This window comes from Notolepis coatsorum (genome assembly GCF_963971535.1).
Source record: "Notolepis coatsorum genome assembly, chromosome: 15".
NCBI lineage: Eukaryota > Metazoa > Chordata > Actinopteri > Aulopiformes > Paralepididae > Notolepis > Notolepis coatsorum.
The window spans coordinates 92,645,219-92,789,397 of record NC_140179.1 but is presented as its reverse complement, the minus strand read 5'-3'; the positions used below and the strand labels follow the sequence as shown (position 1 = coordinate 92,789,397).

At 44.0% G+C, this 144,179-nt stretch overlaps 1 protein-coding gene across 3 annotated transcripts; it reads left to right on the top strand.

The window, feature by feature from the left end:
• The first annotated feature begins 42,619 nt into the window (after positions 1-42,619).
• Positions 42,620-100,298, top strand: LOC311241351 (uncharacterized protein). Of its 3 annotated transcripts, none has more exons than XM_084330135.1 (6): positions 42,620-42,664; positions 46,468-46,580; positions 48,678-48,758; positions 52,760-52,825; positions 85,972-86,104; positions 97,962-100,298. In XM_084330135.1, exons 2-6 carry the CDS (start codon positions 46,485-46,487, stop codon positions 99,281-99,283), a joined length of 1,698 nt encoding a protein of 565 aa, XP_084186261.1. In that variant the 5' UTR covers positions 42,620-42,664; positions 46,468-46,484; the 3' UTR covers positions 99,284-100,298. The 3 variants fall into 3 exon arrangements, with proteins under 3 accessions (XP_084186261.1, XP_084186263.1, XP_084186262.1); XM_084330137.1 differs by lacking the exon at positions 97,962-100,298 and adding an exon at positions 93,606-93,692; XM_084330136.1 differs by lacking the exon at positions 48,678-48,758.
• Positions 100,299-144,179: the final 43,881 nt, after the last annotated feature.

Below are 144,179 nucleotides of genomic sequence, written 5' to 3'. Positions count from 1 at the left end.
TACATGACGTCATTGCTATTTTAGAGCTGCTCTACCGGTTACAAGGTATAGTCAAAATCCATACCGTAGAGCAAATTCATACCGTTTATACCGTATACCGTTTATACCGTCCACCCCTACTGCACACTAGTGATTATTTTATTTAATGTCACATATTGTCAACATTCCTAGTACTAGACAAGAAGAAGTGTTTATTTCAGAGTAATGTTCCATGTATTGTCTTCATTGGTATTCTATTAAAGGAATGGATGTTCCTTTATATGAATTTATCATCTTTAGTGTTATTTCTACTGTAACTACTTGTGGGTTTATGGGAATTGCAGAGCAACCTGTTGCACAAGTAACTAACTATTTTGTCATTGTGTGTATATTGAGTAATGGCTGTACTATTGATGAAATGATCAAAACGTTATAGGGTTGGAATCAATTCACTTTAAATTCAATCAATTAAAAATCAAAACAAATTGTTGTTTACTTTATGATGATGGAACATCCATTCACATTTACTTGTCATTAGGTTGGATATAGTAAAACCTTTTCATGATGGAACTTGTACAATACATTTAATAAAATCTACAACTTGAATTAAAAAGTGAATTGATCCTAACTTTGAAACATTCTCATTAGAATGTATGATATGATAATAATATGGATGAATTGTAAGCGTCACGATAAGTGGGAAGGTGTGAATTGATCTCTTAGAAGTAACTAATTCAGAAGTATGAAAATTAAATATTACATGAAAGGCTTAATCTAAGTGCAACAACTAGAAACACTTTCAAACAATATCTTTGTTTATAATTATAAAATGATATAGTATAATATAGAATAATACATTATATAAATGTATAGATAGTAGATACGTGTGTGTGTATAATTGAATGAACCTAAATATGTAGTTTGACTGATAGATACACAAAATGGGTTTATTTATGTTGATTTAATTTAGTTGTGTTGATGTTTCCATTTTGGGTATATTCTGTTTGGTTTTACGCAATAAGTATCGGTGTGCTGTATGTGTGTAGGGGCAGGTATATATAAGAATTTCTCTTCCTGTTCCTTTCGGTTGTATTTATGTTTGAACACTAGGGGGCACACCACCTCCATTATAGCTCCTCTATAAGTAACCTAGCTGATTACTGTAATTCATGCACCTGTTATGGAGATTCGTTTTTCCTACCCGTTTCACTGTTTGGAACTGATAGACAGAGCAACTGACAACTGCTCTAATTGAACCATTTCATTCACTATCATTCACCTTTGGACAATAAAACCCTGTAAACCGTACCAGCCGCAACTTGGATTTTCTTCTATATTTACATCACAAACTTTGTTACTGAGTAGAGAACTAATTATGGGTGCATCGTGAAGCCTGTCAGCACATTCGGGGAGTGACAGTCGGCCACTACAACTACTATGCACTCCGAGTGTAACACTCAAGCTTGATATTTGACGAACAATGCCACTGACCCTTAGCTGCCACCCCCTGGTGACATGCTGTTCACAATCTAAGTCGCTTTGGATAAAAGCCTCAGCTAAATGACTAAATGGTCAAATGTGAGAATTCAAAACTTCATAGTCATTGTTTACTTAGCCTGATGAGTCACTGAGAAATTAATCAAATTTCTGCTTTTTTATTTTCATAAACAAGCCATTACAAGGTCAAACAAGGTGCATTCAGTTGAAAAGATTGTTCCAGGTAAAAAGTCGAGACCAGGTTTCCGGTTCCGATCAACAACGCATGGCTGGCTGATTTTGCGGAGCTCAGCAACCAAGCCACATTAAGTTTGATTACGTTTAAATTTTTATACCATTTGATTTGATTTGACGTTAGAATCATGTCTAAACAGACACAGACCAGGATGGGAATGCTGAACGCCGTGGATAAGGAGCTCATTAGGTCGATATTCCGTGAGGAAATAGACGCTATCGTGGCTAAGCTAACCGGCAGAGTGGATGCGCTCCAGGAGACGGTAGCCAGCATAGACACACGGTTAGCCGTGGTGGAGGAGAGCCTATCCGCAGTCGTGGAGGTGGCTGATACCAACACCACGGAGATATCGTTCTTGGAGGACAAGCTGCGGGCTTGTGAGATGAAGTCGGCAGATCTGGAGGACCGTGGCAGGAGATGCAATGTTAGAATATACGGGCTACCCGATGAAGTGGAGGAGGACGCGCCGATTAAGTTCCTCGAGAAAATGATACCGAAGTGGTTCCCGAAGCTAGCCTGCCCCGAGATAGAGAGAGCTCACAGGATCTTCAGAGCCGCTACCCTGATGAAGAGCGAGCGTACAAACCCTCGCACATTCATCTTCTGCTGCCTGAGGTTCCAGACAAGACAGCATATTTTAAAAGAGGCCAGGTTGAATCCTCCTGTGGTGAACGGCCGTACCCTGAGATTCGCTGCAGATTTCAGTGACTACACAGCGAGGCGCCGCAGAGCTTTCGCCAGGGCCATGGATCTAGCACGGGAAAGGGCGGTGGAGGTATACCTACTGTTCCCGGCAACGCTGAAAGTAAAGACGGGACGAGGAGAGCAACCGTCTATTCCACACGTGGGCTGCTAGCATACCAGCTAACCAAGCTAATGGCTCTGGAGCACGAGAGCTGTTAGCACACCAGCTAGCTATCCAAGCTAGCACTGTTGTAAACACAGCCGACCGCAGTTTTTTCAGTCCTCAGAACGGTAACACTCGACTTCTCTATACGGTATTGTCTCAGTCACGAGCATGAATATTGACTATTTGAAATGTAATTCAGACGTCCTTTACTCTTATCGGTTTTATCTTTGTCCAGCTCTGCCCGGGCGAAATTAATATCACAAGTTTCACTCAAACAGACTGTATGGGCTTATGAACCGTTCAACCAAGGGGGGTGACCCCCTTGCAACGAGCTGTCTGCGGGTGGCAGGTCAAGACTCTCCTAACACTGCTGATACTGCATGCTTTTAACTTTCTTTCTTGTCACAGCAGTGCACATGGCCGCCACCGACGCTGCATTACCTCAACGATGGCAGCACGGTAATGCTCGAGGTTTATTACCACAGTGGTAATATTTCAACATGTGTTATGAGTACTTCACTTTACTCAAGTTTAACTCGGACAAACTGTGTTTCAGGTGCTTTTATCGTCTGCATAATGTTCTATGCACTGAGCTCTATATAGATTTATTCTCTCTGTTGAGCGAAGGGGGGTTCCCCTATTTCTAAATCGTTACAATATACAATTTTGGTTAGTATGGTTAAGTTACGTAATGTGGTTGTGGTTGCTGTGACCCAAATGATGTGCCAAATGATGTTTGATCGACATCAGACAAGATATTTGATGGGGGGGGGGGGGGATATGGGGATTTTTGTTTTTCATTTCTTGTGGCTCGCTCTATTATGTGTTTGCTCTCGCCCAACAGGACCTTAGCGTGGGGATGTGTATATGTTGTGGTGCTCTACTTCAAGGGAATCACGTTCAGTCATACTCAGTGATGCCGGTAACGCGTTACTAAGTAACGCGTTATTGTAATCTGATTACTTTCCCCCGAAAATAGTAATCTAACGCGTTAATCTTTAAAAGCCAGTAATCTGATTGCAGTTACTTGTCCAAGTGGCTGTGCGTTACTATTTCGTTATTATCTCATCATAAATTCATAATGCAGGCGGAATGCAGTATTTTATTTCGTTTTCGACAGTCAAAAATACATGTTGAGCTGTTTTTCTTATTTGGGAGTGACGTAGTGTGGCAGTGAAAGGGTTACACAAGAATGTGTCCCGCGGCGTGACTGGACACTCTGTCTGTGAGTGACTCTGCTTTGGTACAATCACATTCCCCATCCACAGTCTGCGAATCAGAGGCAGAGTAGGGCGGGTCTTCACAGCACGTCATGTGACATATGCGCCAATCGTGTGACTGCAGGGCTCCGTTGCATTCGTCTGAGAATTCCACCCCAAAACGCTTGTCTAAACGCAAACGCAAAATTGCGGTTTCTGTTCAGACTTCCACCCCAAAACGCTCGTCTATGCATATGCGGAGGAAACAAAATACTGTCTACCGCTAAAAACAGCACATCCAATTGCATTGAAAGCATCACAACACTAGCCGACGCTTCGACTATGTACAGGAGGACTCGGAGGCCAGCCAAACAGCAAAAGAGAGAGATTGTTTCTTTCCCTTTTGATTAATGTATATTTGATGGTGGCAGAGCAAAAGCTCTTATTTGCCAGATTTACAGTTAATTTACATGTTAAAGAGAGACTGATTGTATGTTTATAGAGAGACATTTATAAAAACAATTTAATAGTTACAGTTGATATAATTGAATAGTTCAGCCTGCATTTGTTAGATGTGAATGGATACACTGGTTTTGTAAAACCGCTGGCTGCTCTAATGCTGTGAGCATCATAGACTGTTGCTTTACCATACTTGATGGTACAGAAGCTGAAGCACTAGTTTAACAATTTACGTTATGTGCAGAGAAACAAGTTAAAAAAATGTATGCACTTTCAATAAAGCGTTTAAAAAAAAAACTGTTGGGGGAACGACGACGACTTCGTAACCTAGTTACTTTCAAAGTAACTAAGTTACTCTGATAATCAAGTAATCAGTAAAGTAACTTGGATTACTTTTTAAAGGAGTAATCAGTAATCGGATTACTTTTACAAGTAATCTGTGACATCACTGGTCATACTGCAACCTGGTTGGACTATGGCTAATTTAAACATCTTGATCTGGAATACAGGGGGTCTTAACACTATGCTCGCCAAAACCGCTGTACGCCGTCTTTCCTCGCCATGCTCATTCTGCCAAAGACTCCGTACCACGTCTTTGATATCAATATTTCAAAAATCTGTGATCGAAATCATATTTCTCCCCCGGAGACCTGAGATCTACTGTTGAGCCCCTCTCAACTCTCCAACGGTTCAAGAGCGCCATCTGGTGGCCGATCGGCGGATCGCCCAAACAGGAAGTGACGCGCCTGAAGTGGTGCTCGCCCATTTCGTCCGGGCACTCGCTATCGTTAGCGGGACTCCATCTTGATACACTGGACATCGATCGGTTGCAAATAACTCGATAAACAACATGATTTGGACGTATATACTATTATACAACCTGGAAATGGATCGCATATTTCTACATCCCATAATAGGAAAATGTCTGTTCCACGCTGTCATGTACAAAGGTCTGATGACCACACAGAATAATAACTGGAGCCGGCTGCACATGAACAAAAAACAGCCTCTCTCAGTAACTGCTTTTAAAACAATGTCCCAGGTAGGTAAGAAAGACACAACACAAGACGTTTTCCAAAATAGTAAATTATATATTTAATGGAGGTAGGGCTTTAAACCTCCTCCATGGTGCACAGGGAAAAAGGTAGGGGAGAACAAACAAGGTATACATACAGACAAACAAACACTTAGCAAAATATTAACGTGACCGTCATAGGACACCACAACTAGTAGGATCAATCCACACCAAGTGGTAAATGGCACCAAGCCACACAGTATCGCTCCACAGCTAACAGCTAGGCGAGAAGGGCAACCTCCTCACTCCACTCTGGAACGTGGCAGTGATTCAAATGAGGCGCCCCGTGTGTGTGTCATCTTCCAGACTATATCCACTCATTCCACTGACTGCCCACAGGTGCATCAAGCAGGTGCAATCAGCTCAATCAGGGGGATGAGTGGTATCTGGGGAAGGGAGAAAGAAAAACAGGATTTAGAAGATGACACATCACACAAACAAAAATAACATAACGCATACTAATTATACTAACCTGATGTTCACATGGTCTTCCAAATACAGTAATAATGATAATGACCAACCCACGTACGTCACACATGCTCATCGCCCAACGCTATGAGGAAGATACGGTAAGATTCAACATTATTTTTCAACGTGTTCGATACTAACTGCTCTAATGATCATATCACCCACACTAGATGAATCATATAACGTTGGCCACGGAATTATAAACGACCCCCCCCCCATCCGGTCATCATCAGATCATACTTAGTAACTTCTAGAAGCACGTCCATTCGAAATGTTTTATCTCTCGCAGATTCCTATCAAACTGTATTTCATCATCAATATAGTGCATTTGGGGCTATAAATCACGTTCTGGAGAAAGCTGCAGAAAACGATAAAAACATACTTATACTTTAGACCGTATTTTAGTATGAATATGTGAATGAAAAAGTATAACGTTGCTACACCCTGAACAATAGATATAGGACGTTGAATGGGCCATAGTAATGTCAATTTAGCAATACAATTTAAAAAGTTATAGCCCTGCAAAGAAGGGGAACTTCTCCATGTTAAATAGGGCTGGCGAAGGATGGTAAATTATGAATTTAACCCTGGCGATCAAAGTGTTAATATTCCACATAAACGCACAAGTGTACTAACATGGTTGAAAAGGCAGGAGGTGGATGTGGCTTTGCTGAGTGAGACGCATCTTTTAATGGCTGACAGTGCAAAACTTGCAAACAAATTTTATCATAACATAAGCTCCTCTTTTAGCACTAAGTCCTGTGGAGTACCCATAGTAGCTAAGCGAAAGTTGAATATTAAACTATTAGACGTGTGGTCTGATGCAGAAGGTCGAATTACTATTGCTAAGATGGAATACTCGAACAGGAAAATTGCTCTGATAGCCGCCTATGCCCCTAATGTGTATGACGCTAACTTTTATACTGTACTCACTACAGAGATGTTGAAACTACCTGAGTACTCACTTATAGTGGGTGCTGATTTCAATGCCATTTTGGATCCATTGATTGATAAGTCCAGTAATGCTGAAACCCACAATCAGATGCAAGCGACCGCGGCCCTACGTGCCTGGTCTAGGGACACGGTTATTGATATGTGGCGGTTACTCAACCCAACCGCCCGAGACTACTCTTTTTTTCTCCGCGAGACATAAAACTTTTTTCCAGAATTTACTATGTTTTTTCTTCCTCTAGGCCAGTGGTTCTCAACTGGTCTAGCCTCGGGACCCAACATTTTCCTTAGTCATTAAGTCGGGACCCACATTTTTTAACCTATGATTTATTTCAATTTTTTTTGTTGCAGTAATACACAATCTTTCATGCACTGTTAAAAACATGAAATAAACACAAAAAGTGCAACAAAAGTGCAACTAGGGCTAAAAACCCAATGAAATAAAATTCTTAGCAGATTTCTTAGCTTAACATAACAGACCTAAGTTTGGGGGAACTAATGGGATAACTGGGGTTGCAACTACTGTAGGGCTAAAAACCCAATGACATACAATAATAATAAATAATATGCTTTTTAGCAGACTTCTTAGCTTAACATAACAGACCTAAGTTTGGGGGAACTAATGGGATAACTGGGGTTGCAACAAAAGTGCAACTAGGGCTAAAAACCCAATGAAATAAAATAATAATAAATAATGTGCTTCTTAGCAGACTTCTTAGCTTAACATAACAGACCTACAGTAAGTTTGGGGGAACTAAAGAGATAACTGGGGTTGCAACAAATGGCCCCGCGACCCACTTTTGGGTCGCCCCCCACCAGTTGAGAAACACTGCTCTAGGCTATTCGATAGCTTTGACGTTGACTTGAGGCCCATTGCACTGTCAGACCACAAATACATCCTCCTTAAGGGTTCACTCAGTAAAATAACGTCCCGTGCCCCTAGATGGCGCTTTAACTCAACGCTGCTGAAGAACGATGAATTCAACCTACAATTTAAGGAGAAGCTCATTGAATTCTTGCAGTTTAATGCTGGATCGGTACAGGACCCCAGAATTTTATGGAATTCGGTTAAGGGGTTTATTAGAAGTAACACCACTCTATTTGCTTCCAATCTCTGCAAGGGTCGTCTCTCCAAGTTGGTAGAATTGGAAGAGCTTCATAAAACAATGATGTCTTCTATGCAGCACAGCTACTCTAGCCGACTGGAGCTCCAAATTAAAGTGGTGAAAAAGGAGATTAACTCCATTTTAAGACAACAGTCTGAATTTCAAATGCACAGAACAAGACAACACTACTACTTTCATGGCTCTCTAGACCTAGTCACCTACTAGCTATGAAGATATGGGCCAGTGAACAATTTGCGGATATCCCTGCCAATAAGAACCAACAGGGGGCGATAACCACCAACCCCAACAAAATCAACGATACATTTCGCTCGTTTTATTCCAACCTGTACGAGTCAGAAGTGGTATATGATCATACCAAGCTGGAGGACTATTTTAGTCAAATTAACTTACCACAAATCTCAGAGGATGATGCTAAACGGTTAGCTGAACCTATCACACTAGATGAGCTCAGGGAGGCGATTGCTGACATGCAGCGGGGCAAGGCTCCTGGTTGGGACGGCATTCCACCAGAACTCTATATTGCGTTCTGGGATGTACTCGGTCCCTTATTACTCTCAATGATTTTACACTCAGTCAAAGAGGGCAATTTTTCCAGGGATGTCAATGGCACTTATATCTGTCCTACTCAAGAAAGATAAGGATCCCACCGAATGTGGCAGCTATAGACCCTTAAGTAGTCTCCTCGGAGCCGATTTCAAGCTATATGCTAAGGTGCTAGCCATCCGACTTCAAAAGCATATGACATATCTGGTTGACCCTGATCAGACTGGCTTTATTAGAGGCCGACTGGTCACGGATAATATCAGACGGTTACTGCACGTGATTGATGCCAGCAAGGATGTCGCAACCCCCACGGCTGTCATGTCCTTAGACGCGATGAAGGCCATTGACAGATTGGAGTGGTCATATTTGTGGGCAGTCCTTAGAAGGATGGGGTTAGGTGAGGGGTTCATTCACATGATCAAAGTTCTCTACACAGGGCCCTCGGCCATGATCTTAACAGGGAAACTCTGCTCACCACTCTTCTCTGTCTCGCACTCTTCTAGACAGGGTTGTCCTCTTAGCCCCGGACTCTTTGCTTTATCACTCGAACCTCTAGCTCAGTACACAAGACAATCCCAGATTATATCCCCTGTGTCAATTAAGGGCACACATCACCATATCAGTTTATACGCAGATGATGTACTCCTATTTATGCAGAACCCCGACGTCTCTACCTCATCTTCTCCAAGTAATAGATGATTTTGGCAGTCTATCTGGATTTAAGATCAACTGGCCAAAGTCAGCCTTCCTTCCACTCAATGAGACTGCGAAGGCAACCATCCTCCCAGCAAACATACTCATGGTAGAGCACTTTAAATGTCTTGGGATTGAAATATTCCCCACTATTAACCAGACAGTAAAGTATAACTACTCCAGCTTGGGTGACAGGATTACGAATGATTTTAACAGGTGGTCCAAATTAAAAAACTCATTACAGGCCTGTGCCTCAATAATTAAGATGAATGTTTTATCCAGAATTAACTTTATCAGCTCTATGCTACCGTTATCTCCTCCTGTTGGTTACTGGTAAAAACTGCACTCTGCTGCATATAAATTCGTCTGGAACAACAAACGCCCACGCTTAAAGAGATCCACTGCACAGAGGAGTAAACTCGACGGGGGTTTAGCATTTCCAGACTTCAAATATTATTTTCAAGCTTACTCTTTGAGACCTCATCACTTGGTTTGACGCTCAAGCAGCCGTGTCCTGGCGACCATTGGAGGAGAAGATGGTGTCCGCACATAGACTTCAAGATATTGTGTATACCAACATTTCAATTAAGCAAATGCAATTACGATTTGGCCCTCTTATCACACATGTGATCCAGATTTGGCGTGACACCCAGAAAGCACGCACTAACCGCCATAAATGGCACACGCATTCCCCCTATTCAATAACAATTTACTCCTTATTGGACAACAACCCATTAGATACCCTAGATGGGAAGGGAAAGGCATCCATACATTGGGGGATATCTTTGATGACTCTGGTCTCCGATCTTTCCAGGATCTATCCAATGGATGTGATCTCCCCGGAAACTCCTTTTTCTTTTATTTACAAATGAGAGCAGCTCTGAAGGCTCATGGCGTTCCATGGGACGTTCCACTAGAGCGACACCGGTTTCACAAATTCTTTTATGACAGGGAGACATCGAGAGGCTTCGTCTCTGACTTTTATCGGCACTTACTTATGTCCTCATATATAGGGTTGGGCATTGTTTGGATTTGAACGATTCCGATTCCGATTCTCCATATCAATTCCTGTTCTGAACGATTCTCGATTCCGATTCTTTGAGGTGCAGGTCACAGCTTATTTCGCAGGAGAATTTTTTTTTTTTTGAAAATTTTAAATTTTTTTCATACTATTCACATTTTCAGTTGACTTGATACAGTTTAATTTGGTTGCTGTACTGTAACTAGGGTATTAATTAACAAAGTAAATTTTTTTTTTTTTTTTAAGAATTGAAATGCAGGTATGTTACTTCCGGTTCCAGAACCGGAAGTTAGGAACCGGTTCCTAATTAGAACCGGTTTTCGGTGCCCAACCCTACTCATATAAGGACCTACCCCTAGATATGATTTGGAGAAAGGATATCCCTGAGTTGGATATAGATTTTGATTGGGATGCAGTCTGGGAAAATATTAGGCTATCATCACGCAACCCAGATCACCAACAGATTCATAAACATTTTGTTCATAGGACTTATTTGACCCCCAGGCGATTGAACCTAATGGGTCTCAGACCTGACTCTCGATGTACCTTGTGTCCAAACGGTGCCATTGGAACATATATGCATATGTACTGGGAGTGCCCTCCTGTTGAGATCTTCTGGGAAAATGTTACCTCTCAGCTATCAGAAATTTTCTCTCTGACCATACCGACCTTGCCTTCTGTGTTATTGTTAAATGATGTTTCTCAATTGCCGACCTCTGTACATGTAAAGAGACTCATTTTGGCCGGCCTTACGGCTGCCAAAAAGTTGATTGCTTCACGCTGGATACAACCAGATAAGTTATGTCCGAAGGTATGGATTCTCACCTATCTTGATGTTATTTATCTGGAGATTTCCACTGCACGTGTCATATTTTTCTGCTAAATACTCTCTTGGTTTTATTGTGATTCTTTTCAGCCTGGTGATGGAGAACTCTATTCTGCTTCATGTGATAGTTTTTCGATTCGACCCCTGTTAAGGGATCGCCCTGAGTGGGAGTTGAACCCCGGTCTCCCTTGGGTGGGTGGGAGAAAAAATATACATACGGTGGGGAGGAGACTGTCTATTAGGAGGGGGTGGGTTGGACCTTTACGGTGGCCAGTTTCGAATTGCAGCCTCCCGTAGGTGCTCTTTAAGAGCGGTTTTGAACAACAAACAACCACAGGATCAAGGATATGGAGGGAGTTTGGGTGGAAAAATATAATTAGATACTTTATAACACCAGAAATACAGGGCAATTACACACCAGCAAAGAAAACATGTTGGAGTGTGGACAGGAAGGGGCGAACCATATACACATATTCTGGGGATGTCAAAAGATAAGGCACTACTGGGAAGAGATAGGAGGGATAATAAATGAAATAATAGGATACGAAATACCCCAGGGAGGCCAAGTGTTATTTGGGGAATCTGTCACAGGAAGAAATCCAAGGGGAAGACAAATATTTGATTAAGATATTGATAGTGGCAGCCAAGAAAGCTTTAACTAAACTGTGGTACAAGGTAGAAGTGCCGACAAAGGATCAATGGATGGAGTTGGTAAAGGGGATACAGGAAATGGAGAGAATCACACATCTGCTGAGGCTGCAAGAAGAAAAGTTTGAATGGAAATGGGAAGAATACAGGAGGGGAAGTAACGACATCACAGAGGTTTGAAAAGGATACAAGGAAATGAATACAAATGTAAATAAATAATGCAAATGTAGAATGGACCGAAGGACCCATGTCACACTTTTTCTTTACTAATTTTTGTCTATTTGTTTTAATTTATGTACTGTGTATTGTCTATGAATGTTGTCTATGTATGTTGTTGAAAAAATGAAAATAAAAATGTAAGTTTAAAAAAAAAAAAGCGGTTTTGAATGTGGGTAGGATTCACATCTTTTTACGGCTGTGGGTAGGGCGTTCCACATTGTTGTGGCATAATTGCGAAATGTGTTTAGTCCCTTGTTTGTGCCAAATCTGGGTTGCACATGATTTGTGGAACTCCCTCTGGTGTTGTGGGCGTGGTATTCACTGACCTTTGGGAAGTATTTCGACATGTACATGGGTACCTGTGTAGTGTGGTGTAGTGAATCTTGTAGACCAGGCCCATTGCAAGTTGCTGTACTCTGTTGTCTACTCTAAGCCATCCTAGGTAGTCAAAGTGGGCAGGGGTGAGGTGGGTTCTAGGAGTCAGGTCAAGTAGTAGTCTGACCAGTTTGTTTTGTGATGTTTGTAATCTTTTTAGCGCCTTTCGAGGTGCTTTTGTACCATGAGGTGCAAGCATAGGGTAAGACTACCATCTGCTGGAGACAAGCCTCTTCTACACAACCACCACGGACCTGCTGCCCCTTGTGCATGTAAAGAGAATGTAGCATAATGATGCATAGTGTGTGGCTGCCAGGTTTCCTTGACGACCAAGATGAGCCATCCATAAAGACAGCGTGGTGGTATGACACAGGGCTGTTTACATGTAACAACAACACATGGACAGACACAGACTGACATGTCTCTAGGTGGAAAACTGCTCACTTAATTGTTAACAGAATTCGACTATAGGGCGACAATAATGTGGTCAAGAGGCATGGTTTCTATCTTGAGCCTTAACTGACGTTCCTTTTTATTCACATGGAAAGCAGCAGTAACATACAGGTCTCCTCTCTCTGAGAGGCATGGGGGGGGGGGAGGAAGTGGGAGGATACATTCACTTTTATACTCGCCACAAGGTGGTGTACCTGGGTGGTTCCGCCTAGAGCGCCCTCTAGTGGGAACAGATATATATGCAACTAGACGGTCACTGGTGGAGACAGTTATATATGCAGGTAAACAGTTACTAGTGTAAACAGCCATAATTATGTACAGTTAGACAGTTACTAACAATCCTACACAGAACGTTAGGTTATGGCTATAACCAAGTTCTGTTAGTTAGGGGTGACGCTTGGCATCACACTGCACTCCCTCGCGTACGTGCACGCGCACTGAATAAATTCCACAAAAAATTTACCTTTAGTACCAGTATTAGTCTGACCACACCCCTCATCAGCTTACCTTCATAAGCAGGTGTGTGGTTACCTGCTCTCCTCCTTCCCAAGCTTTCACCACAAGGTGAGGTCAAGGGCTGCAGCGGCCGTCTGATGCCAAGCGTCACCCCTAACTAACAGAACTTGGTTATAGCCATAACCTAACGTTCTGTTCCGTTAGGGGCTCTGCTTGGCATCACACTGCACAATGGGAGGCCAAGCGGAGCCGCTGGCTGACAAATACACCCCGCTGACAGCCCCCCACAACCATCAGAACAGGGAGGGCCGAGCCCCCCCGACCCCCCCTAATGGAGGGCATCCCCCCTATTAGGGGCTTCACGGGAGGGCGACGGACCCGACCGTGCGAAGAGGCACTCAAGCAACTCAACGCACAGGGTGAGCAGACCGTGGCTTGACCCCACGACTACACACACGCACAACCCGCATGCCACCCGGGAACGAACGGAGGAACAACCTCGTTACTGCCCCCAGAATCACGGGGTCAAGGGCAAACCCAACCCCGTGGCAAGGCCGTAGCAGCGGAGCGCGAAGGAAGACCCAGACCCACCAAAAGGACTGGACTCCCTGGAATGGGGGCCCGGAGAAGTCCATGATGCCAGCATCAAGACCCCACCAGGTGGGCACGTAGTGCCCCGCCCCCCACATCGCCAGCGTATTCGGACAAAGGCCCCTCAGTTACTGCACCTGGTATTCCCAGGCGGTATCCCATCCAAGTACTAACCAGGCCAGAACCTGCTTAGCTTCCGAGATCGGACGAGATCGGGCGTGTTCAGGTTGGTATGGCCGTAAGCCGAGCGGGCCCTGTCCCCCCAATAGTACACCGCCTGGCACACTGACCCTGCAGAACAGGCAGTCAGCATGGCCGTAAGCACACAAAAAAGGTTAACCAACGGAAGCAGGCAGCGCACCGGGGAAAAAACCAGGCAACAGGCTGTTAACCCTAGCCTGGAGACTGCGGACGAGACAGGCGCCAGAGGGGACAGCTGAACACAGCCGCCCCAGCGGAAGGGGCGTATGCTGGCGTTGTTGAATGACCAAGCCTCCATTTAAAAACCCCCACCCAGAGGGGTTGAGGCAGAGAAGGCTGACACGATTGGCAGACGTCATGAACGTGCAGGGGCACCCTCAACCGGTGAACCCGAGAGTTGACACTGCTCCAACACACCAGGGAATCAACCACCTTGGCGTTACCCAATGCGGTGGTTGTTCCTATAACCCCTCAAGAAAAAACTCCAAAACACACCTGCGGGTATACACCGGCTATACCGCAGTACAAGTGTCTCAGTTTTCAAAAAAGGGTTAACCCAGGCCTACAGGTCGACGAACATTACCTCGGACCGGGCCTGGCGATACGGGAAGCACAGGGTCACCAGAGGAGGTCAAAGACCACCCCAACAGGCCCCTCTTCGCCATGCGCGAGAGAGGAGCGAAAAAGAATGGAGAACCAGCCCCTAAGCACACCGCACCTGGCCTTCCCAGGCGGTCTCCCAACCAAGTACCAACCAGGACCAACCTGTGTAGCGGCCGAGATCCGACGAGATCGAGCGTGTACAGGTTGACATGGCCGCAAGCCATTACGACAGTGCTGAGTAAAAACGTACCCAACCAGGGTCCCCATAGCGCTTAACCCCGTGACACCCGGACCGACCTGGCATTTTTCCCCCTGAAAAAAGCCCAAGTCCCTCAGGGTACCAGAACAGCAGATCTGCATCCCCGGCGGACAACGGGTTCAACTGATCCGGACCAGCGTGACCAGAACCAGTCCCGTGCCCTAACCACGCCGACATGCCTACTCCAGGAGAAAGGGCAGATATGCGTGTCGATCTTAACATGAAAAGAAGGCGCCACCCAGACGTTCGGGCGAACCGCGCCTGGTGGCCCACCCCAAGGGCGTGAGACCCCTCTACATATGTTCAGATCCATTCCGTCATCATCCCCCAGACATGAACGAGAATCCGTCGAAAAACCAACCCAGGTCGTGGGATTTGGTCGTCGGAAGAGGAAAAACCCCCATCTCAGTTGCTTTATAAAAACGCTGTTTCAACCACAAGCAACCAAGGCGTGCCAGTCAGTCGCCTGTTTACAGCGAGCTAGCACTATACGTGCGTCGGGACACACCCCCATCAATGAACAGGCTATTTAGACCTGTCATTGAATCCCCAAGGCGCCCAGGGGAACGACCAGAGGGGTGTGACACTTCCTAACTCCAACACTTTTTGAATAGAAAAGAAGGAAGCATCAACAGTATGTATCCCAGTCTACACAGCCAGGGGTAAAATTTTTTCACATTTTTACATCCCACCACCCTCCCATAGGAAGGAGACGGGGATCCGCAGAGAGACTTCCCACGCGAGCTGTACAGATTGAAAAGAATATATTGCACCTTGAGCCATGTAAAAAATTGGTTTTAGGCCTCTCCGGGGAAGAGGCACTGAACCCATACACACTCAACAATCGAATTGAATCGAATACATATACAATAGAATAGGACACCTTCTAGAGGGTCCACTCACTTTGACAATCTGAGGAGGAAGGCTCTGTACTCTGATGGAGGCTCCCTCCCATGGAAGAAGGAGTCCGAACTCACAGAAGGCCCGAATAGGCGCTTGGTGAGGAGGAGCCCTGACCACCCCCCTGAAACAGATCCATCACATGGACCTGAACAGCACACGGAAGTCCTACCAACAGAGACACGCACGGTGACGTACTCTATGGCGGGGGAATTCCTGCGGTGCACACGCCCAATATACCAGGCCGTGGGACCAGGAAACCCCCCCCCCCCCCCCCCCCGTAATGTGCCGAACCGCCACGTGACAGGAACCTTGAAGGACAGGGGGTGTACCCCTGACCGACAGAAACAAGGGGGAGAGGAAAGGTTACCAGTTCACCCCTTTACGACCCCACACCCATGATACGATGTAATGACAAAAAGAGAATATGACGCAGTCATAGTCAGCTCTATGAAGCGTTTGACAGCTTCACACAGCGCATGAGCTAACCTGCTATCTGATTTTTACTAAGGAAAAAACACAGAATAGAGAGGGCTCTAAGAGCCCCGGTCCAACATACACATGTGCTTCTGTGGCCAGTCCAACCCAGTTGCAGGTCACATGACACACACAACCCATCATCACCTACAAAAAATGGCAAAAACACTCTACAGAGGAACGCCGTTTTTCACAATGAGAGAATACATAATTCTCGATTAGTATCGGCCACAGGCCTTGCTAAGCACACACGACAGCGACCAAACCATCTTTTCTTTTAAGAAAATAAAGTTTCTCCAGCAGTTTTAGCACAACCTCAGCAATCAAGCTAAGGGTTACATCGCATCCCTACCACACAAAAGCCACAACTCTAGTGCACAACATGTCTGATAGGAGGATGAAAAAGTCCCCAGGGAACCGGGGGGAAACACAATCCTCTTATTTGACCCTCAATACGGCCAGTTAAAACAGGAAAACCTGTTAATATGTGAACACACTGTTCATTGTCATCATTCTTTTACTCACTTGTCACCAAGCATAGCTTCATAGGTTAGTTACCTTAGTTGTGAGTACACGGTACATATAAACACCATGATGTTTCTCACACAACAACCAGATCATTTTCACATCTGTAACAACAACCCGATTTGCACGGAGAAGCTAACTGCCAGTGACAAAAACAGTACACACATAACTCGCGTCGTATCCTAAATGCATTGCAGCAACACACGTTTGGGAAAACATCGTTATCCACAAAACATTTAGAAAAGTAAAACCAGAAGACGTGTTATAAGGTCTGGTCAAACCTTGTCCTACCCGGAACGTAGATCAGCGAAGTGCAGTCACAGACACCGTAGGAACACAGCCGCTCCTGTGTTGTTCGAACTGGGCAGCGTCGCCGCTCCAACCCGCACTACAGTCCTCTTTGTTGACGCAACCTTGCCGTCCTGGCTCAGGGCAGGGTCGACGAAACATCCCCTGTCAAGGATGACGTCGTAGTCGAGAGTGTAAAACATGTTAAAATCAAAGCACGTTCAACAGAGTAGCATTAAGCTAACGGCCGCTCCAACCGTTCGGGCGCTACTGCCCCTGCTCGCGAGACGCCGAGCTAACGGCGCACGCGACCAGAAGCGCTCGCGGCGGCGCGCGAGGAGCTAAAGCTACCCCGCGCCAGGCCTTGGCCTACAGCAGCAAGCTAACGTTACCTAGTGATCACGACATGCTAGCGCCGCAGCTAACAGCTGACTGGCTAACAGTAGGCCCACCTAAGTAGGCCATGCAGCGATCCCAGCAGGCTAACGCAGCAGCTAACAGCTGACTGGCTAACCGTAAGCTAAGCAGCTATCACCTGAACATGTATACAATGACATAACACTCACCCAGACAGGCCGCCGTTCTGAACCTCTCCTCACTTTTTAAGAGAAAAGAGAAACAGGATGTCAACACTGCTTTACAACGGTGATTTTACCAACACCCGACGGAATCAGCACAATACCAAACTGGCCTGTGTAGCTGACTTGAACATGGATCTGCCGCTATCGCACATCCATGCACATATCTCCTCGTGAAGGAACACTCTCATTTGGATATGAAAGAAGGGGCTTAACACGGGACAGAGAGAATCCACTCGTCCAGAACACACAGGGATCACCAGTGTTAATGGTCGCGGCCCACTAGTTAAAACTACAATGGTCTTCAGACCAAGGCCTTCTGTCGCCTAGGTGGCTGAACAAAGGACCCTAGCCTGGGGCCGGTTTCCATAAACATTGTCAAGTAGCCCCCATAGCACTAACAGACAAGTGAAGCCCGCCAGCAACAGTACTCACCCAACCTGAAACCCACCGCTTCTCACAACAGCGGCGTGTCCGACAGTTCAGCTGTGGCCTGACAGGTTTCACCCCAACAAACACAGCAAGGAACTGCAGTTGAGAAGCATGCAGCGGCGTGCTCCCAATACGAAAATCGGTGGAGGGTTTTTAGAATGATCATCATCTTCCAGACACTCCAGTACGAAGACAATATCGCCGTATTTTCTCGAAAATAGTGAGAGAGAAAATAAAGATATGATGTCAACGTATCTCCTTCCTTGTAAACAATATTTTTCTCCACATCAACTAACAACACATCAAGTGGGGTACTACCGAGGCACTTCCTTGTGGTGAAAGCGAGAAGGAGGAGAGCAGGTGACCACACACCTGCTTATGAAGGTAAGCTGATGAGGGGTGTGGTCAGACTAATACTGGTACTAAAGGTACATTTTTTGTGGAATTTATTCAGTGCGCGTGCACGTACGCGAGGGAGTGCAGTGTGATGCCAAGCAGAGCCCCTAACGGAACAGAACCTCTGATCTCAACACTCCCACTTAGGTTTGTATTAGCACACTGGCTGACATCTTGGAAAAACATTTTACAAAGGAAATAATATAATCCCAAAAACATCAATAGGGTATGACAGTCAATATCTTCACATTAAACATGACCCTTGCAAGTATCTACTACTCTGTTGTCCATTGGACAGTAAACCGGTGTCATTCTTTCTTATCTGATGACATACCTGATGAGGTGATATTATTTATAATGACATGTTTACATATATATTGACACATTGGGTTCCTAGCAATCACAACGGTCCCCTGGTTGTCCTCATAAACAACAGTCTCCATATATACACAATGTCCATCATTTTAAACGGTTTTGACAGAACGCCCATTCTTCAAAAACACCATAAGTATAGAGAATACATTTCAATTACCTACTGCATTTTGAGCAATATATTCATAAGCTTATCTTCATCACTTCGAACAGTTGCTCTAGATAAACACATTTTGCATTGTCATAGCTAGAAACATATACTCAGCTTCACAGGCTGAAAGTATCACTGTAGGCTTTAATCCTTAAACCTTTGTTATCTTTCCCTAAACACAGCTGTTCGTCTGCTGCACCTCTGGGATAACGAAAAACATATTTTTGACGTAGTTCAATGCTTCTCTGTGGGGTCAACAAAAATACTATGACACTCTTACTCACTACAGAACATAGGTCAGGGCGAGTACAGGTTGTCTAACACAGTGGTTCCCAAAGTCGGGGTCGCGACCCAAAGGTGTTTCTAGTTGTATTCTAAAATTCTATTCTATTGTATTCTAAAATGTGACTATATGGTTTTATATTAACTTAATAAATAAACAAAAACTAAAAATCTACTTATTTCAACCAACATTTCAAACTAAATAACAGATTATGCACATAAAACGCTGAAAACAACCGAAGCAACAATAGTATTTTAATGAGGCTATTATTATTATTATTATTATTATTATCATTATTATTTTGCAACAAGTTAGCCCTCTCATAAATAGCACATATAAATGAATAACTAACTTGAACTAACTTAATAGGATTGAAGTGATATTTGGCTTAAAAAATCGGTCGCCTGGAAAAAAAAAGACAAAAAAAACCTGACGATGTGCATTGGGCCGCGGCTCTCTGACGCCTTATTTTCTGGGTCCCGGCCTGAAAAGTTTGGGAACCCCTGGTCTAACAGAATAAAGCTACCCACAGTTTATCTATACATTTCTTACTTCAGTCAAAACATCTCAGGACCTTTCCCACATATCTCTTCTGGGATATTTTTACACAATTTGACAGACTGTTCGAAGTCCATACCTATAAATGGTTTAACCTGCCTAGGTCTTTCTATTGTTGTCTGGTGCGATGATCAAATCCTCCACTTCTGTATTTTAAACATAGATCCTCTTTTGTATTTAAACATTGAATCACCTCTGTATTTAAACATTGTAAATCACCCACCTCTGTACTTAAACATGGGGTTAAACATAAGATTAATTTCAGTATTTTAAACATGGTAACTCATCCACCTCTGTATTTAAACATGGGACCCATTTCTGTATCTAAACGTGGAACCAAACATAGGACTCATTTCAGTATTCAAACATGGTCTCTAGTCAGACATTCATTCAATGCAACCATTTCCCTCCCACTGACTGTCTGCCCTCTGGTAACTTGGTTGAATACATCCATTTCCCTCCCACTGTATGTCTGCCCTCTTCGGGGGACAATGTGGCCTCTTTAAAGGTCGGGTTTACCCCACTGACTACCCTGTAGTAGTACTCAACGGGGGTAGGTGTATTGTCCTCCTCGTCACTCCTTTTCCTGGCATAGTCTGTCAGATATTCTGGGGGTTTGTGTTCCCTTGGGGGATACCTCCCACTGCTTGGGGCACTTGACGTCACCCTCAGGTGCTCCTCGTCATCGTCCTCTGGGGGTTGCTGACTGTCTGCACTACTGTACTAAGTACACTGGGGTGATGTGTTTCTGTTTCTACACACCTTGCTCTGGAGTCCAGCTCTGGCTCCTCTGTCTGTCTCTCGCTCTCACAGGTTGTCTTCGTGACAAACTTGACTAGCATGTGTTTTTGCACTCTCCCGTTACCGGGATGATAAACTAGGAAAGCAGGGCTTCCTTTGTCGTGTCCTATGAAAAATCCTTTTACACCCTTGGACTTGGGTTTTCCCCTGTCCTGCAGGTATGCATAACACACTGATCCAAATCGGTGCATTCTGGCTAGATTACACTTCTTTCCTGTCAGCGCTGTATACGGGGGTGGTGCCCGAGTGCTTATTAAAGCACCTGTTTCTGGTGTAAGCGGCTTCTTGCACCGCATAATGCCACAGGCTCTTAGGTAAGTTACTGTCTGCTAGCTTACACCTAGCCATTTCGAAAAGGGTGTGCCATTCCCTCTCTGCCACCCCGCTCTGGTGTGGGGGATATGGACGTGACGTCTCGTATCTTATCTTATACCTTCTCAACAGTGATTGGAACTCTCTGTTTGCGAACTCTGTTTCTTGGTCGGATCTCAGACATCTTACTGTGCCATAAGGGGCTACGTCTGCCAGGAATTTCTCTGTGGCCTGGAGTGTGTCACTCTTTTCTTTTAGGAAGTAAACAAACACTGCCCCTGTACACATGTCTGTAAAAGACTGTACATACCTAAAACCTCCTATGGACTCGTTGCTTACTGGGCCTGCTAGGTCCATGTCAACTAGTGCAAGTGGTACCCTTACTCTGTCTGTGGGATTTCTGTATCTCGGTTGGGTAAACGTCCCCGTTTTGCACATTGCACAATTTGTCAGGTCTACGCTTTTCCCCTTCAATGTGCATGCCCTCTGACACTATTTGCAATTTCAGTAAATCCTCGTAATTACAATGACCCATAATCTCGTGCCATGTCTGAATATCGTGACTGGCCGTCTCGCTACACACATCATTATTATCATCACACTGGTCGTTGTCATTACACTCAGTTTTCAGATAATATATTCTCTGGTACATCTTTATGTCAAACCGGGTACCGTCAGGTTCTACAAGAACATTTTTAACTTTATCGAAGAATACCTTGGCGCCGCTTGCAGTAGCAGCTATTACAGAGAATAGTCCTTGTGGGAACGATGGTACGTATAGAGCGTTCTTTAGCGTTACCGTACGCCGGCGCCCCTTACTGTCCGTGAGGCATACCTGTGCGTCTCCTCTCTCTTGCGCCAATCCGTAGGTGCGTCTCCCGTCCGCTAGCTCCATGCAGTGCCTCTCTGGGTGGAAAGTGTCGTCAAAGTTCTTGAACCGACTCCTGTCATTGATGACATGGGACGACGCACCTGTGTCCACGATCAGTCCCCTTCTCTGGGCCCGCTGCAGCTGGGCCGGTCCGGTGATGCCCGCCGTCCGCGCCCTAAAGGCGCAGTCTCCTTGTTCCGTTATTCTCCGGGCGCCGTCTTGATCCGTCTCACGTCGATCGTCGTCGCCATCGATTCTCCGGGCGTCGTCTCGATTCATCTCACGTCGATCGTTGTCGCCATCGTGTCCGCTGTCGTCACCCCGTCAACAGCCGTTATCTTGTCCGTAGCCGCCATTTTGTCCATGCGCGTATCGCGTGCTCTGGTTGTATTTCTTCATGCACGCTTTGTCTGTGTACCCCATGGATTTGCAGAAGCTACACCAGACAGTCTTTGTGCATTCGCTTCTCCGATAGCCTTTATCTCCGCATCGCCAACACGCCAGTTCCGTCGTGGTCCTTGTTCTCTCTCTTGGCATCGCTCGGGCCTTTAGCACCCTCTCCCCCTCCTCCGTGGTGGCTCGGTGGGTGTCTTCTGAGGCCTCGAAGTTCCTTAACTTAGCCTTGAAATGTCCCAACGTAATGTCTGTTGAACCGTGTGTTACCAGGAGTGTGAACGGTTTGTACAGCTCCGATAGTCCTCTCATTATCATCGCCATCATTAGCCCATCGCTTGGTGCTTCTCCGGCACTCCTCAGTGGCGTCGTGATTTGCTCCGCTCTGTTGACGTATTCGGTCACGGTTTCGGTGGTCCCCTTCCTCAGGCCCGTTAGTGCTATTTAGAGGGCCACGACTCTGGGTCTTCCTCGCCCGATGAAATGCTCTCTCAGTACCGCCAGGCTTTCTCTGCCTCTGTCTTTAGTGTCGCGGAATATCAGCCCCAGGCTGGTGTCGCCGAGCATCGGTGCTAACTCGCAGTACGCGCTTGCGTTCCGCTGGTCGTCCAGGGCTTGCTCTTCCGCCGTCAGTTCTCCGGTGGGGGCCGCCAGGATCGTCTCCTTCAGCCCCGCCCAGTGCATGCAGCACAGCATGCGCTCTTCCCAGAGCTCATAGTTCTCTGCTTTTCCATTGAATGTTGGCCATTTGTCTCTTCTCTTGTTTTCCATCCTCTTCGTTAGTGGTATGCTTAGCTTTTGCTCTTGTTGGCCTAGCGTCTAGCCACACGGTTCTCCCGGCGCTATCCTAGCCTATACTTCAGCTAAGCTTGCTACAGTACCTCCACTATTTCGCCCCGGCGTTATCTGGGCCCATAACCTGTTAACAGAATTCGACTATAGGGCGACAATAATGTGGTCAAGAGGCATGGTTTCTATCTTGAGCCTTAACTGGCATTGTTCCTTTTTATTCACATGGAAAGCAGCAGATCTACAGTTCTTCTCTCTCTGAGAGGCATGGGGGGAGAGGAGGAAGTGGGAGGATACATTCACTTTTATACTCGCCACAAGGTGGTGTACCTGGGTGGTTCCGCCTAGAGCGCCCTCTAGTGGGAACAGATATATATGCAACTAGACAGTCACTGGTGGAGACAGTTATATATGCAGGTAAACAGTTACTAGTGTAAACAGCCATATGTACAGTTAGACAGTTACTAACAATCCTACACAGAACCTCTGATCTCAACACCAATGTTGCCAAGGCACTCTCATACACGTTGGGAAAGTCCATGTTGGGAAAACACTTTCGTACAGGAGTCCAGGGTGAGGGGGGCGGGGGCATTTCAGGAATTATTAGTATTATGCAGGTCCATTAGACTATTCCACTTTGCAAACATTCTCAAACCTCTTCCTGTATTTTGTCCTATATCCTTTATTGGTGTCGAAGCAAAAGCAAAAAAGAAAAGAAGCAAAAAAGAAAAGAGGGAACTATGGGAAGGATTCAGTGTACCCAAGTATGTCCACAAGATGGTGTAATTTCACATAGATTGTTATGGCCACATTGCTGCTCTCCAACTGTATAGTCTGTCTGTCTCCAACTCTATAGTCTCTGTCTGCCATCTACTGGTTGCACAGGGGTACTGTTACACTTCAACCATAACAACAGACGTTATGAACAAAGAAACACCTACGCTTTAGTACATTTTTTATTTGTTTGTGTGGGGATGCCTATAAAACATATAGAAAAGCTTCACTGGACATATGAGTGGTGCCGGGCAAAGCTCAGACGACTGAGAGTACTTCAGATTGAATCAATATTGATTAAGATGAAATCAGAGGAAGTGACAAGTGCAAATTATTATTTTAGATATTTTGAAGGCTTGAAGCCCTAAAAATAAACGAAACATGTTTCAAATGAATAATAATTACTATTAAAATGCACAATAACGTTAATATAGCAATCAATATAGTATAAATCATTGTTTTTTGCATGCTATTCTAATCTCCTCCCCCTCGTTTGTGATTGACGTCGGGGCATCCAGGGCGCTAGACAAAACGCACTGAGTAGGCGTCACTGCGCGCAAGCGGCCAATGTAATGAATCTAGTAAATACATTTTAGCCTATCAATGGTCATAAATATGATCTGGGGGGCGGGCTTGGGGGGGTCGCGGTTTCTCTCTCTCTCTCTCTCTCTCTCTCTCTCTCTCTCTCTCTCTCTCTCTCTCTCTCTCTCTCTCTCTCTCTCTCTGTGTGCTTGGAGACGGAGCGAGTTTGCGGGTGTGAGACTGCAGTACGAGTGAGTTTCTAACTTTTCTATTTATATATTGTGTTTCAAGTTGTGAATTAGACTGTACTTTATTTGACTGGTTGTGTGTTGTTGTTGTGGTTTGGTAGTGTTGTGCGGAGTCAGTGTTCGCTTGGTCAGCTGTCCGCTGCCAGTGACATGGCCCCCCCCCTTCACCCCCCCCTCCCCCTACCCCCTGCACCCACCCAAAAGTAGGTCAGACCGGCCGCCACTGTGCATCAATATACTACTAACTAGCACATAAATGCACTAACTACTACCGCCGTGCATCGCTATATTGCTACCGCCGTGCATCAATATACTAACTATCACATCAATGCACTAACTACTACCGCCGTGCATCGCTATACTGCTACTGCGTGCATCAATATACTAACTATTGATGTGATGTCGATTGATATGAATAGCTAGTTACGTTAATATAGAGAGATGAAAACTACGTTATTTATATTGATGTCGATTGATATGAATAGCGCGTTACGTTAATATAGAGAGATGAAAACAATACGTTATTTATATTGATGTGATGTCGATTGATATATGGTTTGTTTTAGTATATGATTGATTGATTGATTGAAAAGTTTATTAACAGATTGCAGAATGGGTACAGTACAGTACAGCTCAATACATACAATTGTTAAGGGGATGCAGACCAGAGAAAGACTTTCGTCTTGTTTATATCAGGGTCCCCCATTTTCAATTCATCATAACATATATGACATACATGACATACAGATAGACAGTACTGCTACATCTATACATTTATGACATATCAGATTTGCAAATACAGTACTGTTTGTGATACAAAAGTGTCCAGAAAAAGAGTGTATATACATTTGGCGTAGAAACTGTACATTGGAGGTGGGGGGGGGGGGTTGGGTAGGGGACACACACACATTTTACACTGTACATTGGAATACTGACAAAGCCTTACTTGGTCATTTACTGTACAACTAGGTTAGGACATTTGTAGGGGCCAGTTTCGAATTGCAGTCTCACGTAGGTGTTTTTTGAGAGTGTTTTTGAAAGTGGGTAGTGAACTAGTGATTCACATTCCTTACAGCTTTGGGTAGGGCGTTCCACATTGATGTGGCATAATTGCGAAACGTGTTTAGTCCCTTGTTTGAGCCGAATCTGGGTTTTACATGATTTGTGGAGCTCCCTCTGGTGTTGTGATCGTGGTATTCACTGACCTTTGGGAAGTATTTTGACATGTACATGGGTACCTTGGTCGCGTAGTGTATCTTGTAGACCAGGCCCATTGCAAGTTGCTGTACTCTGTTGTCTACTCTAAGCCATCCTAGGTTGTCAAAGTGGGCAGGGGTGAGGTGGGTTCTAGGAGTCAGGTCAAGCAGTAGTCTGACTAGCTTGTTTTGAGATGTTTGTAATTTGTTTTTTAGTGCCTTTGAGGTGCTTTGGTACCATGAGGTGCAAGCATAGTCGTAGTACCCTTGAATGAGTGCTCCTGCTAGAGTCTTCAGGGTATTCTTGTTTACCAGAGAGGAGATCCGGTACAAGAATCGCGTTCGTTGCTTGACTTTTTTTTTTATTACATTGGATGCCATTTTGTCACAGGAAAGATTAGCCTCTAGGATGGAACCCAGGTAGGTAATTTCATCTTTCCTTGTGATAATATTGTCACCCACGGCGGTAGCGAGTTGAGTGATAGTAGTATTGAGCGAGTAGTTAGGCGATAGTAGGGCTAACGCGATTGGGCGCTGAGAGGCCAATCAGGGCCCGCAAACCGAACGCGGAAGGACAACTGCCTTGGGTAAAGTATTCACGCCCCCCCTACACCCCCAGACTGAGGCTGCGGTTACACCTTTCGTATCATCTTCGTATTGTTTTCATATGCGTATCGCCGCGTATCGCCGCGACGTCGTGCGCCTCGAGTCACACTTTCGTTTTTTTTTTGTTTTTGTCACCCGAGCACACTGATGTAGTACACTGCCAAAGCAGTAGGTGGCAGTAGGTGGCAAACATGAAGGCAATTTCAACCAATCAGAACGAATGTGCCAATACACTTCCTGGAAGCTCCAGCAAAGAAAAAATGTCAATAAGGCAGGCGCCTATGCCGCGCCACCATCTTGCCTATTTACTCAATGCAGCAATTATTTTTCAGCAAAGCCTAATAAAAGTGCAATAAACAAAACGGATACATTCACTGTGTTCTGCCTGTCATTTGTTGATGAAACAAAACTAACATCAACACAAGTGACCACCAAGAGCGGATAGTTTAGTCTAAAAAACGATCGGTAGCATTGTTAGCTGCATGCTAACGTCAATGGAGTATGCCATTATAACAATATAGCATTGTGGCTAGAAGCTAACGTTAGCTCACGCTACTTAGCCAGCACCAAAACTGATGATATCGCGAGCTATCAGTAGTTAGATAACATTAGAGACAACGCTGTGTGTATTAAACAAAGGTGAATAGATGACTGGGCCATTTTGTTTAATACTTGTTAAGTTGAAAGAGGAGCTCTGAGCTAACAGGGTCTGAATCCTGATAGCTCACGTTAGCCAGCTGCTCATGCAATCGGTAATGCTAGCAGAATGAATGGATGTAAACTTTATTTAACATATTGCATATGGGTACAATACAATACGGCTCAATACAAACAATTGTTAAGGGAATGCAGACTGTTGTAGCTTGGACTGGGGTCCTTATAACAATAACTTGACAACACATGGTAGCTGAAGCTATTTGGGACACGGAGCTCCTATGTCCCAAACACACACACTGTTGTCACCGGAAGGGCACGCGATGGTATCTACTGCGCATGGGCGTTTTCGCAACAACGGCTAGCGTGCTGACTACACGCTGTTGTCGATTCGTTTTTTTTTGCGTATCTCCAAACGCAAACACAATTTTGCGTTTCAGCCGTATCCACAAAAAAACGCCAAAAAACGCATTTCTGTGTAGATAGGACATCAAACGTCGTCAAAAACGTATAAAAAAACGCCAGGAATACACTAGTCTAACCATAGCCTGAGTGAGTGCGTAGGCTCGAGGGAGGTCCACCGCAACACTTCCTGTATTTTGAGCTCATGGGAGAGAGCGCGGGGGCATAAGGCTTTAATCAATATTAATTAATTTCATTGTATACCCTCGCGCCCACAAACTACTGTATATTTGTAGATCTGGTATGTCATGAATGTCTAGATGCAACAGTACTGTCTACCTGTATGTCATGTATGTCTATATGTTATGATGAATTGAAAATGGGGGACCCTGATGTAAACAAGACGAAAGTCTTTCTCTGGCCTGCATCCCCATAACTGTATTGTACCCATTCTGCAATCTGTTAATAACATTTTCAATCAATCAATCAATCGCCCCCCCCCCCCCCCCCCCCCCCCACAAGCTCCATGTAACGCAGAAGTGCAGTGGTCTATCTCATGAAACTGAAAATGGCTATCCATTCATTGGAATGCAACTTGTCGCCCGTAACGCTCAAACTTCCCGGTGGCGTTTTCCCGTTTGTACAACCCATGCATTAACGTTTTCGTCACACTTCCAGGCCGCAACGATATAAAAAAATTCAATAATAATAATACAGACGTTAATTAAAATAAACAACTATGTCTGAGTGATTGATTATTAGTGAATACATTTTCAAATAATCATAGAGTACTTTCTGGACATATGCAATGTTGAAGGTATCTTAATAGAGCAGTGTGTTTTCTATGGGCCATGTACAGGAAAAACTACTTTTTTGGCAGCATGGGGAATACAAATTGCAATACCAATGTCTGCCAGGTGGGAGGAGAAGCAGAGCAGCTGAATAAAATGCCTGGGGGCTGAGTGATGCTTCTTGCCTAAATTGGGAATAGAGCTGCTGTCCGTTGGCACTGTTCCGCTATTGAAGCCAACTTCTGGGTCTATATGTTGGAAGCAAACCAACCTCTGGGTCTATATGCTGGAAGCAAATCAACCTCTCCGTCTTCTGTCCGACCCACAACGTCTAAACCATGCGTGTTCTAGTTCATTGCTGGGTTAAGTACTTTTATTCTATTCACATATATGCTTACTACATGCATCTATTCTATTCACTTATATGCTTACTACATGTATCTATTGCTATGTCCACCCACCACAAACACGCAAACTGTCTAACGCCTGTCCCCGTCTCCCTGTATCTCTGTGAGTGGATGTCTCATGGTGATGACCAAGGTGGTGGATGCCCCGTGGTGATGACCAAGATGATGTGATCCTCTCTACGTCGCCCCCATACTCCAAATGGATCCGAACGGAATACATACTCATGTGCAAACGGAATATGACTGATCTTTTGAGCTCCAAGCCTTGACATTTTAGCCTTTATCCTATTTTCCACTAGCGCTCGATATGCTTTCTCTTTCATTGTTGTTGTTGTTGTTGTTGTTGTTGTTGTTGTTGTTGTTGTTGTTGTTGTTGTTCTTATCTCTATTCTATTTCAATCTTTCTAAAATGTTCTTATGTACCCCAGTTGCTATTGCATGTACATATTTGGGTGGTTGACGTTTTGGAGTCCTTAGTGTCAAAGATAAGTAAATAATAAAAGAATATATATATGAGAAAATGTTGTTATATTGCACAGAATATTTTGTTTGATATGAATGCAGAGAGAATTTATGCTAATATTGTTCCAGTTATTATCAAATTCCAGCCAAATTAGTAAAAGCTCATAATGGTGTGACATTTCACGAAGTTTGATTTAGAATAAAGAAAAGAAAAGTAATGCATTTGTTATTTATTTAACTACATATTGACAACTCTGATGTCTACTTCTTCTTTCGTGTAACGTCAGAGGTCCAACTCCGTATCTTGTAGCCATGCCCTTAACTCTGGTCCCACGTCAAAGAGGCTGGCTTCCGAGGATGGTTTGTATAGGGGGCAGATGGTCAGGATGTGGTCAACAGTCTGCTCAGGGTCTCCACACTCACATGCAGCTCTGTCTACCAGGCCCCACTTCTTTAATGCTGCTTTAAAGCGACCGACCCCAGTTCTTAAACGGTTCAGCAGAGTCCATTGCCGGCGTGGAAGATCGTCTCCTGTGGAGCCATCTCCTGGATCCCAGATGTAGTGGTGGATGCGGGTTGGCCCAGCGCTCTCCCACTCTCTCTTCCAGGCTGCCGCCAGCCATCCATTTCTGGACAGGTCCTCAGTGGTGGAACGGAGCATCTCTTGTGCCGCCTTGTTGTAGGGGTGGCAGGACTTGAGTCTGCTAATAGGTGCTGCTGTTGTTGTGGTGTTGTGTAGGATGTGCCAGTCATGCATCACTGCTTTCCTTGCTAGGGCGAGGGTGGCAGCCTCTCGTTGTAGGCCAGCTGGTGCGATTCCTGCAAGGACTGGCAGCAGGAAGACGGGTGTAGACTTAAGGCATCCAGTGATGATCCGGAGGGCGTTGTTAGTAGCCGCATCAACTTTTTTCACGTGTGGGCTTCTGCTCCAGACTGGGGCACGCTGCCGAGAAGACCAGGGCTTGGGTGGATATCTGAAGGGTCTTGGCAGTGGCTCCCCAGGTTGTACCAGCGACGGCGTCGGATCAGAGCAACCCTTGATGTTGTCTTTGCGCTGACATCTTCGAGGTGTTGTTTGAAAGACAGTGTCTGATCCAGACACACGCCAAGGTATTTAGGGGCTTGCTGGGACTCCAGACGCTTGTGGTCAGTTCCCTCTTGGCATCTTGCAGAGATGGTATGCTGCTGTAACGGTCTTGCCAGTGCTGAGCTGTAGGCGCCACTTTTGTAGATAGGCTACTAGGATGTCCATGTCTTGGTTAAGATCATCTTCCAGTGCCTTCCATGTGGGTCCTCTCAATTGGATATCATATGGTGTGATGCCATATTCATTCGTTGGGGTATGTCTGGGAGTGTTGTTGGATTTCATGATGGGTTTTTTTTTTTATTATTATTATTGTGATGTTTCTTCTTGACCTGTTTAAAGAAGACTTGTCCAGCCCATGGGGACATTAACATGTGTTTGCAGCTTTTACAAATACATTTTATTTTATTTTATTTGATATGCTTGAAGCAAATGAACGTCCGAGTCTATATGCTGGAAGCAAATTAACTTCTGGGTCTATATGAGTAGAAGCAAATCAAATTCTGGGTCTATATGCTGGAAGCAAATCGACTCAATTAGTGTGAGCACATTCTCACTTCAGACCCATAAGATTTAGTCAATGCACTAAGCAGCTCTCTCTCTCTCTCTCTCTCTCTCTCTCTCTCTCTCTCTCTCTCTCTCTCTCTCTCTCTCTCTCTCTCTCTCTCTCTCTCTCTCTCTCTCTCTCTCTCGCTAACACACTGACCATCCTGCTCTCTAGTCTTTAACCCTCTCTCTCTCTCTCTCTCTCTCTCTCTCTCTCTCTCTCTCTCTCTCTCTCTGTTGGATGTCGTAAACACACTGACCATTCTGCTCTCTAGTCTTTAACTCTCTCTCAATTCAAATGGGCTTTATTGACATGGGAGACATAGAAATTTGATCTATTATTATTGTAACTGAGGGGTACAATTCCCTGACTGTATTACTAGATATGATACTTACTACCACTACCTTTGTACTTAATATTCGGCCACCCAGTACACGGCATAAATATATTATGATGAACACTGTCACGTAGATGAAACGGATCCAACACAAATGTACGAATTAGAAATAGGTCTTTATTTCTACACAGCGATGGTGTGTAGAGCAAGCACTTAATCAAATCAATCACATTTATGAATGGAAATTAGTATGCACTTTTATGGCAAGAGTATTCGTCGGTATATCAATAGAGAATGTCCAATCTCTGAAGGCGCAGGTGGTACATATACGACCTGGAATAGTTTAAGGAATAACAGCAATGATACTTTAATGATTATATACTGGACACACTAGGGGGGGTTAATCCGGTCGCTTGTAAGCCGACAGGAGTAGGAGGGGGGGCGGGTAGAATCCGGCTGCCTCATCCGGCCAAGGGTATCCCAGGTGAACCCACTGTAGTGCCGTTCAATGCGCCGGCGATCCTTGGACCACAGATGAAAGCAGGTGGACTCTTTGTGGGCCGGCGTCATCCGGTCCACGGAGGAGAGACGTGAAGCGACCTCGTCTTGCAGAGCGTCTCCTCACCTTGCGTCCTCTCCAGGGGGGGGGGGTTCCAACACACGGCAGTGTCGGGGGTCTTTATCCATGGAATAATCAAAGTATACAAAGCATAATCCGTGCCTGGGAAGGCGGGCTGTCGTCGGTAGAATAATCCGGTATACAGGTCCACTCGCTCGTCGGCTCTGGGGCTCCTCGGGTGCAGCTTCACGTGGGGTCAACCACCCTGGATAAGCAGCCAGTTCTCTGCCCGAAACGATGGGGTACTGACTACGGTAGTATTCTCACCGTACGAAGCACTATATTAACAGACTATTATTAGCTTAATAGACTACGTCCAACTCGACGATATAGTGCCAAATATGACTATTCAAATATTAATATACACGATGTCTCAATACCGATGGTAGGCGAACTTGGCCTTACTCCCACACGTGGCGTCGCGGGGAGGCTTTACGTCTGTGACTCTATTGGAGGGTAAGAAACTGGACTGAAAAGCAAGTCCTACTTTAGTAGCGCAGTATATATACGCACTATGAACAAATAGTCCCATTAGTGGTGCGGTAGCCAGATTCCTACGCGGAACTAGGACTTGTTCGTACATGTGGAGCGGTACGTTTGAACTGGGTCTGAGGGGTATGGCAGCCTGGCACCAAGGTCTCGACCAATAGTAGAATGGAGACTATTATGGGATGTTCAGTAGGCTAGAATGGATATTCAATGCATATTGTACAAGGAATATACAAGGGATATCAGGGAATATTAGAGAATATACAAATACAATTAAATATATATATATAAATAAATATATATATTCGGTTTAATCTGGCCCTTCACAACAGCCACCCCCTGATTGGTCCCAGACCTAATCAGTTAAACAGAGACAGATTAATCGCGTTGTCTATTTACACATAAGGGTTTGCTGTAGGGGTCAGTCAACTTCACAAAGTCATAGGGTTATAGGGTCATGGTCATCATCGATTGTGTCTGGGAGTCGGGGCAGTTCTATGAGCCTCGCCACGGGACGGGTGTAAGTGCGACCCTGGACGAGCACTTCAGCTGCTCGGACCTTGCCGTCGGCACCGGTGATCACTTTGCTTACGCGGCCGGCCGGCCACATAGCTCTGGGCAGTGATTGATCAATAATCATGACAACTGTTCCTTCTGTCAAATTGTCTCTCTGGGCTCGCTGCAGTAGAAGCAATTCTGCTTCCTCGTAGTTAGCTGCTGACATATCAGCGGGGGACTTGCACTCCGGGTGGTACCGCAGGAATGTTCTTTGTTGTGCACTCTCTATGGACGTGCAATCGTCTATGTTAGGGTCGGTGGAGGCTACGGTGCTCAATCCACAGAACACAGACTTCTTATTTTCCACCTCCTCTGGACTTGCTTCCCTCGGGATAGGCATGGGCCACTGTCCTTCCGGGAGTCTTAGGAATGCGGGGCCGTCACTGTAGACATTGCGACGGGTGAGGTCATCCAGGGGCATCCCCCGGGTGATGACGTCAGCTGGGTTCTGTTTTGTATCAACGTAGCGCCACTCTGTTTCTCCGGTTAACTCTTCGGTTAAGTCTTGAATCTCGGTGACTCTGACTCCCACGAAGACTTTGTACTTGCATGAGTCCGATTTGATCCAGGCGAGTACCGTCGTGGAATCTGACCACAGGATTGTTCTAGACACCGGTATGGTGAGCTCACGTTGGATGAGCGTGGCTAGGTGCGCTCCGGCTAGGGCTGCGCAGAGCTCTAGACGTGGGATAGATTGTTGCTTGCGTGGGGCTATTCTCGAGCGGGCGAGGACAAATGCTGTATAGATCTCTCCCCCCTTCTCTTGGGCCCGCAAGTAGGCTACTGATCCGTATGCGACCTCTGAGGCGTCACTGAAGACGTGTAAGTCCATTTTACATGTCTTTGGCCTCACCGTGGGTGGGAAGTAGCTTCGGCGCATATTAACGCCTGGGAGTGAGTGGAGCTCCATCTCCCACTCTCTCCAGGTGGATGCAAGGTGTGCGGGAATGGGGTCGTCCCAGCCCTGGTCCTTGTCCCACAATGCTCGTACAATCATTTTTGCCCTGGTGGTGTACGGTAGAATACATCCTAGCGGGTCATATTGTCGGGCGAGTGTTGTGTACACACTCCGTCTGGTGGTCGGCGCCGCCGCCGGCCTTCCCTGCTCCGTAGTCAGGGGCTTGTGTCTGTAGTGAAGCGAATCTGTTTTGAATCGCCACACCAATCCCAGGGTCATCTCCTGGGCTTCTCCCGGGATTGTAGCCATCCAGGTCTCGCTGCTGGCTGCCTTGTCCTCGGAGGAGAGGCTGCGCAGTACTTGCGGATCGCTGCTGGCCCACTGCCTGAGATCAAAGCCGCCTTTGATCAATGAGGCGCGGAGTTTAATCAGGAGAGCCTCGGCTTCTTCCTGGGTTGAAAGGCTTTGTAGACAGTTGTCTACGTAGAAGCTGTTCTTTACGCTGTGTCGGACCTCTTCGTCCGCTGCTGGGTCCTCTGCTACATGTTTCTGTAGTGCAAATGTAGCACAGCAGGGGCTGCACGTCGTTCCGAAGGGGAGGACTTCCCATTGGTAGATGGCTGGGTGCTCATCTCCTGGCTTCTCTCTCCATAGGAACCGTAACAGGGGCTTGTCCGCCTCTACTAGTCTCACCTGCAGGAACATTCCTTTAATGTCCCCGCTGATGGCCACCTTTTCTTGGCGGAAGCGGAGTAGAACGCCGAGTAGGGAGGGGCCGAGTGTGGGACCGGGCAGTAACTCTTTATTCAGATTTTGGGGTCCGATCTGGTAGCTGCAGTTAAATACTATGCGGTCTTTACCGTTGTGATGGACCTTGTGGTGAGGCACGTACCACGATTCAGTGGTCTGGTCAGCCTCTTTAATGTCCATCTTTGTGACGTGTCCCGCTGTGATGAGCTTCTCAATCTCAGCGCGGTATACACTCTCTTGGGCGGGGTTCTTGGCTAAGCGCCGCTCCGTGTTCAGCAGGTACCGTTCTGTGGCGTCTGTCTTGGCGTGGAAAGTAGGCATTCCTTCTCGCCGCAGGAGTGGCGTGGCGTATCTCAACACGCCGTTGACCGGGACTCTCTTGGTCCCTGTCTCGAGGAGGTGAATGGCGTAAATGTCATCTTTAGAGCGAATGTCTTTCTTTCCGTTCTTAAAGGGCATTTGTTCCAAGGTCCATAGCCGCTCTACGTGTTGCAGGAGTGCGGTTTCTCCCTCCGTGACTCGGGAGTGGAGACATCTAGTGGCTGTACTTCGGTTGAGAGATTTGGCGAGCGGGCCTTGGAGAGTCCATCCCAAACGGGTCTCGACTGCTGCAGGGCAGCCCCGGGGTCCGGTATGAACCCGGTCTATCGGGACAATGAGGTCTGCATGGTCGGAGCCTATCAACAGGGTCGGCATAGCATTGTCTATGAGCGGGATCGGTAACTTGCGCAGATGTGCATATTTCTCCATCAGCTTGGCGACGGGGTATGTGTACCGCGACAGTCCTATTTCTTGGCTGGTGAAAGCGTCTGTAATCTGGTACCGTCGCTCAGGCTGGCCGCTTGCTGCGATAGAGAATGAGACATTCTCGCCCTTTATCGTCTTCAAATCTCGTCTTATTGTCCGAATTGTCATTTGGGTTTCGCTTCCCCGCAGCCCTAGCTGGGCCGCAGCGGAGGCGAGCAGCAGGGTCTTCTCTGACCCGTCATCGAGGACGGCGTAAGTGTCCAGGACTTTATTCTGGTAGCTTAGTGTCACACGCACTACTTTTAGGAGTACTCGGGCTCCACTGCTGCTGGCGGGATCGATGTACATGACGCTCGCTTTGCTGCTGGATGGTGCGGGTGAAGGGCGCCGTCTGTTACTGTCGTGAAGTATGTCCAGATGGGCTCCATCGCACTTGGTGCACCTTTTCTTTAAGCGGCATTCGGCTGCCATGTGTGAGCGCGCACAGCGAAAACAGCGCTTGTTGGACTTTATCCATTGACTTGCTTCCTCCGCGTTCAGCTTGGGGAAGGAGTCACATTGCGCTAGCCAGTGTTCTTTCTCACAGTAGGGGCACACTATCTTCCACTTCTCCGTTCTGGAGGGGGTACTGTGGCTCCTGCTGCTCGGTACTGACTCCGATTGGTGCATCACAGTCACCGATCTTCTTCCATCATTTAGTCGTCTGGTTCCTTCTCTGGAGCCAGGGGTGCTCCGTCCGAATGTATCTAGCCGTAGGCTGCTGACTTCTCTCGCCAGGAAGTCTGCTAGATCGAGGAGGTTCGGTTCGGGGCCATTCGGGTCTCGGTGGTCCCTCTGTCGCCTAAAACGCTCCTGTCGAGCGGGCGGCAGCTTCTCCAAGATCCTTTCCACATTTGAGTTGGCGTAAAGTTCATGCCTCCCCTTCTCTCTCTGCGCTCCCAACATCCCTACCAGGGACTGCACTCTGATGGACAGGTCGTCCAGTGCTCGATTGTCTATTGCTGGGGGTAAGCGGTCGATGTGTCGGATCTCCTGGATCACGTAATCCCATATGCGCCCATACCTCTGGTCCAATGCTACCAGCGCTGCTGTGTATGGGGTGGTGGAAGTCGCGTAGGCGAGCGCTATATTATGTGCGCGGGGTACCTTTAAGTGCTTCAGTAGGATGGCGTCTTTGTGGCGTTCATCCAATACATCCACCAACATGGTCTCCAGACACATGCGGAGTTCTGTATACTGGGCCCGGTTCTCTTGGGTGAAGTCGGGTACCATAGGCGTGCCAATGTATGACGCTGACTGTGGATACATCGGCGAGCGTTGGGGGAGAGGCCTCCTAGGCGAGTCTCCTCCCGCTCCTTGGTATGGGCTGGTACCGGCAGTGTACCATGGCCCGCTTGTCCAGGTGCTGTTCCTCGGTGCGGGTCGTGCGTCGTGCTCACCCGTGTATAGAGTCGGGGGTCTGTAGCGCAGCTCCGCGGGAGTATAGCCTGGGCTGTACCGGACCTCCTGGTCCGGTAGAGTACTGTGCTGTCGTCGGGCGTGGTTCTCCTCCTCTTCCTCTTCGTCTTCAGTTAGGTCATCCAGTGCTTGTAGTCTCTGGTTTAGCCTCTCCACAGGATATGCTGCTCCTTCCCGGTTGCTAGGTCTCGCTTGGACCGGTGGGGGGAGGTGGTCTGTGGGGGGTATAGACCTCGTCTGTTGGTCAAGTTCAGGGTTGTTTACTCGGCTAGGGGATGCCGCCCTGGAGGTGTGTCTAGACGAGTTCCTGGAGCCTCTGGCGGAGGGAGAGGGTGTTGTCCGTCTGATCAGCTGTTCTATTAGTTGCGCTTGCTGTCTGTCGCGCTCTGCGTCCCGTAGGGCACCAGCAGCTGCTCGCTGGCTGTCTGCTCGGTCTCGGGCCACATTCTCTTCTCTCTGAATGCGTCTTATTTCTAGACGTATATGCTCTTCTTCGCTCCGCTGCTGGACCTGCAGTCGGTCGCGTTCAGCAGCGGCGTTCAGGCTGATGAGGAAGGCCTGCTGTAGGGTCCTCTCTGCCTCGCTGGGAGAAGGCGGTTGTATAGGGGAGCCTTCCCTCGGGGTACTCCTTGCGGAGCCTTGGAGCTCTATCTCCACGGTGCTCTCCCCGTCTTCTTCCGTGCCGAGTTCTCTCTCGGTAGCGTTGTATTCCTCCCGGGACTCATCGGGGACTACTTCTTCAGTACTGGCGGGGTGTGAAGTCATGTCTGGTTCCCACTGGTCCCCACCGTGAACTTGGTCAGTTACATTAGAGCCCGTAGGGGCCTCTATGGTCGGGGTAGTCTGGGCGTTGGGGTTAGACATACTTTTACTTTCTAGTTTTACCGCGTTTACTGTTAGTAGAAGACTAGGTTGTTGACTGACAGCGTAAGCCTCTAAGTACTGAGGGAGCCGTCGTTCGCGCTGCAGGCGTTGGTTAGGAGGATCGTTTCGTGGAGTGTTCATCATAGGCCATTTCAATATTAATAACACTATATTAATATTACACTAATTACCCTCCGGCTCGAAGGACCAATTGTAACTGAGGGGTACAATTCCCTGACTGTATTACTAGATATGATACTTACTACCACTACCTTTGTACTTAATATTCGGCCACCCAGTACACGGCATAAATATATTATGATGAACACTGTCACGTAGATGAAACGGATCCAACACAAATGTACGAATTAGAAATAGGTCTTTATTTCTACACAGCGATGGTGTGTAGAGCAAGCACTTAATCAAATCAATCACATTTATGAATGGAAATTAGTATGCACTTTTATGGCAAGAGTATTCGTCGGTATATCAATAGAGAATGTCCAATCTCTGAAGGCGCAGGTGGTACATATACGACCTGGAATAGTTTAAGGAATAACAGCAATGATACTTTAATGATTATATACTGGACACACTAGGGGGGGTTAATCCGGTCGCTTGTAAGCCGACAGGAGTAGGAGGGGGGGGGGGGGGTAGAATCCGGCTGCCTCATCCGGCCAAGGGTATCCCAGGTGAACCCACTGTAGTGCCGTTCAATGCGCCGGCAATCCTTGGACCACAGATGAAAGCAGGTGGACTCTTTGTGGGCCGGCGTCATCCGGTCCACGGAGGAGAGACGTGAAGCGACCTCGTCTTGCAGAGCGTCTCCTCACCTTGCGTCCTCTCCAGGGGGGGGGGTTCCAACACACGGCAGTGTCGGGGGTCTTTATCCATGGAATAATCAAAGTATACAAAGCATAATCCGTGCCTGGGAAGGCGGGCTGTCGTCGGTAGAATAATCCGGTATACAGGTCCACTCGCTCGTCGGCTCTGGGGCTCCTCGGGTGCAGCTTCACGTGGGGTCAACCACCCTGGATAAGCAGCCAGTTCTCTGCCCGAAACGATGGGGTACTGACTACGGTAGTATTCTCACCGTACGAAGCACTATATTAACAGACTATTATTAGCTTAATAGACTACGTCCAACTCGACGATATAGTGCCAAATATGACTATTCAAATATTAATATACACGATGTCTCAATACCGATGGTAGGCGAACTTGGCCTTACTCCCACACGTGGCGTCGCGGGGAGGCTTTACGTCTGTGACTCTATTGGAGGGTAAGAAACTGGACTGAAAAGCAAGTCCTACTTTAGTAGCGCAGTATATATACGCACTATGAACAAATAGTCCCATTAGTGGTGCGGTAGCCAGATTCCTACGCGGAACTAGGACTTGTTCGTACATGTGGAGCGGTACGTTTGAACTGGGTCTGAGGGGTATGGCAGCCTGGCACCAAGGTCTCGACCAATAGTAGAATGGAGACTATTATGGGATGTTCAGTAGGCTAGAATGGATATTCAATGCATATTGTACAAGGAATATACAAGGGATATCAGGGAATATTAGAGAATATACAAATACAATTAAATATATATATATAAATAAATATATATATTCGGTTTAATCTGGCCCTTCACAACAATTATTATTATACGTTTACATTGCCAAAACAATCAAACAGTATTCCGTAGGATGTCCTTTTCTTGTCACAGCAGCTCACAAATCTTGCTGCTGTGTTTGCACATTGTTGTATTTATCTGAGTAGTAGGGGTGTAACAGTACATAAAAACCACGGTTCGGTACGTACCTCGGTTTTGAAGTCACAGTTCGGTATGGGTTTTCAGTACAGTGGGGGAAAGTTGGGCTTTCCATGTTCCATTCAGGAATGATGTAAGTAAGTAAGTAAGTAAGTAAGTATTTATAAAGCACCTTTCATACATGTCATGTAGCTCAAAGTGCTGTACACAATTATAGGCATATATAACGATAAAAGCAATAATAATAATAATAATAATAATAGTAACGTAAAAATGAAAATAACGTAAAAACAGTCATTTGCTTACCAGTTTGGGAGAACAGGTCCGCACAAACATTTCCGCTCAGTGGCAACCGGAAATGCACTAAACCAATGCACTTGTATGGTAGGTAGCAATGTTTAGGTCTTATAATGCTAGTGTAGTTACGTTTTTGTCAGTGGTCATAGTTGGGTCCATAGTGCTTTACCAAGTCCCATGGATCCATCAGTGGCCGTGTATTTGTGTGCGTATGTACCCGTTCGCTCATGTGGTCAGTGGCCAGAGTTGGGTCCACAGGACTTATCCAAGTCCCATGGACCCATCAGTGGCCGCGTCTTGTGGTAGAAAGAAAGAAAAAGAAAAACGCATAAAGAAAACAGTCTAAAGTTTGAAAGTTTGGGAGGTCCGCAGAAACACGCCTTCAGCTCAGAAGCTGAGGCGTGTCAAAAACTTTTGAAAAACTGGAGGCGTGTCTCCTATTGTACCCATTCCTTCATCTAAAAAGTTTGAAAGTTTGGGAGGTCCGCAAAAACACGCCTTCAGCTCAGAAGCTGAGGTGTGTCAAAAACGTTTATGTAGTACGTTTATGATGTAGTGTATATATATATATTATATTAGATTGTGAAAGAAAACAGCCCCCGGTGGGCGGTCCTTAGTGGTTAACATACCGTTGTATTCGTTCGGTACACAGCCATACTGAACCTAAGGTCCAGTACTGAAACGGTTTTGTACGGATACGTGTACCTTTACACCCCTACTGAGTACGTATGGGAGTTTTGAGTTATTTGCCATGTTTTCAAAGTCTCTTTGGGTGTTTGCAATTTGTGGGAAGTATATGTCTCTGATGTCTTGGTATAGTGGGCAGGTTGTTAAAAAGTGTAGCTCGGTTTCCACTTCTTCTTGTGTGCAGTGGGTGCACAGTCTGTCTTTTCTGGGGAGCCAGGTCTGCCTATGGTGGGCTTTCTCGATGACTAGGCTGTGCTCGCCAAGTACCTAGTCAAGGATCTTCTTAGTTTTAGATCAGTCACAGTGCTCAGGTATTCTGCCACTGTATACTCTCTGTTTAGGGTGTCGTGGAATGTATTATCATGTCATTATAGACAGCTTGACTGACCAGCTATATAATGTGCTCAGATGTGGCAGACACTACTGTCCCTTTAAATCTCTTCTTCTGCTAGCAAGATTGTTTAACATTCCAGTTAGGAACATCACGAACATCACCGCCTAGCCAAGGCTGGTTAGGATGTTTTCTCCACATCTGCTAGTCGGTTACTTTGGCCGCAGAACTCTTGTGGTTATGCAGCGCCTAAAACATCCCAGTATAGAGGGGCTGGGCATGGCAGGGATGTGTGAGGGGGTGGGGGATGGGGCTGAAGTAGTTGGGGGAGATTGTGTGTGTGTGGGGGGGGGGGGCAGAGGAAGGAAGTGAATAGAGTGAGAAATGGGGGGAGCTGGCATGGCAGGCGCACATGCTGAGCAGAACATTGGATTCATTGAGAAAAGCACTCTCATATTACTATATATTATATATATGATGTGATCTCTCCGTTTAAACACGGTTACAGTGTTTACCGCGTCTTTGAGTAAGGATGTGTAAAGAGAGAAAAAGAGAGAGGCTGAACGGTGGGACGAGTGGGGAGGTGAAATGCATGTTTCCCACCATGCGGTGGTGACCTGTTCTTGGCCACTCCTCCTGAAGCCATTGTTGTTGGCGTTATTCTCCCTGTTTTCAAGTGCATAGTGGTGGCCCCCCGTCGACTCCAGTCCAGGCAGGTAATTTACATCCGACATGTCTCTGTGTGGGGCGAACCGATAGCTGTTGATATGTCCACACCTTGAGGCATTTCCATACCATCTAGTCTTTACAATTCAATTCACCACACAGTAACAACACGCCTGATTCTATTTGAATTGCATATAGTCTCTAGACTAGACCCATCAGCTCTGAATGAACAGGTCATTTAGATCAAGGACACGTCTACCTATATCAAATTAGATTAGATTAAAATGTGTGTCATTATACAGCCACAGCTACAGTAGTAAAAATAAATTTGTCATCCAACCAGAGTGCAAAGAGTCAAGTGCAATAGTAATATACAATGCAGTGATTATGCTGGGTATAAAAATATATAAATGAGTATAGTAGTGAAAGCAGTAGCCTAGATGAAGTCACAGCTAAAAGTTGTTGTTGTTGTTGTTGTTGTTGTTGTTACATTGGTCTAGGCTACTTTAACTAGATTTGGGATATCTAATCTTTAATTTGGGAATACTACACAAAGACAGAGTAAATGGTTGCAATTAGTAGCATAAAACAAATGAATCGTGATACACGTCATCATAAATGCACACAACACATATTTCATATCGCAACAATGTGCAGTACACAGTTTTCATGTTGTACCTCGTTGTTTGCATTTTTGTACTTTAGGTTGTACTTTTAGTTTGTATAATTTGTATATAGTGTTTGGACTTTATTATTTTTCACCGTATGAAGCACAATCTCAGGGGGGGGGGCGCCTAAATATTAAAGGCAACCAACTTGTGTCTAACCATGCCCAACTTGCATCTAGCCACGCCCCCGCGGCAGCAGCAGAGCAGAGCTCTGCCGCGGAGCTCCGTCGCGGCAGCATTATGTAGCAGTAATCCCCCCTTTTTTACTATCCAGAACTAGCTCAATTGGCAGCGCTGAATTGCTGTGGATCCTATGGCCCGTTGCTGGCAAGTTCGATTCCCTTCAATTTTTTTTTTTTTTTTTTAACGTGCATTCGCATTCTTTCGCCGTTAAGTTTAGGCATAACTTTAAGCATTGTTTCGGAGTTAGTTAAGGTTAAGGTTAGGCATTGTTTCGGAGTTGCTTAAGGTTAGAAGGGTTAAGTTTAGGCGCTGTTAAGGAGCTGTTTAAGGTTAGAGTTTGTCTTAGAGAATGGCAATATTTTTTTTCTTTCGCCGGTTAAGTTTAGGCATTGTTTCGGAGTTGGTTAAGGTTAGGCATTGTTTCGGAGTTGCTTAAGGTTAGAAGGGTTAAGTTTAGGCGCTGTTAAGGAGCTTAAGGTTAGAGTTTGTCTTAGAGAATGGCAATAGACAGCCTATTTCTGCGCTGCAGCGCGAGGCAATAGACAGCCTATTTCCGCGCTGCAGCTCTCTCGCGCTGCCGTGGTCACATGGGCGTATTGGCCAATCAGAGAAACGCTAAACACAAGTTGGTTGCCTAAAATATTCACGCTGCCGGGTTCTTGCTTTATCTGCTCCAGTTGCTGGGTGTACAGTAGGTGGCGGTATGCGCCTTTCTGTGGTTGCGACCCGCCATTAATTCTAAAGAAGAAGAAGAAGAAGTAGACGACAACACCGCGCGTCCTTTCTGCAGTCTCGTCGTTCAGGTAAACAAAGGTACATTAGATTGGACGAATTAATGAATGAAAACTTTATTTAACAGATTGCAGAATGGGTACAATACAGTACGGCTCAATACACACAATTGTTAGTAAATAAATCACGGAACGATAGCTAGTTAGCCCGCACCATCCAGGTACTACTATAACGTTAGCTCCCAGTCCCAGAACGGTAGCTAGTTAGCCCGCACCATCCAGGTACTACTATAACGTTAGCTCCCAGTCCCAGAACGATAGCCAGTTAGCCCGCACCATCCAGGTACTACTATAACGTTAGCTCCCAGTCCCAGAACGGTAGCTAGTTAGCCCGCACCATCCAGGTACTACTATAACGTTAGCTCCCAGTCCCAGAACGGTAGCTAGTTAGCCCGCACCATCCAGGTAATACTATAACGTTAGCTCCCAGTCCCAGAACGGTAGCTAGTTAGCCCGCACCATCCAGGTACTACTATAACGTTAGCTCCCTGTCCCAGAACGGTAGCTAGTTAGCCCGCACCATCCAGGTAATACTACTACGTTAGCTCCCAGTCCCAGAACGGTAGCCAGTTAGCCCGCACCATCCAGGTAATACTATAACGTTAGCTCCCAGTCCCAGAACGGTAGCTAGTTAGCCCGCACCATCCAGGTACTACTTAGCCCCTTTCGTGACTGCGTGTAGCCTGGGGCTTGGTAAAGTGGCGTTAAATCGGGCGTCAGGAGCTGCGAGACAAAGCAAAGCTATATCCGAGCCATTTGTCATAATACCGTTTGTATACTTTATGGTCGTTATCCTGAATTATACGTACAGATGCAGTCTTAAACGGTTCATCTTCACCTAGGCCCGATTATTGACCGCAAAATGGTTGGTGCGTAAAGAACGCCGGGATAGTGTGCAGCGCTGTGCGGCCTTCTGCAACCTATCCTGCAACCTACCCTGCAACCTATCCTGCTGCAACCTATCCTGCACCCTATCCTGCTGCAACCAATAAGCCAATTACTTAAACATCTTTTTCACAAACATAGCCACAACACTGGTAAACAAACTACCCTCCCACTCAGGGCATTATGGGGTAGAACACATAGTAGCATACTACAAAAACCTAGGGGTCCACAAAGACGACTTCAAACTTGAAATGGTAACAACCGATGAGGTACTCAAAAAATTTAGCGCCCGCCAACCTAACAAGGCCACTGGCCATGACAACATCCCCTCCAAATTCCTCAGAGACGCAGCAGCCGCCATCACCCCAGTCATCACACACATAATAAACCTCTCTATAAAACAGGGGCACGTCCCCAAGGACTTCAAAATTGCGAGAGTGACCCCTCTGCACAAAAAGGGCAGCAAATTAGACCCAGGCAACTACCGCCCTGTTTCTATTCTTACCTCCATCTCGAAAGTCATGGAGAAAATAGTCTACGAACAGGTCGAAAAGTACCTGGCGGAAAAAATCGAATCTACGAATTCCAATCTGGCTTCAGAACGTCCCACTCCACTGACACATGCCTCCTCTATTTGAACGACCACATCAAACAAGAGGTGGACGCGGGCAAATACTGCGGCATGGTCATGCTGGACCTACAAAAGGCCTTCGACACTGTCAATCACTCCATTCTAATGGACAAGCTAAAAGCAATTGGTTTTGATAGCTTATCAGTGAGCTGGATGCAATCCTACCTGGAGGGGAGAGAACAGATGGTAGAGGTAAACGGTACTCTACCCCCCCCCTCACAGTGAGCTTACTAGGACCGCTACTCTTCCTAATTTATGCAAATGACATGTCGTCAGCCTGTGACTGCAACTTGTTCCTGTTTGCGGACGACTCAGCCCTGCTGGTCTCTGACAAGAACAAGTTGCAGGTTGAGAAAACCCTCAGCACGGAACTAGGCAAAATCTGCATATGGCTCGCTGATAACAAACTATCATTACACATGGGCAAAACAGAGTCCATTCTCTTCGGTTCAAATAACAAACTTAGCAAGACCGACGGCTTCTCAGTTACAGTGGGTGACAATATTGTCACAAGGAAAGACGAAATTACCTACCTGGGTTCCATCCTAGAGGCAAATCTTTCCTGTGACAAAATGGCATCCAATGTAATAAAAAAAGTCAACCAACGAACTAGATTCTTGTACCGGATCTCCTCTCTGGTAAACAAGAATACCCTGAAGACTCTGGCAGGAGCACTCATTCAAGGGTACTATGACAATGCGTGCACCTCATGGTACCAAAGCACCTCAAAGGCGCTTAAAACAAAATTACAAACATCACAAAACAAACTGGTCAGACTACTACTTGACCTGAACCCCAGAACCCACCTCACCCCTGCCCACTTTGACAACCTAGGATGGCTTAGAGTAGACGACAGAGTACAGCAACTTGCAATGGGCCTGGTCTACAAGATACACTATACGACCGGGGTGCCCATGTACATGTCAAAATACTTCCCAAAGGTCAGTGAATACCACAACCACTACACCAGAGGAAGCTCAACAAATCATGTTAAACCCAGATTCGGCTCAAACAAGGGACTAAACACGTTTCGCAATTATGCCACAACAATGTGGAACACCCTACCCAAAGCTGTAAAGGAATGTGAATCCCTGCCCACATTCAAAACCGCTCTTAAAGAGCACCTACGGGAGGCTGCAATTCGAAACTGGACACCGTAAATGCCCAAAACCCCCACCACCTCCTAATAGACAGCCTCCTCCCCACCGCATGTATATATTCCCTCCCCGCCGTATGTATATTTCCCTCCCACCCACCCCCTCCTAATGTACAGTCCCCTCCCCATCATATGTATATACTCTGTCAGGATCTAGGGGTAACAGTACTGTATATTTGAATACCGCTTATGTCACAAATGTATCAGTACTAAATACCTATATGTCCCTATGCCATAAATGTCATGTATGTTGTGTATGTCATAAATGTCTATATGAATTGAAAATGGGGGACCCTGATGGAAACAAGACAAACGTCTTTTTCAGGTCTGCATCCCCTTAACAATTGTATGTATTGAGCCGTACTGTATTGTACCCATTCTGCAATCTGTTAAATAAAGTTTTCATTCATTCATTCATCCTACCCTACAACCTATCCTGCTGCACCCTATCCTGCACACTATCCTGCACCCTATCCTGCACCCTACCCTGCACACTATCCTGCACCCTACCCCTTACAACCTACCCTGCACCCTACCCTCTTTACAACCTACCCTGCACCCTACCCTCTTTACAACCTACCCTGCACCCTACCCTCTTTACAACCTACCCTGCACCCTACCCTCTTTACAACCTACCCTGCACCCTACCCTCTTTACAACCTACCCTGCACCCTACCCTCTTTACAACCTACCCTGCACCCTACCCTCTTTACAACCTACCCTGCACCCTACCCTCTTTACAACCTACCCTGCACCCTACCCTCTTTACAACCTACCCTGCACCCTACCCTCTTTACAACCTACCCTGCACCCTACCCTCTTTACAACCTACCCTGCACCCTGCCCTCTTTACAACCTACCCTGCACCCTCTCTGTGTGTGATGTCAATCCCCTCGGCTAGTCCTGCCCCACTGGCCATGTAACCAGGAGCAGCCGGCGGGACATAAATAGTACTTGATATACGCACGGATTAATTAAGTAAAAAAATGTGGTATCTATCTATCAACCATATCAGTGTCGTTGCTATTTAGGCTCTGGTTGGTTGGGTGATTTTATATTGCTCATTTAGTTTTCGAATTGAATGTGTTTTGCATGTGTTTTGTCACAATGGAGTTATTTAGCATGCATGTTTTTGTTTCTTAGGTTCAGTCTAAGTAAATATGAGTGACGAAGGGACCGTGTCGCCCAAAGAGGAGGTAGCGGAGAAGAGGGGGCGTGGAAGACCCCGCAAGACGCCGCAGGTGGAAAGTACTGACGTAAGTAACGCTAATTCTTATATATAATATATATCTGTATTATATATGGTTCATAGCTTAGCCCATGTGTTTCCCTACTTTGCACGTGCTCAGGTCAGTTCATTACAGGCTATTGAGTGGCAGGGGGGGGAAGACAAAAAGGTCTCATCAGATTGGTAGCCTGTCAAAATGGAAAATATCTGACCCTATACAAAGACCTGTGATTCCACTCATTGACACTAAGATTAAAGAGAAATCGGAGATGGTCACCTTTTTATTCTTTTTACCATTTCGAAGTGAGGACATCCATAACCACCTTCCTGTGGTCTAGCAGGTTCGTCGGTGGTGTGTGTAATCCGAACTCCTTAAACCTAGTCTTAAAGCCCCCATACCCCACCTCTGCTCCTCCTTGAATGGATGATATAGCGGGAGCCGACGCAGAGACTGGCTCATGTAGCTGTCACTCACCTGTTGCCTCCTCCGTATTGGATTGCCCGGTTGCTATGAGCTCCAATTGTAAACACAGCAGAAAATGCAACAAGAGACCACACTACCGTAGTGTCGGCCTGCAGCCACACATTTCTTGCGTTTTAAAGTGTTTCCTCTCATCTTTCCCCACACACATGGCCTTGATGCGTAGAGCAATTTAAAACACCCCTCTACTCAAACTAGGCCGTGTGTCTCCTTCATGTCTGACCGTGTGGGTGATTGACTTCCCTTTTTAATTTGAGAGATTCAGAAATGACAGCGTTCACACGGCGCGCTAAATCGGAGCTAGTATTGCACAGGGCGTTTTTAGCTCCTATTATCAACGACTCATCCAATCTAGGCAGCTAACGCTATATCCACAGAGCTTGTTATAGTTAATGGAACTTGGCAACCGGTCGGCTCCGGCCACCTTAAAGTAGCCGTGGGTGTCAGTTTGCTGGCTGTGACCTTGAGAGAGCGAGATCTAGAGCGGTTCAGGCTTTGTGTCATAACAAAGTCTTTGATGTCCAGAGCTGCTTGCCGCCGGTGCAGGCCGTAGCCTATCTGTGACCCGTAGGCGCCGGGACGGTGTTGGCGGCGGTGGCTCTCGATCTCGTAGCCTGCGACCCCTACTAATAGGGGTGTAACGGTACACAAAAACCTCGGTACGGGTTTTCGGTACAGTGGGGGAAAGTTTGGCTTTCCATGTTCCACTCAGGGGTGATGTAGTGTGCAGTAACTAATTGTACTTGTAGGGCTGTCAACGAATATTAATATATTATATATTGAATTAATAATTGACTTGTAAAAAAAAATATATATATATTTATTATATTAGATTGTGGGGAAAAAACAGCCCCCGGTGGGCGGTCGTCAGTGGTTAACATACCCTTGTATTCGTTCGGTACACAGTCGTACGGTACACACTGAAACGGTTCGGTACCGATATGTGTACCTATACACCCCTACCTATTGCCTAATAATGAAGCGATGCACATGGGTGTGAAAAGTGACACTGTGAGGAATGACTTGTTTGTCCTTTTCCCCCCAGTTACCTTATTATTGGAGAAACACGGTTCTTTCACAAGTGGAAAAACTTAAAGCAATAAATAGTTATCTTTTTGTTCTATACAGCATAATACAAATTATGTATTAAAAAAAGAAATACGAAACCATATGCTCTTCATCATCCGGGTCAATTGGTACCGGTAGTTATCTTTTCGTTCTATACGGCATATATATATATATATATATATATATATATAAAATGAAACCATATTCTCTTCATCATCCGGGTCAATTGGTTATCTGCCTAGTTGGTAGGGGTGGGGGAAAAAATCGATATGTAGTAATACCGCGATACGTTGTGTGGCGATACTGTATCGATACAGGGACGCCAAGTATCGATATTTAATTATTCATAAAACATTTTTACATTAGATAAAACATGTTGACAGTTTTACTTTGCAGTTGAAAAAGGTAATAAATTAAATTTGATAAAAAAAAGATATATATATTCGCAATACTCAGCGTATCGCGATTTATATAGTATCGTGAGGTCTCTGGCGATTCCCACCCCTACTACTTGGTGTCGCCTGCATGTATCTGCCTGCCTGCCTGCCTGCCTGACTGTTGACTTGCTCTTCTCAGGAGCCCAGCGGGTCCCCCTCTCCAAAGAGGCCCAGGGGACGACCGAAGGGGAGCAAAAACAAGCCGGCAGCCAGGGGCAAAGTAAGTCAATACCGCTCGCTTGTTATAACGCCGCAGAGTTATAAGTGTCCCCCGTACACCGTCCGCCCTTAAATCATATTAGCGGGGATTGATTCCGTGGGATGAGGCGGGAGCTGCTCGTGGTTTTCCACACCACACCTTCCAAGTTTGACTTCCTAGACTCTCTCTCTCTCTCTCTCTCTCTCTCTCTCTCTCTCTCTCTCGTGCGCCTATGTTCCTTTTGACAGTTAATGTAGCTAACCCCATCCTGTTAAAAGGATGTCCTGTTGTTACATTATGATATATTGGGTTAACTGCAATTTAGCCGCTTCCCCCTCACTGTCAGAAACAGACCGACCAGCGCTTCCCTTCGCAAGGCCTCGTTTTTTTATTTTTTTTTAAGAGATGCTCACTGTTGCACTTCCTGTCCTCCAGCTTCCTGTAGCTTGTCATGTACAGTGTGGTACAGGTGCAGAGGCCGCAAGACCGTTTCCAAGCTGACGCTAAGCACCCCCTCCGCCCCCGCCCCCGCCCGGCACACACACAGCCCCAGTTCTTTCCTCCCCTCCCTGGCGTCTCCATAGCAACAGCCGATTTCTCCCTCACCCCGGCCCTCCACTCTCCCGCCATGCTCCGCGTAAATACATACACAACGCATGGTGTGGGTTTATAATATGTTAGCGCGGAGCAGCAAGCAGGGTTCCCCCCCCCCCCCTCTCTCTTGCCCGGCACTCCACCAGCCGTCTCTGAGCCTCGGTCCAGGTGGCCGGCGAACTGGAGTGCCCCTGTCTGTGGCTTGTATCCTTTCGGCAACAAACCCTCCCTTCCGAGTTGCTCTGATTGGCCAGCGATCTACGCTCGTTTCGCCCCTACGCCCGCGCGCGCATGAGCCGCGATAAGCCCCTCAGGCAGGCAGGAATACTAAACTCGAGTTAACCTAATTTATACAAATGGAAGTATTGATTTCGCCGTAACGAATCATTAAAAAAATATACCGTTAACTGGAATATGTTGTTTCTTCACACATATGTTGGATTATGTAATTGGTTTGTCATGACGATTTGGAGACTCACTTTTATTTCCTGTAGCTGGAAAAAAATATGTTTTCCTGTAGCTTGGACCCCTGCCGGAAACTTGGCTCTTTTTCTAAACGAGCCGACCGACTGCGACTCACTAGACACACCCAGCAACATCCCCTACACCCCACTGTGCAGCACCCAGCTCTTTATGTGTACATGATGTTTACAAGAATCAAGAGGTTTATTTGTCACATACATACCAGGGTGCGTCTATGCCAAATACAATGCAGTTCGGTTTCCGGGTTCCTCTGATTGACCACTAAGCCCACGTGACCGCGCGCTAGCACCAGCGTTTCCGTTAGCCGGTAATTACCGGTATTTTACCGGCAAAATCTGTTTAAGTCCGACATATTTTATCTCTCCGGTCTTAATGTCCGGTGAAAATAATTCCCTGAGTCTAAGCACAATTTGATTATTTGAATTGTATTAAAATAGGCTAAAATTAAATAGCCTATGCGATGAACGAAACGATCATTACATTTGTTTCCTCGTTGCTTCTAATAATGACAACAACGTTGTCGGCGAGAGCTTAGTGCTGGGTGTGCGGACTTTTCTGAAGCTGTAGAGCCGCAGTACCAGCAGTACAATGCAATATTCCAGCAGTACTCCAATTCAGCCATTTTCAGCCAATGTTGGGTGGGGGGCGCTGTTGTGCGGTTCCCAGAAAAGAGCCAATAACAGCTGAACAGCTTCTCTGCAGCGCCATACTCTTTGCAAATAAGTCGTTGCGAGGTGGAGAGAGTCGTCACGCAAACCCACGATAATGTTGCCGTCTCTCTGCTTTCTCAGTTCTTCGCTTGATATAATTAATACAAATGTCCAATATAACGGAATTCGTTAGCTCATAAAAATGTGATTATAACAGACTGCTGTTTAGTGTCGGACCGACTGCGTATCGGTCTATTTTATTTCAAGTCAGCAGCAGCACGGAGTATCGAGGGACTTATTTTATTTGGAATATATTAATGACTGTATACGTGAAGTTGAACATTATGATATGTGTGACGTGTCTGATACAACGAGGTGAAGCGATGTCGACTCGAGATTCATTTGGGGGTGCGTGTGACAGAGCTGCTGCAGCGGGAGCTTGATGCTGGTAGCGTATCGCACTAACTTGAGAGGCGAGAGATAGTAATTTGATTCTGCAAATCAATTTCTCATTCTTCGCTTGATGTAATTAATACACATGTCCAATTATAACGGAATTCGTTAGCTCATAAAAATGTGATTATAATAGACTGCTGTTTAAAACTCTGACCGGAATATCTCGAATATGTCCGGTGATAGAAATCTTGCAGGACACTCAGACCGGCACGAATATGTTCTAACGGAAACGCTGGCTAGCACGCCCCCCTTATCGCCCGCTGCCGTGCTGTGAAGCGGAAGAGCCAGCGAGGCGACGCGAGGCGGTGGTTTCAGCAGCAGCGGCCGTCTTCTTCCGAGGCGGCTCGTTCTTATTAACCCTAATGTCATGCATGTTGTGTATGTCATAAATGTCGATATGAATTGAAAATGGGGGACCCTGATGTAAACAAGACAAACGTCTTTCTCTGGTCTGCATCCCCTTAACAATTGTGTGTATTGAGCCGTACTGTATTGTACCCATTCTGCAATCTGTTAAATAAAGTTTTCATTCATTCATTCATTAATTTCTCCCCCACTACTGTGTTCCCTTTGGATGTGTTCTCATAAACAATGTTTGTTTACACTGCACACGACACTCGAGGCTGCATGGGTGTAATCTCTCCTCTAGCTATATCAAAGCGGTTGCGTTCAGGAATCGATGTTGTGATGTCCTACGGATCTTCATCTCTAAAAGCCCCACGCAATACAGCATGTCTTGAATGTTCAGGCAGGAATTCACCGCAAGAAAGGACATCACAACGTCGATTCCTGAACGCAACCTCTTTGATATAGCTAGAGGAGAGATTACACCCATGCAGCCTCGAGTGTCGTGTGCAGTGTAAACAAACATTGTTTATGAGAACACATCCAAAGGGAACACAGTTTCTTGAGTCTGGCGTTGTTGTACTTTATCTATTTAGTGTTACTTTTGGGAGTAGTGGGGGAGAAATGAATGAATGAATGAATGAATGAGAACTTTATTTAACAGATTGCAGAATGGGTACAATACAGTACGGCGCAATACATACAATTGTTAAGGGGATGCAGACCAGAGAAAGTCGTTTTTCTTGTTTACATCAGGGTCCCCCATTTTCAATTAATATCGACATTTATGACATACACAACATACATGACATTAGGGATTAATAAGAACGAGCCGCCTCGGAAGAAGACGGCCGCTGCTGCTGAAACCACTGCCTTGCGTCGCCTCGCTGGCTCTTCCGCTTCACAGCGCGGCAGCGGGCGATAAGGGGGGCGTGCTAGCGCGCGGTCACGTGGGCTTAGTGGCCAATCAGAGGAACCCGGAAACCGAACTGCGTTGTATTTGGCATAGACGCTACCAGGGCATACAGTGAAATGCGGGTGATCATGCCCGCATCGATTGTGCAATAATAAAATGGACATAGAAAAAAAAACGGGTAAGACATAAGGTGTGCATGATAAAATAGACATGCTAAATTCCTGAGAAGGCACTGGTTCCTATGTACAATATACAATTTTAACTGTCATTATGTTATGCTTACTATATCTACACTATACAAGAACCACATCTGTTCTTTCCTTAAAGTGACTTTTATATTCCTCATTCCTTTCAAGTGACTTTTTCGTTGAGTTTTAAAGTGATTGTTTAAAGCGGTTGCAGCGTTTGTGTGTGTGTGCTCATGTGTACTTGTGAGTGGAGATTCAAGGTCTACATTTAGTCATTTAGCTGACTTACACACGTTCTGTACAACAAGTGGGCAGGATTCCACCGTCATGCCCTGCTCATGTTGAGTCTCTGCAAAGCCCTGATCTTTTGGTTTTGTTTGTTTTCCACAGAAGGCGGCGGCACCCGCAGCAGCAACCACTGCAGGAACAAAACGCAGAGGCAGACCTAAGACGGAGGTAAGAGTTCTTGCATATCGGTGCTTTAACCCTTTCACTACCACACTACAGAAGGGTTAACAGTCTGTCGTGTGGCAGTGAAAGGGTTAACCTTCTGTGTTGTCACAGTGAAAGTTAACCAGTTGGTAGTTTAAGGGACCAATTGTTTTTTGAAAGAAGCCCAACTGATTCTTTTCAGTTCATTCATAAAGCACTTGCATCGCTGGTTTTATATATACATTTTATATCGGAAATGTTCAGATTTTTATATTCTGCTTCCGATGTCTCAAAAACCATAAGCCTGGTCCAAGTGCTTTCTGGGTGGACTTGGGGACGTCTTTTAATTTGCTGAACCATCGCTTGCTCTTTCTCTTGTCACTTTCTGAAAAGTGTTTTCTGATAACTATATGGTCGGTCGCGTCCTTCATCTTGCCTGGCCATGAATAGGGTTGGGTACCGTTCACATCGGTATCGGTACCCAACGATTCCTTTTTCCGGTACTTGACTCTCTCTAACTACTTTTGTAAAAAAATAAGTCCAAACTTCTCAATTTCAACTTTTTGTTGTTTATCGTTGCAACACACCACATAAAATAAATCGCACCATGTATTGTGTTTTTAAATGCTTAAATAGCAATAATATCTGGCCATCCTCAGTAAATATTATCAAACTCCTCTGACCTCGTTTGTGCTTTCCAAAAGACCCAACAGGACGGGACAGTAATATATATATATTTGTGGAAATGGCTCCCTTTTGTCTAGTATATTACACTCTTATACTAAACATGTAAAGGTACCGAAATTTGGTACCGGTTGATGTAGTGTGAATCGGTACTAGTGTTGTCAAAAATATCGAAGTATCGATACTGAATATTTAAAACGGCTTCGATACTCATTTCCCGAAGTACCGATACTTTCTGCAGTATCGGTACCAGCTGGCGAGTGTTCTACCGCAAGTTGTTGACGCGCTGTTCAGAGCGCTCAGCGTGCTTGCCCCCCGGCTCCTCCGAGTCCAGCCCTCCCCCTCACAGAGTCACAGAGAGCCGTCTTCTTCAGTTAGTAAACAAACATTTTAGCTGAAGATGGTAAATGCAGAGCCTCCGCAACTTGTGCTTGTGGATAAAGAAAACGGCAGAAGTGCTGTTTGGAGGTACTTCGGGTTTCAAGTAAACAACGAAGGACAAGCTACAAATGCCCCAATGCTATTTGCAAGCGGTGTTAGAGCAGTGCCAGCGCCGATCTCCATAAAGAAATGAAAGAGGTTCGTGACAGCTGCTCTTTCAACGTCACTGTGACTGAAGCATTAAACCATTAACTAGTTTAATACATGATACGTTGTCTAATGATGGCGCATAATATCAACAGCTGATTCGTTGTAACGTTACAGCTACCAGCTAACGTTAGCTACTGCTAGCTCCGTTAGCTTAGCTGGCTACTTGTATAATTACTGCATGGTAACTGAGTAACGTTAACGTTTAAACGTTATGTCGAGGTCATACAATACTACAGTAGACATAAGGTTAACGTTACCCCGTTTCCATCAAGTGTTTAAATAGCAGCAATCTTGTTGAAAATGTAACGTTACTAAAATGCTCCGAGCATAGCCTCTCTCTCTCTCTCTCTCTATCGCTACCTCTCTCTCTCTCTCTCTCTCTCTCTCTCTCTATCTACCGCTACCTCTCTCTCTCTCTCTCTACCTCTCTCTCTCTCTCGTTATCTTTAAATAAAAACGAAACTGTTACTAACTGTAATATAAACAGTTCAGTTTGTCAGGTACATGCAACACAGATTACAGTGTTTACATCTGTCTGCTTGAGAAAATACCATGTTCTGCATTTGCAATACAAATGATTGAAGTGAGATGAACAGTTATTTTTAAATGTGTGATCTAAAGATAAACAAAGGGTTTTAAAATTGTTATATTTATCTTCTCTTATAGTACCAGAGAGAAGCAAAATTTGAAGCTAAATTTGTTTAAAAAAAATATATATATATATATTTATTTTTTTTGATATAGAAATAATATCGAAGTATCGATACTTTTCAAGGTATCGTATCGAAGTCGAAATTCCAGTATCGTGACAACACTAATCGGTACTCTGTAGTACCGAATTCGGTCGATACCCGTAAAAGTACCGAGCTCGGTACCCAACCCTAGCCATGAAATGATTGATTGGTAGGACCGTCTGCAGGGGGAAAATAGCATTTTCTAAATGGAACATCCCTCCCAGCTTCCTTCTTTTCATAAAGAAGTCTTACTCATCTCTGCTATTGGGCACTGCGCCATGTGCTCCGCTTAGACCGTGGCCACAAAATCCCATCCTCGTCGCCATCTGTAATGGGAAATATTAAAGGACAAAACGATGAGCCGTTTACATGAATCATTCTGAGTCATTATTAATAATAGAAAGGTTTATTTCACCGTGGCCACAATGAAAGGACAGTTTACAGACAGATACATCATGTTCACACATAATTGTCTGGCCGTAAAGTGACCAAGAGCTCTGTTCAGATACAGTTAAATACACAGTTGTCAGACGTAACATAATATATCAGATATGATGACGAAGGTAAACAAAAATGGTTCTCAGTCACTGGAAGCAACAACAATTTTGTTATGGCTGGGGAGATGTTAGTACATTGGAGTCTTCTTAAAGAGACACACACACATTAACCAGTCAAGCTGGTCACACTGAAACAGTCAAGCTGTATAAAATGATATCTCAACACAGATCTATAATGACATGATAATATTTTCCACGACAAAAGTCATTACGACGTTTTAGTGCACTTCAAGCGCTAAAGGGATTCATAACTTATAGCAGGGTCAATCTCAGTGTTAGTACTCGTCTGTTTCTTTTCTTTTCATACCTTTTTAAGTGAACGTGGTCTTGTCCTTGTTGTACCCATGTGTAATGTTGATGGTAGTGGGTGTACACAGATGAAAGAGATAGGGGTGCACGATAATTATCAGGCCGATAATTATCGGGCCGATATCAGCAATTATGACGTCATCCCGATAAACCCGATAACATTATTGATAGCTCCGATAATATATAATACTTTTTTTTGTTAAAAGAAATGCGGTGTGGGTGGATTGGGATGAAGAGCGTTTGTTTTTATTGTAGTCTCCTCCCGTTTTGCCAGTACTGTGGTACGACTGATAGCGTGTGGTTTAGGAAGAGGGAGTTTTTCACAAATCCAGCGCTCCCTTTCTCATGCGTGGCTCTGAGCAGCACAGATGGTAAACAAAGATGGTGGCGACGTCGGACTTTTTCAAAGTTTCAGAGGAAAACAGTTCGCTTGCTATTTGTAACAAATGCAGACGTTCCACGAGGAGGGAAAGGGGCAACAAGCTATAACACATAATAATAATAATAATAATAATAATAATAATAATAATAATAATAATAATAATAATAATAATGACTTGGATTTATATAGCGCTCTTCACTGACCCAGAGCGCTTCACAGAGTCCATTATTCGTTCATACACAGTCATACCGGTGGTGGTAAGCTACAATTGCAGCCAGAGCTGCCCTGAGGCAGACTCACGGAAGCGTGGCGAATAATCAACAATCAATGTTTTATCTGCTGACAAAGCACAATACCTGTTTGTTTTTAGAATGAATGAATGAAAAACTTTATTTAACAGATTGCAGAATGCGTACAATACAGTACGGCTCAATACACACTTGTTAAGGGGATGCAGACCAGAGAAAGACGTTTGTCTTGTTTACATCAGGGTCCCCCATTTTCAATTCATATTGTTCACTCATTGTTCAGGGAAACGCATTTTTTTTTTTTTTTATCCACTTTTTCTCCCATTTTCTATATTTTCTCCCATCCCAATTTCGTATCATCCAATTCAACCCTCCCCTGTCACGGACGCTGTTTCTTGCCTCCCACAAGCCGGCTGCAATGTGGACTAAGTCATACATAGCACAAGTCCCCTCCGGTACTTGAGGTAACAGCAGTCGCATCTTTTCACCTGCGCAGCTCGATCTCTCAGTGGCGAGGAGTAACGCGTGGGAGGCTCACGCTGCCCCCGACACTTCCTGATTCTACTGCGCAGGCGCACCAACCGACCTGTAGGAGTCGCTGTCCACAACGCCCGATCCCCACCCATCAGTTTCCCACCCCCTAATACGGCCAATGTGTATTAGTACGGACGACCAGCTAAACTGAAAGCAAATGTGGAGCGCTGGGCTCAAACAGGCGAGCCCAGCGTCTCCAGCATTTCGTGGCGAGCGCCTTGCCCACTACGCCACGTAGCCGCCCAGGGAAACACATTGTTAATTACATAAATATAGTCACTTTATTTGAAGAGTCAAAACTGTTCTCTTGGCTTTGTTTTGTTCATAGTAGTAACGCTCATGTCATGATAAATCTGGTTAGGTCAAAAACTACAGGAATATACATGAAAAAAAAATATATAATACAATAAATATATATATATATATATTATCGGTATCGACCTTGAGGAGCAGAAAGTTATCAGTATCGGGGTCAAAAAATCAATATCGTGCACCCCTAGAAAGAGAGCAAGTCTGGGATATAGGTCCCGACTCCCAGGCTATTAGCCTAGCCATCCTCTCATCCTCTGTCGTCTTAAATGCTATGTTCTTTTGGTAGAACTGTTCGGCTGCCGCAGGAGTGTTGAGAGAGTAGCAGATTCAGTTCATGGTTATTGGTATAAGCTGTAGTCACGAGAGACCTGGGACATGGTTTTTAGCCTCACATATGTTATGTAGCTTGGCTTTTAGCCATAAACGCTGCTGAGCTTAACCCGGAAATGGAAATGGGAAATGCTGAAATAATAACGTGACTTATTCTAAAAGTTATAATTATTTTGTCTCATCTTGTTTTAGTCAACTAAAATTAAGAGAGAATTCGTCATGGTTTTTGTAAACTACATTTTTGTGTCCTCAGTTGTGGTCAACGATATTTAATTAATAATTTAGTGATGTTAGCGTCACATGGTCTTCAATAACGTGACGTCACGTCTCGTTGTCGTCGCGGGAAAAAGCTTTGTTGATGAAGATCTTTCGTCATCAATTTCGTTGACAAAATTAACACTGCAGGTCGGTTGGGGACGCCTGCACAGCAGAGACAGGAAATGGCGGGGGTAGTGTGAGCCTCCCACACGTTACACCTCGTTAATGAGAGTCCGCGCTGGCAGGTGAAAATATGTGACAGGCTGCCTCCTCGTGTACCGGAGGGGACACATGACGCAAGGCTTCTATCCTCCCTACAACCGGCCAGTGGGGGGCATATGCGAGCAACGTTCAAGACAGGGGAGGGAAGAATTGGCACTGGAATTGGGATGGGAGAAAAAAATAAAAAAAATCTGAAAAAGTGGACAAAAAAAAAAAAAAAAAGGTTTACATTTACATTTAGTCATTTAGCTGACGCTTTTATCCAAAGAGACTTACAAGTTCTGTACGACAAGTCATCAACCCTTCTATCAGCTGAGTAACAATGTTCATCAAAGTGTTGCATGTTACAGTGTAGGTTAGTTTATTAGGACAAGTGCATCACAGTAAGGTTAGTTAGGGTTAGGTCTTTTTAAAAATGTATTTTTTATTTTATTAAATTTTTTCAGATAATGGTTGAAGAAGTGCGTCTTTAGTCGACGGCGAAAGATTGGACGGGTTTCGGCTGTCCTAACTGGGGTGGGTAGTTCATTCCACCATTGTGGGGCAAGGACTGAGAATAGGCGACTTCTCTTTGATGACCCTCCCGGAGCTCGTCTGAGGCGGCCAGAAGATGCAGAGCGTAGGGGTCTTGAGGGTGTGTAGTTAGAGACCATTGACCGGAGGTAGGCAGGAGCGGTTCCCTTTGCCGCACGGTATGCTAGGTCGAGGGCCTTGAAGCGGATTTGTGCAGCAATGGGGAGCCAGTGCAGGTCCCTAAGAAGTGGGGTGACATGGTCCGACTTCGGTAGGTTTGAGATCAGGCTGGCCGCTGCGTTCTGAATGAGTTGAAGAGGCTTGGTGGCAGTGGCTGGGAGGCCAGCGAGCAGTGCGTTGCAGTAGTCGAGGCGGGAGATGACTGTTGATTGGACGAGGAGTTGGGTGGCTTCTTTTGTCAGGAAGGGGCGGATCCTTCTGACGTTGCTCAGGAGGAATCTGCAGGTTCTGGTTGTCGCTGCAATGTGAGCAGAGAAGTTCAACTGGTCGTCGAGGACAACACCAAGGTTCTTGGCGGTCGGGGACGCGGTCACAGCTGCATTCTCGACTCTGATGGAAAGGTCGGTCAGGGGGGAGGATTTGGCCGGCAGGTGGAGCAGTTCTGTTTTGCTTAGGTTCAGCTTGAGGTGGTTGGTCGTCATCCAGGCGGAGATGTCGGACAGACAGGCCGAGATCCGCTCAGAGACGTGGATATCTGAGGGAGGGAAGGAGAGGAAGAGTTGAGTATCATTGGCAATGATACGAGAAGCCATGAGACGTGATAATGTTACCCAGTGATTTAGTGTAGAGCAGGGGTGTCAAACTCATTTTCACAGAGGGCCACATCAGCATTATGGTTGCCCTCAAAGGGCCAAAGACCGTATAAATGTTAATGTAATGTAAAATAAATGTAGCTACTCATTTACATATTGTTAAACATGTTGTTTCTGTATTTATTACTTATTCAAGTTATACATATTGCATATGCATTTGCATAGATGTAAAAATATATGTTAGCTTATGTTATTTTAACAAATAATTTTAGTTTATCAGAACCCCATATTACTCCACCAATCAATGATCAAACCATTCAAGTAAATAACAAAGAAGAATATCATCAAATACAAGCTATGACATTAAGTTTGTTCAAAAGCTTTTTGTCACAGTCAAGAGGGGCAGAACTAACAACTGTGAGCTGCAAAGAACACGTGGGACAGATGTAGCAGATGTTACAAAAACAAATGGCTGCACACAACCTTGCAGAGGCCATACATCCAACTAATGGAAGATAGTTTAATTAACTTTAATTAACAGATTGCAGAATGGGTACAGTACAGTACAGCTCAATACACACAATTGTTAAGGGGATGCAGACCAGAGAAAGACTTTCGACTTGTTTACATCAGGGTCCCCCATTTTCAATTCGTAATGAAATTGCTATTATGTGTCTGCATGAACACACAACTGTAACTGTACTCAAAAATAACAAAATAAGGGTTGTCTCAGTTCACAACTATATTGGTCAAGTTTTGGGTGGGACTTGTTTGCGTCCCTACAGCTTCTTATTCAATTGAGCGAGATGCTCGGTTATGTCACACAGCCAGTTTGCATCCGACAGTTCAGACAATAATTCTTCAACCCTTTGTTACCTATTCCGCCTGGATCTTTTTTGTATTTTGGGCTGTAAAATTGTCAAAGAATGTTTGAGGAGTAAGTGCTTTTGGCTTGTTTCCTTTGTTACTTCATCAATACCTCAGATGTTCAACACACATGTATGTGTAAGAATGTGTAATAACTAAGGCTGTCAAAGCTTTATTAACGCATTAACCCACAATTATTTTAACGCCGCTATTTTTTAACCCAAGATTAATGTTAAAAAAAATAAATAATTTTTTTTTTTTTTTTTTTTTTTTTTTTTTTTTTACCAGAGCTCTTGGGGGGCCACATCAAATGACGTGGCGGGCCGCATTTGGCCCGCGGGCCGTGAGTTTGACACCTATGGTGTAGAGGGAGAAGAGAAGGGGTCCTATGACCATAGTTAAAGACAGTAGAGGTTGAGTACTTTATTATCTAAAGATGGTGAGTTAGAGTGTTGTGTTCATTCATAGTTAAAGACAGTAGAGGTTGAGTACTTTATTAGCTAAAGATGTTAAGTTAGAGTGTTGTGTTCATTCATAATTAGACATTAGAGGTTGAGTAAATATCTAAAGATAAGTTAGATGTCAATGTTTTGGTTTGATTGTTTGTACTAGTAATGTTAATGCTAGTAGAATAGACACAACGTGAGGTAATCACCATCCATTTTAAACCGGTTATTACCTAATGCTAACGTTAGCAGATAGACGCGAGACTGGTAACGTTACAGCTTGGCGTTAGCCTAATGCTAACGTTAATGTTAGCAGATAGAATAGACACAACGAGAGTCTCGTTAATGTTGTTATTGATTGATTGATGAGTCGGCGTTAGCAGAATAGACACAACGAGAGTCTCGTTAATGTTGTGATTGATTGATGAGTCAGCATTTAATACAGAGGTGCTTCACAGCGCGGCGTTTCCAATATTATAAATACGGAAACGGCTGTTCTGCGAGGGAGGAAGTCACGGAAAGAGCTGTAGAGCGTCAGATAACTGGCGGCGATAAGGGGGGCGTAATAGCGTAGGGTCACGTGGGGTCAGTGGCCAATCAGAGAGCAAAACTCGAACGTGGAAGCAAACTTCTGTTGTCGAAAGTATTCACGCGGTGGGGACCACCCCAGAGTTGAGTGAGGAGTTGATGGTTGCAGTTAGGTATGGGAGGATGTCCGGTGCTATGGTCTGGAGGAGTGGGGAGGGTAGCTGGTCCAGCTGGCATGTAGTCGGACGGTTCGACGTTACTAGTGTCAGGGTCTCGGCTTCTGTAATGGGATGAGAAAGATGACAGAGTGAAGGATGAGGTTCTCGATTCAGTATTTGGAATGGGTGGGGTTGGGAGAAGGTGCTGCGCAGGAGTATAAATGGTTTTGGCCGCTGTGGTGGCATGAGAATCTTTGAGGTTACCAAACACAGGGTGGGAAAGAAGCCTTGACTGTATCTATGAACAGCACCTGGGCCCTCATTTATCAACAATGCGTAGAAAGTGTTCTATTTCCGTTCCTACGCACGGAATTTAGAATGTGTGTATGCACATAAAAATCGGCATTTATCACACGTGCGTACACAGGTCCTATGCACACCTGCAAGTACTCCGTGTTGATAAAGGCCACTTGTTCTACGCTCCTCGCTCGTGCACGATTTAAGTATTTGCATATAGAACCGCCTCTAATTAACCATATACGGTAATGATAATGAAACACCCCCATGAAATGTGGAAAAATGGACTAAGCGGACTTGAAACTTCACTGAGAGCGAGTCCTCCGTGATCAATCTCGCTGTCAGTGAAGTTTCAACGGTCTATTCTAACCAACACATTGAAGCTAGAAAGCATTTCGTTGTGACCAATCTTATTTGGAAACATGACTCATAAAATAATAGTATTTCACTTTTTATTTTAAACAATATTTAATCGCGTTTGGACTTTGGAGGTGGGTGTTCTGCCGCTGCGTCTGCCCCCCCCCCCCTCACCAAGGTCTAACCAACTAATTCAACGTATAAAGCATTTCCCGTTGTGAACAATCTTATTTGGAAACATGACACACAGAATAATAGTATTTAGCGTTTTATTTTAAACAATATTGAATCGTATGATTATAGATATTTTTAGAGAATAAATAAATCCAATGAAGTTGTCAAGTTCACAGACAACTCCGCTGAGGAGGAGGGAGCGTGTAGACTATCTTCGGTGCGCCGGGAGCCAAGGATGTTGACTGACCCAGTCCTGCTACAGAACCAGCACATTGACAGAAATAAATGACAAGCTGACCCGACATTAAGCACTGTAATGACTGAAATGAAATCAATTTCAGCAGGCCAACTCTGCGCTCTACAATGCCTATTGTGCGCTCCGTGGTTTTGGTCAGAGTCATTATGGCTTCAGTGGATAACCCTGATCTGCATTTAAGTGATGTTTTTACAGATACATTACACCCCAGTAATAAAATTACAATTGAATTAAATACAATTAGGCCTGAATGAGTCGTGTTCCTCCCAGCCACCGGCAACGACATTATCAGCCAAAATGCGCATCACAGATTATCTGTACATTGACCGAGTGGAATCCCGTTCACATTACTGGATTTGTTTATTGATGGAGCTTTGAAAGCTACATGGGTACAGTCTATTGCTCCGATGATGTTGGGTAACCTGGCGTAAAATCCTCTCTTGGCCTCCTGTTATTGATATATGGATATTTGTAGGGCTGTCTTAAATACTTCAAATGTCATTAGTGGGATTTCAAAACCACTCACGCACATCTGCAATTTATCATTCAAAACTGGTCGATTTCCGAATAAAATGAAAATAGCAAAAGTCATACCTCTGTTCAAGACTGGAGATAAACACCACTTCACAAATTATAGGCCTGTTTCTCTACTTCCTCAGTTTTCAAAAATATTAGAAAAACTCTTCAACAACAGATTAGATAAATTCATTGATAAACATAATTTACTCACCGATAGCCAGTATGGATTCAGAACACACCGGTCAACATCACTAGCGTTAATAGAACTCATTGAAAAAATCACAAATTCCATAGATCAAAAAAAACATGTAGCTGGAGTATTCATTGACCTAAAAAAAGCATTTGATACTATTAATCATGATATATTAATCAGGAAATTGGAGAGATATGGGATCAGGGGGGTAGTATTGGACTGGGTGAGAAGCTATCTAAATAAAAGACAACAATTTGTGACAATGAGAGATTATAAATCTGAATGTTTGGACATTGCTTGTGGTGTCCCCCAGGGGTCAGTGTTGGGTCCAAAACTGTTCATCTTGTACATTAACGAGATATGTAAAGTATCCAATATATTTAAATGTATTTTATTTGCGGATGACACTAATCTTTTTTTTTCTGGTGAGAATGTCCAGCAGCTTTTAGAGGTCATCACATCTGAAATGAAGAAATTGAAGGAATGGTTTGATAGAAACAAATTATCATTGAACTTGAGCAAAACTAAAATTATGTTGTTTGGAAACTGTAGATTGGATACTCGGGTACAAGTTAAAATAAATGATGTGATTATTGAAAGAGTTTATGAAAATAAATTCCTAGGTGTAATAATAGACCATAAAATCTGTTGGAAACCTCACATAAAACATGTCCAATCTAAACTCTCACGAAGCATTTCAGTCATGAGTAAAGTAAAGCACATCCTGGATAGAAAATCACTCTACATTCTCTACTGTTCACTAGTTTTACCATATTTAAATTACTGTGCTGAAGTCTGGGGAAACAATTATAAGTCTACACTACAACCACTTTTTATACTCCAAAAAAGGGCCATAAGGATAGTTCACATTGCAGGTTATCGTGATCACACTAACATATTGTTTCTAGAGTCAAAGACATTGAAGTTAAATGATCTTGTGGAATTTAAAACGGCACAATTAATGTATAAAGCAAAAAGTCATGCACTTCCAAGAAACATTCAAGAATTGTTCTTTGATAGGGAGGGGGGTTATAATCTGAGGGGAGAACACAATTTAAAGGTGCTAAACGTACGCACTACCATGAGGAAACACTGCATCTCTATGTGGAGTGAAACTGTGGAACAGTCTAAATGTGGTGCTAAAGCAATGTCCAAACATGAGACAATTCAAACTGATGTATAAGGAAATTATGTTCACAAGGTACAGGGATGAGGAAGGGACTTGATATTCACGGGTGTTTACATTTTTATTTTGTTTTCTATTTTATTTTATTTTATACATATATAGTTTTTGTTTTGCATATATATTTTTTTTTCTTTTTTTATGTTTAAAATAGTACACTCATTTGAGTAGTGGAAAAGGGGTAGGATTAAATAAGTGTATACTTCTTCCTACTCCTTTTCGAACATGCAGATTGAGTTGTTTTTCTTTTTTTTTGTTATTGTTTGTTGTATTCATTGCATGTTCGAAATAAAGACTTCAAATCAAATCAAAAAACTTCGTTCGATGGCACAAGCTTCGAACATAAAAAAAATCGAAGTAAAAAAAAAAAAAAAAAATTGCCTCAAATCTTGTGCCTCCATTCCAATGAAACGAAAGTAAGCGGCGCCTTTCCGCCTCCATTCCAATGAAACGAAAGTAAGCGGCGCCTCGACTCCACCTCTCTACAACAAGCACGTGGAGATTATCTGTGTTGAAAACAACAAGGACATGTGCAGCAGACATGTCGACGAAGAAGCGAAGCAATGCCGTTTGTTATTTAAGACTGTCGGACAGATTTGTGTTCATTGTGCTGCTTTTTTAAAGTGTCCCGACTCATATAAAAATATGTCTTTAATAAAACGTGCTTAATTAAGTCGAATTCTGCCTTTGTCTCTATCAACTACATATAAATATTTATATAATTGTTTGCTTGATAGACGAAGGTTGCAACATAATTATGTAATGTCATGTCGTTGGCTGTGAGAGCAGCCCCACTGCACCCAGGCAGCGCAGCCGAGTGAAACCTTGTTGGCTGCGTCACAGTCAAGAAAGGGGCTACTTAATTAATCCAATCCACTTTATTTATAGAGCACATTTAAAAACAACAAAGTTTACCAAAGTGCTGTACAAGTCCCACAACATGAGATTAAACTTTTTTCTTTTCTTTTCGAAGCTTCGAATTGAAATCGAAGCTCGGCCCGAAGCTTCGATTGCCAAAAAAAGCTTAGAAGGACAGCCCTAGATATTTGTATGTAGTTGGGGAAATTACGACATCCAACACTGCGTTTTGCTCCACGCACCAATTTGGGTCTCAAATTGTGGTACAAATCAAGGAGAATGTGTCTCGGGTAGCGGACTCTACTCTCAGCTCTATTATGTTCTCTCTCTGCAAATAGACGTGCCCTATATATCTGAAAACATCTGAGCGCACACCGCGAGAAGTATTCCTATAATAACGCTATGAACCAGGCTGAATTCATTCGGAAATACCTATTCCAAATGCTATTTAGGGTTTGACAATAATTACACTAATGTCGCTATTTTACAATGAACTATAGTGAATTACGGGTCATACAGAACACGTCATTGTTGAAACTAATGCATGAAACTGATGAAAGCATTATGCCGTCCGTCTGCAGTCTTCATATTCTACCGCTGGGCGCCAGGTACGCACGGTCTGAGCTGTGCGTAAATATAGGATTATATAGGGTTCTGTATTTGTGCTTGAAAATAGATCCTGACCATGCACATTCACAAGCCCATTTTCTGCATCAAGTAGTCCATGTTCCAGATAGTCATTCATCCCATCTTCTAAATGGGGCATGGCGGTATGTGGGAGCATGGCAGTGGCAGGTTGTACAACAGAATGCTCATATTTCCTTATGACTCACAGTTTTGCAGAATTTGCTGCTATTTCCGTTTCCATTTCAAACTGCTCCCTTTTTGCCTTCAGCTTGGCTTCAAACTTGGCTTCCTCCATTTCCATAGCTTGTTGCCGTGCCAACCTGTCAGCTCTTGCCAAAAGTTCTGCCTCCTTACATTTAGAGTTGTTCCGATACCGATACGAGTATCGGAAAAGCCGCCGATACTGGCTAAAATGCTGGTATCGGCGAGTACCCTCTAATGCTGCGCTCCGATACCATATGACGTAATTTATCAACAACACTGGTCTGTTGAGTAAGCATTATAAAACAAACGTGTGCTTAATCGATTAAAGTGTCAATGCCATTTGTCATTTTAACAGCAGATACTTTCTTAAATGTCATCGTCCCGACAGAGCGGTGTTGACGGAGAGCTCATGGGTTCGCTTGGTGGCTGGTGTTATTACTATTAGCATTGAACAGCTAACCGAAAGCTAGCTTTAACATTACCTTGGCTAAAGTTGGGGCTATTCATATAATCCAGCAATAATGGCTGCAGACCTGCAAGCAAAGTACAGCAAGTTGGCAAAGGAGTATTCCAAGTTAAATCACAATGTCACCAGTAACGTTACAGTCTTCTATGGTCTTCCCATATACCGGTAGCTCATGCTAGCTAACGGTAACGTTGTCATTGCACAATTGCACGTCGCGTACACAATTAATGACATGTTGCGGACAGCCATATCGGCGACAATGTTTAGCTTTTAGTGCCAAATGATAAGAGTCTGAGGCGGAGTCTCAAAAGAGAATGTTGAATATTTATTGTGCAAAAATCACAACAGATCCGACTGCTACTGAACGGAGCCTTGTAGACAGACTGACAGGGTGTCCGCGGGACCTTAAAAAGTCTTAAAAAGTCTTAAATTCAACTATCAACTATTAAGGCCTTAATTTGTCTTAAAATGTCTTAAATCCGACTTTCGGAGGTCTTAAAAACATGCCATGTCATCTTATGTTTCATTGTGAAATCTGGGGGTTAACTATTATTAACGGGAGATAAAGTCAGGCTTTTTTTTCTCTTTCACGCAAACGGTACGCAGTGGGGCGGAACCAATTTATGGTCCTTAATGTGTGTCGCCGTCGGGAGCTATTTCAGAACACCGGAGCATAGGTAACACGTTATTCAAGCCGTAGCGATAACGCTGACGTTTAGTTTCGTTTAATTGATTTGTATTTATTTGCACTCGTTAATTTAACATGGGAAAGTGCAAATTTAATGAGAACTGGCTCGAAAACCCTCTGTTTGCACCGTGGTTGGTCCCAGTGAAAGTACGAGGCCCGCTGCAAACTCCGCAAAAAGGATTTTAAACTGGGAACGATGGGAATAAAAGCAGTCGAGTCACACATGCACAGCGCTAAGCATGTTACATCTGCAAAAACCCGCCTGCAGACAACTTCAATATCAAATTTCTTTTCGACGCCGTCCACATCAACTGCTCAGGGACAGGTAGGTCTACCACCAATTACATCTGCACCTGTCCGGGTAACGTTCGGCTCCACGCCAACCCTTGAAGCTGAGGTACTGTGGGTTCTATACGGTCGCAAAGCATCAGTCCTACAATGGAAATGAGGGACTAGGAGAGGTGTTTCAAGCGATGTTCCCTGACTCTGTTAGGATCTATGCGTAACAGTACTGTATATTTGCATATCATGTATGTCACAAATGTAACGGTAATATATACCTGTATGTCATGTATATCCCTATGCCATAAATGTCATGTATGTTGTGCATGTCATAAATGTCACTATGAATTGAAAATGGGGGACCCTGATGTAAACAAGACAAACGTCTTTCTCTGGTCTGCATCCCCTTATTATTGTGTGTATTGAGCTGTACTGTATTGTACCCATTCTGAAATCTGTTAAATAAAGTATTCATTCAACCAAACCACAAAAACAAAACAACTGGATGAATGAAAACTTTATTTAACAGATTGCAGAATGTGTACAATACAGTACAGCTCAATACACACAATAATAAGGGGATGCAGACCAGAGAAAGACGTTTGTCTTGTTTACATCAGGGTCCCCCATTTTCAATTCATATTGACATACACAACATAGAATAGATAGAATAGAAATACTTTTATTATCCCGTGGGAAATTTGACACTGCAAATCGCTCAACATTTAAACATTTAGACAGGACAGGTCACAAATTAGAATAATAACACAAATCAATCAAGTTGCCTAGGATAAGAGTAGAGTAAAATAGAATAAAAATGAAATAAAATATACAGAAATAAATACAGTAAAAACATACATGACATAGTACTGTTCTGTTACCCAGAGATCATAACAGAACATATTATATATATATGATGGGGATGAGACTGTACATTAGGAGGAGGGGGGGGGGGGGTTGGACATTTACGGTGGCCAGTTTCGAATTGCAGCCTCCCGTAGGTGCTTTTTTTTTTTTTTTTACTTTATTTTTTAGCGTTTATCGCTATTCTGGTCAAGCATGACCGACAGTTGTAGGGTGAAACGGGAGAGAGAGCAGGGGGAGACATTCGGCAAATGACGGCGAGTCCGGGAATCGAACTCGGAGTCAACCAGATCCGTGACGCAGCACGGAGTCCCGCGACGCAGCGCGGTAACATGGTGTGCTACTGGAGCACCCCCCGTAGGTGCTCTTTAAGAGCGGTTTTGAATGTGGGCAGGGGTAAAGTGGGTTTTAGGAGTGAGGTTAAGCAGTAGTCTGACCAGTTTGTTTTGTGATGTTTGTAATCTTGTTTTTAGTGCCTTTGAGGTGCTTTGGTACCATGAGGTGCAGGCATAGTCGTAGTACCCTTGAATGAGTGTACTGAGAGTACCCATGATTTTTGCCATTTTGTTATCGTGAAATTGGTATTAAATTTAATTCTGAGTGGCATTAAAAAGTCTTAAAAAGCATTAAATCTGTCTGGGCTAAACCTGCAGATACCCTGGACTGAGTAGGGTATATCTGCAGAGCCAGTGGGTAGCGAGTGCAGCAACGTATAATGTCCGTGTGGATCATTGGAGTAGGGTATATCTGCAGTGCTGAAGCCCCATACTCATTGATTAATGATACTAATACAAATCTATACAATCACCTGTTGTTGAATAAATACCATTACTTTCTAGTTATGACTAAAAAACTGTATATATAAAACAGTATTTGTTAAAAAAAAAAAATATATATATTTATAAAAAATTTATATAATATCGTTTTTTTTTTTTTTTATGTATGCACTGGTATCGGATAAATATCGGTATCGGCCGATACCCAAAGCTTAGGTATCGGAATCGGATCGGAAAGGAAAAAATGGTATCGGAACATCTCTACTTACATTCCAGAGTAACCTTAAAGTGGAGATGAAGCAGTGAGCAATGTGATCCTAGTTTGTTTGTTGTGTACCTTGTGTAAGACAGGGTTCTATAATCAAATGTGAAATCTATCTTATTTGTCTGAAAAATATAATATAATATCCCTGTTTTCAACATGGGCGCCGCCATTTTGTTGCTGACGTCATGGCTGACGTCATACCGTGGCTTGGGTGTATACACTCTGGTTAGCTGCCTATATTGAATGGGTCAGTCAGCAGATAAAATGTTGCCTACAAAACAACGGGACCGCGGTGGTTCTGTTTGTATTGCTCCTGGCTGTTCAAACTAATTTTACCATGTGAGAGAGAGGAAAGTTGGTTAATTTCCACAAACTACCAGTGAAAAAAACAGTGTTGTTGACATGTTGGCTCGGGCTGCCTGCACCCAGACGGCGCGACCAGCCTGTTGGACAGGGAAGGAGGATCTGCAGCGAACACTTCATTGCCTCGGATTATGTTGTTGGGGTGGGATGTTTGTCCAGAAGACCACTAATCAGCTGAAGCCGGACGCGGTTCCCTCGGTCTTCGACAGACAGACCGGCGTTAGCTCTCGGGGCCCGGCGTTAGCTCTCGCTAGCTAGCGTTAGCAACCGGAGCGTCGCGGAGCATTCAGCCTGCTGGCTACACAGCTTGTGTAGCCAGCAGGCTGAATGCTCCGCGACGCTGGTTGAAGTGGGTCTAGGTAGCCAGCAGGCTGAATGCTCCGCGACGCTGGTTGAAGTGGGTCTAGGTAGCCAGCAGGCTGAATGCTCCGCGACGCTCCGGTTGCTAACGCTAGCTAGCGAGAGCTAACGCCTGGCCCCGGCTGGTGCCAACTAGCTAGCGATCGCTCCCGAGAGCTAACGCCGGTCTGTCTGTCGAAGACCGAGGGAACCGCGTCCGGCTTCAGCTGATTAGTGGTCTTCTGGACAAACATCCCACCCCAACAACATAATCCGAGGCAATGAAGTGTTCGCTGCAGATCCTCCTTCCCTGTCCAACAGGCTGGTCGCGCCGTCTGGGTGCAGGCAGCCCGAGCCAACATGTCAACAACACTGTTTTTTTCACTGGTAGTTTGTGGAAATTAACCAACTTTCCTCTCTCTCACATGGTAAAATTAGTTTGAACAGCCAGGAGCAATACAAACGGAACCACCGCGGTCCCGTTGTTTTGTAGGCAACATTTTATTTGCTGACTGACCCATTCAATATAGGCAGCTAACCAGAGTGTATACACCCAAGCCACGGTATGACGTCAGCAACAAAATGGCCGCGCCCATAATGCTAAATGCTTCAGAAATGTACACAACAAATCGTTTTTTCTTAGAAACTGCTTATTTTTATAACGTGACTTCTTCTGTGGCTTATCTAAATACTAATGTGATGCTATGAATATGTATTTATCGCACTGCTTCATCTTCCCTTTAAGTGAGCCAAGAGATGTAGTAAATTTCAGAGGTACTGTAGCCTACCGCTCTCTTTCCATTCGCAGCGCGAACATGTACAACATCCATTTCATCAACAAGCAGCAGGTTTTTTTTTACTATAAAAGGTGCAATCTTTGTTCAACGTAAATGCGCCTTCTGGTTCTACTGGTATCCACTTGGTTGACGCGTTTAACTTAACTTAAATTATGGCAACTATATCTTAAATTATGGCTATGTGTTTAATACGACCGTCGCTTATCAATGACTTGTTTGCACTCAACATTGTCGAAACGGATTGTTTTTTAATCGGTTTATTTCCGTTTTATACCATTTTGAAAAACGCTCGTTTTTTGAAACTTTCAGAAAAAAAGAAAAGATTCTGCAGGAATCGCGCTTTACTGTAATACACAAAACACGTTATTTTTTGACCTATCTATTAATCGTTTTCAAATAAATGCTAGATTATCGATAGTATATGTGTACCAGCCTGGTTAAGCGTCCAGATAACGTCAGGAACGATGGGGGTACTGATAACTTTAGAACTCTAACCGAACGATGCACCATACATAAATAGACTATTATTAGCTTAATAGAATACGTCCAACACGACGGTATAGTGCCAAACTATGACTATTCAACTATTAATCTACACGATATCTCAATGCCTATTCTGGGCCAAGTAGGCCCTACTACACCACACGTGCGTCGTGGGGAGGCTTTGCGTCTGTCACTCTGTTGGAGGGTAAAGAACTGGACTAAAAAGAAAGTTCTACTTTACTTGCGCCATATATATATATGCGCTATGAACAAATAGTACCATTCGTATTTCGCCCGACATATTCCTGCGCGGAACCGGGGCTTGCCACGACATGTTAGGCGGCACGATTGAACTTGGACCTAGGGGTATGGCAACCTGGCGCCAGGTTCTCGTCCAATGGTAGAATGAAACTATTATGGGCTGTTTAGTAGACTAAAGGGATATTCAATGCATATTGTACAAGGAATATACAGGGGATATCAAACGATATACAAATACAATTAAATATATATATATAAATAAATATACATATTCGGTTTAATCTGATCCTTCACAACAGCCGCCCCCTAATTAGTCCCACCTAATTAGCTAAGCAGAGACAGATTAACCGCACTGTCTTCCACTCAAGGTCCGCTGTAAGGTCAGTCAACTCACAAAGTCATAGGGTCATGGTCATCATCGATAGTATCTGGGAGTCGGGGCAGTTCTATGAGCCTCGCCACGGGACGTGTGTAGGTGCGCCCTTGGACGAGTACTTCAGCTGCTCGGACCTTGCCATCGGCACCGGTGATCACTTTGCTTACGCGGCCAGCCGGCCACATAGCTCTGGGTAGTGACTGGTCAATAATCATGACGACTGTTCCTTCTGTCAAATTGTCTCTCTCTTTTACCCACTTCTGGCGGGTCTGTAGAGACGGTAGGTAGTGAAGTAGGAAGCTGCTCCAAAACTTGTCAGCTAGTACTTGGCTGTACCTCCACATTCTTCGGCCGTTCGCTTCTTCGGGCCTGTACATTGTCTGGGGTAGCGCGGGGTCCAGCCGCCCCATTAGGAGTGTGTTGGGGGTGACTGGGTCGACATCTGCTACATCACTGGAGACGTATTTCTTTATGATCAGCTCTGTGACCTTGTGTCGGCTGTTCAAGACGATCGGGTGCTTAATGTCATCTGGTAGATCGGGGGCTCTCCGCAGGCGACCACCCACTCTGATGAGATTATGGGCGTCACTCTCTGGTGCCAGGTGAATCAGTCTGCTGTCTGATGGGACGGGGTTTCCTCCCTGTAGACAGTCTAGCTCATCGGGGAACGAGTCTCTCTGGGCTCGTTGCAGTAGAAGAAGTTCTGCTTCTTCGTAGTCAGCTGCTGACATGTCAGTGGTGGACTGAATCTCTGGGTGGTGCCGCAGGAATGTTCTTTGTTGCGCACTCTCTAGGGTAATGCAGTCATCTATTAAACAGAAGGTTTTGTAGATACAGTACTGAATTCTGCCATCTTTTTTATAATGTAAATTTCTCCACCATTTTTCATCATATTGCAACACCATTTTTTGCAAGACGTTCACAGAAAGGTAGAGAAACTAACTGCGTTCTGTTTTATGGCAATAACGTTCAGGTTTGTGGGAGATAATCCCAAAAAATAAGAGAAATTAAAAAGTAAATCCAGAAGTCAGATGATTGACAGGGGCTGGTGTGAGCTGGGTAGGGTAGTTTTTCGAAATTTGAAAGCCCTGAGTCTCTTCCTTCAAAAGACTACACTCACTTTTGGCTGTGCCACTTCCTCCTGTCAATATGCGCCGGTTTCCGACTCAATGCCCTGAGATTTCTATAATCTTATATTTCACTAATAACAGTTAAAATAATTGGTAAACAAACATAATGCTGAAAATATACACTTTTACTGTATATCTCGGGCTTAAGAGGTTAACCCTGTGAGGCCCAAATTAAAAAGAAATTAGCAACTTCAGAGGCCAGAGGGTGGGACATATAAACACATTTACTATCAAATAGCATTGTGAGGCTGAACAACAGGACCAATTGACTATACATGTGCTTAAAGAGGAACTATCTTATAAATGGCTTTTTTCAGTGTTTACCATTGTTTCTTAGCTATGTGGACTTATATTAATAAGTCTCTAATTCTCATATTGGCGAATTCTTCCAATTCTCCTCTCACAATATTCACCCTCACTGAACTGAGTCATCTGAAAATGTGCATATCTGTGATGTCAGAGATTTCTCAGCTGCATAATAATGTGGCAGTTGATGTGGCAGTTGGCACCAGGCCACACAGTGGTTGGAGCCCAGCCTCAAAACGGCTTAAGATCTTGAGGTAGAAAAATGCGGTTTTTAGTACTTGATTAGAAATACAAAACAATGCATTTTTTTTTAAAAAAACCTAGGTGTTCCATAGACTCACAGGAATTGTGTAAAAGTGCCCAAATAGTGAAAGAAATAGTAAAATAGTTCCCCTTTAACATTTTTTAAATAAACATTATTTTTTAAAATGGCTAAAAGTGATTTTGTAATTTTGCAACCGTGGGTCTCACAGGGTACTTTTAACCCTGTGAGGCCCAAATAAAAAAGACATTAGCAACTTCAGAGGCCAGAGGGTGAGACCTATAAACGCATGAAGGGTGCCGTGACTGAAAAAAAAGGTTGAGAAACGCTGGTATATGGTGTGGCTCTTTGTGGTACCACAGTAATTTTTTTGTGGCTCTTAGTCTCTGACTGGTTGGCCACCCCTGCTGTAGATGTTGCGACGGGTTAGGTCATCCAGAGACATTCCCCGGGTGATGACGTCAGCTGGGTTGTGTTTGTAGTGGAGCGAGTCTGTTTTGAAGCGCCAGACTAGTCCTAGTGTCATTTCTTGGGCTTCTCCTGGGATTGTCGCCATCCAGGTCTCGCTGCTGGCAGCCTTGTCCGCGGAGGAGAGGCTGCGCAATACGTGCGGGTCACTGCTGGCCCACTGCCTGAGATCAAAGCCGCCTTTGATCAGGGAGGCGCGTAACTTGATTAGGAGAGCCTCGGCTTCTTCTTGAGTCGAGACGCTTTGTAAACGGTTGTCCACGTAGAAACTGTTCTTCACACTGTGTTGGACCTCTTCATCTGCTGCTGGGTCCTCTGTGACGTGTTTCTGTAGTGCAAATGTAGCACAGCACGGGCTGCATGTGGTTCCGAAGGGGAGTACTTCCCACTGGTAGATGGATGGGTTCTCATCTCCGATCTTCTCTCTCCATAGGAACCGTAGCAGAGGCTTGTCCTCCTCTACTAGTCTCACCTGCAAGAACATCCCTTTGATATCCCCGCTTATAGCCACCTTGTCCTGGCGGAAGCGCAGTAGCACGCCTAGTAGGGAGGGGCCGAGTGTGGGGCCGGGCAAGAGCTCTTTATTCAGATTTTGGGATCCGATCTGGTAGCTGCAGTTAAACACAATGCGATCCTTGCCGTTGTGATGGACCTTGTGATGCGGCACGTACCATGATTCGGTCGTCTGATCGGCCTCTTTAATGTCAATCTTTGTTACGTGTCCCGCTGTGATTAGCTTCTCAATCTCAGCTCGGTACACACTCTCTTGAGCGGGGTCTTTGGCTAGGCGCCGCTCTGTGTTCAGTAGATAGCGCTCCGTGGCGTCTTTCTTTGCGTGAAAGGTGGGCATTCCCTCTCGCCTCAGGAGTGGAGTTGCGTATCTCATCACTCCGCCGACTGTGACTCTCTTTGTCCCCTGCTCGAGTAGGTTGATGGCGTAGATGTCGTCTTTAGAGCGAATATCTTTCTTTTTGTTCTTAAAGGGCATTGTCTCTAGGGTCCATAGCCTCTCGACATGCTGCAGGAGAGTGGTGTCTTCTTCTGTCGTTCTGGAGTGGAAGCAGCTAGTGGCTGCTGTTCGGTTGAGAGATTTAGCGAGGGGGCCTTGTAGGGTCCACCCTAGGCGGGTCTCGACTGCTGCAGGACAGCCTCGGGGGCCTGTATGGACCCGGTCAATCGGGACTATGAGTTCTGCATGGTCGGAGCCTATCAACAGGGTCGGGGTAGCGCCGTCTATGAGCGGGATCGGTAATTGGCGCAGGTGCACATATTTATCCATCAACTTGGTGACAGGGTAGGTGTACTGCGATAGTCCTATTTCTTGGCTGGTGAAAGCATTTGTGATCTTGTACCGTCGCTCTGGCTGCCCGTTGGCTGCGATGGTGAAGGAGACATTCTCGCCCTTTATCGTCTTTAAATCTCTTCTTATTGTCCGAATCGTCATTTCGTTCTTGCTCCCCCGCAGTCCCAACTGGGTCGCAGCGGAGGCGAGCAGAAGGGTCTTCTCTGACCCGTCATCAAGGACGGCGTAAGTGTCCATGACTTTATCTTGGTAGCTCAATGTCACACGGACTACCTTTAAGAGCACTTGGGCTCCGCTGCTGCTGGCGGGGTCAATGTACATGACACTTGCCTTGGTGCCGCTCCGTGGTGCAGGTATAGGCCGTCTTCCGTTACTTTCGTGTAGTATATCTAGATGGGCTCCATCGCACCGGCTGCACCTTTTCTTTAGGCGGCATTCGGCTGCCATGTGGGGCCGCGCACATCGATAACCGCGCCGGTTGGACTTTATCCATTGACTCACTTCTTCTGCATTCATCTTTGTGAATAGGTCACATTGTGACAGCCAGTGTTCTTTCTCACAGTAGGGACACGCTATCTTCCACTTCTCTTTTCTCGAGGGGGTGCTGTGACTCTTACTGCTCGGTACTGACTCTGATTGGTGCATGACAGTCACCGATCTTCTTCCATCATTTATTCTCCTGGGTCCCTCTCTGGAGCTTGGCGTGCTCCGCCCGAAGGTGTCCAGTCGTAAGCTGCTGACTTCTCTCGCCAGGAAGTCGGCTAGATCAAGGAGGGATGGCTCGGGGCCGTTGGGATCGCGGTAATCCCTCTGCCGTCGAAAGCGCTCCTGTCTTGCGGGTGGCAGCTTCTCCAAAATCCTCTCGACGTTAGAGTTGGCGTATAGCTCATGCATGCCCTTCTCCCGTTGCGCTCCCAGCATCCCTACCAGGGACTGCACTTTGATTGACAGGTCGTCTAGTGAGCGATTGTCTGTGGCTGGGGGTAGGCGGTCAATATGCCTTATCTCCTGGATTACGTAATCCCATATACGTCCATATCTCTGATCCAGCGCTGCAAGGGCCGCTGTGTATGGAGTCGAAGAGGTAGCATAGGCTAGCGCTATATTGTGCGCTCGCGGTACTTTCAGGTGCTTCAGTAATATTGCATACTTGTGGCGTTCATCAGCGACATCCACCATCATTGTCTCTAGGCACATCCGGAGCTCCGTGTACTGTGCTCGACTCTCATAGGCGAAGTCTGGGAATGACGGCGTGGCGTTGTATGACGCCGTGGATGGCTGATACATCGGCGAGCGTTGGGGGAGAGACCTCCTGGGCGAGTCCCCTCTTGCGCCTCGCTGTGGGCTGGTACTGGCAGGGTACCATGGCCCGCTGGTCCAGGTGCTGTTCCTCGGGGCTGGTCGTGCGTCGTGCTCACCCGTGAATAGAGTCGGGGGTCTGTAGCGCAGCGCCGCGGGGGTATAGCCTGGACTGTATGGGACCTCCTGGTCCGGTGGAGTACTGTGCTGTCGTCGGGCTTGGTTCTCCTCCTCTCCCTCTTCTTCCTCTATCAGATCCTCCAGATCCTGTAATCGTTTATTTAGCTTCTCCGCAGTGTATGCCGCTCCTTCCTTGTAGCTGGGTCTCGCTTGGACCGGTATGGGAAGGGGGTCTGCGGGGGGTCTAGACTCGGTCTGTTGGTCAAGTTCAGGGTCGCTTGCTCGTTGTGGTGACGCTGCCCTTGACTGTTCTCGACGAGTTCCTTGAACCCCTGGCGGAGGGAGAGGGTGTTGTCCTTTTGATCAGCTGCTCTATTAGTTGCGCTTGTAGTCTGTCGCGCTCTGCGTCTCTTTGGGCACCGGCAGCGGCACGCTGGGCGTCGGCCCGGTCTCTTGCCATATTCTCTTCTGTCTGGAAGCGTCTCATCTCCAGGCGGGTGCGCTGTTCTTCGCTCTGTTGCTGTGCTTGGAGGTGTTCGCGCTCGCTAAGCATCTGCGCTTGGAGTCGGTCGCGTTCGGTAGAGGCTGTCAGGCTGACGAGGAACGCCTGTTGTAGTATCCTCTCCGCTTCGCTGGGGGAAGGCGGTTGTGGAGGTGAGCCGCTCCTGCGTGAGCCGCTCCTGGGGGTACTCGTTGGGGAGTCCTGGAGCTCTAGTTCCTCGGCGCTCTCCTCCTCTTCTTCCGTGCAGAGTTCTCTCTCTGTAGGGTTGTCTTCCTCCCGGGGCTGGTCGGGGACTACTTCTTGGGTAGTGGCGTGGGGTAAAGGCATGTCAATTCCCTCCTGGTCCCCACCGTGAGCTTGGTCAGTTACATTAGGACCTACTATGGCCTCTGTGGTCGGGGAAACTTGGTCATTAAGGTCAGACATAATTTTACTTTCTACTTTTTACCGCGTTTACCGTTTGTCGAAGGCTAGGTAGTTGACTGACGGTGTAAGCCTCTAAGTACTGAGGTGTCTGTCGTCTGCGCCGCGGGCGTTCTAGGTTAGGAGGATCGTTTCGTGGAGTGTTCATCATAGGCCATTTCGATATTAATAACACTATATTAATATTACACTAGTTACCCTCCGGCTCGAAGGACCAATTGTAACTGAGGGGTACAATTCCCTGACTGTATTGTTAGATATGATATTTAATACCACTACCTCATGTACTTTAACTTCTGGCCACCCAGTACAAGATATAAGTATGATGAACACTTTCCCACCTGATGAAACGAATCCACACAAATGTACCAAATTGAAGGTTTAATACAGCAAAGGGTGTATACAACGATCACTTAATTACATTTATGATTTGAAATATGAAATATGCACTTTTATGGCAAATGAGTATTCGTAGGTAAATCAACATTGAATGTCCAATCTCTGGTTACGCAGGGAGTAAGTATACAACCTGGAATATTTAGGAAAACGATAGCGATGGTACTTAGATGATTATAGCTGGATACACTAAGGGGGGGGGGGGTCCCACTGGTTGTAAGACAGTAGGAGGGGGGGGTTAGAGAAGCCGCTGGCGGTATCCCATCTGGCCGACGGTGTCTTGGGAGAATCCAAAGTCTTGGACACGGTGCCCACAGAACCTCGGACCGCAGACGAATACAGCTGGACCCTCTGTGGACGGTAGCTGCCGGTCCACAACGGAGAGACGTGAGGCGACCTCACTGGTGTCGAGCGCCGTCTCACCTGGAGTCCTCTCCGGGGGGTAGTTCCAACACTCCGCAGTGTTGGCCTTTATCCATGGAATAATCAAAGCACACAAAGCATAATCCAAGCCGTGGAAGGCTCGCCGTCGTCCGGGTAGAGTAATCCGATATACAGGTCCAGTCGCTCTTGGCCCGGAGCTCCTCGGATGCAATCACCACTAGGGGTCTGACCAGCCTGGTTAAGCGTCCAGATAACATCAGGAACGATGGGGGTACTGATAACTTTAGAACTCTAACCGAACGATGCACCATACATAAATAGACTATTATTAGCTTAATAGAATACGTCCAACTCGACGGTATAGTGCCAAACTATGACTATTCAACTATTAATCTACACGATATCTCAATGCCTATTCTGGGCCAAGTAGGCCCTACTACACCACACGTGCGTCGTGGGGAGGCTTTGCGTCTGTCACTCTGTTGGAGGGTAAAGAACTGGACTAAAAAGAAAGTTCTACTTTACTTGCGCCATATATATATGCGCTATGAACAAATAGTACCATTCGTATTTCGCCCGACATATTCCTGCGCGGAACCGGGGCTTGCCACGACATGTTAGACGGCACGATTGAACTTGGACCTAGGGGTATGGCAACCTGGCGCCAGGTTCTCGTCCAATGGTAGAATTAAACTATTATGGGCTGTTTAGTAGACTAAAGGGATATTCAATGCATATTGTACAAGGAATATACAGGGGATATCAAACGATATACAAATACAATTAAATATATATATATAAATAAATATACATATTCGGTTTAATCTGATCCTTCACAACATAAGTCATGACTTCATTCCAGTGGAGGTTATTCCATGACAACACGTGAGGCAGTACTTCACTCATAATATACAGTCAGAAAGAAGAAAAAGAAGAAAAAAAAATTATTATTAATTTACACACATATATATAATTTTTTTATTAGAAATGTTTTCCTCTGTAAAAGAAATGCCAGTGAATATTCTTTTTTCTTCAAAACTGGCCAAGTGACAGCTCTGAGCTCTCTGATCTGGCCTGATCATAACTGCAGTAATGGCCAGCTGTCAATCACTCAGTGCAAAATAACTGCACTGGGTTGGGCTTAACACTTTCAGTGCCACCAGGTGGCGCCAGAGTTAGCGCTTGAATGCCACCATCCACTTTAATGTTAACGTTAATATCGCCTAATCTATGTTTTAAATTATGGCTATGTGTCTAATCTGCCCGTCGCTTATCAAAGAATCATTTTCCAGTCAGTGCTGTCAAGGCAGATTGGTTTTTTATCGCTTCATTTCCGTTTGAGAGCATTTTGAAAAGCACCCGTTTGAGGTAAAAAACAGCCCATTCTGGGCCATTCTGTGATAATCGTCTTTTACTGGAATATTCCAGAACGTTGATATTTGTCAGCCTATTTATGAATCGTTTTCAAATAAATGCTAGATGATCAATATTATACGTACACGCACGCCCATTCGAGCCGCGCGCTGATAATAGCCGTGTTCATTTCCCCATGGATTTTACAGTAAAACCGATAGAGGATATTTCACAAAACAGCTTATATCTTCATCAAAATGAGTCTGATTATCCTAACACTGATAACATAGATTCCTTACCTGACATCAGATGGTATCCAACTGGTATATTCCAATTCCTGATCACCATTCGAAAAAATCGATACGTGTATAGATCTAACGTGTATCAGCGTTTCCGTTAGCCGGTAATTACCGGTATTTGACCGGCAAAATCTGTTGAAGTCCGACATATTTCATCTCTCCGGTCTTAATGTCCGGTGAAAATAATTCCCTGAGTCTAAGCACAATTTGATTATTTGAATTGTATTAAAATAGGCTAAAATTAAATAGCCTATGCGATGAACGAAACGATCATTACATTTGTTTCCTCGTTGCTTCTAATAATGACAACGACGTTGTCACCGAGAGCTTAGTGCTGGGTGTGCGAACTTTTGTGAAGCTGCAGAGCCATAGCACCAGCAGCCCAATGCAGTATTCCAGCAGTACTCCAATTCAGCCATTTTCAGCCAATGTTGGGTGGGGGGCGCTGCTGTGCGGTTCCCAGAAAAGAGCCAATAACAGCTGGATCAGCTGCTCTGCAGCGCCATACTCTTTGCAAATAAGTCGTTGCGAGGTGGAGAGTCGTCACGCAAACCACGATAATGTTGCCGTCTCTCTGCTTTCTCAGTTCTTCGCTTGATATAATTAATACAAATGTCCAATATAACGGAATTCGTTAGCTCATAAAAATGTGATTATAACAGACTGCTGTTTAGTGTCGGACCGACTGCCCACATACGCGGTCTATTTTATTTCAAGTCAGCAGCAGCACGGAGTATCGAGGGACTTATTTTATTTGGAATATATTAATGACTGTATAAAGTAGCCTAGTTTTAAGTAATACTATTATAAATCTACATGCCTTGAGGATGACATTCTTTATATAGCCTGCCTATCAATTGTTTTAAAGCTCAATAAACTATGACCGGAATGAATCTCATTTGTCCGGTAGATTGAAATCTTGCCGGTCACGGAGACCGGCAACAATTTTTTCTAACGGAAACCCTGACGTGTATACAGTAGAATTCATGATCCGCGGCGCTCAGAGGATCCGGCTGCATCAGTGGACTGGAAAATGTGGAGTACAGGATTTTTTTCCCCATCCATTTTCATTGAGTCCATTCCAAAATCCCTGATGTCATCTGGGAGACGATAGGGGGCGCTTTTTTCCACATCTGATCGCCGGCGGCTCTTGGGTATACTAGGGTAGGCTCGCGTGATGCAATATGATTTCAGATCGCAAAAAAGAAAAAAAAATCTGAAATCTCGTGAGTGGCTTTCAACGTAACTATTATAAATCCGAGAAAACTCGTGAGTGGCAATCAAAGTGTTAAGAATGTAATTATCCAATCAAAATAGGGTAGGGTAGGCGGTCTAGTGAGACTTTGCGCACGGGACTGATTGGCGTTCACGTTGTGCCACACAAACTTAAGATCCAATCAGCGGCGTGATTTTTTTTCCCGTAGCCTCTTCGCAAACATTGGCTATGGAAAAAAATCACACGGCTCGTTCTGTCCAGGAGCCTGGAGGCGTCTATGCCTTATACAACGCTGTTCGGTTTCCGGGTTCCTCTGATTGGCCACTAAGCCCACGTGACCCTACGCTAGCACGCCCCCCTTATCGCCGCCAGTTCGCGCGACAAGCCTCTTCAATGACGAGCTCCCAGATTTGCGAATGTATAAACTATATCTTAAATTATGGCTATGTGTCTAATATGGCCGTCGCTTATCAATGACTTGTTTTGTTTACATCAGGGTGAACGCTGTTGCATTCGCAAATATGAGAGCCAGCAATATGCAGCTCCAGTTAACCTAATTTATACCGTAATGAATCATTAAAAAATATACCGTTAACTGGAATATGTTGTTTCTTTACATTGGCCGTCGCTTATCAATGACTTGTTTTGTTTACATCAGGGTGAACGCTGTTGCATTCGCAAATATGAGAGCTCTGTCAATTGATAAGCGATGGCCATATTAGACACATAGCCATAATTTAAGATTTAGCTCTCATATTTGCGAATGCAACAGCGTTCACCCTGATGTAAACAAAACAAGTCATTGATAAGCGACGGCCATATTAGACACATAGCCATAATTTAAGATATAGTTTATGCATTCGCAAATATGAGAGCTCTGTCATTGAAGTGGGTGGTGGCAGCGTAACAGCGTTCACCCTGATGTAAAGTAGCGATTTTGTATTGGTTTGTCATGACAAACCAATTACATAATCCAACATATGTGTAAAGAAACATGCGTATTGCTGGCTCTCATATTTGCGAATGCAACAGCGTTCACCCTGATGTAAACAAAACAAATATGAGAGCTCTGTCATTGAAGGGGCTTGTCGCACGAACTGGCGGTGATAAGGGGGGCGTGCTAGTATAGGGTCACGTGGGCTTAGTGGCCAATCAGAGGAACCCGGAAACCGAACAGCGTTGTAGAAGGCATAGACGCAGCCTGGAGAGAGGCTGAAAACCTGCAGTTCTTGCACGACTGTTGGGAGCTGAATCCCGGATCCGATTTTGACGATGAAGACTCTCAAAACATGGAGGTCCCAAAAAAAATTAAAATTCAGAAAAACTTTTTTTAATACGTTTTTTTCATATATATATATATATATTTTTTCATACAAATATTTTTTTGGATGAAACGTTCGTTTTTCAGTCCGATTTCGGGGAAAGTGGTCGGTTCGGCCCGGAGAGGTCGAAGTGTGGTTCGTTGACTTTGTGGTCAACATGAGAATGTGCGAATGGGTAGGTGGTGTGGGTGGTGATGGCAGTGGAGCAGGAGGGGTGGTGGTAGTGGCGGTGGTGATGGCAGTGGAGCAGGAGGGGTGGTGGTGATGTGCGAATGAGGAGCCTGACACCTGCGAGGAATGGGGGTGTTGCAGCCTTGGGGATGTTTTAAAAATCTAATATAATTTAATATATAATATAATATAATAATTTCTGCTTCACCGAAAAATTTGGTCAGCAGCCGCCACTGCTTCATTCATACCAATAATAATAACTTTAAGTTACTTTCAAAATCATACATTTGGCTCTAACATTTTCCAATCGCCCTGCAACGACCTTCGCAAACAACTTATAATCATTTAAAATACTCAAAGGCCTAAAATTACACATTTGCAAATTGCAAGTGGTCCATGCCATGTTTTTGAATCAACGAAATAGTAGCTTGCGGCATGGATTGATTTGCCACTATATCGGCAATATTAGAAGTGGTTTAAGAGTGACTTGGAAACACTTAAGAAATTCACTTGTATAGCCATCTGATCATCACCCGGCATTTTACCAGTTGAGAGGGATTTGATAGTTTATTTAATAAAACTTTCCAGGATAGGTGCATCCAATGATTCCCTTTCTTCTTCAGAGAGGGTTAGGAGATTTATTTCTCTGAAAATGTTTTCCGTTTCCTCTTCACTCGTACAACATTCTGATTTATACAGTGTGCTATACAATTTTGTGAATGCTTGATTGATTTGAAGTTGATCACAAACCAAAGAGCCATCTTCATCATATATGCTAGAGATTGACTTTTCTTGCTGCTTCAATCTGAGCGAAAGCATTTAACCAGCCTTATCGCCAGATTCATAATATTTTCGACGCAACTGAAAAAGGGCAAATGCATTTTCCTCATGTAGAATTGCGTTTTTTAGTTCTAAATTGTCAGGGGCCAACATATTTCTAGATTCCAAGGACGTAAATTAAGTAATCAGACCATGTTTCCTTGCCATTTTTTCCTTTTTCTTAGCTGTTGAGTACCTTATAATCCAGCCCCTACAGGTTGCCTTATAAGCTTCAGTTCCCATACAGTCTGCACTGACTGGACTGATGTAAGATTAATACTAATGTACTCCTGTGTTTTTCCCTCAATCATAGACACAAAAACTTTATATTTCAACAACGAGTTATTAAATCTCCATTGTTTAGTTTGATTGTTAATTACAGCAGGAGTGATAAAATGATGTTATGAATTTTGCAATATTACATAACCAACCAAGGATTGTGAGAAGAGAAAATAATAAATCCTGGAATATGAATTATGAGCGTGGGAGTAAAAAGTATATTCTTGTGTCAGGCTTGACAACACGTCAAATATCAGATAATGCAAGTGAGTTTTGCATTTCTTTAAGTGCACTTGACAATGCTCCGTCTAGTGTAGGGTTGTCACGATACCAACATTTTTGTTTCGATACTATACCAATATGAATTTCGATACTTTTCCTCAAAATCAGGGAAACACTCTCAGATGTCATTATTGTTCTTTATTTTAAAACAACAATGAACAATGACAAGAATAAATTAATTGAATTAAAAGCAATGGCATTCAAAATGCTGGAGAACTTTTTTTGCACTCAACAGTTGCTGTATACAAGGTTTCTGAACCCAGCTTTCTCAACTGTACAGATGAACTCTGCGACTGCCCTGTTGAGCCTTTTAGCATCTTTGGACTCATTTGTGTACCGGTACTTAATATGCTGCTCAAAAAAAGCTGGGAGGTTAGGTTGCTTCCGAGTGGGGGGAGTCACTCTGTGAGCCAAATGTAGTAAAAAAAAATTCAAGGGGTAGAAAAAGTATGGTTGTATTATTATTAGAGCTGGGCCGTTAACGGCGTTAACGTGCTGCGTTAACGCTATACTAGTATCGCGCGATAATATAATTAACGCATTAATCTTTTTTACCTTTATTTACCCAGGGTAGGTTCGCTGAGCACAGATGCTCTTTTTCAGGAACGCCCTGCTTCACATTCACACAGTTCCATTCACACCTGGGAGCTGCCCAGTACAACCACAGTTGACACCATTGGCCACTGAGCAACTCCACTGGAGCAGTTGATTCAAGCCATGTCACATAGTTCAAGTTTGAAATGATTCTTTCTGTTTTGCTCCTGAGAGTGTGCTAGATACTGTACTGTACTGGTAATATTATTTATTTGTGTTAACTTCTGAATAAAACAACTTATTAAACACAAGTACATCTTATTGAACATTATTTTGATATTTCATTACCAATTATCATAGCAAAACAGCTTTTTCAAACGGTCTGTAATGCATTTTGGAAACGGGAGATGGGCTCATGGTGTAATGGGCCACCTGGCCTGAGAAACAGAAGGAGGAAAGAAAAAGTAAGGACTTACTTCTGGTCATTATTTGGGTAGAACACACATATTTTGAATGCCTTCGGCAGGTTTTTCTTTTTTTTTAGCCATTTTAATCTAGATTAAATCCAGGATTGCAGATAGATTAATCTAGATTAAAAAGATTAATCTATGCCCACCTCTAATTATTATACATTTGTCATAGCAGAGGGCCTAATTAGTTTGAGATACCATAACCTAGAAAACATGTTGATGAGTGAGACTGATTAGATATAGCCTATCATAATCTAGAACTAGGTTATGTCATATTGTAGGCTGTTTAACAAAAATAAAATAGATTTCCGTTGTCTTTATACAGTATGTATGAACCATCAAATGGGCAATTGTCAAATGTCTCTGTATAAAGCATGTTTGTGACTAAGCTATAGAGATGCACATGTGCATCAATTCATTTCTGTTGTGGGTAGGCAACAGGGGATGCTGTGTTTACTAGCTTTCAGCATGGCAGTTTAGGCTATGTATAGCTTATTATTAGGTTTTTCAATTTATTTTCTATTCTTGCGAATAGCATTGTGGACATTTTCTAATGATCGTATAAGGAACTGTAGTCACGAGAGCTAGCATAGCTCGTCCAACGAATGTTGGCATGACTACAGTACTGATAGGAGCTACTGTAGCATTAATGTAACGCTAGTTATCATAACCATCGGCAATCACAGTGAGGATCTTTATTAACGTTAGCTAGCTACTAGAAAATGTACTGATATTGCTTTCCTTACTTTCCCCCCAAGATTGGTCTGAATATGACCACCCCTCATAGCCTCTCACATCTTGGTTTGAGAGAACTATCTGTCTGTTTGGTGGACTGCATGAAACCGTCACAGCTGGACCAGGAGAAGAGCTGTTTGGACTGCACTGAAACAAGTATGGACATTTTTACTTTAATCTGTAAACATTATGACTTTATAAGTGTTGACTTTACGCTCTTAAGCCAGATCTAAATTCGCCTACAAGTACATACCCAAGTAAAAGGAAGATTGCTCCACTTCTACAAGGTCCATTTGCATGTTCTTGGTATCTAAGGACATCTATGGACATCAGGGAATGTATTCCCACTGTCAGAAATATTGTGTCTGTCACTATGTTTGAGTAAATTGTAATGGACCAAAGGAGAATATACATTATTTTATACAAATGTTTAATTCACTTTGAAGGTGAATAACACCATGCTAACATTGACCAGACGTGAACAATTGCCACTGAGCTCATTCAGCACCTTCTTGTGATCAAGTGTACAACAAATCCAAGCAAATGAATAAAGGGCAGAGGATTTACAGGGTTTTTTGTAGATACAGTACTGTATTTTGCAATCCGGACAGATGCATTTTGAAATATGAATATAGAATACCAGGTTTGTGAACGTCTTGAAAAATGGAGGAGCATTTTTCGTTACAAAAAAGTAACTGTACTTACAGTAGATTTCATTCACGGTCTTTGCTGCCCTGTAAAGTGGTACTAAATCCAGATTGAAATCTGCCATTGGAAAGAGGAGATTTGGCCTGATCCATAGATGTTTGACTTTGCCATAATAAGGTCATTTATAGGCCTGATATTCTATATTCATATTTCAAATTGCATGCACAATTCAGTACTGTATCTACAAAAAACCCTGTAAATCATCTTCCCTTTATTCATTTACTTTTTCATACATTTTTTCTACACTTGATCTCAAGAAGATGCTGAATGATCACCTGCATTTTTCACATCTGGTCAATGTTAGCATGGTGTTATTCACCTTCAAAGTGAATTAAACATTTTTATAAAAGAATGTGTGTTCTCCTTTGGTTTTTTACAATTTACTCAGGCATAATAACAGACACAATATTCCTGACACTGGGAATACATTCCCTGAGGTCCATAGATGTCCCTAGATACCAGGAACATGCTAAATGGACCTTGTAGAAGTGGAGCAATCTTCCATTTACTTGGTTACGTACTCTTAGGCAGATTTTTTTTAAATATGGCTACGGTTTAAGAGGTTAATTCATACGATTGTATTAATTGGAAATTAATGTATATTGAATGTCAGATTAATAATCAGAATAATCTCAAATTAATTTTGTACCGGACCGCTCTGGCTTAAAGATTGAAGAACAGACAGTTTGCGGGCGGCTAGGTGGTGCAGTGGGCAAGGCGCTCACCACCAATGCAGGAGACGCTGGTTTCGAGCCCAGCTCTCCGCATTGCTATCAGCTTGGCTGGTCGTTCATACTAATACAATTGGCAGTATTAGGGGGTGGGAAGCTGATGGGTGGGGATCGGACGTTGTGGACAGCGACTCCTACAGGTCGGTTGGTGCGCCTGCGCAGCAGAATCGGGAAGCAACAGGGGCGGCGTGCCCTCCCACGCAGACCCCCGACGCTGAGAGATCACGCTTTGCAGGTGAAAAGATGCGACGGCTGCTTCCTCGAGTACCGGAGGGGACATGTGATGTAAGGCTTCGTCCACATTGCAGCGGGCTTGTGGGAGGCATGGCCTAACAGCGTTCGAGACAGGGGAGGGTAGAATTGGACGATACAAAATTTGGATGGGAGAAAAATTTTAAATGGGAGAAAAAGTAGATAAAAAAAAAAGAACAGACAGTTTGCCGTACAATGGAAATCTTACTTTGCTAGTCCGCCCTTCACACGATACTTTTTTATTTAAATACAAGCGAATGCTAAAAATAAGGTGTAGGATCCAGTAGTGTTTACAAATATAAATATTGAGGTGACAATGGGTCACAGCAGCAGTTAAAAGTGTCTTTAGTGATTGACAGTTTGGGGGAGCTAGCTGGGGGAGCTAGCATTCACAAGACTGATGGCCTGTGTGTAAAAACTGTTTGTCAGGAGATTGAAGAGTCTGTACTGGGGGTGTGTACTGTCCTTAATTATGTTTTGTGCTTTCCTGGTAGCCCTGGTAGAGTAAATGGGCCTCATTCAACAATACTCTCTTATTATTTTTCTTATATTCTTGCTTACCTGTCTGTTAAGAGAACAATAAGAAAAGCCACCGCCCCATTAATCAAGCCATTCTTAACGTCGAAATCTGTGCGTACCCAGGAGATTTCCATGCTGAATCCCACTCATTCTTAAACTCAAAAGCGTGTTCGCGCTAAATTCATTTGCATATAGACACGCCCACCATCTCCTTATAAGGCGAATGAGGCGGGTGTAAAACAGCCGAGTTTCGCCATCTGATCCCTGTCTGATATATTGAACAGGAAGCGATTTGCGATCTCAAAATGTGTGTGTTCCTGTGGGTCGCTCATCGCATGTATGTGTGTGTTAATCTGATGACAAATAAAGACTTATATTTGTACTTATACGTATACGTACTGCATAGTGCGAAATAAATCGCTCCAGCAAAGTAGGCTTTGTTGCGCGCTTGTCAAGAACCAATCGCGGCGCGCAGTATACTGATATATATAATGCCGCTGATCCATAATGCTCTCTCCTTTCAGAGAGAGAGAGATGACCGGTGACAGATCCGGTATTTCCGAAGCTATAGGTTCGGAAATACCGGATCTGTCACCTGTCATCTCTCTCTAAAATGTCCGTGGCTAAAACTCTTGAGTGCGCTCAGAACTTTAGATGTGGAGCAGAGTTTTGATTGATTGATTGAAAATTTTATTAACAGATTGCAGAATGGGTACAATACAGTATAGCTCAATACACACAATTATTAAGGGGATGCAGACCAGAGAAATACTTTCATCTTGTTTAACACTTTGGTTGCCTTGGGTTAAATTCATGATATACCATAGGTTGCCGACTCTATTTGTCTATGGAGAAAGTCCCCTTCTTTGCAGGGCTATAACTTTTTAAATTCTATTGCTACATTGCCATTATTAGGGCCCATTCAAAGTCCTATATGTATTGTTCATTGTGTAGCAACGTTAAACTTTTTCATTCACATATTCATAGTAAAGTATGGTCTAATGTATAAGTATGTTTTCATCTCTTTCTGCAGCTTTCTCCAGAACGTGATATATAGCCCCAAATGCATTATATTGATGATGAAATACAGTTTGATGGCAATCAGCGCGATATAAAAAATTCCAACTAGACGTACTTCTAGAAGTTACTACACGTCATCTGATGTTGACCGGATGGGCGAGGGGGCGTTTATAATTCCGTGGGCAGCGTTATACCAATCATCTAATGTGGGTCAAATGTTGATAATAGCAGTTAGTATCGAAGACGGTAACGTTACACGCTCAAACTCACCCCAGTCTCCGCGCGCCGTTGGGCGATCGTCGTAGAGTAGAAATTCTATCATTATGGGATGGCGATTTACCCGGTCCATCTCCAGCTTGTATAATGGTATATACGTCCAAATCATGTTGTTTATCAAGTTATTGGCAATCGATCGCTATGTAGCGTGACGAGCCAGAGTCCCGGGACATGTACCGAGTGGCCGGAAGCAATACGGACGTCTAGCACAACCTCTATGGCACATCCTGTTTAAGCGATTGCGCCGATCGGCCACCAGATGGCTCTCCTGAACCGCCAGAGAGCTCAGTGGGTCCTGCTGGTGGATCTCAGGCCAGCGGAGGGGACATATGAATCCGATCGCAGATTTTTGAAATATTGATATAAGGACGACGTAAAGCGTCCTCCGGCAACTTTAGCATGGCCAGCAAAGACGTCTAAAGACGTTTCATGGCAGTCAAAGTGTTAAATCAGGGTCCCCCATTTTCTATTCATCATAACATATATGACATACATGACATCAGGGACCGAAACTAAAGCCCGCCGCCCGCCAGGGGCGCTCAGTTTTTACCTTTGGCGCTTGACACTTAGAGGGCTGCCCGCCGTGTGGCGTGTAATCAATCAAGTTCATAACGATACTCTTATTTTGAAAATCTGTGCGGGTCTCATTTCCGCCCCAAGCGCATCTCCAGTCATAATATCGATGGCTCCGGCAGTTAGCAACAATTAGGTTCGTATGATACTCTTATTTTGAAAAGAAAACGTGGCAACGAGTCATATCCACCCAGCCCTGTAGCGGGATACTATTGGCTAAGGGCTTCTGCTCGCAGTGCTCGTGTCAACACAGGCAGTCTGCTCTAGTCTAGAAGAGCGGACCTCCATGAGCTACCGTTACTGTTTAAACAATGACCCAGTCAACTATTCACTTTTAGTTTAATACATGACGAGGCATTGTCTAACGGTATCTAGCTGGCTAGCTACTGATAGCTGCTGATATCAACAAATGCTCCAGCAATAGTCGACTCGAGTGCATAATACCTCCGTTCCCTCGTTAGCTAGCTCACGTTAGCTAGCGCACGTTAGATCGATCTGTCCCAGTAAACTAAATTGTCTTAACGTTATCTACCGGGCTAGCAGTAGCTACAGATAGCTCCTGATATCAATGTCTTATAACATTGATTGAATGCGTATTCTAGCTGAGGGCATGTTGAATGTGATTTGACAAAAGAACCGTAACGTTATACCAATAGGGTCCAGCTGCATCGCCGGAGAATCCTTGCATGCTGAATGTAGGGTCTAGCTGCAGGGCCGGAGAATCCTTGCTGGAGCTGGAGGCTACTCAAGTATACACACAGACAGTGGAGCTGTTTGCAGATAGCAAGCATTTTGACTTATTGCGTGGTGGCGATGTCTCGCAGATAATACAACTACAAGTATGATTATATAATATATATTTTATTTAAAAAAAATTTTTTATATAAAATATATATATATATTTTTTTAATCAAAAAACATTTGGCAGGTAAGAAATATGCTTGGCGGGTAGATTCTTCCCATCTACCCGCCACTGGCCGGTGAGTCAAAAAGTTAATTTCGCTCCCTGCATGACATACAGATAGACAGTACTGCTACATCTATGAAGAGAGGAGAGGAGAGGTTGTAAATATGCGTTATATGCGTACGGCCTGGGCAGCCAGCATCTAACTGTTCTAACAGCAATATATAATCCATTTCAGAAGCAGAACGCACGCAATAAGTTATAATAATAATAATTATTGAAAAGTTCTGCATGGGTTTATAAAGTCGTATTTCGGGGTACTGTATTTGGGGGCAATTGACCAATGGTTTGCTTTCAACCCATGAACTCCTTCCTCTCTCACCACTTTATATATATATCTTTTTATTTTATCTACTAAAACTGTATTGTATTATATTGTTTGTTTTGTAAAGTGTCTTTGAGAATTAGGAAAAGCGCTATATAAATCTTATGTATTATTATTATGAATGGTAGGCTTTTTAAAATGTTTCTCATCTGGGTACGAATGAGAAGGTCAAGGTCCTGGCGGGATGGTGCCAGGAAAACAGCCTCTCCCTGAACGTCAGCAAAACAAAGGAGATGATTGTGGACTTCAGGAGGTCGGGGGTCAAGGACTACAGCCCCCTCAGCATCGACGGGGCACCGGTTGAGAGAGTCAACAGCTTTAAGTACCTCGGAGCCTACATATCCGAGGACTTGACATGGACCACACACATTAACAGTGTTGTGAAGAAGGCACGACAACGCCTCTACTTCCTCAGGCGCCTAAGGAAGTTCCAAGTCAGCCAGAAGATCCTTAAGAACTTCTACTCATGTACAATAGAGAGCATCTTGACCGGCAACATCACCTCCTGGTTTGGGAATAGCACTGCACAAGACCAAAGCAGACTACAAAGAGTGACACGTTCAGCCGAACGCACAATTGGAGGGGGGCTCCCCACCCTCCAGAACATTTACTACAAGCGTTGCAAGGGCAAGGCTAAGAGAATCATTAAAGACTCCAGTCACCCGAACAACTGCCTCTTTGAACTGCTGCCGTCAGGCAAGCGATACAGGAGTCTCAAGGCGAGCACAGAAAGACTCAGAAGAAGCTTCTATCCCCAGGCCATCAGGCTGCTAAACGAACAATGAATGAACACTACACAACAACAACCACCAAACGCACATAGCACACACATCCACACGCACACACTCACTTTAAACAAACACACTGTAGCACCCACTCCACACACTTATAGCACACACCCACTTTAAACAAACACACTGTAGCACCCACTCCCCACACTTTATATTTATGGATGAAGGATTGCACTACAACTCGTACACCTTACTGTAAATTGTACCTAAAATTGTACCTCATCCCATTTCTGCTTTGCACTAGATAGTACTGTACATTAGTACACTGCATAGTATTGTGTATTGTATATTATATGGTAACTCAGAACATTGTACATATGTCTATACCGAACACTGTGACCTCATTTTCTTCTTCTAAATTCATGCTATATTATGTTATTATGTTATTTGATACTATCTTGTCTAGCACAGTCTCTGGAGCGTAACAGTAAGAAGCATTTTGTATGAAAGTATTCTGTACTTCTGTATGACAACTATTAAAGAACTTGAACTTGAATTTCTTATTTCGGTAAGAGTGCTCTCGACCACTCTTATAATTTGTTCTTGCCTGAGAAAAAAAGCAACAATAAGAAAACTTTGCTGAATCCCAGGTAAGAACAAAGTAAGAGGAAATGCTAGTTAAGAACAAAATCTGTTCTTATATCGCTTCATGCATGAGGCCCAATGTCCTGTAGTGAGGGGAAGGCTGCTCCTGAGATGTACTGAGCAGTTTTAATCACTCTCTGGAGGGCCTTCCTGTCCTTAGCAGTGCAGTTTCCATACCAGACTGTGATTGAGCTGGTAAGGACACTCAACCGTACTTCTATAGAAGTTGCTGAGAATTTTGGGTGGCATGCCAAATTTGCTCAGCCTTCTTAGGAAGTACAGCCGTTGCTGGGATTCTTTGATGATCTGTTGGGTGTTGTGAGCCCAGGTGAGGTCCTCGCTGATGTGGGTTCCGAGGAATTTAAAGGTTTTCACCCTGTCCACCTCTGTTTCACCTATGTACAGAGGTGTGTACTGTACATTCCTCCTCCGTGGGTCAATAATCATCTCCTTGGTCTTGTCTGTGTTCAAGGAGAGATTATTGTCCTGACACCAGGCCACCAGTTCCGCCACCTCCCTTCTGTACGCCTCCTCAGCTCTCCCAGTGATCAGTCCGACGACCGTAGTATCATCTACAAACTTGATGATACTGGTGTTGTTCTGGGAGGCCACACAGTCGTGTCTGAAGAGGGTGTACAGCAGGGGGCTCAGCTCGCAGCCCTGGGGGGTCCCTGTGCTTGGAACCTTTGTGCCTGATGTCCGATTGACTGACTGGGGCCTGTTTGTAAGAAAGTTCAGCACCCAGTTACAGAGAGCCGTGTCAGACAAACAGTCATGAGTTTAGCAGAGAGTTTGTGGGGGATGACCGTGTTAAATGCAGAGATGTAGTCGATGAATAATAGTCTGGCATAGGTGTCCTTGCCCTCTAAGTGGGTGAGGGTGGTGTGGATGACTGTGTTGACTGTATCCTCAGTGGACCGGTTCTGACGGTACGCAAACTGCAGAGGGTCCAGTGCGTCTGGGATGGTCTCCTTGATGTGCGACATGACTATCCTCTCGAAACACTTCATCACTATTGGGGTGAGTGCAACGGGACGATAGTCATTCAGACAGGTCACAGTGTTTTTCTTTGGCAGGGGCACGAGGGTGGTGGTCTTGAAGCAGGTGGGCAGCTTGTGCTAGTGACAAGTTGTATACAGATGCAGCCATTAGTGTTCCTAACCATTTTGCCGCGGTGGTCTCACAACATGGGAATTAATTTGGAAACCAGGTTGCTGTTCTGTTATATGGCCGCCAGGAGGCGCAAAGTCAACAACGGCCCGACAGGCGGCTGTTAACTTCATTCATCAAGGAGGCTCACAACGAATTAATTAAAGAATTAAACAGTTAAAACCTGTCAAATCAGCAGTCAACGTGTATATTTTAAACATCACGTTTGTTTACCAACTATTGTAACAGTTATTAGTAAAATATAAGATGACAGAATCTCATTGGATTTTATGTGTCAGGCGTGGTGTAGTGGTCTGTAGTAATGTTTCTGAACCGGGCGACCAGGGTTTGATTCCCGTTTTTGTATTTTATATAATTAATTTATAAAAATGAAATGGCGGAGTTATAGCAACATCTTTTGGCTAAATACATAGACATATACTGTAATGCTTCATTTTAGTAAATGTCATTTGGGTGATAACAGCGATACAATGTCAATATTGTCGATCGAGAGAGAGAGAGAGAACATAGTATGTGACAATACAGTTATCTATTTATTAACCTGGTCCACCCGACGGGGTCGGCACCGACCCCAAAATGGCATATGGTTATAAATCAATATTTTTCAGTGTTGCATATTTTTTGCGATTTTTTTTTAATCAAACGTTTCAAGTATTAACATCACTAACATGTCACAAAAGCATGTAGAATGTATATTATCATCAATACGTTAGTTTAGCAATAGGTTAAAAGTGCCATTAGATTAGCTGAAGTCTATTACATTTTGGAAAATTTGAATCATGGGAATTGTAGTTTTTTGCGGCCATTTTGTCGAGGGGATGCATAGCTGTGGATCAGCGTTGGAATTATTCCGAACTACACTTCCTGGCAGATACTGTGGGGGTTCAAAGTTCAGCGTTCTGAATGAATTATTTCAATAACAAAAGGTATTGTTTTTGACAAATATTGAAACGCAGTTCGTTTCTCCTCCCTATTGTTAGCATGTAGCAAATTAGTTTAAAAATGGTTGCACTGTGGTGAAAATAAAAAGGTACAGTAAATTACAGTAATATCATTATCTGTTCTTATGCACGCCTGGTGATACTAAATCCAAATTGAACTTGGGCATTTGAAAGATAATATATGTATATATTAGGGATGCTCGATATTGGCTTTTTTACCGATACCGATATACCGATATTGTCCAACTCTTAATTTCCGATACCGATATCAACCGATACCGATATATGCAGGGTCCCCCCCCCCCCCCCCCAAAAAACGAAATAATTTCAGGTAATTAACATTACATATGTCTTGTTGTGGAATTAACATAACATTGTGCATACTTTTGACAATAAATAAAATCAGAATTTGTTCTTACTTGCTTGCCTGGGTAAATAAAGGTTATAGAAATGTAAAAAAAAGAGAGATTTTTTTTTATATATTTTTTTGAATACCGATATTTTCCGATATCACATTTTAATGCCAATATCGGTAGGCCGATAATATCGGACATCCCTAGTATATATATATAAATGTGCGAATTGGCTATAATAAGGTACTTTATAAGCATCATGTTCTATAATAATATTTCAAATTGCATTGGTCCGGATGGGAGAATTCAGTACTGTATCTACAGAACCTTCTGTTTAATCATCTTCCCTTTATTAATTTCCTTAGATTTGTACACATGATCTCAAGAAGGTACTGAACAAGATCAGTGGCAGTGTTTTAAGTTTGGCCATTATTATCATGGTGTTATTCACTGTCAAAGATTCAAAGAAAAATCATGATTCATATTCTCCTTTGTTTCATCACAATTTAAGCAAGCCTAGTAATAGACACAATATTTCTGACACTGTGAATACATTCCCTGAGGTCCATAGATATACCTAGATATCAAGAATATGCAAATGGACCTTGTAGAAGTGGATCAATATTCCATTTACCTACGTATATATTTTAGGCGAAAATATTCCACGGGTGGAACAGGTTAATGACGTGATGATTAAAGTATTTCCACGATACCAGCGCCTCACCAGCTAACTACACGTAATTTAAAGATGGCAGGTTTCTGTTTTGTGAAGAATGTTCCCTCATGTAGTGTAGTGACTCGTTCAACCCTTATGATTGGTTGAAATGGCCTTCATGTTTGAACTAGTGCACTGCAACCTTGCCCAGGCCCGACGGGGCCCGGCCCGGCGGGTTCGGGCTGGGTAGGGCTTTTTTTTTAATAAATAATTCGGGCTCGGCCGGGCCCGGGCACCGCCGTTTTTTTTTTTTTTTTTTTTGCTTTTTTTTTTTTTTTTTTTTTTTTTTTCATATAACTAGGGTTATATGATAACCTTCGTTTTAAGATTCGCTTTCTCTTTTGCGCCAGAGAAACATTTGGATGTAATTACTGCAGCGCGCAGAGAGAACTCAGGGGACAAGTTCAACTCGATTGGTTGTGTTGGAATATAGCCAGTTGGCGAACGTTTTAATTTGTTCTTGGGATGTATGTAGCCGGTTTTGTTAACGGTGTTCAACGCGTTGCTGACGTCTGGTGAGTGATGTTTACTATTTGCTGGGTCGCGACTGCTACTTGTTTTGTTGTGATTTTCATTACGTTGCTCTGCTCGAAATCTGATTTCTGTTTTCTGTTTGTTTGTTTGACTGAGTAGGCTATTGTGTGTCGTGTGTGTGTGTGTGTGCGTGTGTCAAAGACGATTCTATAGCCTTCAATACGTTTTACGAGGCTGATGTGTGACAGTGTGAGTCAGTCTATATAAGCGAGCACTGGGAGAGACGGCATTGCGAAACAGGCTATGTAAATGCTTCTTAGTTTTGTTTATTTATTACGTTCATATAAAACCGTGTTTCGAATATTTAAAACAAATACAAAAAAAATTATATTTTAATAATAATAATAATAATTTTTTTCGGGTTTTCACGCGGGCTAGGGCTTAAAATATTATTTACAGTCGGGCTGTTTTCACGCGGGCTAGGGCTTAAAATATTATTTACAGTCGGGCTTATTTTCGGGCAGGGCCTGAAGTTCAAGGGCTCGGGCAGGGCTCGGGCTTTATTTCAAGGCCCTTGCAGACCACTAGTTTGAACTACATCGCCACCTATTGCTGCATACAACCCCCCCCCCCCCTTCTGGCTAATATCTTGGTCCTCTGCGGTATCAGACAGGCGCTCTCTCTCTCTCTCGTGACAATATTGACATCGTATCGCTGTTATCGCCCGAATGACATTTAATAAAATGAAGCATCACAGTATATGTCTTATGTATTTAGCCAAAAGATGTTGCTATAACTCCGCCATTTCATTTTTATACATTAATTATATAAAATACAAAAACGGGAATCAAACCCCGGTCGTCCGGTTCAGAAACATTACTACAGACCACTACACCACGCCTGACACATAAAATCCAATGAGATTCTGTCATCTTATATTTTACTAATAACTGTTACAATAGTTGGTAAACAAACGTGATGCTTAAAATATACATGTTGACTGCTGATTTTGACAGGTTTTAACTGTTTAATTCTTTAATTAAGCAACATTGCGTGTTTAAACAAACGTATTGTTACCAAAAAGCATTACACTAACAGCGTTGTGATCGCTTTCTTCTGATGAAACGGAATGAGAGCCGCGCGTCGGGCCGTTGTCACCAGCTGTATTCGAGCGCCCCTGCTGGTCATTGTTACCGTTAATACGGTGCCCAAACGTTGGTCCGACAACAATTCATGGCTGCATCTGTATGGCAGCAAGTAAGTCAGCCAGCTCTGATGAACAGACCCTGAGGGCACGGCCGGGGATGTTGTCTGGGCCGGCTGCCTTCCGTGGGTTTGTTCTCCTCAGAACCGTACGTTCCTTTGCCGTTGTCACAGTGAGTGGTGAGTCCTGTGTGCGCTCCGTGGTCAGAACCCCTCACTGTTGGTTGGTGTTGGGGACTTCAAAGCGGGCGTTTTGAGTCTAGAACTGTAGACGACTCTGGACTACACTGTGTTCTTAAACTATAAAACCCAGCTACATACCATTATAAACCTCTTGCATAAAAATTAAGCTGAATAAAATCACCAAATCTCTCCTTCCTCTGACACTCTTCTCCATCACTATCTCCATCCAGATAGCGGTGCTGTCAGGCCTGGGAAGAAACCAAGAGGCTTGGATGGAAGAAAAGGTCTCTGCTGTGACCAGTGTGGAAAAAGCTTCAGTTCAAAGATGAATCTCAATAAACACCAACGCATTCACACAGGAAAGAAACTCTATTCCTGTGACCAGTGTGGGAAGAGCTTTAGCCAGCTGTCTCATCTGAAAATACACCAGAGAATTCACACAGGAGAGAAGCCCTACTCCTGTGGCCAGTGTGGGATGAACTTTAGACATCAACATTGTCTGCAAACACACCAGATGATTCACACAGGAGAGAAGCCCTACTCCTGTGACCAGTGTGAGAAGAGCTTTAGTGGACTGTCTCATCTGAAAATACACCAGAGAATTCACACAGGAGAGAAGCCCTACTGCTGTGACCAGTGTGGGACGAGCTTTAGTCGACTGTGTCATCTAGAAAGACACCAGATGATTCACACAGGAGAGAAGCCCCACTGCTGTGACCAGTGTGAGAAGAGCTTTAGTCGACGGTCTCATCTAAAAATACACCAGATGATTCACACAGGAGAGAAACCCTACTCCTGTCACCAGTGTGGCAAGAGCTGTAGTCAGCGAGCTGATCTGAAAAGGCATCAGAGAATTCACACCGGAGAGAAGCCCTATTCCTGTGACCAGTGTGAGAAGAGCTTTAATAAACTGTCTCGTCTGAAAGATCACCAGATAATTCACACAGGACGAAAGCCCTACTTCTGTCACCAGTGTGGAAAGAGCTTTTTTCATTTGACTAGTCTTACATTACACCAGAGATGTCACACAGAAGTGAAGCCCTACGTCTGTGACCAGTGTGGGAAGAGCTTTAGTCGACAGTCTGATATGAAAAGACACCAGATAATTCACACAGGAGAGAAGCCCTACTTCTGTCACCAGTGTGAGAAGAGCTTTAGTCATTTGACTAGTCTTACATTACACCAGAGAATTCACACAGAAGTGAAGCCCTACTGCTGTGACCAGTGTGAGAAGAGCTTTAGTCAACTGTCTTATCTGAAAAAACACCAAATAATTCACACAGGAGAGAAGCCCTACTTCTGTGACCAGTGTGGGAAGAGCTTTAGTCGACAGTCTGATATGAAAACACACCAGAGAATTCACACAGGAGAGAAGCCCTACTTCTGTCACCAGTGTGAGAAGAGCTTTAGTCTACTGTCTAGTCTGAAATTACACCAGAGGATTCACACAGGAGAGAAGCCCTACTTCTGTCACCAGTGTGAGAAGAGCTTTAGTCGACTGTCTCATCTGAAAAGACACCAGAGGATTCACACAGGAGAGAAACCCTACTGATGTGACCAGTATTTGAAAAGTTGCTCATAATTATGTCATTCACAGGAGAGAAACTATACCACTGTGGGGAAAACTTCAAATTAAAAATAGGTACCATTTTAACTAATGTAGCAGGAATTTAAAACCATCCAAACTGATAATACACAACACACAGGGAAGAAGGTCTACTATTGTGACCAGTGTGGAAACCGCTTCAGTACGTCATTACAGCTATCAGTCCAACAACCATAACAATAGTGAAATATACCGTTGAAAAACTGAAAAAATACTACCAAGAGCTTTTGACCTGCACAGAAGCCTCTGTGAGAGAGAAGCAGTACTAGCATAGACACGGTTTTCATTGACAACAACAGTTGTGTTTCTGTCGCTCTGAGGAGTGAGACAGACGGTGTGGATGTTCCTGGGACAATATGTCATGGTATAAGAGTGAACACACATTGTTCTAGTGTTTTAAATACTGGGATCATAGGAACCTTCTGACCTCAGTATGGGGTGACCAGCCAAAAGCCAAGATGGTTAACAAACACACTTTGTACACACTGGAGGGGGAAACTGCTTCTGGTATGGATTTTTATATTTTAATGTGGACTGGACACTAGTGATTATTTTATTTAATGTCACATATTGTCAACATTCCTAGTACTAGACAAGAAGAAGTGTTTATTTCAGAGTAATGTTCCATGTATTGTCTTCATTGGTATTCTATTAAAGGAATGGATGTTCCTTTATATGAATTTATCATCTTTAGTGTTATTTCTACTGTAACTACTCGTGGGTTTATGGGAATTGCAGAGCAACCTGTTGCACAAGTAACTAACTATTTTGTCATTGTGTGTATATTGAGTAATGGCTGTACTATTGATGAAATGATCAAAATGTTATAGTTTTGGAATCAATTCACTTTAAATTCAGTCAATTAAAAATCGAAACAAATAGTTGTTTACTTTATGATGATGGAACATCCATTCACATTTACTTGTCATTAGGTTGGATAGTAAAACCTTTTCATGATGGAACTTGTACAATATATTTAATAAAATCTACAACTTGAATTAAAAAGTTAATTGATCCTAACTTTGAAACATTCTCATTAGAATGTATGATATGATAATAATATGGATGAATTGTAAGCGTCAAGATAAGTGGGAAGGTGTGAATTGATCTCTTAGAATTAACTGTAATTCAGAAATATGAAAATTAAATAGTACATTTGAAACTACTTTGTATGAAAGGCTTAATCTAAGTGCAACAATGATACTTTTTTGAAAATCTTCTGTTGACTAGAAACACTTTCAAACAATATCTTTGTTTATAATTATTAAAATGATATAGTATCATATAGAATAATACATTATATAAATGTATAGATATGTGTGTGTATAATGAATGAACCTAAATATGTAGTTTGACTGATGGATACACAAAATGGGTTTATTTATGTTGATTTAATTTAGTTGTGTTGATGTTTCCATTTTTGCAAAATGGGTATATTCTGTTTGGTTTTACGCAATAAGTATCGGTGTGCTGTATGTGTGTAGGGGCAGGTATATATACGAATTTCTCTTCCTGTTCCTTTCGGTTGTATTTATGTTTGAACACTAGGGCACACCACCTCCATTATAGCTCCTAAGTAACCTAGCTGATAACTGTAATTCATGCACCTGTTATGGAGATTCGTTTTTCCTACCTGTTTCACTGTTTGGAACTGATAGACAGAGCAACTGACAACTGCTCTAATTGAACCATTTCATTCACTATCATTCACCTTTGGACAATAAAACCCTGTAAACCGTATCAGCCGCAACTTGGACTTTCTTGGACATCACAAACTTTGTTACTGAGTAGAGAACTAATTATGGGTGCATCGTGACGCCTGTCGGCACATTCGGGGAGTGACAGTCGGCCACTACAACTACTATGCACTCCGAGTGTAACACTCAAGCTTGATATTTGACGAACAATGCCACTGACCCTTAGCTGCCACCCCTGGTGACATGCTGTTCACAATCTAAGTCGCTTTGGATAAAAGCCTCAGCTAAATGACTAAATGTGAGAATTTGAAAAATTCATAGTCATTGTTTACTTAGCCTGATGAGTCACTGAGAAATGAATCAAATTTCTGCTTTTTTATTTTCATAAACAAGCCCTTACAAGGTCAAACATGTGCATTCAGTTGAAAAGATTGTTCCAGGTAAAATGTCGAGACCAAAAATACATGAAGCAAAAGTAGAATCTAAAATCGGGATTTTTTTTTGGAAAATGTTAAAGGTGACATGCATTATAAATGTCATTTTTCAGTCTCTAGCATTGTATTATAGTAATAGGAGTTAGTATCAATGTGTTTTTGTGTCTAAATACCATATTGGCGGATTGCTCTGATTCAGCTCAGACCATTTCCTGCTCGATTTAATTAGGTCATCCTAATTTGAGGCATATCGTGACGTTGCCGGGGCCTGGGTAAGCGGACAGTGATGCGATTGGCTCTGTGGTTGGAGCTAATGCCCGCCCACAATCTACCGAGACTAAACAGCGAGTGGAAACCACTTCCTCATACTGGGAGGCAGAGTGAAACCCGACACCTCTGCATGCACTCTGAGAGAGAGATAGAGAGGGAGAGAGAGAGACCACTGCGCGCAGGTCCCCCCCACACACCGCCCCGCAGAGAGCAGAATGATACAGGGAGAGAGTGAAAGAAAGAAAAAAAATAAGAAAGGAAGAGAGAAGGAGGGAGAGAGGGTAGGGGGGGGCCTTATCAATAACGGCCTGTCTTTTTCCACTGCAACAGCCCCATGTCTGCTGGACGCACACAAGGAAGTGAATCCTCTCTCTCTCTCTCAGCTCTCTCTCTCTCTCCCACCCCGCCCCCTCTCTCTCTCTCTATCTCATTGTCTACCAGTCGCAGACTGTGTGGGCTGACTGTCACTCAAAGTGCTTATGGGCGGAGCCAGGCCATAACAGCCTGACATCCTGAGGCTTAAAAATTATGGTTTTGAGTACTTTATTAGAAATATAAAACAATGCATTTTTTTTTGAAGAAAACCTTACAGATGTCTTCAATAGACTCACAGGAATTGTGTAAAGTTGCCCAAATAGTGCAAGGAATAGCAATGCATGTCCCCTTTAAAACGGTTCAACCGTGAATTCTAGTCACAAGGGTCGTCTTCGAGTGAGAAATTACATTGAGTCAACATTTAATAACAGCCACAGTTTAAAAAAAGGTTATTGAACGGCATGTTTTCAGAACTGAAATGTCAAGATATTTTATTGGAAAGTATCAAACATTTTCCAAAAGGTACAGCTTTTCCTTTTTCCCCCCAGTTTTTTTTTAACAAACTGTTAAACAATTAAATAAATAAAAAGATAACAAATGGACAGATACACCTATTTACCAATGATTCCAGGATTCTTACTAGACAGGACAGTTTGGTCCATAGTTATTTAGGTCACATCTACTGTATCTCCACCTTCATGTAATGGAGATACATGAGCTGTATATACATTTATCAAATGACTTCATGAACCTTTACTCTGAAACTAGAGATATGGGGCATTTAACACTTTGGATGCCACTGGTTAACATGGTAAAACGTGGTTAAATGCCAGCACCCACTTAAATTATAGCGTTGTGAACGCATAATCTCTGTCTTAAATTATGGCTATGTGTCTAATCTGCCCGTCGCTTATCAATGACTTGTTTGCAGTCAACATTGTCGAAACGGATTGTTTTTTAATCGGTTCATTTCCGTTTTATAGCATTTTGAAAAGCCCTAGTTTTTCAGGAAAATATATAGATTCCGTGATACAGCATTTACTGGAATATTCTGGCATACACAAAAACGTTGAAATTTTTCGGCATATTTATGAATAGTTTTCAAATAAACGCTAGATTATCGATAGTATATGTGTACTTATGCACGCTATAGAAGCAATCTTAAAAGTATATTCTCTCATTTCCTGATCAGCGAGCACACACACACACACACACATATGGGACACATTGATATATCTGTGAAAAAAGCTCTGATTACCCCAAGACTGGTAAAATAGATTCCTTACCTCAGATCAGATGTTATCCAAAAAGATTATTCCAATTCCTGATCGCCATTCCAAATATCGATCGCGTTTATTGATTCAGCGTTCGTTGCTGGAAATACATAATCCACGCTGTTCTGAGGGCTCTGCGATCACTTGGTCTCTTCAGTTGGCTTGACGGAAAAGTAAAATGAGGAAACTGGCCCCCCCCCCCTCTTCATCAGTCTAAACTAATGGGGTGCAGTTACACAGGGAGAGATGATAGGGGGCGGGATCTTCCCAATTGAGCTCAGAGAGAGTCTGCAACACTAGCGTGAGGCGCGATGAAATATGAATTCAAATCGCCAATAAAAAAAAATACGACAAACAAGCACTATATAGCGTTGCCGGCACTCAACTGGCGGCATGAACTAACGACAAAATGCGTCGCTGGCATCCAAAGTGTTAAGAGAGTTTATGGTGTATCTATGTACATTGATGATAAAGGTGGATTTCTGAGACATTTACACAAATAAAAGCTGGGACCAAGTTTTGCAGGATGTACAGATTGTTTTTTATTATATTGTTTTGTCAATCTGAAGTAGCAATTAAAAAAACTAAAAAAGTGGCGTTTCATCTAGTCTGTTAACTTATTCACGGCCAATCACGTAATATTACGTGTTTGCTCGCCAACCGTTGGGCGCCAAACACGTAATATGTGTTACCATTGGAACTCATTCTGAGACCCCGAGAGTGCAATACCGGCCGAATCCTGCTAGGTGACATTATCGCCTACCATTTGAAACCTTATTTCACACTGTGTGTTACATCTTATATGATCCGGGCGGAGAATTTGGCTTCGGGCGAGTGAAGCGGTTCATTCGAGCAACTTGGAACTCTTGGAACACACTTGATGCATATTTTGTGCCAATGCATGTCAGGGACCCGATGGACATCAATACGAGGCACGCGGGAAGTCAGAGTCAGAGATAAATAATAATAATACCGTCATATTAAATGCATGCGCGAAGCGCATCATTCGTGATTTTCCATTAATTTGAAAGATCAATATTTTACACTACAACAGACAAGCTTGAACACCAACATGGACAGTTCACACACGAAATGCAGCAGTTTTGTCACAACAACAATCGCTGTCCGTGGTGCTGAAACATTAACCAAGTGAGCACAGCGCACTGGGCAGGCCGCAGGAGCGATAATAAACACACATTACCTATTCCGAAGACGGTAGAACACCGAAGGTGGTCTTGCGTTCAGGAGTGGTGGAAATAAACTCCTTCATAACAACATCTGTCTCTGTTCTCTCCTCCGGAGGCTCCGGGACTGGGTTGCTGGCGTCTGTGTCCATCGGCAGGGTCTCAGACTCTGAGTCGAGTGTATTTCTTTTTTTTGCCTTTGGCTTTGGGCTTATTATTAAAGAAATCAGATATTCGTTTTTGAGACATTTCTTTTCTGAGACACAAGTAAACACACTACTGTTTATTCAACCTCAAGTCCTCATCGTTCGTGGCTTCGTGCCGAAATCCACGTCATGTAGTAGGCGTCGCCGATGTGTGTGTGACTGTCTGTGCCATGCTGCAATTGTGCGTCATGTCAGACTCAGATCAGACTCAGATCAGATACACAGAAAATATCATTAAATAGTGGATTTTAACAATTTTTCAAAAACAACCATGTTTTAGACTGCTTACACTAAAATGCTAACTAAAAAAATAAAAGTTTTGTATTCATTTTTTATTTTTTTTTGTAAATCTTCTGACGCTGCTTGCAGTTACACTCCCCGCCAGCAGGGGGTGCTGGAGCACCCGCCGCACCTGTAGTTCCCGCGTCCCTGATCAATACTAGAAATCGCGATCAGACAACTGGAATATTCATTGTGGGATACCTCCTAGTAAAGGTAAGGACTATATGACATAAATTCTACCTTGATTCAACAATGATTTCACATTTCAACGATTTGATTGATTGATTGATTAAAGTTTATTAACAGATTGCAGAATGGGTACAGTACAGTACAGCTCAATACATACAATTGTTAAGAGGATGCAGACCTGAGAAAGACTTTCGTCTTGTTTCCATCAGGGTCCCCCATTTTCAATTCATCATATGACACACACGACATACAGATAGACAGTACGATCATATGTAACGTACACAACATATGCCGTTGCTGATGATCAGAGCATCGAAAAACGACCCCCCCCCCCCCTTTGATGCATTCATGATGAAACATAATACCTATTATATACCTTTGATTTTGAAATAGTAAAAAAAAACGAACTCTCTTTTACATGTTGGACGAGAGATAGTTACTGTCAAATGAGCCATAGCATTGTCTCCATAGCTATAATATAGAATATAGATATAGCTCTGCAAACATAGTGACACATCGTGAAAATAGGCAATCGAAAGCTGGCCCATTGACTAGCAGCGGTTCCCAAACTTTTTTGGCCGTGCACCCCCTGTCACCTCCCGACCTAGCTGACGCACCCCCCAATGGGTTTCTGTTAGAAAAAATTGTTGCTGGTCTCCGTGCACAGATGAAGCACACCTGTGTCACACGCCCGAGACATTATTGTTTATTATTATTATTAAAACGTACGTTTTTTATTAAAAGGTTTCTTGAATTTCATGATTTACACAGTGAAAACCCCCATTTGAAATAATGTATATTAGTTATATTTATTAAGCATACAAAAAAATATTGTTTGGTTCCTGTTGGTTGTCAGTTAAGGCCATGAGTAGGTAGGGAATTTATTTTATAAAATCTTTTTATTTGATCTCTTCCCACGGCGACTATGGATAGGGAATTTCTTTATTTAATTAAAATGTTCACGACAACATGGATGCATGTACTCTGCCAGCATGTTTAATATCCATAATACTAAAGGTTTGACTAAGATTTTGATGAAATTTTATTGTAAAAAGAAAGATTTTTATTTATTTTTTTATCTACCACCATTAGCCTTTTCATGTCACGCACCACCTAGAGGGTGCTCGCGCACCACAAGGGGTGCGCGCACCACAGTTTGGCGAACCACTGGACTACAGGATGAGGATAGCTGGCACTCAATCAGTTAATAATGCTAGAGTGGTCTGCGACCCCCATGCCAAGCCTAAAGGCCTTCCAGGGGGACATCTAAACATATGCAGTATCACCGCTAAAAGTTAACAGATTAAACAACTACTCTTAAAATCAAATTTAGATTATAAATTTTTCTCTGAAACCTGGCTTCATGATAACTCCCTAGCTGCTGCTCTGACTGTACCTGGCTATAATATATTTAGAGCGACCTGAAGGGAGATGGGGAGGTGTGATGTTTTATGTTAAAGATAACATCCACTGTACCCAGATCCACTTTTCAGATAAGGAATTAGAGTGTCTCCCCAAATGTCCTTTACCCTCCTAGGGCTGTACCGACCACCAGACTCCAAAGCTATATTTTCTGACCAGCTAAACATCATACTTAGAAAGTGCAACTTTGATAAAGAAATACTTTTGATGGGGGATTTCAACATAAACTGGGAAGATGAACATGGTAGAAAAGCCCTCAAACAACTTTGATTTTGTTCAGATGATTAAAGGGCAAACTAGGATAAGACCCAAATCGATCTAGTGTTTAGTAACAAGCCAGAGAGGATTACTAAATCATTACATTTAGTCACTGGCCTATCTGACCTTAACTTGACCCTTGTATCTAGAAAACTGTCTAAGAATCGATTGAATCTGACTACCACCACAAAGCAGACCTACCCCAGAATCCCTAAGGCTGGCCAATGTCACTTTGAAGCAGCAATACATGGAATTGACTGGAGTGATGTAGAAACTGACAGTCACCTGTTCCTCTCCACTATCAAATCTACAATGGACAGCTTTCTTAACTCATTGACCGCCACGCTCTTTTCCCATCTTTACTCAATGGCGCCAGCGTTATTGACTATTTTAGCGATGTTTGCAGACCCATCGTGTGTTCTGTATTATAGCTATGGAGACAATAGTATGGCTCATATGACAGGCATTGTTCATAGTCCATCACTGACTAACCAGTTAATTTCTACATACTGTAGTTTGTGCACTATTACACACTAAACATCGCCCCTTTCCAAAATAATCCAGTCTTTTTTCATAGATCACGAGATATGACGCGTTATATGCAATATGCCCAAATCGTTCGGGTTGCTCGCCTGAAACCCCAAATACTTCCAAATCAAAGGTATATACAGTGGTGCAGTGCTGGTATAACTCGGTATAACGGCGTTATACCTCGCTCACTGAGGCTGAAGTACGCGCAATCGCTTTTTACATGGCATTATCCAACCGGACTCCCGGAGAAGCATGCAGCTGCAGAGCCGCAGAGCCAGCGGCGCTCTCTGGGCCGCGCGCTGACGGCCGCGCTGTGAGGCAATAGTATCCAGCTGCAGGACGAGAGCATCCAAAAAAAACTGTGCATGCGCGCGCGTGGAGCGTTTGACCTACTGTCAATTTGCCACTGCACCACTGGGTATATACCATGTACATTATGTGTCTTCACAAAATCATCAAGGGGGGGGGGGGGGGGGGGGGGGGGTCATTTTAATTAAAAGCATACATAGCACCTAATGCTGCTGGATACAGGTATAGCCTATATCGTGGGTGTTCCTATGACTTGTATTCTGCTTACAGCTTCGAAAAACTCCACTTATTTCATTTTACAATGTCAAAGCCTTTTAAATATAATCACAACTTTCCCGCATTTCTGTCCGTTTATTGTTTTATAAAAATGCTGGACGCTGAATTGGAGCAGATGAAGGCACGATAATATGAGTTGAGTTAACGACAAACGTAATACATGCTGCTGATAGCTGATAAACTGATCGCTGATAGAGTGTATGCGCGTTCACGCGAGGGGGGTCGAATTCTGGCAGGGAGTCCGAATTCGGCACAACAACGGCACTATACAGCAGCCTGTCGTAAAACCACTGCGCCGTCTTCTTCTTCTTCTTTGGAGTTAATGGTGGGTCGCAACCACAGAAAGGCGCATACCGCCAACTACTGTACAACCCAGCAACTGACCCCGGCAAAGAAAAGAAAAGAATAAAGAAAAACCAACAAACCCAGAACAAACTAAACAAAAGACCCAGCCCTAACATCACAACCCTATACAAACCTAATAAAAATAAAAATAAAACCTAAACACAAACAAAAGAAATTAAATAAAATTTAAATCCTACCCCCAAACCAATTGAAAACACAAACCCCAAAACCAAATCCTGCACCCATTTACTGCCCACCACATCCCTCAACAATCCACCCAACGTAAAATCTGCACCCCCCCCCCCCTCTCCCGGTTGGTTCAATTGGTGTCTGCCATGTAAGTGGCTTGTGTCCTGTGACACATTGATAATTTGTGCTTACTTTGTTTGTTTGTGTTTATCGTATATTCCCGTTTGTTTCCCCTTCCCTTGTATTAAATATTGTTGTGGGTTTCATTCCCCTTTGTTCATTTAATAAATACTATTTAATTTGGAAAACGTATTGTTTATTTCCTGCCGGGACCTTGACCTGAAAGGACATGAGCAGGACGTGTGAATACTTTCCCTAAGCCAGTTGTACTTCCCAGTTTGGTTTGCGCGATCTGATTGGCCACTGACGTTTCTCTCAGCGCCCAATCGCGCCTAGCTTTCAGTTCCACAGCCCAAGTCCTTCAGTCCGACATCACATCAATATAAATAACGTATTGTTTTCATCTCTCTATATTAACGTAACTAGCTATTCATATCAATCGAAATAACGTATTGTATTGTTTTCATCTCTCTATATTAACGTGATTCCATCAACACAACATAAATGTTCAAAACACAACTTCATTATTGCTTATCTCTGCAAACGCGACTTCATTATTGCTTATTTCTGCTCTGTTCAAAACACGACTTCATTATTGCTTATCTCTGCTCTGTTTACGTTGGGTGGACGAGCAGTGAGTTTTAATATTGAGCACGGCATAAGAAGTAGGTAATATGCTCTTGCGCGTGACGTGACTTTGGGCTTCATTATTCAGCCACAGGCAGGAGTTTTTAGATCACAGGCTGGTCATGCATAATCTCGCCCACCAGACTCTTCTACCGAATTGACTAGGTCGCGCAAGTCAATCAATAGATTACACTTTCTGTAGGCCTAACACTCACCTACTCATTCTGTTGTGACACAACATGACATGTTAGGGTTGTCACCTTCCGTGATCATGTTTGAACCAATGTGTAAAAAAGAATCTGTTTTAGATTAGGCTGTAAAAATCTGTTCTATAGGCTATATTTAGTCTAGTTTATTAGACAAAGCATTTAAAAATACTTTGATGAGTCTACATCCATAGCATTAACCATACATTGTCAAGGTTGACAGAATAAAGTCTAGCGATGCACGGCGGTAGCGGTATATTGATGCACGGCGTATATTGATGCACGGCGGTAGCGCGTTAGTTAGTATATTGATGTGCTAGTTATGTGCCGTATTTGCTATCGCGTCCCACTCTGAGCCTTACGAGATACTCTGTGATACATATTGTATCTCCCACGAATAAAAAACACATGCACCCCACCTGTATGGGGCCCCGCCCCTAATGGTGGCCACCACCCATATAACCATGACTCTGGTCATGAACCACCCTTCCTCTGTTTTCGTCCCAGCGTGTTGGATGCGTGCACCATACGAGTCTAGCGGAATGAAAAGATTAAGGAAGATTAATAATGTTGGAAGCTTACCGGAGGTTGCTGGCCCCTGGCATCTTCAATGCATGTTTCGGCGACACAACGGGCCTGTGTTGTTGTTCCTCGTTTGATGACTGCACATCGAGGTTCAGCTGTACAAGGCTGGCTGTCGGGCCAGCTTGTACTCAGGTAGGCCCTGTGTCTTCAGGCATGGGTATTAGTGTTAGTAATGCTGGTTTGTTTTGTTAACACAACCTTGTTGTGTGTTGGCGCCGGGGGCAGGATGGTTTGGTGAACGTTCTCTGCAGGGAACGGTTTCCAAGCTGTCTTGGGCGTGCTGCTAAAACATCTGAAGCTATGCTACATGCTATCGCTACTGCCGCATGCTATTTCTACTGCTAATTGCTATGCTGTTTTAATGTCTCCGCCGTGAGATGTTGTCACTCTCCCGCCTCTTGCCCGGTTCATCAATGAAGGTCAGTCGGTAGCTGTTGTGGGGTTTTTGACTTCTATTTACCTTTTTCGGGTAAATGGGTTGACAACGGGGTAGGTCGTGGCTAGGTTCCTAGCCAGGTATTACCTTGTGTTCCGGCGGGGTTTGTTGAACGGTGTTCCCATCTGGGTTGGCGTCGGGTAGTGGGGCTATGGGTCCAGCCGACATGATAAACATGTTGCGTGTCTGTGCACAGGCAATTGTTGTCTTGGGTCCCACATTGCCTGGCGTTAGGCTGCAGTAGTATAAGGGCAGGGCCGCTTGGGAGAAATGTGAGGCCCTGTGCGTTTTTAGACGCGAGGCCCCCCATCTCCTGGGGCGGCCCTGTGTAGGGGGCTATTGTTTCATTTTGTCACTCTGCTATGAGAAGGTCTGTCTTGCTACAGCTTTCTCTCCTCTCAAACCATTCATACTGACGGTCAATCGGTATACTGGGGGAGTAGTGCGGGGGGGGGGGCTTTGTTTACCTTTTTTGGTAAATGGGCTAAACTAGGGCTGGTGTTCTGTTGTGAATATTTTGAATGAAGACGGGTCTGGTCCGTCTCCCCTTAAACTTTGTGTGTATGGGTTTGCTCATTCTACAGTTTTTGTGGTTTAGCTCTTTTATTCATTTAACCCTTTCATGGTCCACACCACAGTGGAGGATGCTGTTTGCAATCACCACTGGTGCTCCATGTTAACGTCAGTCCTTTGTTTTTGATATATTGAAACAATGCCCCGCCCGGCCGACACCATGGGTGGGTCGGCCTGGCGAGTGGCTGGTGGGCTGTTAAGGCTTGTACCGCCACGGTATGGAATTGGCAACGATTAGAACTGTGTTCGAATTGGTGTTTTTTCTATTAAAGAAATGGTGTCTGGTGGAGGGGCCTTGAGGGCCAGCCGACGTCGACACATCGCGCAAGGTTGTTGACGTTATTAGCTTTGACCCAGCCGCAAGCTATAACCGCTCAGGGTTCCCCTCTCCGCAGGGGATTTTGGTCTTCTGCTGGAGCGCGGGCCGTATTGTCCTAGGCCCTACACCGCCTCACACCGCGCAGCCAGAAGAAGAGAGAGCACGGCCTCGTCAGCGGCGATGACGGGGCCCTCGACAGGCGGCCATGTTTTTCCCCCGCCAGAGGTACCCTGGGCGTTGATTCGACAGGTGTCCACAAGGCCGACAGCCTTGGCGGCCGAGGGATCGGCCATGTAGGATGGGTTCGGCTTGAACAAACAAGCCGTCACCGTCCTGCCGCGAGCAGCCCGCTCTCCGATCACTCCCTTCCCCAACACCAGCGGGAGAAGTGGGCTCTGATTGTTTCCTTTGGCTGCGGGCCGCGTGCCTTCGTTGATGCGCGGGCGGCCCCACTTTTCGCTTCTCATGGGGACGGGGGCTGACACCCAGTTGATGGCTGAGCCTGGGTCTGTCCGTGAGAATGTTGTGCTGTCAAGCGGTTCCCACACCTTGAACTGTGTTGGTTGAGCCTGGTGTTACGTCTGTCAACTTAAGTGTTGTCAGCAGGGGGGCTCGAAACCTTTTGAGGCACACAGTGCGGGCTTCCCCGGCCTCGCCTTCGCCAGGCCAGGTATCATGTTGGTGCTCCCACTCCTGAAATATTGGCAAGTGGTCGCAGCTCACATGGTTTGGGGTGGTAGTGATATCACTGCAGGGCTACGGTGTGTAGGAACCCATGGGGGCCTTACACCTTGCATGTCCGGCTGCAGAACAACTCCTTCAGCATGTTCTGGAGGGGTGTTCAGTGGGGGGGCTTTTTTAATCGGAAGCCCCCCGTATCAGATCGGCCCTTTCTGTCGGGGTTCCCCCTTGGGTGCGATTGCCTCGTGGGTGTGTCAGGGTCAGGTGTTCCGACACGGAACGCGCTCCTCGCACGGTTCCGGGGTTGTCTACGCACAGCGGGGGGACCGGGCCAACTATCTACAGTTCCTGGCGGACCTGCGCCACGTGACGGCGGGTGCGTTGGGAGTGTCGTCACATATGACTACGGCAGTACCATATGTCGAGGTAGATGGAGAGAACGGTGAGGCGGGGACTTGTGTTTACACAACCCCACCCGTTTTCAGGTTTGGTACAGACCCTGTTGGCGGGGTCTCCAGCAGGGACAGCTCTGGTCGAAGAGATCCAATCTCTGTGGACGAAGCAAGCCATCGTCGTGGCGTTCTCCTCCCGGTGTTCTCAGCCCGGGAAGTCGGGAGGGAGGGGTGTAAGACCCAGGCTGGACCTGTCCCATGGGAAGGTTCAGCATTTTTTGGATCGTCTCCTACCTGTTGAACACTGTCAGGTGGGGGTCTGGTTCTCCTCCATAGACCTGTAGGATGCGTATGCGCATCCCCGATCTTCCATCCTAGGGCTTACCTACGCTTCCTTTGCAGGGTTAGCGTATGAGTACCAGAGGCTGCCGTTCGGTTTTCTCTGGCTCCCCGCATCTTCACCAAGTGCGTGGAGGCCGCACTGGGGCCTTTGCGTCGTCCGGGGTTACGGAGTGTTCTGCCCTGATGACGTTCTGGTCCTTCGCGGTCAAGGTGGATCGTCAGGTCTCATACCAGGCAGGTCTCTACCAGCCTGGGGTTGCTGTAGACTGGATGTAGAGTATTCCTCTTCCCAGTCAACGGTTGGAGGGCTATGGGCATCCATTTCAGAGCGTGTTGTCAACACGCTCGGGAGGTTCCGTCCTAGGACGGTTACGGCGCTGTCTCACGTCGCGTTTTCACCGACGCCTCCCTCGCTGGTGATGCGTCGGGCCAACGCAGTAGGGGGCAGCTGGCAAACCATGCTGCCCGGTCTGCGCTACGTTCAATGTGTTGGTGTTGAAAGCGGTCCTTCTGGTCCACAAATGGTGTTGATCAGGACGGACGTTACGACGTCAGTGTCGTGTATCGACAGACAGGGAGGAGTACGCTCCCCCTGTCTGCACCAGGCGGCGGGCGGCTGGCTATGGGCGTCCTCCATCTGCGCGGCCTGAGGGCTCCCCACATCCCCGGCAGGGAGAATGTGGGTGCAGGTGTACTGTCGCGGGGCGGCCCTCATCCTGACGGGTGAGGATTGCGTCTGGACATGGCCAGGCGGGTCTGGGACCGATGCCGTGCCGCCAGGGATTCTTCCCCATACATCTGTTAGGTCAGTTGTTGGGACGGGTACGTTGAGGGGCGCAGGTTCTTGATCCTGATGGTGTTACCATCTGGAATGCGCATGCCCAGGCAGCTAACCCAGTCCCTCAGCAGGGCCCCTCTCTGCTAGCTTTGCCCCGGCTGCTAGCACAGCCTCTATGTTAATGCAGCCCTTGCTGCTGGCATAGGCCCTGTAGCTAGCCAATGCCCTGGCAGCTAACCCAGTCCCTCTGCATGGCCCCAGTCTGCTAGCTTAGCCCCGGCTGTTAGCACAGCCTCTATGTTAATGCAGCCCTTGCAGCTGGCATAGGCCCTGTAGCTAGCCATGCCCAGGCAGCTAACCCGGTTCCTCTGCATGGCCTCCACTTTTTGTGTAGTTTTCCCACTGCAAGGACTGCCCTTTCAGCTAGCAAGGTCAGTTTTCCCACTGCTAGGACTGCCCTTTCAGCTAGCAAGGTCAGTTTTTTCCCACTGCTAGGACTGCCCTTTCAGCTAGCAAGGTCAGTTTTCCCATTGCTAGGACTGCCCTTTCAGCTAGCAAGGTCAGTTTTTCCCACTGCTAGGACTGCCCTTTCAGCTAGCAGGGTCGTTTTCCCCACTGCTAGGACTGCCCTTTCAGCTAGCAAGGTCAGTTTTTCCCACTGCTAGGACTGCCCTTTCAGCTAGCAGGGTCAGTTTCCCCACTGCTAGGACTGCCCTTTCAGCTAGCAAGGTCAGTTTTTCCCACTGCTAGGACTGCCCTTTCAGCTAGCAGGGTCAGTTTTTCTCCCACTGCTAGGACTGCCCTTTCAGCTAGCAGGGTCAGTTTTCCCACTGCTAGCTATTTTTTCGCCTCGATCCTATTTGAGGCGGCGCGCCACACGCATTGTCACAGAAATACAATTGAATATCTGCATTATTACCACAGATATAGATGTTGTTCAACCAGCTGTGTCTGTATCTGCAAATAAACGCCCACCCCGCCCCCCCCCCCCCTGTCTGTATGTTTGTTTATACCTATAACTATTACAATCAGGCATGCGTTGTTCATGGGACGGGGTAGCACGGTGTGCCACCCCATGATAAGTACTCGCTATTTGCATATTAATAGCGCCGGTCGTCAGGTGTGTTAAATACGTTCTCAGACACATTCACACCTAACTTGTTGTGAAGACGTGTTACATTCCATTCGTAGAGGCAATTAGGCACTGTCTTTAGTCTGTGCCCTAGCGAGGGGACATTAAATGCGCATTCGCGGGAGCGCGCGCATTCGCGGGAGCGCGCGCGCGCGTCGGGAGCGCGCGTGCACGTGGTGCGTGTCACCACAGATGATTTCAATAACGCACCACTGACAGGCATGCGTTGTTCATGGGACGGGGTAGCACGGTGTGCAAGCTCACTGAGTATTAAAGATTTGAGCAGAAGCGCGTGCACGCACATGCATGGTTGTGCGCGCATGCGCGTGCACTCAAGAACGCGCTGCGCTCGACTCAGCTCGTCGTGTTTACCTGCCTCCCGGCGCTACCTCGCATTATCATAACAATAGCCGCTAGGCTAGCCATCAACACTGAAGAAGGAACATTACAGTTCCGAAACATGTTTGTTTCAGGCTGCGATTAAATATACCAAAATCTGAGAGTGCTGGTCCAAGCGTATTGCTTTCTTTTTCTATTATACTCGACGGGATTTCAGCACCCAGTGTTATAATTTGTGAGCGCAGTCTATCTTGACTTTTTGTCTTGTGTTATGAAATAACTTGACAGGACGACCAGATTTAGTCTAACATCGACTCCCTCATTTAATGTCTCTTCTCCAGCTTCATGCATATACAGAATGCCGTCTCTCGTCCCACATCCGGGTTACTCCAAGTACGGGTACCCGCATAGCTCAATACACTACATCTCCCTTCTTAAGTTCCACATTCTTCAGACATTTTTTTTTTTTTTTTTTAAACAAGTTGTCAACAACTGAATAATCACAGAACATAGTGAGAAATAGTTCTTGGAAAGAAAATAATAAACTATAAACACTGTGGGCCTATACGGCACATAAACAACCAAAGGTGCCTCCTGCATTTAAAACAACACAAACTGTAGTTTTTGTAACCACAAAGTCATCCAGTGAACATTAAATGAATCAGTTACAGTGCAACATAAATGAGCAGAGTCCACTTTTTGTTTCCCTACTCTCTAAACCTCGTTGGAGTTTTGACCAGTCTCCCTGATCTAGTGCGAAAAGGTTGTGCGACAGAGTCAGTAGTGTCACTGCTTCCCTGTGGAGTGTGCGCTGGGGTCTGTGCGTGTGAACTGTCCTGATCAACAAACCTTGGGTTGTCACAGTTCATATCCCCATTCACATCTTGAATGAATGACCTTTATTTATAGAGCACCCTTCACAGCACGAATGCACAGGGTGCTTTACACTACAGCTTAATATAAAAACACAATAAAAACAAAATCAGAAATAAATGACAACAGACAAACAGCAGTTAAAAACAGTGAAACCAGATAGAAAAAGTAGAATAAAAGAATTTGGATAAAATCATGAGTCACTAATTAAAACAACACTATAGAACAGTAAAAGGCGCCTATGTGTGATTAAAAGCCTGCCTGAACAAATGTGTTTTTAGTTGTTTTTTAAAAGAGTTCTCAGAGGGGGCAGTTCGCAGGTCCAGGGGGAGAGCGTTCCAGAGCCTTGGTGCTGTCACCTCGAAGGCTCGATCACCCCTTGTTTTTAGCCTGGTCCTGGGGATCACTAGGAGGTGCTGATCGGCAGATCTGAGTGAGCGGGTGTTTGTGTAGGGATGGATGAGTTCCGTGATGTAGATAGGGGCCTGACCGTGAAGTGCTCTGAAAGTGAAAGTGAGGACTTTGAAGTGAATTCTATAGTGTACCGGGAGCCAGTGCAGGGATACCAAAATGGGAGTGATGTGACATGATTTTTTTGACCTTGTGAGTAGCCTGGCTGCAGCATTTTGGACCATTTGTAGTTTATCTGTGGATGATTTGGTGAGACAGGTGAAAAGTGAGTTGCAGTAGTCAAGCCTAGAGGAAATAAAAGCATGCACGGATAGTTCTAGTTCAGAGTGAGATATGATGGTGCGCAGTTTTGCAATGTTTCTGAGGTGAAAGAAGCAGGTGCGTGTGAGTGTTTTGACATGTTTGTTGCTCCTTAGCAGCAGATGGAAACTCTCGCTCAGCAGTCTCCCTGAGATGTCTCCTGTTCCTTCTGAACATCCTTCCTTCAGGTGTACGCACCACATAGGAACGTTGTTGTTCGTGCTCCCTCAGAACTACAGCTGGCCTCCAAGTGTCTCCAGACTGCATCCTCACATTCTCTCCAGCACGCAGCACAGGTAGGTGTTTAGCGTGGCGATCATAGTAGCTTTTTTGTTTAGCTTGCTTTTCTTTCAACTTGTTGTGAACATTAAGTACACCTTCAGGGGTGAGCAGTGAGGTGGACGCTGGCAGTTTTGACTTCAACCAACGCCCCATCAGCATCTGGGCAGGTGACAGGCCCACACCTTCCAGTGGTGTATTTCTGTATTCCAGAAGCGCTATGTAAGGGTCACCAGACTTTTTGAGCATCCTTTTAACAGTTTGCACAGCTTTTTCTGCCTGTCCATTTGACTGAGCATAGTGTGGACTTGAGGTGACATGACTGAACTCCCAGCTCTCTGCAAAGCTCTTGAATTCTGCACTGGCGTACTGAGGGGCATTGTCACTGACCAGAATATCTGGAATCCCGTGCCTGGCAAATATGGACTTCATGGCAGTTATAACACCCTTACTGGTGGTGTCGGTCAGCCTCATTATCTCTGTGTACTTTGAGAAGTAGTCGACACATAGCAGATATTCTGAGCCCTTGCTATGAAACATGTTGGTGCCAACCTTCTCCCATGGTCTATTTGGCAGTGGATGTGAGATCAGTGGCTCTTTTTGATTGCTGCTCCTGTGCTCATTGCAGACAGCACACTGTGCTACAACTAGTTCAATTTGTGCAGACATGCCTGGCCAATAAAGCACATCTCTGGCCCTTTCTTTACATTTGACCACTCCCAAGTGTGACTCGTGTATCTTGTCCAGCATCTGTGGTCTCAGTTGCTGTGGTACAATGAGTTTCTCTGATTTGAACAGTAGACCTGAGGCAAAACTGATCTCCTCTCTGAATGTCCAAAACGGCTGCACCTTATCTGACACAGCAGACCTGTCCTTAGGCCATCCGTGCATTGTCATGTTCTTTAGTTCCTGCAGTACTGGGTCTTGTGCAGTTGCATTCCTGAACATCTCCTGCTTTTCCTCTGATATGGGCAACTGTGGTGTGATCCAGTTCACATGCAGTTCCTCTTCCAGAAGATCCTCTTTCTGCTCACGTAGATAAGCACGGCTCAATGCATCTGCAATGTGAAGCTCCTTTCCTGGCTTGTATGATACTGCAATGTTGTACTTTTGAAGCCACAGCAGCATTCTTTGCAGTCTCAGGGGAGCCTGATGCAGTGGCTTCTTGAAAATGCTTTCTAGAGGCTTGTGATCGCTTTCGACCTTGACCTCTCTGCCATATAGATATTGATGGAACTTCTCACATCCATACACTATGGCTAGCAGCTCCTTCTCGATCTGCGCGTACCTGCATTGACAATCTGTGAGCGCCCTTGAGCCGTATGCCACAGGTCGTTCATCCTGCAGTATCACAGCCCCGATGCCCTCCGAGCTGGCATCCACAGACAGCGTCACAGCCTTGTTTACATCATAGTATTTCAGAGTGGGTGCTCCTGTGATAAGCTGCTTCAGCTTTTCAAAGCTCTGACGTTGAGGTTCCTCCCAGTGCCATTCTGTTTCTCCCTGCAACAGCGTCCTTAGAGGTGCAGAGATTTCAGACAGATTAGGAATGAATTTAGCTAGATATTGAATCATTCCCATGAACCTCATTAATGCTGGCTTGTCAGCAGGTGGAGGTATTTGTACAATGGCTCTTATCTTCTCATCATCAGGCTTTAGTCCATCTGCGCTGAGTGTATGGCCAATGTACTTGACCTCTGTCATCCTGAACTTGCACTTGCTTCTATTGAATCTCAGGCCGTTCTCATCTGCTCTCTGCAGCAGCTTCACCAGCCTCTGATCAGCCACCAGCAGATCATCAATGATGTTGACCACACCATCTAACCCCTCAATCATCTGGGCTACAGCTCTCTGGAACACCTCGCTCGCTGACGAGATGCCAAAGGGAAGCCTCTTGAAACGGTACCTCCCAATGGGTGTGTTAAACGTGCACAGTTTGGAGCTCTCTTCATCCAGTTTTATTTGATAAAATCCTTGGTTTGCATCTAACACAGAAAAATATTTTGCATTTGGCATGCGTGACACCACTTCCTCCACTGTGAGGAGTGGATAGTGTTCTCTTCGTATTGCTGTGTTCAGATCTTTAGGATCCATACAAATCCTTATCTTCTTGGGCGTGACTACTGTCACCATGCTGTTGACCCACTGTGTTGGCTCAGATTGCCTTATGATTACATCTGACTGCTCCATTTTGTGAAGCTGTTCAATCACTCTGTCCCTCAGAGCAACTGGTATCCTCCTAGGTGCGTGTATCACTGGCTTTATGTCAGGGTCTATCTTGATGCTGTGTTCACCTGGTAAGCAGCCAAGTCCAGAGAAGAGATGCTCATAGGCTTTCTGCATTTAGTCTTCTTTCTCTCCTTTCTCCATGCTATATAGCCTTTTGACCATTTTCAGCTTTGTGCTGGTCTCTCTTCCTAGAATCGCTGGAGCATCTTTCTCTATAATTTCAAAGTCAATCCTGTGTGTTTTACCTTTATACAGACATGTGACTGATGTTTTGCCCAAGGGCTCCATCTTGTGGCCTGAATAAGTCACTAACTTGCACTTGGATGCATGCAACTTGTCGTGAACATGTAACGTGTGAAACGTTTTGGCTGACATGATGTTACAGTCAGCTCCTTTGTCAATTCGAAATGTGACTCTTTTCTTGTTTATTAGCAGCTCTTCAGACCATCTGTCTTGGTCCCTTTTTTCCTTTTCAATTTCTTTAATGCTTCTCATTTCTACTGTTCCAACGAACATTTCCTCTGTCTCACTGTCACTGTCCTCATGATTCTGTTCCACAACATGCATTTTCTTATTTCTGAGTTGACTGTTTGCACGACACGTTTTTGCAAAGTGATTTTTCTTATCACATTTCCTGCATGTCTGTCCATAGGCTGGGCACTTCCCTTGTTCATGTTTGTATCCACATCGGTCACAGTCCACTTTCCTTTCACTACTCATTGGGCTTTCTTTTGTGAAGTTTCCTCCTTTTCTGTATGGCCTTGCTGTGCTAACTTTGTGCACTTCAACTTCCTCATGTAATGCTTTCATCTGGGTGAATGTTATTTCACTGGCACGGCACACATCAAGAGCTTTTTCTAACGTGAGATCCGCCTCTCTGAGCAATCTGGCTCTTACTTGATCGTCACGTATCCCACAGACAATTCTGTCACGTATCAATGAGTTGTATAGGTTGCCAAATTCACAGTCTCTTGCTTTATTTTTCAGGTCTGTGACATATGCATCTATAGTTTCTGACGGACCTTGTACACGGGTGAAAAACATATGCCTTATGTATGGCATATTCTTCCGAGGCTCACAGTATTCTTTGAACTTCCGTTTCAATATGGCAATCTGGTTCCTCTGCCCGTCCGCGAACACAAACGTGTTACTCACTTTTATGGCTTCGTCTCCCGCCACATGTAGGAATGTCGCGCACTGCACTGTTTCTGACTTCTCTGCTACTCCCGTAGCGACACAGAAAAGCTCATAACGCTGCAGCCACGTTCGCCAATTCTCCGCGAGATTCCCCTCCAGACTCAAATTCGGCGGTGGCTTAAACTAAAGTGTGCCATTCTTGCCGAGTTTCCCGAGTTTCTTCTGACACCATGTGATGTTTGTCTTGTGTTATGAAATAACTTGACAGGACGACCAGATTTAGTCTAACATCGACTCCCTCATTTAATGTCTCTTCTCCAGCTTCATGCATATACAGAATGCCGTCTCTCGTCCCACATCCGGGTTACTCCCAGTACGGGTACCCGCATAGCTCAATAAACTACAGTCTATATGCGAAGTCAGTCATTTTAGAATGATGATCAGTGTGTGACTGTACTCGAAAGAGCAGCGTGGAGCCCCAGCAGCATCAAGAGCTCTCTCTCTCTCTCTCCCTCTCTCTCTCCCCCCCTCTCTCTCTCTCCCCCCTCGCTCTCTCTCTCTCTCGCTCTCTCTCTATCTCCCCCCCCCCTCTCCCCCCCCCCCTCTCTCTCTGTCGGGACAGACAGGCAACCAGATATAGACAGATAGACAAACAAACAGACAGCCAGACAGACAGGCAACCAGATATGACAGATAGACAAACAGACAGACAGGGCGGAGTACTAACTATAGTAATATTGTTTATTTGCATTGGGAAATATAGACACATTAGCTGGCTGAACAACATCTATTGAAAGATAGAGAGAAAACGAGAGAGAAAGAGAGAAAGGCATAGGGAGAATAAAGAGAGAGAAAAAGATAGAGCTGTACTGTATTGTATACCCATTCTGCAATCTGTTAATAAAATATACACTGATATAAGCCTACTGGTTGCTGTTCAATCATAATAATAATAATCATAATTACCATAATTAACTGTCAGAAAACAAATAAAACGTTTGTCATTATAGGTGACAAGGTGGATTGACTTAATGACTGCTATATCCTGCTATTATTATTATTATTATTATTATTATTATTATTATTATTATTATTATTATTATTATTATTATTATGCAACATTGTAATAGTTATAGGTATAAACAAACATACAGACAGGGGGGGGGTTGGGCGTTTATTTGCAGATACAGACACAGCTGGTTGAACAACATCTATATCTGTGGTATATGCAGATATTCAACTGTATTTCTGTGACAATGCGCGTGGCGCGCCGCCTCAAATAGGATCGATGCGAAAAAATAGCTTGCCGCTCGCGAGGCGCGCTCCCGCTCGCGGCCAGTGTGCCTACTATCGTCCGTTAACATGGGAGCGGAAGTGAAGAGGCAGCCGCCCGTCCGTCCGTCCGTGTTCATTCGTCAGCAGTGAGCCCGGGGCGTGAGAGACCCACCTCACAGCCTGGGTGAAGGCCGCGGTTCCCCTCACGAGCACATCCAACAGATCCGTGGAGCGGGTGAGTAGTTGAGGGAAAATATCAAGTGGAATTGATTTCCCAATGTTCAGCATGATTGATTGATTGATTGAAAACTTTATTAACAGATTGCAGAATGGGTACAGTACAGTACGGCTCAATACATACAATTGTTAAGGGGATGCAGACCAGAGAAAGACTTTCGTCTTGTTTACATCAGGGTCCCCCATTTTCAATTCATCATAACATATATGCCATACATGACATACAGATAGACAGTACTGCTACATCTATACATTTATGACATACCAGATTTGCAAATACAGTACTGTTTGTGATACAAAAAGAGTCCAGAAAAGAGAGTATATACATTTGACGTAGAAACTGTACATTGGAGGAGGTTGGGTAGGTGGGGTGGTGGGGGGGGGGACTGTACATTGGAGGTGGTTGGGTGGGTGGGGTGGGGACACTGTACAACTGTACAAGCAATACAGAACTGTGTAGTAAAAAGAGATGATGAAAGTATTTTACTGTATTGTACCCATTCTGCAATCTGTTAATACATTTTTCAATCAATTCCAGGCCGCGACCCTCTCTCCAACCGTATTGTACCCATTCTGCAATCTGTTAATAAAGTTTTCAATCAACCGCACGTCTCAACCGAGCTTGGTCAAGGGGGAGGGGCTAGGCCCAATGTAGAGTGACGTCCCTCGCCGCCAATCAGCGCAGACGTACTTCGAGATACTTCCGTACTTTCCGCTAATCAGCGTGCGTCCTGTGGCTGCTACAGGATGCCAGTGAGAGGATTCTCTGGCACTGCAGCTGGACCCTATTGGATGGGGAAGTTGAGGAACGTACAGTAGCACTGGATGAAGTACGTGTTCATCTCCAAGAAGTACACGGTTTCTTTACTTGAGTAAAAGTAGAAATACCCTGATAAATGAGTACTCTTGTAAAAGTAAAAGTCCTTCCAAATTATTTTTGTTAATGATATTCTAAATGGAGATGGTAGGATAATGGCAGTTGTGTTTCTGTCGCTCTGAGGAGTGAGACAGACGGTGTGGATGTTCCTGGGACAATGTGGCATTGTATAAGAGTGAACACACATTGTTCTAGTGTTTTAAATACTGGGATCATAGGACATTTTTGACCTTAGTATGTGGTGACCAGCCAAAAGCCAAGATGGTTAACAAACACACTTTGTACACACTGGAGGGGGAAACTGCTTCTCGTATGGATTTTTATATTTTAATGTGGACATTGGACACTAGTGATTATTTTATCTAATGTCACATATTGTCAACATTCCTAGTACTACACAAGAAGAAGTGTTTATTTTAGAGTAATGTTCCATGTATTGTCTTCATTGGTATTCAATTATTATTGTGTGTGTGTGTATATTGACAGAGTAATGGCTGTACTATTGATGAAACTATCAAAACGTTATAGGGTTGGAATCAATTCACTTTAAATTCAATCAATTAAAAATCTAAACAAATTGTTGTTTACTTTATGATGATAGAACATCCATTCACATTTATTTGTCATTAGGTTGGATAGTAAAACCTTTTCATGACGGAACAATATTTAAAATAAAATCTACATCTTGAATTAAAAAGATAATTGATCCAAACTTTGAAACATTCTCATTAGAATGTATGATATACTAAAAATATGGATGAATTGTAAGCATCAAGATAAGTGGGAAGGTGTGAATTGATCTCTTAGAAGTAACTAACTCGGAAGTACGAAAATTAAATATTACATTTTAACTTACTTTGTATTCGGCTTCATCTAAGTGCAACAATGATAATTCTTAGAAAATCTTCTGTTGCCGCGTATCATGGAACTGTTCATATGTACAAGCACACCGTTCCCATTAAGTCTAGTTTTTTTTATTCTTAAAAAGCGCATGTTTATGCATTTTCTTAATTTCTTTTTATGTTCTGCCAACATATTTTGGCTAAATATGCCTTGTTTTATAAATGTGTATACAGAAACAATTCCGTTGCTTTTGTTGATAATATTCATTGATAACAGTGCTGTAATTTCATTTTCTAATAAATGTGCATGTACCAAGTTCAACAATGTGTGCTTTTATTTTGATATTCCACGTAGAAATTACGCGATACATTAAGTGTGGGGTCACCAAAAAAAATCCTAAATAAAATGGGGTTGTGGTATAAAAAGGTTTGAGAACCACTGGATTACATGCATTCCTAGGTGACTGGGGGGAGGGGATCTCTAACTTGTGATTCGTGGGGACAGGCCTCTCTATTGGCTCCCACCAACTTGGTTCCCTTTGTCCATACCAAAGACCCGTTCAAAGTAACCGGATGGTTTTTGAACGTCACATCAGGCTTCCTCTGAGCGAGTCTGCTGCTGCTGCTGCTGCTGTCCTCTGTGCTTGAAGCCTTTTTACAACGCATCCGCGTTTCCGGGTTCCAGTTTTGCGCTCTGATTGGTCAGGTCATGTGACATGAGCGCCAATCGTGGGACGGCAAGTTTCTACACTGGTTAAGCTTAGGCACTCTTCGAAGTTGGTTAAGGTTAGAGTTTGTCTTAGAGCATGGCGATAGAACGCCAGGTAGTTTGCAGGCTGTTCGACGCGGAAATGGGCAAACACGCTATTGGGCGCACATGTCACATGACCTGGCCAATCAGAGCACCGGAAACGCGGATGCGTTGTAAAAAGGCTACACAGGTCCTCTGTCCTGCTCGCGTGAATACTTTCCCTAAGCCAGTTGTACTTCCGCGTTCGGTTTGCGCAATCTGATTGGCCACTGACGTTTCTCTCAGCGCCCAATCGCGGCCTAACTTTCAGAACTTTCAGTTCCACAAGTCCGTCAAATCAGCTACCTACCTGCATCAATATACTACTAACTATCAACTAACTCGCTACCACCGTGCATCAATATACTAACTAACTAGCACATCAATATACTAACTAATGCGCTACCACCGTGCATCAATATACTAACTAACTAGCACATCAATATACTAACTAACGCGCTACCGCCGTGCATCAATATACTAACTAACTAGCACATCAATATACTAACTAACGCGCTACCGCCGTGCATCAATATATACGCCGTGCATCAATATACTGCTACCGCCGTGCATCGCTAGACTTTATTCTGTCAACCTTGACAATGTATGGTTAATGCTATTGATGTAGACTCATCAAAGTATTTTTAAATGCTTTGTCTAATAAACTAGACTAAATATAGCCTATAGAACAGATCTTTACAGCCTAATCTAAAACAGATTTTTTTTTACACATTGGTTCAAACATGATCACGGAAGGTGATAACCCTAACATGTCATGTTGTGTCACAACAGAATGAGTAGGTGAGTGTTAGGCCTACAGAAAGTGTAATCTATTGATTGACTTGCACGACCTAGTCAATTCGGTAGAGGAGTCTGGTGGGCGAGATTATACATGACCAGCCTGTGATCTAAAAACTCCTGCCTGTGGCTGAATAATGAAGCCCAAAGTCACGTCATGCGCAAGAGCATATTACCTACTTCTTATGCCGTGCTCAATATTAAAACTCACTGCTCGTCCACCCAACGTAAACAGAGCAGAGATAAGCAATAATGAAGTCGTGTTTTGAACAGAGCAGAAATAAGCAATAATGAAGTCGCGTTTGCAGAGATAAGCAATAATGAAGTTGTGTTTTGAACATTTATGTTGTGTTGATGGAATCACGTTAATATAGAGAGATGAAAACAATACAATACGTTATTTCGATTGATATGAATAGCTAGTTACGTTAATATTGAGAGATGAAAACAATACGTTATTTATATTGATGTGATGTCGGACTGAAGGACTTGGGCTGTGGAACTGAAAGCTAGGCGCGATTGGGCGTGGAGAGAAACGTTAGTGGCCGATCAGATCGCGCAAACCGAACTGGGAAGTACAACTGGCTTAGGGAAAGTATTCACGCGTCCTGCTCATGTCCTTTCAGGTCAAGGTCCCGGCAGGAAATAAACAATACGTTTTCCAAATTAAATAGTATTTATTAAATAAACAAAGGGGAATGAAACCCACAACAATATTTAATACAAGGGAAGGGGAAACAAACGGGAATATACAATAAACACAAACAAACAAAGTAAGCACAAATTATCAATGTGTCACAGGACACAAGCCACTTACATGGCAGACACCAATTGAACCAACCGGGAGAGGGGGGGGGGGGGGGGGGGTGCAGATTTTACGTTGGGTGGATTGTTGAGGGATGTGGTGGGCAGTAAATGGGTGTGGGATTTGGTTTTGGGGTTTGTGTTTTCAATTGGTTTGGGGGGTAGGATTTTTTATTTAATTTCTTTTGTTTGTGTTTAGGTTTTATTTTTATTTTTATTAGGTTTGTATAGGGTGGTGATGTTAGGGTTGGGTCTTTTGTTTAGTTTGTTCTGGGTTTGTTGGTTTTTCTTTATTCTTTTCTTTTCTTTGCCGGGTTCTTGCCTTATTCTCCACTTGCACAAATTGAAAGTAGGCACTTCCGGCTGACTTCCGGTTGCCAATAGTACTTCCTGTCCCATCCAAATACATTGGTTTTAGCTACTTTTCTCCCCTTATTTAAACAACTTTGTCGGCACAGAGAGGCAATGAAACGTTTGTATTATTATAGTATAGAATGTATTTAATAAGCAAACGTTTGTCAGCAGGGTTTTTGGGCTGTATTTCATGTAAAAACGTTTACTGTTAGTTTCCTTGCTCAGCCAGCATTAGCCTTCATTAGCTAACAGAAGCTAGTGGTTAAACAGGCCGGATTAGCTTTGAGCTAACTATCTTTCCCGACCCATGTATTCCCATTCTAAACATAACGTCAGTTTACAAAACATGACCTGTCTATATAACGTTGAGGAACAAATTATAAGTGTGTGGGTGTGTGTTTTGGTGAACATTGGACTGCAAACAGAAAATGCATCACAGTTAGACAGTAGCAGCTACTGTTAGCTGCCCTCCGGATTAGCTTTGAGCTAACTATCTTTCCCGACCCATGTATTCCCATTCTAAACATAACGTCAGTTTACAAAACATGACCTGTCTATATAACGTTGAGGAACAAATTATAAGTGTGTGGGTGTGTGTTTTGGTGAACATTGGACTGCAAACAGAAAATGCATCACAGTTAGACAGTAGCAGCTACTGTTAGCTGCCCTCCGGATTAGCTTTGAGCTAACTATCTTTCCCGACCCATGTATTCCCATTCTAAACATAACGTCAGTTTACAAAACATGACCTGTCTATATAACGTTGAGGAACAAATTATAAGTGTGTGGGTGTGTGTTTTGGTGAACATTGGACTGCAAACAGAAAATGCATCACAGTTAGACAGTAGCAGCTACTGTTAGCTGCCCTCCGGATTAGCTTTGAGCTAACTATCTTTCCCGACCCATGTATTCCCATTCTAAACATAACGTCAGTTTACAAAACATGACCTGTCTATATAACGTTGAGGAACAAATTATAAGTGTGTGGGTGTGTGTTTTGGTGAACATTGGACTGCAAACAGAAAATGCATCACAGTTAGACAGTAGCTACTGTTAGCTGCCCTCCGGATTAGCTTTGAGCTAACTATCTTTCCCGACCCATGTATTCCCATTCTAAACATAACGTCAGTTTACAAAACATGACCTGTCTATATAACGTTGAGGAACGTTATCTCCCGGGACGAGTAGCCACGTTAGTTAGCCAACAACCAGCCAGGCAGCGCCGTTATCTCCCGGGACGAGTAGCCACGTTAGTTAGCCAGCAACCTGCTCTCACCATGTCTCCCTCCCCAGCCCCCTGCTCTCATCCAGTCCCCTGCTCTCACCATGTCTCCCTCCCCAGCCCCCTGCTCTCATCCCGGCCCCTGCTCTCACCATGTCTCCCTCCCCAGTCCCCTGCTCTCATCCCTGCTGGCTAACTAACGTGGCTACTCGTCCCGGGAGATAACGTTCCTCAACGTTATATAGACAGGTCATGTTTTGTAAACTGACGTTATGTTTAGAATGGGAATACATGGGTCGGGAAAGATAGGTAGCTCAAAGCTAATCCGGAGGGCAGCTAACAGTAGCTGCTACTGTCTAACTGTGATGCATTTTCTGTTTGCAGTCCAATGTTCACCAAAACACACACCCACACACTTATAATTTGTTCCTCAACGTTATATAGACAGGTCATGTTTTGTAAACTGACGTTATGTTTAGAATGGGAATACATGGGTCGGGAAAGATAGGTAGCTCAAAGCTAATCCGGAGGGCAGCTAACAGTAGCTGCTACTGTCTAACTGTGATGCATTTTCTGTTTGCAGTCCAATGTTCACCAAAACACACACCCACACACTTATAATTTGTTCCTCAACGTTATATAGACAGGTCATGTTTTGTAAACTGACGTTATGTTTAGAATGGGAATACATGGGTCGGGAAAGATAGGTAGCTCAAAGCTAATCCGGAGGGCAGCTAACAGTAGCTGCTACTGTCTAACTGTGATGCATTTTCTGTTTGCAGTCCAATGTTCACCAAAACACACACCCACACACTTATAATTTGTTCCTCAACGTTATATAGACAGGTCATGTTTTGTAAACTGACGTTATGTTTAGAATGGGAATACATGGGTCGGGAAAGATAGTTAGCTCAAAGCTAATCCGGCCTGTTTAACCACTAGCTTCTGTTAGCTAATGAAGGCTAATGCTGGCTGAGCAAGGAAACTAACAGTAAACGTTTTTACATGAAATACAGCCCAAAAACCCTGCTGACAAACGTTTGCTTATTAAATACATTCTATACTATAATAATACAAACGTTTCATTGCCTCTCTGTGCCGACAAAGTTGTTTAAATAAGGGGAGAAAAGTAGCTAAAACCAATGTATTTGGATGGGACAGGAAGTACTATTGGCAACCGGAAGTCAGCCGGAAGTGCCTACTTTCAATTTGTGCAAGTGGAGAATTCGCTCCAGTTGCTGGGTTGTACAGTAGGTGGCGGTATGCGCCTTTCTGTGGTTGCGACCCACCATTAACTCCAAAGAAGAAGAAGAAGACGGCGCAGTGGTTTTACGACAGGCACACCCCTCGCGTGAACGCACATACACTCTATCAGCCTATCAGCGATCAGTTTATCAGCTATCAGCAGCATGTATTACGTTTGTCGTTAACTCAACTCATATTATCGTGCCTTCATCTGCTCCAATTCAGCGTCCAGCATTTTTATAAAACAATAAACGGACAGAAATGCGGGAAAGTTTTATATTTAAAATGCTTTGACATTGTAAAACGAAATAAGTGGAGTTTCGAAGCTGTAAGCAGAATACAAGTCATAGGAACACCCACGATATAGGCCATACCTGTATCCAGCAGCATTAGGTGCTATGTATGCTTTTAATTAAAATGACCCCCCCCCCCCCTTGATGATTTTGTGAAGACACATAATGTACATGGTATATACCTTTGATTTGGAAGTATTTGGGGTTTCAGGCGAGCAACCCGAACGATTTGGGCATATTGCATATAACGCGTCATATCTCGTGATCTATGAAAAAAGACTGGATTATTTTGGAAAGGGGCGATGTTTAGTGTGTAATAGTGCACAAACTACAGTATGTAGAAATTAACTGGTTAGTCAGTGATGGACTATGAACAATGCCTGTCAAATGAGCCATACTATTGTCTCCATAGCTATAATACAGAACACACGATGGGTCTGCAAACATCGCTAAAATAGTCAATAACGCTGGCGCCATTGAGTAAAGATGGGAAAAGAGCGTGGCAGTCAATGAGTTAAGAAAGCTGTCCATTGTAGATTTGATAGTGGAGAGGAACAGGTGACTGTCAGTTTCTACATCACTCCAGTCAATTCCATGTATTGCTGCTTCAAAGTGACTTAGGGATTCTGGGGTAGGTCTGCTTTGTGGTGGTAGTCAGATTCAATCGATTCTTAGACAGTTTTCTAGATACAAGGGTCAAGTTAAGGTCAGATAGGCCAGTGACTAAATGTAATGATTTAGTAATCCTCTCTGGCTTGTTACTAAACACTAGGTCGATTTGAGTCTTATCCTAGTTTGCCCTTTAATCATCTGAACAAAATCAAAGTTGTTTGAGGGCTTTTCTACCATGTTCATCTTCCCAGTTTATGTTGAAATCCCCCATCAAAAGTATTTCTTTATCAAAGTTGCACTCTCTAAGTATGATGTTTAGCTGGTCAGAAAATATAGCTTTGGAGTCTGGTGGTCGGTACAGCCCTAGGAGGGTAAAGGACATTTGGGGAGACACTCTAATTCCTTATCTGAAAAGTGGATCTGGGTACAGTGGATGTTATCTTTAACATAAAACATCACACCTCCCCATCTCCCTTTAGGTCGCTCTAAATATATTATAGCCAGGTACAGTCAGAGCAGCAGCTAGGGAGTTATCATGAAGCCAGGTTTCAGAGAAAAATTTATAATCTAAATTTGATTTTAAGAGTAGTTGTTTAATCTGTTAACTTTTAGCGGTGATACTGCATATGTTTAGGTGTCCCCCTGGAAGGCCTTTAGGCTTGGCATGGGGGTCGCAGACCACTCTAGCATTATTAACTGATTGAGCGCGAGCTATCCTCATCCTGTAGTCAATGGGCCAGCTTTCCATTGCCTATTTTCACGATGTGTCACTATGTTTGCAGAGCTATATCTATATTCTATATTATATCTATGGAGACAATGCTATGGCTCATTTGACAGTAACTATCTCTCGTCAAACATGTAAAAGGGAGTTCGTTTTTTTTACTATTTCAAAATCAAAGGTATATAAAAGGTAAACTAAATAAGACTCGTGCACATCTAGTTGGACCCCGACCGGAGGTGCAGGTCAGCGCAAGAGTGATATATAAAACTAAAAGGAGAATACCTTCAAAAGAAAGAAGGGGCCGCACACTCCTCAGGACTGGTTTTTGCTTTTTTATTGCACAACGCGTTTCGCTATCTGCTTCCTCAGGTGCTATGCAGCAGGTGTCAATAATCATCATTATATACAGCATACTCCACCCCACATCGTAACACATCAAGCCCATTGGCTACTCAATTATCACATTTAATTTATCATTTTGCAGGATGTAATGCATATAACTCATATGTATAAATATGATGCATAAAGACCACATATATACACATAGACTTTGGAAAAGGTACATAGATGAAATTCTCATGGTGTTTGTTGGCTCGGAAGATGAGTTATTCCAGTTCAGGGTGTACATCAATGGTACACATCACACTTTAAAATTCACGATGGTACACAGCAGAGAACATTTCTTAGACTTACGGATATCAACAGATAATGAGGGAAACCTGAACACTACTATTTTTCGTAAACCAACAGACCGCAATACTATTTTACATGCACAGAGTCATCACCCGAGACGTATGGTAGAGAATATCCCATACGGACAATTCCTGCGCCTTAAACGTATCTGTAGTGATCCTACAGACCTAGAAAAGAAGGCAGATGAAATGAGCAACAGATTTGAACAGAGGGGATACAAGGCATCAGTGGTACACACAGCCAGAAATAAGACAAAACATGTACAGAGGGAAACCATTTTGGAATCTGACAAAAGAGACACCCCTGGTAACAGAGTCACATTAGTTTCAGAATATAGTCCTTCATCTCAAGTTGTTAAAAACATTATTTACAAACACTGGAACATACTCAAATGTGACCCCCATTTAAAAAACATTTCATCATTACCACCAAGATTCTGTTTTAAAAGGGGAAAAAACATAAGGGACTCTGTCGTCAATTCTATGTATAAATCCCCTGTAGCAAGTCACTCTAACTGGCTAAGAACAGAGCTGTGTGGTAACCATCCATGTGGTCGATGCACCCATTGTTCAAACACCATGAAAACAAAGGTTTTCTACCATCCACAGTCTGGACAGGAATATGAAATAAGGGATCTTATTAATTGCAACACCACACATGTGATATACATGCTGAAATGCCCCTGTGGTAAGGTCTATGTTGGACAAACACAAAGAAATTTGAAGGTGCGAATAGCAGAACACAAGGCAGCCATTAGGAACAACAATATGGATTATGCCATTGAGACAAGGAGAGAGATCATGGATCCACAGCCTCTCTAAGGTTCATTGGAATCGAAAGAGTCACCCTGCCACCTAGGGGCGGTGATATAATAAAACTTCTCTTACAGAGGGAAGCGTATTGGATTTTTACTCTGAATTCTGTGGAACCCCATGGTCTAAATGAATCCCTCGAGCTGAATCCATTTTTGTAATCACTACCCTAGGGGTTCTGTGTAACCTATGTGGGTGTGGTTTTAAATCTGTTTTAAATTGTTTGTCATATCTAATGACCTAGGTATTTGTCACTTCTCTCATATTGTGTTATTATATATAATTTTCAAAATGAGTCTATGTGTATATATGTGGTCTTTATGCATCATATTTATACATATGAGTTATATGCATTACATCCTGCAAAATGATAAATTAAATGTGATAATTGAGTAGCCAATGGGCTTGATGTGTTACGATGTGGGGTGGAGTATGCTGTATATAATGATTTATTGACACCTGCTGCATAGCACCTGAGGAAGCAGATAGCGAAACGCGTTGTGCAATAAAAAAGAAAAAAACAGTCCTGAGGAGTGTGCGGCCCCTTCTTTCTTTTGAAGGTATTCTCCTTTTAGTTTTGTATATAATAGGTATTATGTTTCATCATGAATGCATCAAAGGGGGGGGGGGGGGGGTCGTTTTTCGATGCTCTGATCATCAGCAACAGCATATGTTTTGTACATTACATATGATCGTTGCGATCAATGTGAAATCATTGTTGAATCAAGGTAGAATTTATGTCATATAGTCCTTACCTTTACTAGGAGGTATCCCACAATGAATATTCCAGTTGTCTGATCGCGATTTCTAGTATTGATGTCCATCGGGTCCCTGACATGCATTGGCACAAAATATGCATCAAGTGTGTTCCAAGTGTTCCAAGTTGCTCGAATGAACCGTTTCACTCGCCCGAAGCCAAATTCTCCGCCCGGATCATATAAGATGTAACACACAGTGTGAAATAAGGTTTCAAATGGCAGGCGATAATGTCACCTAGCAGGATTCGGCCGGTATTGCACTCTCGGGGTCTCAGAATGAGTTCCAATGGTAACACATATTACGTGTTTGGCGCCCAACGGTTGGCGAGCAAACACGTAATATTACGTGATTGGCCGTGAATAAGTTAAGAGACTAGATGAAACGCCACTTTTTTAGTTTTTTTAATTGCTACTTCAGATTGACAAAACAATATAATAAAAAAACAATCTGTACATCCTGCAAAACTTGGTGACCAGATTTTATTTGTGTAAATGTCTCAGAAATCCCCCTTTATCATCAATGTACATAGATACACCATAAACTGTAGCGGCAACATGCCTGTGTCCGCTTCCTGTGGCAGTCGGGGAGTGATTCCATACGCGCTTCATCCAAAGAAATAGTCTCCACACCTTGAGTTCCGTTATCAGATACCAAGCGTGATATCCGATTTAATTCGAAAAGGTAGGTTACATGGGAGAGGTGATCAAAGCGATCCTAAGCGTCCTATAACCGTGGTTCTTCTAATTATTCAAAGTGTTTCCTAAGATAAAACTATTCTAAAGCGTTCCCGAAGCATTCTATAAGCATCCGGAAACGTCCCGAAGCGGTCAGAAAATATTATGCGTTCCCCGTGCTACCGCCCAACAGCTGATTCCTATCACCTATTTAATGATCTCCGCCGCGCTGTGGCTGATCACCTGACAGGTGCAGGTGATCCACCCACAGTACAACAGAGTCCACCCAATAGGTTACACAGAATCATAACATTCCCATAAATCGTAACCTTCTATTGGTAATAATAATGATAATAATAATATTAATAATAATAATAATAATCCATAACAAAAAACACTCATTCGGCCTTTACACCGGCCCCTAATTGTGTTTACACAATTACAAAATAAATAACATGGCCAGGTGAGTGTTAATTTACGGCTGGCAATCCTCCTTTTGGCTCCAGTAGTAGGCACTTCGTACTGAACCTTTGTCATCTGGAAAGGCTTCCTGGATCCGTCCGAGCGGCCAGGGTTCCTGGGCGCTGTGTAGTCCACTATAATGGCTAAGGCACAGTCCTTACCGGCCCCATTATCTTCACCAAGCCTCACCTTTCTCTCTTTAACCGGTGTGGCTGATGCTCCTGCTCGGGTTTGCCATCCAGAGGCTGCCGTCTTGAGGGCTTGGGGCAGCTCTGTCATGGCTCATGTAGTCCACCATAATGGATATGATAATGTTCATTCCGAGTCCATATTCTGGTCTTCTGGACATTCCATGTTACAAAATAATAAATCTTCATAGCGATGATTAATTCATAACTTAAAAAGAGTCCATAATAAACTTAAATGTCTTAATGATGCATATTCCTTGGTCTTAATTGGGTATTATTGTCGTGTGATCAATACACCAATGCATCATGTTCACATTCTTGCGTTTGTGTTTCCTTTTCTCAAAGTCAAGACCTTGTCAGGACCTTGGTCAGCCTCCCATTTACCCTACCAAAGTGGGCTGAAAGGGGGGGGGGGCTTGAGAGTCCACAATCCACCTCACTCCAGAGTTTGCCATGGTGGTGCCTTGGAATGATGATGTGAATCAAGCACCACTCATGTCGTCTTCTCTTTCCTTCTTTTATGATACACCTTGTACCAGACATGGCCATCTTCTTTATTAGCTCTTGAAGAGGTACATTCTCTGTGCTCTTAGATATGCCAGTCTTCTCTTTGCACTTAGATCTTTTAGTCTTTTCTTTGCTCCTAGATCTTCCAGAGTTGTCTCTTCTCTTAGATCTTCCAGAGTTGTCTCTGCTCTGAGATCTTCCAAACTTGTCTTTTCCATCCACCACTACTCCTTTCTTGTTCTTAGTCTTCTTGGGCTTGATGTCCTCTTCTTCATCTTGTTTACTTTTCTTGACCTTGTTGTTTTTAGTCTTGATTTTCTTAGGTTTGAAGTCGATTCCTGTCACATCATCTTGCTCTCTCTTCAGAGACTTCTGGTGTTTAGGAGAGTGGTAGAGGTCTTCTTCATGCTCAGACTTCATATTCATACGTGAACTGTTCTCTTCCAATACAGAACTGTTCTCTTCCTTCTTAATCTTGCTGTCAAGGGACTTCACTTTCTCCTCCTTTCTCTTGTCCTTGTACTTGTCCTTGTCCTTCCGTTTATCCGTGTCGTCATCTTTGCGCTCTGCATCCTTCATGAGCTTATTTTGCAGGTTCGTGGAAACCTGAGCCACCTGTGGCTTGGTGGCGGCTGCCTGCTGCTGTTTCAGCTGTTGTCCTTGTTTGCCGTCAAGGGACTTCACTTTCTCCTCCTTTCTCTTGTCCTTGTACTTGTCCTTGTCCTTCCGTTTATCCGTGTCGTCATCTTTGCGCTCTGCATCCTTCATGAGCTTATTTTGCAGGTGCGTGGAAACCTGAGCCACCTGTGGCTTGGTGGCGGCTGCCTGCTGCTGTTTCAGCTGTTGTCCTTGTTTGCCGTCAAGGGACTTCACTTTCTCCTCTGGCTTCCTCTTCAGCTGAGCCTGGCTCACCGCAGATTTCGGGGTTGGTGTCCTCTGGACTTGGTTCTGTTGCTGGTTCTGCTGAGCCTGGAGGACCAAGCTCTGGGCTAACTTCTGTTGTTGTTGCTGTTGGTGTTGTTGCTGCTGCTGCTGCTGCTGTTGTAGTTGCGGCTGCTGCTGCTGTTGTTGTTGTTGTTGTTGTTGCTGCTGCTGTTGCTGCTGTTGTTGTTGTTGCTGTTGTTGTTGCTCTTGCTGCTGTTGCTGTTGTTGCTGCTCTTGCTGCTGTTGCTGCTGTTGCTGCTCTTGCTGCTGTTGCTGCTGCTGTTGTTGTTGTTGTTGCTGTTGTTGTTGTTGCTGTTGCTGCTGTTGTTGCTGCTCTTGCTGCTGTTGCTGCTGTTGCTGCTGTTGTTGTGGTTGCTGCTGTTGTTGCTGTTGCTGCTGTTGTTGCTGCTCTTGTTGCCGCTGTTGTTGTTGTTGTTGCTGTTGTTGCTGTAGTTGCTGCTCCTGCTGCTGTTGCTGCTGTTGCTGCTGTTGCTGCTGTTGTTGCTGCTCTTGTTGCCGCTGTTGTTGTTGCTGTTGTTGCTGTAGTTGCTGCTGTTGTTGTTGTTGCTGTTGTTGCTGTAGTTGCTGTTGTTGCGGCTGCTGCTGTTGTTGTTGTTGTTGTTGCTGCTGCTGTAGAGACACGAGGTAGGCCCTCTCCTGTTGAAGCTGTCTCTGCAACCGCAGAAGTTGTCGCTGATCCTCAATCCGTCTACGCTTGTACTTCCGCTCTCTCTCCTCCTCTCTTCTCAGCTGCTCTTTGCAGGCAGGCATGTCACTTGGGTTGACAGAGTCAGAGTAGAACTGTTTCTTGTCAGCCGGTCTGGCCTCCTGTTGCTGTTGCTGGTGGCTAATTAGCTGGAGCTGCTGTGAGGGTGGCGGAAATGTCTGTGGACCTTCTGAGACCGTCTCAGTCTGTAATGTAACCTTTAATTTAGCCTCCTGCAGCTTTAATTTAGCCTTTAATTCAGCCTTTAAATTAGCCTCCTGCAGCCTTAATCTATCCTCTAATTCATAGCGTTCCATTACCTTGATTTTGGCTTTTGATACAGAGATGTCTGTATCAATTTCAAATTTCTCCCTCTCCGCCTTTAATGCAGCTCTGGCGGAAAGTGCAGTGGCCTCTAATGCAGCTCTGTTTAGACTTAATTCAGCCTCTAATGCAGCTCTCTTTAGACTTAATTCAGCCTCCAATTCAGCTTCTAATGCAGCTCTCTTTAGACTTAATTCAGCCTCCAATTTATCCTGAGCACTCTCAATCCGTCTTGGGACCACAGATTCAATTTGGCCGGGAGCTAGGGTTTGGCTTTTCTTATTTTCCTTCTTCAACCAAATATCCGTCACATTAATAAATGCATTGAATTCATCCATCTTCTGGCTACTGGCTGTAACATCATCATCATCATCATCACAGTCTTCCATCATATGCATCCAGAAGGCTAGAGCCTCATTAGCACACATAAGCTCTTTGAGTGCAATATTAATTAATGCCAGGTGCTGGCTTACACTTTCTACATCTTTTAATTGCACCTTTTGTTCAATCTCATGTTGTTTGCTGGTGCAAATTGCGAGCTTCTCTTTACATGCTGTTCGCATTTGTTGCACATACTTATTATCCTCCTCTTCACCAGGGTAAGAATAAGACATTTTCGTTAATGGTAACTGGCCAATCCGTAACACAACTTTATAATTATTCTATATTCCACAGCACCGTGCGCGCGCAACGTAAGTAGTAGTCCGTATTTCATTCATAGATTTCTACTCATGAATCCTCTTGATGTCCTCGGGAGGGAGGGGCTCCACTCGCTGTGATTGGCGTTGATCAATCCTTTGGCTGCTGATCACAGCGATGTCCTCGGGCTGTGATCATTCACTGTGTGTGGCTGTGGTTGATCGATTCCTTCTGCTGCTCACAGCGATGTCCTCGGGCTGTGAATTGCCGTCGGTGATCGATCCTTCTCCTGGTTCTCTTGCGAGTCCTCTCTCGTCAGTTGTCACTTTATTGACGCGCGCCTCTACCTGGGTCGCTATCAATAATCTGCGAGTCCTCTCTTGTCAGAGTTGTCACTTATTGACGCGCGCCTCTACCTGGGTCGCTATTAATAATCTGCAAGTCCTCATCAGTTGTCACTTATTTACGTGCGCCTCTACCTGGGTCGCCATCAATAACCTGCGCGAGTCCTCCTTTGACAACCTGATGAGTCCTTCTGTCACTTTATTGAAGCGCGCCTCTCCTTGGGTGGCTCAATAACAGCGTATTTTCTTAATGCTTATTGAAGTGCGCCTCTAGCCTGGACTCACTTCAATAACGCATAGTCAGATGCATATTTTCTGACTGAATGCTTATTGAAGTGCGCCTAATAACGCAGATAGCTTTCCGACTAAATGCTTTCCTTCCTTCCTGGTATTCTCGTCATGGGTGGCTTCAGCCTGACGAGTCCTCTTGTCACCTTATTGAAGCGCGCCTCTCCTTGGGTGGCTTCAATAAAAGCTATTTTCTGACTGAATGTAGCGGCAACATGCTTGTGTCCGCTTCCTGTGGCAGTCGGGGAGTGATTCCATACTCGCTTCATCCAAAGAAATAGTCTCCACACCTTGAGTTCCGTTATCAGATACCAAACGTGATATCCGATTTAATTAGAAAAGGTAGGTTACATGGGAGAGGTGATCAAAGCGATCCTAAGCGTCCTATAACCGTGGTTCTTCTAATTACTCAAAGTGTTTCCCAAGATAAAACTATTCTAAAGCGTTCCCGAAGCGTTCTATAAGCATCCGGAAACGTCCCGAAGCGGTCAGAAAATATTATGCGTTCCCCGTGCTACCGCCCAACAGCTGATTCCTATCACCTATTTAATGATCTCCGCCGCGCTGTGGCTGATCACCTGGCAGGTGCAGGTGATCCACCCACAGTACAACAGAGTCCACCCAATAGGTTACACAGAATCATAACATTCCCATAAATCATAACATTCCCATAAATCATAACCTTCTATTGGTAATAATAATGATAATAATAATATTAATAATAATAATAATAATCCATAACAAAAAACACTCATTCGGCCTTTACATAAACTCTCTTAACACTTTGGATGCCAGCGACGAATTTTGTCGTTAGTTCATGCCGCCAGTTGAGTGCCGGCAACGCTATATAGTGCTTGTTTGTCGTATTTTTATTTATTGGCGATTTGAATTCATATTTCATCAATCGAGCCTCACGCTAGTGTTGCAGAGTCTCTCTGAGCTCAATTGGGAAGATACCGCCCCCTATCGTCTCTCCCTGTGTAACTGCACCCCATTAGTTTAGACTGATGAAGGGGGGGGGGGGCAGTTTCCTCATTTTACTTTTCCGTCAAGCCAACTGAAGAGACCAAGTGATCGCCGAGCCCTCAGAACAGCATGGATTATGTATTTCCAGCACCGAACGCTGAATCAATAAACACGATCGATATTTGGAATGGATCAGGAATTGGAATAATCTTTTGGGATAACATCTGATCTGAGGTAAGGAATCTATTTTTTCCGAGCTTTTTTCACAGATATATCCACGTGTCCCATATGTGAGTGTGTGCTCGCTGATCAGGAAATGAGAGAATATACTTTTCAGATTGCTTCTATAGCGTGCATAAGTACACATATACTATCGATAATCTAGCGTTTATTTGAAAACTATTCATAAATAGGCCGAAAAATTTCAACGTTTTTGTGTATGCCAGAATATTCCAGTAAATGCTGTATCACGGAATCTATATATTTTCCTGAAAAACTAGGGCTTTTCAAAATGCTATAAAACGGAAATGAACCGATTAAAAAACAATCCGTTTCGACAATGTTGACCGCAAACAAGTCATTGATAAGCGACGGGCAGATTAGACACATAATTTAAGACAGAGATTATGCGTTCACAACGCTATCATTGAAGTGGGTGCTGGCATTTAACCACGTTTTACCATGTTAACCAGTGGCATCCAAAGTGTTGAATGCCCCATATCTCTAGTTTCAGAGTAAAGGTTCATGAAGTCATTTGATAAATGTATATACAGCTCATGTATCTCCATTACATGAAGGTGGAGATACAGTAGATGTGACCTAAATAACTATGGACCAAACTGTCCTGTCTAGTAAGAATCCTGGAATCATTGGTAAATAGGTTAATCTGTCCATTTGTTATCTTTTTATTTATTTAATTTTTTAACAGTTTGTTAAAAAAAACTGGGGGGAAAAAGGAAAAGCTGTACCTTTTGGAAAATGTTTGATACTTTAGATATTTCCAATGCCGTTCAATAACCTTTTTTTAAACTGTGGCTGTTATTAAATGTTGACTCAATGTAATTTCTCACTCGAAGACGACCCTTGTGACTAGAATTTACGGTTGAACCGTTTTAACATTTTCCTAAAAAATTACCCGATTTTAGATTCTACTTTTGCTTCATGTATTTTTGGTCTCGACTTTTTACCTGGAACAATATTTTCAACTGAATGCACATGTTTGACCTTGTAAGGGCTTGTTTATGAAAATAAAAAAGCTGAAATTTGATTAATTTCTCAGTGACTCGTCATCATGGCTAAGTAAACAATGACTATGAAGTTTTGAATTCTCACATTTAGTCATTTAGCTGAGGCTTTTATCCAAAGGGACTTAGATTGTGAACAGCATGTCACCAGGGGGTGGCAGCTAAGGGTCAGTGGCATTGTTCGTCAAATATCAAGCTTGAGTGTTACACTCGGAGTGCATAGTACTTGTAGTGGCCGACTGTCACTCCCCGAATGTGCTGACAGGCCACGATGCACCCATAATTAGTTCTCTACTCAGTAACAAAGTTTGTGATGTAAATATAGAAGAAAGTCCAAGTTGCGGCTGGTACGGTTTACAGGGTTTTATTGTCCAAAGGTGAATGATAGTGAATGAAATGGTTCAATTAGAGCAGTTGTCAGTTGCTGTCTATCAGTTCCAAACAGTGAAACAGGTAGGAAAAACGAATCTCCATAACAGGTGCATGAATTACAGTAATCAACTAGGTTACTTATAGAGGAGCTATAATGGAGGTGGTGTGCCCCCTAGTGTTCAAACATAAATACAACCAAAAGGAACAGGAAGAGAAATTCTTATATATACCTGCCCCTACACACATACAGCACACCGATACTTAGTGTAAAACCAAACAGAATATACCCATTTTGCAAAAATGGAAACATCAACACAACTAAATTAAATCAACATAAATAAACCCATTTTGTGTATCCATCAGTCAAACTACATATTTAGGTTCATTCAATTATACACACACACACATATCTATACATTTATACAATGTATTATTCTATATTATACTATATCATTTTATAATTATAAACAAAGATATTGTTTGAAAGTGTTTCTAGTCAACAGAAGATTTTCAAAAAAGTATCATTGTTGCACTTAGATTAAGCCTTTCATACAAAGTAGTTTCAAATGTAATATTTAATTTTCATACTTCTGAATTAGTTACTTCTAAGAGATCAATTCACACCTTCCCACTTATCTTGACGCTTACAATTCATCCATATTATTATCATATCATACATTCTAATGAGAATGTTTCAAAGTTAGGATCAATTCACTTTTTAATTCAAGTTGTAGATGTTATTTAAAATATTGTACAAGTTCCATCATGAAAAGGTTTTACTATATCCAACCTAATGACAAGTAAATGTGAATGGATGTTCCATCATCATAAAGTAAACAACTATTTGTTTTGATTTTTAATTGATTGAATTTAAAGTGAATTGATAACAACCCTATAACGTTTTGATCATTTCATCAATAGTACAGCCATTACTCAATATACACACAATGACAAAATAGTTAGTTACTTGTGCAACAGGTTGCTCTGCAATTCCCATAAACCCACAAGTAGTTACAGTAGATGGTAGAAATAACACTAAAGATGATAAATTCATATAAAGGAACATCCATTCCTTTAATAGAATACCAATGAAGACAATACATGGAACATTACTCTGAAATAAACACTTATTCTTGTCTAGTACTAGGAATGTTGACAATATGTGACATTAAATAAAATAATCACTAGTGTGCAGTCCACATTAAAATATAAAAATCCATACCAGAAGCAGTTTCCCCCTCTAGTGTGTTTGTTAACCATCTTGGCTTTTGGCTGGTCACCCCATACTGAGGTCAGAAGGTTCCTATGATCCCAGTATTTAAAACACTAGAACAGTGGTTCTCAAACTGTGGTACGCGTACCACTAGTGGTACTTGGTGGTACTGCTGGTGGTACTTGAAAACATTTACAAAAAAGCTTAAGTCAGGCCACTGAACTTAGAAGCAGGCCAGGCCAGTGTTTCTGGTTGCGGCGGCGCGATAGTTAGATAACCTAAGTGGGGAACAACCAGGCGATAGATCACTGTGACAGAGAGTAATTCAGTCTAAACAGTCATAAATCTTTAATTCAACATCAGCCCTGATCATAATTTTTTTTATTTTTTTATTATGTAATGTCAGATACAAAATGAAATACTCCCACTTTTCTGAAAAGAGTTGGTGTTAAATCTGACATTACAAAAAAATTGCATTTGATATATTGAAAATATTTTACTTTGTGTTTTTTTTAACAATAATTTGTGATGCCATCACACAAACTGGCATTTAATGGGTAAAAATTCAAAAATGTATTGAATATGTGTTTTCTTTTCTTTTCTTTTTTACAATAATTTGTGATGCCCATCACAAACACTGGCATTTAAAGGGTAAAAATTCTAAAAATCCTGCACCAGAATGCAGGAAATTAAGTTTTTGTAACAAAATAATTGTGTGTGTGTGTGTGTGTGTGTGTGTGTGAGAGAGAGAATGATGGACAATTGCTTGCTGTGTGAGAGAGAGATAGAGATAGAGAGAGAATTAAGTACATTTGCTGAAATAGTTGTTCTTAATTTTCTCACTTACTATGTGAGAATGTTAGTTATTATGTTCTCAATGCCCCTTGCATTGTATGAGTTGTGTGGAAACGTTTGCTAGTTCTAGTACTATCCCTTTGTACATTGTGGCTGTGTCTGACAAAAGTTAACAATAAATAATGGTATTAGGAATACATTTGCCTCCTGCGTGAACTGTGCATAGCTGAATAGACGGTATTTTAACGCCGGTCATATGGTGGTACTTGGAGAGCCAGCTACATTCTCAGGTGGTACTTGGTGTAAAAAGTTTGAGAACCACTGCACTAGAACAATGTGTGTTCACTCTTATACCATGACATATTGTCCCAGGAACATCCACACCGTCTGTCTCACTTCTCAGAGCGACAAAAACACAACTGTTGTTGTCAATGAAAACCGTGTCTCTCACAGAGGCTTCTGTGCAGGTCAAAAGCTCTTGGTAGTAGTTTTTCAACAGTATATTTCACTATTGTTATGGTTGTTGGACTGATAGCTGTAATGACGTACTGAAGCGGTTTCCACACTGGTCACAATAGTAGACCTTCTTCCCTGTGTGTTGTGTATTATCAGTTTGGATGGTTTTAAATTCCTGCTACATTAGTTAAAATGGTACCTATTTTTCATTTGAAGTTTTCCCCACAGTGGTATAGTTTCTCTCCTGTGAATGACATCATTATGAGCAACTTTTCAAATACTGGTCACATCAGTAGGGTTTCTCTCCTAAGCATGTGCAGGTGAATTGACAGGTTTGCCATTTCCCTGAATCTTCTCTCCCAAGTGAATTTTCTCATGTTTACTCAAATATGCTGATGTTCTGAATCTCTTACCACACAAACCACAATGATGTGGCTTCTGTCCTGTGTGAATTATCTGGTGCGTTTTCAGATGAGACGGTCGACTAAAGCTCTTCTCACACTGGTCACAGCAGTAGGGCTTCTCTCCTGTGTGAATCCTCTGGTGTCTTTTCAGATGAGACGGTTGACTAAAGCTCTTCTCACACTGGTGACAGAAGTAGGGCTTCTCTCCTGTGTGAATTCTCTGGTGTGTTTTCATTTCAAAATGTCGACTAAAGCTCTTCCCACACTGGTCACAGAAGTAGGGCTTCTCTCCTGTGTGAATTATCTGGTGTTTTTTCAGATAAGACAGTTGACTAAAGCTCTTCTCACACTGGTCACAGCAGTAGGACTTCACTTCTGTGTGAATTCTCTGGTGTAATGTAAGACTAGTCGAATGAAAAAATCTCTTCTCACACTGGGGACAGAAGTAGGGCTTCTCTCCTGTGTGAATTCTCTGGTGTCTTTTCAGATAAGACAGTTGACTAAAGCTCTTCTCACACTGGTGACAGAAGTAGGGCTTCTCTCCTGTGTGAATGATCTGGTGTTCTTTCAGATGAGACTGTCGACTAAAGCTCTTCCCACAATGGTCACAGAAGTAGGGCTTCTCTCCTGTGTGAATTATCTGGTGTTCCTTCAGACGAGACAGTTCACTAAAGCTCTTCTCACACTGGTCACAGGAGTAGGGCTTCTCTCCCGTGTGAATTCTCTGATGCCTTTTCAGATCACTTCGCTGATTACAGCTCTTGCCACACTGGTGACAGGAGTAGGGTTTCTCTCCTGTGTGAATCATCTGGTGTCTTTTTAGATGAGACCGTTGACTAAAGCTTGTCCCACACTGGTCACAGCAGTAGGGCTTCTCTTCTGTGTGAATTCTCTGGTGTATTTTCAGATGAGACAGCTGGCTAAAGCTCTTCCCACACTGGTCACAGGAATAGAGTTTCTTTCCTGTGTGAATGCGTTGGTGTTTATTGAGATTCATCTTTGAACTGAAGCTTTTTCCACACTGGTCACAGCAGAGACCTTTTCTTCCATCCAAGCCTC

What these genes read in the sequence shown, in the direction of transcription:
- LOC311241351 (XM_084330135.1), top strand. Translation starts at nt 46,485, where the DNA reads ATGAGTGACGAAGGGACCGTGTCGCCCAAAGAGGAGGTAGCGGAGAAG. An exon ending in CGCAGGTGGAAAGTACTGAC is followed by an intron (nt 46,581 to 48,677) that starts GTAAGTAACGCT and finishes TGCTCTTCTCAG; the next exon opens with GAGCCCAGCGGGTCCCCCTC. An exon ending in AGCCGGCAGCCAGGGGCAAA is followed by an intron (nt 48,759 to 52,759) that starts GTAAGTCAATAC and finishes TGTTTTCCACAG; the next exon opens with AAGGCGGCGGCACCCGCAGC.